This window comes from Lissotriton helveticus, chromosome 3_1 (genome assembly GCF_964261635.1).
Source record: "Lissotriton helveticus chromosome 3_1, aLisHel1.1, whole genome shotgun sequence".
Lineage (NCBI taxonomy): Eukaryota > Metazoa > Chordata > Amphibia > Caudata > Salamandridae > Lissotriton > Lissotriton helveticus.
This window is the reverse complement of record NC_136061.1, coordinates 558948317-559092495: the sequence shown is the minus strand read 5'-3', so window position 1 is coordinate 559092495 and position 144179 is coordinate 558948317. Positions and strand designations below refer to the sequence as shown.

At 45.4% G+C, this 144179-nt stretch overlaps 1 protein-coding gene and 1 pseudogene across 1 annotated transcript; one reads left to right on the top strand and one right to left on the bottom strand.

Moving 5' to 3' along the window:
- The first annotated feature begins 27044 nt into the window (after window positions 1-27044).
- Window positions 27045-131668, top strand: DUSP19 (dual specificity phosphatase 19). Its single transcript, XM_078680486.1, has 4 exons — window positions 27045-27445; window positions 56864-56910; window positions 98000-98152; window positions 131445-131668. Exons 1-4 carry the CDS (start codon window positions 27220-27222, stop codon window positions 131649-131651), a joined length of 633 nt encoding a protein of 210 aa, XP_078536612.1. The 5' UTR covers window positions 27045-27219; the 3' UTR covers window positions 131652-131668.
- A 7060-nt stretch (window positions 131669-138728) lies between these two features.
- On the bottom strand, window positions 138729-139878 carry LOC144822698 (protein KTI12 homolog pseudogene; annotated as a pseudogene).
- Window positions 139879-144179: the final 4301 nt, after the last annotated feature.

Below are 144179 nucleotides of genomic sequence, written 5' to 3'. Positions count from 1 at the left end.
TGCCGACAGCCACGACCGCTGACGTCACACTTTATTTATACTCCCCGGCCCCTAGCCCTGGGAGTTGAGTGTGCAACAATGTAGTGTGGGGGCCGGGTGGCTCACTATACCACACCCAGGGAAAATTAATCTGCGGTATCCTGTGTAGTGATAAAACTCCCATCTAGGTAAAGGTCTCCTAACGTGTTACAATTTTCCACCTTTCTACTGACATGGCCGTAGCCATTTGCACGAACAGCTGTAGGGACCAAATGTGCATATCCGGTGCATACACACCTGTTTCACCGCCCAGTTCCAGATTCTACAGACATGCCTCACCATGTATGATGCATCGGGTGGCACTCCTGCCCCCCTCATCAATAAAACTGCCTGTGGTTCCGCACTGTGCAAACCCCATAGTAGCATTTTTTCCAGCTGTGGTCAGGGTCTAGCCAATGTACAGCGTATTGTAAGTGGGGCGTGATGTAATAAAACTCCAAATCAGGCAGCGCCACTCCCCATTGTTGCCAAGTCCACTTAAGTGTGGAGAGCCCTGTTTGTCCACCCACAGTAATTCTGTTATGAGCGTGTCTATTTCAATGAAGTAGCAGCATGGGATCTCGTATACTGTGCCCTGCAATGCATATAGAAATTGTGGAAGTAACACCATTTTCACCAGGGCCACACTGCCCATCAATGACAAGGGCAGGGTCTTCCAGAACATGTCTGTTGGCTGCAAGCCAGCCACCACCCTTCCTATGGTAAGGTCTGTAAAATCATGTTCTGTATGGGCTATCCTGGTTTATAGGTACTGCCTTTGTCTCCCTGGGCAGTCAAGTCTCCAGCAGCTCATTTTCCGCGACCACCACCAGCGTCCCAAGGGGGAAAAGTCAAGATTTGCTATGTTTAATGTAGAGCCCAGATACTGTCCAGAATTTGTGCATTGTCCGCATCAGGATGGGCACTGAATACTCCGGTTGGAGCAGGTATACAAGGGTATCGACCAAGCACACAATGGTGCGTACATGCAACTGGCAACGCAAAGTAGTACTTTGTGCTGCTTTGCTTTAGTTTCCGTCAAGGGGTTGTCCCACATGCTTTTCCCACTTTAGCATCAATATGGCACCAAACAAATTACACCTCCTCAAGGCAAGTACAAAGTGAAAAAAACATTTTTATTCCTCCAAACGGTACAACACACATACAAAGTGGTAGCTTTTTTAAAGTAAATCCAAACATAGGCTGAGATTTACTAATATTTTCCATCTTGGGTGCTCCACTTTTTTGGCACAGCCACAATGCAAAACATATATATCGAGATTTGCAAAGCCATGCAGAGCACAAATTGTGTCACTTTGCAAAAAAAAAAATAACTCAAGGCAGCGCATATACTTTGCGTTTGGGAGGTTTTACATGGATGGAGCATGGGCGTTTCTGTGCATAGAACCCATGTATTTTGATACAAACCCAGATTTACTACAGTCTGTAAGCCTGTAATTGCACCATAATAGTGTGCCTATCTTAAGCTGCCGTAACGAGGAGAAATGCAAAGCGAAATATCTTTATTTCTCTTCATTACTTCCTCTTTTCATGTATGCTGCATTCTGCAGCACACATAAAAAGAGAAATATGCCCCTAACAATAGATTTTGTGAAGGAAGATATCCCTTGCTCCACAAAAACGATTCTGACCAAAACACAGGCACTCTTGTGTCGTGGCACAAAGGGGCCTGCATTGGCGCTAGACTGCTCCAAGTGCATCAGCACAAAGAGAGATCAGAAGTGTGCCATGTGTTAGTAAATATGGCACATTTCTGCTCTTTCCCTTTCACGCAATGTAGTGCAGAAAGTTTCTGCATTGTGTGAAAGTTTAGTAAATCTGGACCATAGGCATTTGCACTAGAAGGGTATTTCTGTGCAAAAACTATGCTGGACCTGCAACCACACCTTTTTACAATAGTGCAAAGGTCTTTCTGTGGCACTAGGCAGCCTGATTGTGCATTTTTTCAAATGCCATTATGGAGCTGGTCTCCTCTAAGGAAGATTAGGAGGATGATCTTCTAGATCTATGCACCACCCTTACTTTGATCTACTTATTTCACCAAAAGTGACAGGTGCAAAACTTTTTTGCCTCAGTCTAATTTTTGTAAGTCACTGATTGTGCACTAGCGCTTGGAAAGAGAGCAGCAGTGAACTATCTTTGTAGCTATGGTGCGATCCTGCTCACTCCCTTTCACGCAATGCTACGGAGTCCCGTTAGTTGCTGCACTGTGTGAAATAATAGTAAATTTGCCGATGGGTTCCATTGATGATTCTAATAAATGCTGCATTCTTCTCAGCCTGAGTGCTCCTCTCATCCCATGTAAATGCTGTCCTAAGGGATGTGTATTTTGGGTTCTAATATTCCTGTTGTACTGTACCATGCATATGCTTTTTTTACTTTTAAATAACCTGTTTGGAGAGTGATTGGGTGAATTCTCTGGCCTTGTAGCAGGCTACATTGCTAGGTTTGAAAGATTCTGCCTATCCCACCTTTCCTCTATCCTAGCCTCTGTTCCTCTTGTGTGACATCTTCAGATCACCCTCACAATGGGGTACAACTAATTACCTGCACTCCCCAACACTCCCAGCTCGTCTTTTCCATTGACCCCAGGTGAATAGGCCTACCCGTGTAATTGTGAAGAGAAGAAATATGTATTGTGGGTGCTGTGAACCCATGTACAGCGTTTCATTTTTACACACTCTACACCTTTCCTGAGATTCAGCACCCTGGCGCTTCTTAACCTACCCTTTCTGCAATGTTATCTGATGAACAGCAAAAGAGGGTTTTAGTGAGCAGGGCAGGATGGGTGTCAGCAGGAGAGAACCAGGGATGAAGTTCCTCCACTGTTGTATTCAAAAGCTACACGATATTGCAGTCAGCAATTCACAAACCTTTATGTGCACGCACATATCAGAATTTGAAATCACTATTAGACCATACAAATGGTGCAACTAAACATGCACATGATGGTAACATACATAACATCTCACAGTTAAAGGTGTCCCTCTTTTATTCTGACAATTCCAGCTATGATTTCACCCCTGGCCCAGGATTCCAGTCTGCAGCGTATTCTATTTCCACGCTATGGGCCTGCAGCTACTTTTTTTCTGATAAGAAGTTGCCACTCAATACACTGTGGCAGACAAATAATTATGCACATCTTTGTCTACAGGACAATTTTACTTTAATCAGGAATAAGAAGACCATAAAGTGAAAGACTGCATAACATCAAAACATACTATCTCTAGCACTCTATCAGAAATGTTGAGTCTGGCAATTTCAAGCTTCATAGCTTTACACAGGGCGTGTGGTCTAAATGGAAATTATTTTACCATTTGAACCTATCATTATATTATGGCAAAATCACTAATGTCCTGATTACTTTCCAATAATCTTCATTATTCGAAACACTACTGGTCCTCTTCATAGTCATCAGTTGTGAGGTAAGCCTGTCTGAAGAGAGGAAGAACTCAAGCACATTATTGGTGCTATAAAGGGTATGGCTTCCCAGCATTCGCCCTGAATTATCCTAGCCAACCCGAAAGCTGAAGGCAAAGAATGGTGGGCTTTTAGTAATGTCTATAATGAGGATGAGTAGGATTAGGAGTAATTCTTCATTCATTCATTCTTGTCATTATAGTAGGTAGAACAAAGACAAAAATCAGCCTTCAACCTACAACATAAGAAACTATGCACACAGTATGTCACTTATTAATATAATACCCAGTAAATAATTTATTGGTGACATACAGAATTTAAGGCAGGACAGACCTAGGTTCACCCTGTACAAAAGAGCAACCTTCAGACAATAGATTATGTAGACTGTACAGTTGTACAAAGGTGTGGGAAGAAACCAAAGTAGCCGCTCTTCAGATACCAGATTAAGGAAAACCCTGGAGCTCCACCCAGGAGGAAGCCACACCCTTGTGTATCTACCTGGAGAAGCTCTGTGAAAGGTTGTACAAGCCAAGGAGCAGTCTAAAGCAATTATAGAACAAATCCAAGTACTAATTTTTATTCAAGAATCATTACACCCCTTTCCAACTTCTATAAAAGCTACAAAAAGATGATCAGACAAACAAAAACTATTAGAACTTTTATGTTAGACGGGGACCTGGAGGGTCGGCCGAGCACAAGGGGAGAGGCCTCCGGTGAGGGCCGTCTCCAGCGATCGTACAGACAAGTAACTTCCCCCCCCACAGATGGACACCACACGAAGATCAGATTAACACCTTTTATAGGCAGTTCTGGAAGTAAGGTAGTACGATACAAGGAGGTCAGGACACGATGATCCTCTCAATTCTAGTCTCTAGTAGGGAAAGGGGGTAGCGGGACAGTCTTGGTACCGACTGGTACTGAGGTGAAACGGCGGTAGCTCACAATCCTCGAGCTCGGTGTTCGGACGGGTCGGACCGCGGCAGCGCCAGCAGGTCCCAAAGAGGTCGTAGATGGCAACGGGCCGCGGCAGCGCCAGCAGGTCCCAACGAGGATGACGGTTACAACGGGCCGCGGCAGCGCCAGCAGGTCCCACGAGGATGAAGGTTGCAGAAGGCCGCGGCAGCGCCAGCAGGCAGGGCGATAGTTCACAAGGCAGGGCTGCGGCCCCGCCAGCAGTCCGTCAAGGATGAGTTCTTCTCGGGGTCTCTCGACTCCAGGATACAACTCCCCTCCTGCTCTGGGGCTGCCTCAGTTATAGGTCTGGCGCCCTTTGATGTCCGGACCCTCGCACTGGGAGGTCGGGAGGTCCGGGATGAGGGAGTCCAGACACCCAGCAGGGGGGTGGAGCCAGCACCCGGGGAGGCTGGGGGCGATCGGCACCTGGCGGGGGAGAGCCATCGACACTTCTTTCTCCCATTAGCCTGCCAAGTGGTCCGTTCATCTCCTGGGTGGATGGTGGTGCCGGGATGGCGGGGCCTGGCCAGGTCCAGGGTTGGGGTCGAGCTGAGGCCACGCGGCCGCGTGGTGTAGTGTCCAAGATGGCGGCTGGGCCGGGCAATGGGGCTGACGGGGGCCCGGGCCCGTGACACAGAGACATCCGGGAGCAGGCGTCCCGGAGGGGACGGGTTGCGGGTTGCTTCTGCGGGTAGCCCCCGGAGAGCCAGTGTCTGGGCCCTGTCATGCGGGGAGGGAGCGAGCCCTTCGTGGGGCCTGTCCAACATGCGTCCCCCCCAGCTGAAGGCGGGGAGAGTCACCCATCCTCTTGGGGACTCTCCTCGTCGAGGCGGAAAAAGCGGGACAGGCCATCCGCGTTGGCGTGGTCTTGGCCAGGGCGATGCTCCACAGTGAAGTCCATCCCCTGCAGGGAGATGGACCATCGCAATAGTTTGGGGTTCTCCCCCCGCATTTGCATTAGCCATTGCAGGGGCCGATGACCTGTTTGTACCCAGAAGTGGGTTCCGAAGAGGTAAGGCCGGAGCTTCTTGAGGGCCCATACTACCGCGAAGGCCTCTCGCTCAATGGTGCTCCAGCGCTGTTCTCGGGGCAGTAGGCGTCTGCTGATGAAGGCCACTGGTTGGTCGACTCCCTCGGGGTTCAGTTGGGAGAGGACGGCCCCGATGCCATGGTCTGATGCATCAGTCTGGACGATGAACTCACGGCTGTAGTCGGGGGCCTGGAGCACAGGAGCGGTGCACATGGCGGCCTTCAGCCTCTCGAAGGCCGCTTGACAGTCGGGAGTCCAGTTGACGGTTCTTGGGTTGGTCTTGGATGTGAGTTCCGTGAGGGGCCTCACAATGCTGCCATAGTCCTTTACGAACCGCCGATAGTACCCGGTGAGCCCCAGGAAGGCTCGGACCTCGGTTTGGGTTACGGGGGGGCGCCAGGATTGGATGGCAGCGATCTTGAGCTGGAGGGGGGCCACCAGACCGCTCCCCACTTGGTGTCCGAGGTAGGTCACGGACCCCTGGCCGATTTGGCACTTCCTGGCCTTGATGGTGAGGCCGGCCCGTTGGAGGGCCTGCAGGACCCCTCGGAGGTGGCGGAGGTGGTCTGACCAGTGGCGGCTATACACCGCGATGTCGTCCAGGTATGCGGCGCTGAACTCTTCGAGGCCCGCCAATGCCTGGTTCACAAGTCGTTGAAACGTGGCTGGAGCGTTTTTCATGCCGAATGGCATCACTCTGAAATGGTAGTTTCCATCCGGGGTGGAGAAAGCGGATCGTTCTTGTGCCCTGGGGGTGAGGCCGATCTGCCAGTAGCCCGCCGTCAGGTCGAAGATGCTTAGGTAGCGGGCCGCCCCCATGCGGTCAACTAGTTCGTCGGCTCGGGGGATGGGGTGAGCGTCGGTGCGGGTGACAGCGTTCAGACCCCGATAGTCGACGCAGAACCGGAGCTCGGGTGTGGTGCCCGGGGCCGCAGCTTTGGGGACCAGTACAACCGGGCTGGCCCAGGGGCTGTCCGAGGGTTCGATGACTCCGAGTGCGAGCATCTTGGAGACTTCTTCTTGGATGCAGGTGCGTACCCGATCTGGTACTCGGTACGGCCGGTGTCGGATAGGAGGACTGTCGCCAGTGTCCACGTCGTGCAGGCACCAGGGGGTGACCCCGGGTGTGAGGGAGAATAGGTTTGCAAATGGCAGCAGGAGGGCCCGACAGTCTTGGCGCTGCTCCGGGGTCAGAGCCTCGGAGAGTTGGACCCCGTCCACCGAACCATCTTTTTCCCCGGTCCCCAGTAGGTCAGGGAGGGGCTCGGAGTCCTCTTCCGCCCCACTGTCTGTAGCCATCAGCAGGCTGAGCTCCGAGCGCACGAAGTGGGGTTTGAGTCTGTTGGCGTGGAGGACCCGGAGGGGGTTCCGGGGGGATTCCATGTCGATGAGGTAGGTGACGGGGCTCTTACGCTTGATCACCTTGAAGGGCCCCGTCCACTTGTCCTGTAAGGCACAAGGTTCGATGGGGGACATCACCCATACCTGCTGGCCAGGCTCGAATTCGATGGAGGAGGCATGTTGATCGTACCACGTCTTCATGTCCTCCTGACTGACTTCAAGATTGGCTTTGGCGATCTCTCTGAATCGCCGGGTCTGATTACGGAGGGTCAGGAGGTACTTGTAGACGTCTGGAGGGGTCTTCAGGGGGGCCATTTCCCACTCCTCTTTAACTAGGCTGAGAGGCCCGCGAACAGGGTGTCCGTACAGGAGTTCGAACGGGCTGAAGCCGAGGGACTTCTGGGGGACTTCTCGGTAGGCGAAGAGGAGGCACGGTAGTAGCACGTCCCACTGGCGGCGTAGGGGTTCTTCCAGCCCCATGATCATCCCCTTGAGAGTGCGGTTGAATCGCTCGACCAGTCCGTTTCCTTGCGGTGATAGGGGGTTGTGAATCGGTAGGTGACTCCGCACTGTTGCCATAAGGATTTCATATATTTTGAAATAAAGTTCGTGCCCCTGTCGCTGACGTCTTCCCTGGGGAAGCCCACCCGAGAGAAGATTCCCATTAAGGCTCGACCCACCACTGGTGCGGTTACAGTTCGAAGGGGAACCGCCTCAGGATAGCGGGTGGCATGGTCCACCAGGACCAGGATGAATCGATGCCCTTGTGCTGTTCGGGGGTCCAGGGGCCCCACAATGTCTATTCCCACCCTTTCGAACGGGGTGGTCACAACGGGGAATGGTTGCAGGGGTGCCTTGAGTTTGCGGCCGCTCTTCCCGCTGGCCTGGCAGGTCGGGCAGGACCGGCAGTGGTTGGAGACGTCATTTCTCATTTTCGCCCAGTAAAAGTGAGTCACCAGGCGGTTGTATGTTTTGTCTTGCCCCAAGTGTCCAGCCAGGGGGACATCATGGGCCAAGTTCAAAAGGAAGTCTCTGAAGCAGAGGGGCACCACCAGCACTCGACTGGCCCCCAGCTCCGCTATTCTTTGTTCGCTGTACAGTAAGTCATTGTCCCAATAGATCCAGTGGGCTCCTGCGGTGTCTCCTGCGCTCTGGGCGAGCGCTTGCTGTCGCAGTCCCTCGAGGGAGGAACATGTCTTTTGCTCTTGCCGGAATTGTTCTTGGGTGGGCCCCCCTTCCTGACGCCACTGAGCCAGGTCGGGAAGGTCTTGGGGCTGAGCGGCTTCTCCTTGGGTTTGTTCCGGGGGGTCGGTAGGGATGGAGCTTCCCTCTGGAGCGATCGGGGGAGGCGGTGCTGGCCATTCGGGTTCTTCAGATCCAGGGATGGTGTCGACGGCCATGGACCGGGTTGTTACACACGCCCAGCCTGGGAGGCCCAACATCCCCAGGTGCTCTCTTCTTTCAACGGCTGCCCACGGGGAACTCTCGAGATCGTTCCCCAGGAGGCAGTCCACGGGGGCATCGTCGCGGACAGTCACTCTTAGCATACCGGACACTCCTCCCCATTCGAAGGGGACGCAGGCCATTCGACACAGGCTCTCCGAATTGTCGGCCTATCGGACGGGGCAAAGAACGTTTGGCAGGATTTGTTCTGGGGTCACCAGGTGACAACGGACGGCCGTCACACTGGCCCCGGTGTCACGCAGGGCTTCAGCCTTACGCCCATTTATGTTCACCCACTGACTGTATTTCCTGGTGTTGGCTGGTAGGGGAGCCCGCGGGATCAGGTCTCTTCCCCCTAGGCAGGCCAGGGTCATGGCGGCGGGTTCCCACTCGGGCTGCTCCTGCTCCTACTCGTCAGGCTCTTCGGAGACTTGCTCTTCCCCTAGGGCGGCGGCAGCCATCTGGCGGGGCCCGGGGGTCTAGTTCTTTGGGCAGGTCGGGTCACTGGCATAGTGGCCGACTCGTTGGCATCGGTGACACGTAACGTTGGCTCGGAACCCCGGGCGCATCGGGGGGTTGCCCCGGCCGGCCGGGGGCGGGGCGTTGTTTGCGGGAGCGGCCGGGACGGCGTCTCTGCCCCGGCCCTGTCTTCCTCCTCCTCCTCGGGGACGATGATGACCTTGGTTGGTTCTGTTCTGCTCGTTTGGCCCACTCCGGGTCACTCGGGTGCTCTCCCATCGGTCAGCCTCGGCGGCGAGCTGCCGTGGGTCAGTCAATTTGCTGTCGAGGAGGTGCTGCCTGAGCTCGACGAAGCAGTTGTTGGAGAGGTGCTCCCACACAGTGAGGTTGAAGAGCTGCTCGTAGGTTGTTACATTGCTACCCTTGATCCATCCCTCGAAGGCTCGGCTGAAATAGTTCACATATTCTATCCAGGTTGTACCCGGGATCCGGGTGCAGTTGCGGAACCTCTGGCGGTACATCTCGGGCGTTAGCCCATATCGACTGAGGAGGGCGGCCTTCATGTGGTCATAGGACGTCATTTGATGGTCCGGAAGCTGCAGCAGGGCATCCCGGCCTTCATTGACGAATCTCCCCCATAGACCGGCTCCCCAGTCACTTCGAGCGATCCGGTGGGCAGTCATGGCGATCTCGTAGGCCTTGAACCACTGCTGTATGTCGTCGTTCCGATAATATTCACGGACCACATCTTTGGGGATGTGGACCTTCTGTTCGGTAGTCCCTGGGGGGCGCGGTTGCTCGGGCACCCCTAGGTCTTTGTTCTGTTTGCGCATTTCTATCTCCGCCAGCTTGCACTCGTGTTCGTATGCCAGTCTTTTTTCTTCGAGTTCTCTCTGTCTCTGCTTTTCCTCTCGCTCTTCTTGGAGCCGTAAGTGTTCTAAGTTCATCTTTTGTTCTGCCAGTTTCAATTCTCCGTCTAATTTGAGCCGTGCCAACTCTAACTCGTGTAGTCTATTTTTCTCTCGTTCTCGGATCTCTTCCCGGGAGAGATCCGTTCTCCTTTCTTCCGTCAGAGTGGTGTTTGTCTCCGGGGCTTCGGGGTCCCGGGGTCCGGCGATATTTGTCTCTGCCCAGGATTCTAGGGCGTGTTTGAAGTCCTCTTTCGTGCTCAGACCGGTGGTGGCAATGCCTAGTTCTATGCAAAATTGTTTTAGCTCTCGGTGGTTGTACTCTTCCAGTTTTTCCATCTGGAATTTCTCTGCAGATCCGCTCTCTCTGGTCGTCATTGTGGATTAGTCGTAGGGTGAGTTACTCTCTGTACGGTTACGCGTTGGTTCGGATCGCGCCGCTGGCCACCAATGTTAGACGGGGACCTGGAGGGTCGGCCGAGCACAAGGGGAGAGGCCTCCGGTGAGGGCCGTCTCCAGCGATCGTACAGACAAGTAACTTCCCCCCCCACAGATGGACACCACACGAAGATCAGATTAACACCTTTTATAGGCAGTTCTGGAAGTAAGGTAGTACGATACAAGGAGGTCAGGACACGATGATCCTCTCAATTCTAGTCTCTAGTAGGGAAAGGGGGTAGCGGGACAGTCTTGGTACCGACTGGTACTGAGGTGAAACGGCGGTAGCTCACAATCCTCGAGCTCGGTGTTCGGACGGATCGGACCGCGGCAGCGCCAGCAGGTCCCGAAGAGGTCGTAGATGGCAACGGGCCGCGGCAGCGCCAGCAGGTCCCAACGAGGATGACGGTTACAACGGGCCGCGGCAGCGCCAGCAGGTCCCACGAGGATGAAGGTTGCAGAAGGCCGCGGCAGCGCCAGCAGGCAGGGCGATAGTTCACAAGGCAGGGCTGCGGCAGCGCCAGCAGTCCGTCAAGGATGAGTTCTTCTCGGGGTCTCTCGACTCCAGGATACAACTCCCCTCCTGCTCTGGGGCTGCCTCAGTTATAGGTCTGGCGCCCTTTGATGTCCGGACCCTCGCACTGGGAGGTCGGGAGGTCCGGGATGAGGGAGTCCAGACACCCAGCAGGGGGGTGGAGCCAGCACCCGGGGAGGCTGGGGGCGATCGGCACCTGGCGGGGGAGAGCCATCGACACTTCTTTCTCCCATTAGCCTGCCAAGTGGTCCGTTCACCCCCTGGGTGGATGGTGGTGCCGGGATGGCGGGGCCTGGCCAGGTCCAGGGTTGGGGTCGAGCTGAGGCCACGCGGCCGCGTGGTGCAGTGTCCAAGATGGCGGCTGGGCCGGGCAATGGGGCTGACGGGGGCCCGGGCCCGTGACACAGAGACATCCGGGAGCAGGCGTCCCGGAGGGGACGGGTTGCGGGTTGCTTCTGCGGGTAGCCCCCGGAGAGCCGGTGTCTGGGCCCTGTCATGCGGGGAGGGAGCGAGCCCTTCGTGGGGCCTGTCCAACATTTTAGATAATTCCAAATAAATCAAACTTTTTCTCTTTACAGTCATTGAATATAAGGCTTCACATCCAGAGAATATGGGGGAGAATAAAGAGATGGACAAAAAAATTCTCATTATCCATGTGAGCTAAGATTTCTACTTTGGGGGGTTAGAGCTCGCCGAACTACGAGATAGCGGCGTTTTGAGCGAGTTCCTCTAGTATGCCCATTAAACTATAAATATCCTGCACAAATGAGCGATTTGACCTGCCATACAGAACGGACTCTATCTGCACAACACTGATCTTCGGTAAATCTGCAGCTATAGGACGCCACTAAGCTCCAGACTCGCTGAGTCAGAAGGAGACGCAGATAAGGCCTAAAGACTGAAACCGGAACCCAGACGCCGACCTAGAGTGCGACGAGCAGCCGAGACGCAGGGTATGTAATCCGGCATGGGTGAGACTTAGAGCCGGGGCAGAAATATGACAAATTGACGAGTATACCGGTTAGCTCTCAAATGGACACATGGACAGGCATTAAAGGGAATGGTTCGTTTGTAAATGAGACGGGGCCCCTACCTAATGGGATGAACCCTGGCAGGGAAATACAGTTTTTAGAAAAGTCAATCTAAGCACCGGGTTATGTTCATATTATTAGCACAAAGCTGACATATTTCATATTAAAAGTATACATTTTTATTCATTTATTTGTTTTAGATATATAGTCAATATTCTTTCTTATTATTTATTTCTCCAAAACAATGAAAAATTGTACATCTGGTTTTGTTTAAACAATAAGTTCATTGATTTTGTCATTCAACATGATACTCTTTGTACAGTTTTGCTTGAGACTATCTATTCAACACCCATAATGAGATACTATGTACAAAGCTAACAATTAGACATAATTATCTACAGAACCAAATATTTCCAAATCAGGGAATGGTAACGTCTCGGTGTCGCCGGAGCACTGATAACTCTCCAGATCGCTGTTGAGACCAAGGCCCAAGCGCACCGTGCTCCACGGATGCGCAGCTGGGTCTCACCCGAAGCAACATTTTGTCGAGGTGAGAAATAGCACTGCGCGCTTATAAATAGGTGGCGTTCCAGTGGCTAGGGAGCCCCATAATCGCAAATATACAGAATCTCGGGGCAGAGACACCAGCGTGTCGCAGTTATATCCTTGCGCGCATAAGTCATGGACTCAGGCCTTGTTGCGCGCCGTGGGTCTCTGAAGTCTTCATGTAAGCCAAGATTGGTACCCAAGGCGATATAGTGGCTCTACTATCTGACCACACGTGTCCAGTAGCAAAGGAGAGACCTGCACTGCGATCTGTGGAACCGCAACTGACGTGCGAGGGTGGCGGTGGGTACTTCTCCCAATTGTTTGACTCACTGTAAAATAGCAATTGCTGCACCGGCCAGTTGATGAATGGTGCACTGCTGAAAGTGGGCGCTTGGCAAAGAGACTCACGGGGCAAAACGAAAGTCTGCGGACCGTTCCTTGACACAAGAGCTCCCGCGCTGGTACGATATCTGCTTGTGGCATTTGTTGTGCTGCACTGCTCTAGGGGCTCAGTTATATGACAGCGGCAAACCGGGAAAAGGCACACTACAAACCACTGCTCTATGCCAACCATTAACAGCTTATAATAAAAGGCGGCGGAGTGGAACCTAGACCACCAGCTGTCGGGAAGAAACCTGCTGAAGCGCTGGCAATTGCACTTGGATGCTGCACATGACAACAAAATCAGCAAACAGAGCGTTATTATCAGACAAGCAGAACCAACCTTATAGTAACATCCAGCGGTGGGCAAGCATAATCAACTCAACAACGCCAAGTACTATAGCCTCAGAAGTACCATCCAATTTCCAAGTGGTGGGCATCCTCGGATGCCGACTCTGCCTCTGTCATGGGCAAACCCGACAAGAATCAACCTAAAATCAATTTTGATCACTCCAAAAAACAACAGACCTCCCCACAGATGACCAACAAACGCCATCGCTTGCTGCGACATCTACTAGTGGAGTAACAAATGACGACGTCCAAGCCATGTTCACTACAATACAAGCTGCACTGTCAAGCATTGATTGTAAAATCGACTCATTAACGAACAGAGTAGATTGTATGTTAGAGCGATTGGACTGCCATACGGAGAGGATAGACATGGCTGAATGGCGCATTTCTGAAGTGGAAGATGCAAATATTCAAATGAACACTAAACAAAACAAGATGGACAAGCAGCTAGTAGCATTAACAGCCAAAGCAGAAGATTTGGAAGCGAGGTCTAGAAGGAACAATCTATGCTTGATTGGCATAGCAGAGACTACAAACACAGGACCCATGGAAAAGTATGTGGAACAACTTTTAATAACTCTACTAGGCAGAGACACCTTCTCTGATGTTTTTATATGTGAGAGAGCGCACAGATCTCTGGCTCCTAGACCACCAGCAGGCACCAGGCCGAGACCTATAATTGCCAAACTACTAAACTACAGAGATCGAGACGCAGCTCTCCGAAGAGCTCGAGAACTGGGCACTCTGCGACATGAGGGCATGGAAATAGCCCTGTTCCCAGACTTCACGCAAACAGTCCAAGAAGCGAGAAAGAAATTTGGTCCAGCGAAACAGAAACTTCGTGAATAACAAATCACCTGCTCTATGCTCTATCCTGCCAGACTAAAAATCAGAGATGAAGGATCAACCAAAATATACAATGAACCTAAAGACGTCATGAAGTACCTACAAATGAAAAGACCTCCAGGTACAACGCAGGAAATCACCAAGAGACAGATTGCTAGATCGGTAGACCATGTCAGATGTGGAATGATATGTCCTAGTTTGGTCGCAATTGACTAAATGAACCTATGGACTCGACATAACCACCTTGGGAAATAGAGATTTGTATCTGAGACAAACGTCAAAACTGTAGATATATCTACACACAAGACATAACGATAGGTAACGAAGACACAACTAACTGTACAGGCCTCGCAAATATGAAGGACTTAGAGCGAAGTGAAGACTTAGAACGCAGATAATTAAACTGGAGATATAACAATGTAACATTTAATACTGGCTCTAGTGTGTGTGGGGTAGGTGGATAATCATATAATAGACAGCTCAAATGATGCAAGTGTAATTATCTAGGGATATATGATAATGTTCGCTCAAATATGCAACAATATGTTGTCACATGGCATCCTCCCTCATATACTATCACAGAGGGATAAGGGCTTGGCAGCTTCCGCCCACTTGTGTGCACCACACCAGTTAGTTTTTTGGTTTCAATGAGGTGGGTGGGGGGTAAGGGACATGTTTAATCTACAAGGGAATGTCTCCGTTGTATTGGGAACAGCGGAGTAGGAGGGGGTTGTAGGGAGGGGGCAAAGGGAAAATCACCAAACGGCGACAGGACAACAGAGAGATCTCTTCATGTGTTATTGAGAACACTTCAGACATTGGTAGATGGATTACTTGAACAATGTAATGTATGGCTACTAATCTAAGACATGTTCGCACATTGACTTTCATGACCTGGAACATTAGAGGGCTCCAAAACTGGCAAAAAATATGTAAAGTACTAGCCTATCTAGACAGGCACAAGATAGATATTGCCTGCATCCAAGAAACACAACTGATGACTCACAGAGAGAACAAGATAAGAATAGATGGGTGACATTCCGTCTGGCATCTTCCTACTCCAATTATGTCAGAGGGGTAATGAAATTGATTAAACGAAATACCCCATTTTCACTTATAAATGCAATCAAAGATGATCAGGCCAGATATGTTATTATACAGGGCAATTTTGGGGGCACCACTCTCAGCATCGTAATGGTGTACGGTCCGAACAGTGACGACCCGACCATTTATGCGCAAATCTGGGCTAAACTACGGGATTTACAACCCATGGCTATTCTGTGGGGAGGCGACTTTAATACATGCTTAGACCCGATCCTAGATAGATCAACGGGCAATGACAGATATGGCAAACAATCTGCCAAATCTCTCAGAGAGGGCATGGAGGAGTGGTCAATGGTAGATGTCTGGCGGCTGAGACACCGAGGGTGCAAAGAGGGTACCTGCACATCAATGACACACAATACTTGATCTAGAATAGACTATTGGCTGACCACACAGGAAGTCAGCACGTGGATAACGTAGGTGGAACATTTACCCAAAACAATTTCAGACCACTCCCCAGTATGCCTTGAATTAACTATTCCCACACATACCCCACAGCAATTTACGTGGAGATTACAACATTCTGCACTTCAGGACGAGGTGTTCCGGAGCGAACTACATCAAGCGATTGTGGATTTTTTTCAGCAGAACACTGGATCTGTGAGTAGCTCGAGGACACTATGGGAGGCATTTAAGGTCACTATAAGAGGTCACTGCATCAGTAAGCATGCAGGAATACTTAGAGATATCCAACAAAAACTAAAAATGGCGGAAGGAGAAATTCAATGTTTAGAGGCAGAATACACCACTACACTAGATACCTCATTACTAGCGGACATTAGGCTAAAAACTGACACATTTCAAAAGTTTGTGGACACTGAGATCAAATATATATCACGTAGGCATACAGCACGGAATTATGGAGAGGGTGGTCGACCAGGGCGAGCACTATCACATAAGATTAAACCTGCATACACAACCGCGTATATAACGCAAATCACGAATGAACATGATCAGCCATTATATGACACCCCCTCAATACAAGAATGCTTCACGAATGACTACACAAACTTATACACTACGCAGTCCACCACTTCCATACCAGACATCTATAGCTATCTAGACGATGTCAGATTAGCATGGCTGTCTGACGAACATCGGGAGTATTTTAGCCACCACATCACAGAAGCCGAGTTCAAAGAAGCAATTAACTCACTGCCTAATAACAAAGCCCCTGTCCTAGATGGCCTCCCAGGCGGATTTTATAAAGAATTCAGAGACTTCCTTGTGCCCCACCTGGCAGAAATGTATGAGGAGGCCTACGCAGAAGGCATGCTCCCGACGACGCTTCGGGAAGCCTTATTGATAGCACTCCCAAAACCTGATAAAGATTTAACAAAATGCGATTCATAACGGCCCTTATCATTAATAAACATAGATGTTAAAATTTTGGCTAAAATATTATCAAACAGAATACAACCATTACTGGGATCCCTAGTTTTACCAGACCAAGCAGGCTTCATACCTACAAGATCGACAACGCAAAACATACGTACCATATTTGCAATGTATCACAGCCTAGACCCAGATGTACCAGCAGCCGCCGCCCTACTGGACGTGGCGAAAGCATTCGACTCGGTGGAATGGGTATTTATGTTCACAATCCTGGGCAAGATGGGGTTTCCCACGCCTTTTATACGATGGATCTCATTATTGTATACCGAACCCAAGGCCAGAATAAGAATAAATGGGATCACTTCCGATCAGATCGACATAAGCCGTGGAACGAGACAGGGTTGCCCACTTTCACCTATTCTATTTACACTCACATTGGAACCCCTAGCCTGCAAAATCTGACTAAAACACCCTAATGCAGCCTTACAATTTAGCCTTCGACCTATCGGAATTTCATTATACGCAGACGATATGGTAATTTATGCTAGACACCCGAGCACCAACTTAAACCCACTTATTAGAGAATACACAGCTATGAAAACTATTCAGGTCTCACGATAAATTGGGATAAATCTGTAGTAATACCCCTTACAATAAAGACACCACAACCAAATCTAGAATATCCACTGCAATGGCACAGGGAAACCGGTAAAATACCTAGGCATCTGGATCCACCGGGATCCAGAAATAGTGATCAGAGAAAACTATGGGAAAGCCATATCAAAAGTGGAAGAACAAGTGGATAAATGGATTAGGATGCCTCTCTCACTAGCCAATAGGATTGCATTGCAGAAAATGATCGTGCGACCTAGATTCTTATACTTGTTCTGGAATATCCCGATCTTGCTAACACAAGCGTTTTTCTCCAAATTGAGATCCACGCTACAACATTTGACGTGGGCAGGGAAGCAGGCCAGGGAAAGCTGGAAAATCTTAACAAAACCATATCACCAGGGAGGCTTTGGGGCCCTGGACTTCCAATTATATTTTTACTGTGCATGAGTGCAGCACGCGCACTACTGGTTGCACCCACACACACATATCCCACACATATCGGTGGAGCTGGACAGTGTTCACCTAAAATTGCCGACAAGTTACATATCGAACCCAAACAGATATACACCAAGAAAAATGCTACAAACAGTTCAGTGCACCTCACGAGTGTGGCATACACTGGCATATCACGCGCAGAAGCTCACACTATATGCCCCAGCGCTGCCTTTGGCTAATCATCCCATACTCTCAGTCACACAAGAAAAGAAAATGCATACCATACTGGGGGAAATGGGCCTAGTGACCATGGGCAAAGTGTTTCCACACAATAAGTTCATCTCGCGAGACGACCCATCCCTATGCGCACATCAAACGCCGTTAAAGATGTTTGCCTATTTGAGGATCAACCTTCCCAATTAAATGCACTACAATCCTTTGGCACCCAAACGCCGAAACCTAGTAACACGTCTCTATATTGCGTCACAAGATGAACAGAGACGAGGCCCAAATATATCACTTCAAAGATGGGAGAAAACAATAGGTGAAACAATAGACGAAGGGGACTGGGATTATAGCTGCACTCAATTACAATTGCTTACATCAAACTGCAGTCTGCATATAATACACTTTAAGTTTCTACAACAAACATACTATACCCAGATCAAATAGCACAAATATGGCCATAGAGCAGACGACAAATATGTGCGTTGTACTGCACCAATGGCTGACTTTTTGCACATGGCGTGGGCATGCCCCCAGCTTCAAAAGAACTGGCAAGATATTACTGATACGTTATCGACTATGCTAGCTGAACAAATCCCAAACACGCCAATAGTCTGTCTACTAGGAATCCGCAAACTCAAAATAGCCAAGAGACAGAAATTTTGGGCTGTAGCACTCTTGCTTGCTAAAAGGCATTTAGCTATGAGATGGGGGAGTAAAAGACCCCCTAGATTCAAAGACTGGCTCACCGCCATGACCTATTGCAGAGAGACACTAGAGGCATATGCAGAAAACATCCCACAGGCTTCTAGACCTCGAGACTTCTGGCAACCACTAGTGGAATATCTGCAAGCAATGCAAGAAGAACCTTGAACTCACCGTAAGTGATATCAGGATATGTAATGGGTACAAATATTTGATGGGAAGGTAAAACAACTAGATAAAAAAGACACTCCACTAATGAAGTATATCAGGTCAAGGACAACTGCACGGGACTCTGAATTGTATTCATGAGATCATTGCATAGTTCTGAAGCTTTTGTGCTGTATAACCGATGTCTGTATTAACACGACCTATTGTGAAGTGAGACAATGTAAACAATTTGTGGGAAGACATTATATGTATGACATACACTGTTGCTGTTTGTTGGAAAACTAACATAATAAAAAAAAAAGGTTTCTACTTTGGGAAGAACTTCAAGATATGGACAAAATGCTAAGCTATTCTCAAGGATTTTCAGTGATGGAAACCTGCATAGTTAATAAAACAATTCACGAATCCGACAAGTTGAAGAGATTGAACCTCATAATAAACCTTAAATGTCAGAAATGTAAGATTAAGGGAAGAAAAAGGATCAAAGGGGAAGAACGGAAGTGATTTTAAGACCAGAGTCAAGTCCCAAGGAGAAGAAGAAAGCCTAGACATAGAACAAGAGAAGAAAAAAAGTGGCATGACGTGGAAAAACTTTGGTCACCCAAATTGACCCAATGATCATGGAATGCTCTAATTGCTGCCCATTGTGTTCTTAAGGTGGGGATTCTTCTGAAAACCCTTTAAGCAAAATAGTAATACAGAAAAGAGTTTACTTTGAAAAGAGATATCGGGGAGAGGATGAAGCCTTACGGCTAGAGCAGTCGACCTCGAAGCTGGGGAACCATGTTTGAGTCTCCTCAAACACGCTCAACATCCTGTGATACTGGGCAAATCACTTAATCTCTCTGTGCCTAACAAAAATGAATGTGTCCATCTGTAACAAAACTGGTGCTCATGTAAAGCGCTCTGATACCCAATGTCTTGGGTCTAGTCTGCGCTTTATAAAACTCTAAAAAAAAAAAAGAAAAGAGATGACTGAGGTCGTGCACCAATGCTGGAAAGATTTCCAGTGCCTCGAACAGGATTTTAAGGTGGTGTGCCATGTAGATTTCTGATTGTAATAGCCCTTTCAAGATGTCTTATGAGTCTGCTGTTCTGCAAACCGATTCTTTCAAGTTCCACACTGAGAGAGAGAGGCAGACACACTACTGGAAAACACACCTTATCGCTGAGGAGAAAAGGACACAGAGGGAGTTATAAAATTGAAAGAATGGAGATGGGCAAAATAAGTGGCACTTTAACCTGCGTAGCCAGAATGGAAGTACTAAATAACATCTGCTGTTTTGTCTTGATTCCAAAATAGTATCCAAGGCATCACTTGTAAAGGAGGAAAGGGACAGAGTAGATGACGAAGCCAAAGGTAGACTAGAAGCATCCACCTTCCAAGACATTGGAGCAGAACTTAGGCAGTTGGCCATTTTAAGGGGAGGCCCACAGGTCTACAAAAGGTCCCCTAAACCTTTGACATACTCTGCTGAAGATGGATGTTGAGAGGATAGAAATATCCCACTTAACGTGTTCTTCTGTCTGACCCGTGATGTAGAAAGCCTTTAAGGAGAGAAGATTCTGTCCAAACCTCTAACTGTTGGAATACTAGACATAGAGAACTTGGTTGAGATCCTCTGTTTACATAAGCACAGTCACTGTATTGTCTGTTTGTACTAGAAAATGCTGTCCCTTTATTTGATGTAGGAAGCAGCAGAGATCGACATACTGTAGACAGAACTTCTGAATGAAGAGTGCCTGGGGCCTGTCAACGGCCCATCATCCTTGAGCTGACAGTGTCTCCAATGTGGCACCCCATCTCAGGAGCTGGTGTCCTTTGTTAGCACCAACTGGAAACCTGCATGGAGTGGAAAACCTCTCATTAAGATTTTGGGATCAACAGCCACTGTAGCTGAGGATGTAAAGAACTTGACACAGGAATCAACAGGTCATAGTTCTGGGGATACAGATTACAATGATGTAGAACATGAAGTAGTAGAGAGTGAATATGCAGATGTACCCTAGGAATTATACATTTGCATGAGACCCTGGACTTTCAGGAACAGTCTGGCTGGAGCTTGACTGAGAAACAGTAAATATGTTAGCGTGGTCCTTAATCTTTTTGTGCTGCATGCAGGCAGACAAATCATATCTAGGTCTGTGCAGAAATTGGATCCAATTAAAGTTCTGTTTTAAATGGCTCTTTCCGGTATATATTGCAGATTCAAGAGAAATCCTTGGAGCATCTCACCAGAGCAAAGAGCTTCTGCTCCTTTCAAAGTCACTTCTGGAGAAGAAGCACGTAGCAAGTCATACAGATAAAGGAACATATTCCTACTATGAAGATGGGGAAGAGCAACATTAGGAGCCACCATCTTGGTATACAACCTTGAAACTGAGCAAAGTATAAATGGCAAGACCCTGTACTTTTGATGACATACAGCTATGGATTAAGAAAGTAAGCATTCAGGAGACTGATAGTTAACATGAATGCTCCCTTTGGAACCCGTGGAACTGTTCTTGAAATCAGTAGAAGGTGCTTTTTAGTTTTCAATGCACTCAATCCTCACCCAAAGGTCACTGACAGTAGCCTTGAAAGAGTCCGATTAACAAAAACAAGTTAGTTGTAATCTTACCGGGTTTGTCCACTATATTTACAAAGCACAAATTATTGTTCCATTTTATCATATTCGCTGTGAGGTAGTTCTGCCCCGTTACTAGAATCTTAGCCCTGCCCACTTGCTTGAAGTGTTAACACCCCCCATGAAATTCAGTTCTAGTTGGCTCCCGGTGGCGATTTGTCTAATTTACAGATGATCTCAACCTTTGTTTATTAATACAATGTACATCAAAAATTACTAATACCTGCATCCAAAGAATTACGATAGCTTTGGGGGCCTGGAATAGTATGAATAGTCACACTTCTGAACATGATGACCAAGAAGTACTTAATTGCTCAATTCAAGACCAAAGAGCGGGAAAAAACAATGTGCTGCGGTTTGCTGGTCCTCAACCGGTTTTGCTGACATTAACCCCGACTTTTGGTTTCCCTTTAAGTTTCTTTTTTCACCCTTCCCCCGCTACCTCGCTCTTTACCCCACCTATCTTGTGGCATAAAACTGTGTAATGTGTTTTGTTATGTTCCTATGTGATAGTGAATTTACTATTTGTATATATAGAACTCTAACCACTGGTATATGTAGTAGACCTTTGTACTTACTACCATTCCTATGTTTTTTTAGAGTCTATACCTCTTCCTTGAGTGACTTTACAACTTGTACATTGTAGAGTATGTGAGGCCACCAATAAAGACTCTGGAGCCAGTACTGCTTCTGGTGTATTTATTTCTATTATTCCCTAAAGAGCGCCAAGCCTAATGCTTGTGCTCCGGCGCTGCGCTCACTTTCTCGCTCTGGTGCGCATGCGCAGGCAGCCGAGCATGGCTGCCAGCACGTCACGTCGCCGACGTGACGTGCAACCACTAGACCGTCTCTACATATCTCCCCTTTTTCCAACACAAACATTATTAACTTACAGTCCGTCGCTCAGATCATAGTCTCTGAATCTTGTGGGCTTGACCACCGCCCTGCCACGCCGGGTCTGTCTTACCGGGGTGGTGTGGCTCTCTCCTTCGCTGATTCTACTGCTTCCTCTTGCTTCTGCTTGTCCAGTTACCTCACTCTGGTTCTCTCCGGCCCTCGGCTCCTGCTCGGCGCATCCCGCCTTCACCTGTCGCTGTTCTTCTCCTCTCATATCAGGTTCCGCCTCCAGATGCTCTTGTTGGCCGAGTTCAGTCTCTCCATCCTCTTCATCTGCTCCCTCATGGCTCCAAGATAGAATTTTATTGCATCTCGCCATGCGGTCCAGTGACCATACATTCCCATCACTTAACCTAGCCGCTCTGCCCATTATTTCCTTCACTTGCATGGGCTTGCTGTATTTGGTCTCTCCCTTCCTTTGTAGCGTGGGCAACTTCACTCTCACCCATTCACCTTCTTCCAGCTCATTGTCTTTCACATTTCTCCTCCTGTTGTAGTGTTTTGTGTAGACTGCTTGTGCTTTCTCTATGTTGGCACGCACCACTGCGGGTGACCATTCACTCACTATTGTTTTCTCTTTCCACACCCGATTGTCTTGGGTAAATGGTTCTCGGCCGTGCAATATCTGGAAGGGGCTGTATCCCGTGCTTGTGGGAGTTATCCTATACGCCCATAACATGTGCCATATGTCCTTCTCCCAATCCTTGTTGTCCGCAATGGCTGCTTGGATTGACCCCATCACTACTCTGTTGAAGCGCTCCACTTGACCATTCCCCTCCGGGTGATATATGGATGTGTGCTTCGCTGTGATGCCGTTCCTTTGCATGAAGTTGTTCCATTTCTCCGACCTGAACTGGGGGCCGTTATCGCTGAGGATGGACTTTGGAATGCTTTCCCTCACAAAGGTGTCTGCCAAAAATTTCACGATGTTTTCTGTGTCCATGGTTTCTTCGATTTTCACTTCTGGCCATTTCGAGTACTTGTCTACTAGGACACACACATACTTTTGTACTCCTTGTGTGTCTAGGATCGGGCCTAGGATGTCTACTGACAGCTCCTCCCATGGATTCCTTGGAAGTTCGAATGTACCTAGTGCTGGGCGTAGTGGCTTGAGTGTCTTGTCAGCACCCTGGCACCTTGGGCACTCTCTTACATGTCGCTCTGCTCTTATATCCATTCCTGGCCACCAATAATCTTGTTTGGACCTCAACTTAAGTTTTCCGATTCCCATGTGTCCCTCATGTAGCATGTCCAGCAGTCTGGGGATAATGCTTGTTGGGGGAACGACTTTTCCGCCTCTGTACATGAATATTCCTTGGTCGTCTATGGATAATTCTTCCCTGACTTCGAAGTAGGGGTTGAGTTCCCCACGAGTGTGTCTCTTGTCAGGCCAGCCTTGGGTGATGTATAGCTTCACTTCCTCGAACGTTTGGTCTTCTGCATACGCCTGTTTCCACTCCTGAAGGCTGATGACCTTCTCATGGTCCTCCATGAGTGCGACCCATTCTTCTGCTCCCACCTTGTCTTCCTCACTCGGATCCATGGCCGCCGCTCTGCTCAGGTAGTCTGCCACTCTGTTCTTGCTGCCCGGGATATGCTCCACGTCATACCTGAATTCCAGTAGTTTCAGTGTCATTTTGGATATGCGGGGTGTGGCATCCGCGTGCCCGCTCGACGTTAGCACCTTCAGTAATGGCTTGTGGTCCGTCCGCAATTGGAACCCTGTGCCCCACAGAAATTGTCTGAATCTCGTGGTGGCCCACACCACTACCAGCATCTCTTTCTCTATCACGCTGTACTTCTTCTCCGTTTCGCTCAGCGTGCGTGAGGCAAAGCTTATTGTTTCTAGTCGTCCCTGTCCCCGGTCTTGCATGAGGACGGCACCCAGTCCTTTGTCGCTGGCGTCTGTGGTTAGTACGGTCTTTCCTTGGGGGTCGTACCCTTGGAGCGGTATTGCTCCCGCTACTTCCTTTTTGATGACGTCAAATTCCCGTTGTGTCTCCTCAGACCAACAGAATTCCGTGTTCTCTTTTGTCAGCTGCCTCATGTGATGAGTCTTGGAGGCAAAGTGCTGTACGAACTTGCCATAGTACTCTGCCATTCCCAGGAATGATCTGACCTCTTCCTTGTTGGTGGGTGGTGGTGCTTCACAGATCGCTCTCACATTTTCTGCTTTAGGAGTCACTCCTTGCACTCCTATCTCATGCCCTAAGTATGTCACTGAGTTCATCCCTATCCGGCATTTGGACCATTCCGCTGTGAGTCCTTTTCTTTCTAAAGTCCTCAACACTTTCCCCAGCTTCACATCATGGTCTTTCCTGTCTCTCCCCATTACCAGGATGTCATCCTGCAAGTATTGGACGTCGGTGATGTCCTTGAACAGTTGGTGCATCAGCTTCTGGAACACCGCTGCCGCAGAGGCCAGTCCAAATGGCATGCGGCGGAACTGATAGCACCCGAACGGGGTGATAAACGATGTTAGTTTTCGGCTTTCCGGTTGTAAAGCTATTTGATGGTACGCGGAGGTCAAGTCTATAGTGGAGTACCACTTGATCCCCCTTGTGCTAGCCAGCATCTCCTCTATCCTGGGTAAGGGGAACTTTTCCACCACAATGTTCTTATTCAGTTCCCGCAAGTCGACGCACAGCCGGACCTTCCCGCTGGGTTTCTTGACTACTACCAAGGGCGCTAGCCACTCAGCGCATGTGATGGGCTCAATGATCCCCTTCCTTTCCAGGTCTTGGAGTTCCTCCCGTACGGCTTCCTTCACTGCTAACGGGATGTTTCTTGCTTTGTGCGCTACAGGTAGGGCATCCTCCTTTAGGACGATTTTGTGGGCGAACTTTTCCAGCCTTCCAATTGTGCCCCCGAACACCTTGGGGTATTCATTCCTCCATCTGTCGAGATCGGGCCACGCTTCCTGGTCCGTTAGTAGTATCTGTTCCTTGCCTCCCGGATCCAGCTTAATGCCCAGGTCGCCCTGATCGAGCCATCCTAGGACGGATGGGCCTCTCTCCGACACATAGAGCTTACAGTAAGCAGATCGGCCTCGGAATTCAAAAGTCAACGGTCTGAATCCCGCCATTGGAATGCGATCTCCGTTGTAGGTGACGGGGCGAATGTCTAGTTTTTCTAATTCTGGGCCTAGTCGCGGTACGAATTTCTCCTCCCACACTGCTCTCTGGACGATGGTGAAGGGCGAGCCAGTGTCTGCCACCACGCTGATTGTGATTCCTCCTATTGCCATTTCTAGGACTGGTTTCATTGTCCTTTTCCCGTCTGCTCCCAGGACTTGACCGTCCGTGCTCAACACCTGATCTTCAATATAGATCACCGTGACGACATCCTCCTCTGCGTCTTCGTCTTGATCTTCACTGCCTTGGTCCACGTATCTCACCGTGCCCTTGGAGGCCTTCTTCCGACAAACCTTTTCATAGTGGCCAATTATTCCGCAGTACATGCATTTGGCGCGAAATGCGGGACACTTTCTGTCGTGCGCCTCATGCGACCAGCTCCCGCATCTGTAGCATGGCTTCTTGCTGCTCCCTGCTTGTTTCCCCTGTGGGCTTGTGTTGCTTTGCCACTTGTTGGGTCCCCTCTCCATCGGCTTCTTGTTCTGATATTCTCTGCGGGGTTTTTCGTCGTCTACCTTGTTCACCATGGCGTTGGACGCAGTTTCTTTCCTCGTTACTTCTGCGCATCGTCGTGCTAATTCAGCCCTTTTGACGATGACCAACACCTCTTTCAGTGTAGTGTCTCCACTGGCCCACAGTTTGTCCTGCACTGACGTGCACGTGGTATGCATCACCACCTGGTCTTTAATGAACTCCTCTTCCCAGTTGTCGTATTTGCACGTGGATGCCAACCGCTTTAGCGCCGCCACATATTCCTCCACCGTTTTTCCCTGACGTTGCTTCCTCTGTTGGAAATTGAACCTGTCCACAGAGACGCACACTGCCGGCCTGAAGTGTTCGCTGAGGTCGTCAAGCGCGTGGGCGTATACGTCGTCGTCTGTGGTAGTTCTCTGTTTCGGTACTAGGCTCTTGTAGAGTCTCAGACCTTCCGGGCCCAGGTTCAGTAACTATATGCGTTTTTTCCTCGCGGGTTTAAACACCTCTTCGTTCTCATCTTCCAGGACTCCTATAAAATTGTCTATATATTCTTTCCAGTCCTCCCACTTCATAAGCGGTTCTCCGGGGCGGGGTAAAAGTTGTACCGGCGCCATTGCGTATCCAGTCTGCGCGCTCATGTTCTCTCTCTTGACCTTGGGTTGTGCGCCCCCTTGGCTCCTAGGACTCCCTGGTGCGTCGTCTTGCTCTTCCTCGCTCGTTTGGACGTGGGGACTACCTGCGTCAGCCCACTCGCTCTTCGGTGGGTTATCCAGCGCGGTTCCCCTTGTCTTCTGGGCTGCTGTGTGGGTTGGCGCGCTTTTCTGCTGGTCTCTGGGGTCTGTCCCCTCTTTGTCGTTCCTCTGTACCTCTCCTTCGGGTGCTCTTGGGCTCTGCCGCGCTCTTTAGGGTACCTTCGTTGTAAATTTGAGGTCTTCCTTGTCTCTCTGTACTTTGGGCTCTTGTTTGGTGGGGCTGGTGACACTGGTGCTCTCCGTGTTGTGTGGGGCTCACTCTGGTGGTCTTTTCTTGCTGGGGGGTCGTCATCCCACCCTCGTCGCCATTGTAGAGTATGTGAGGCCACCAATAAAGACTCTGGAGCCAGTACTGCTTCTGATGTATTTATTTCTATTATTCCCTAAAGAGCGCCGAGCCTAATGCTTGTGCTCCGGCGCTGCGCTCACTTTCTCGCTCTGGTGCGCATGCGCAGGCAGCCGAGCATGGCTGAAAGCACGTCGCGTCGCCGACGTGACGTGCAACCACTAGACCGTCTCTACATACATTTGCAATTTTTCTCTGTTTATATCTCTTCCTTGAGGGACTTCAACTTTTACATTTGCAATTTTTTTCTGTTTGTAACTTTTGTAACTAACTAAAAAAAATTCTCTTATGTAACTCATGTACTCCAAAGTCCTTATGTAACGCAACTGGTTCTTTTGTAAAGCGCCATGACACCTTCGGGTAATGTTCGCGCTATATAAAATCGCATAAAATAAAATAAATAAAATGTACTTGTTTTTAAGGCTGTAATGATACACTGGAGTTGCATCCAATCAGAAGACACGTCGGCCAGTCCAATGAAAATCCGTTTTACAAACAAGGGCGAAGTTTAATAATGTAAGACCTCGCCGCAATCGTCTGTATGCCAGTGCTTCGTGCCCATGCACTAACCATAACAGCAGTTGTGACAGCCAGATGCCTGTCGTGGTCAGGAGCTGGCAGGTGCAAGTTGTGGGCAGGTGATTTGTTTCTTGAAAGTGCAGACGCCTCCTGCCATGCACTCCCTCTCCCAGGAAATCGAGGGCTTCTCTAAAACAAACCTACGGGCGCAGCGCACGAGGGTCACCAGCGTCACCGGCAGGAGGACGGTGGAGTCCTGGAGAGATTCCCTCTTACAGGTAGAGGAGGATACAGAGCAGGGCTCCGAGGCCGCGTGCGGCTATGTGGAGGACCACAGCCTGGACCTGCAGGTCGGGGTGATCAAACCCTGGCTGCTGCTGGGTGAGTCATTGCCGTGGGTGACCTCATTTGTACCCCACGCCTCCTGCATAACTTTTAATGTTCAACGTTCATCAGTGTCTTGAAGCGGCTGGACGTGTATCGAATGCAGTGAATTTAAGGTGAAGGTTCTAGGTGACCATACAGAACGTTCATTGTTCCGCCCACCATTACTATATTACAGTGGTGACAGGATTACCTTTGTGACGAATGTGAAATGTTTGGCTGAATTCCACGGTTTGTTTATGTCCCATGTCTTTACTTGTTTAGATATTTTGGAGACGCAATTTCTGTAACCTCATTCTCCGGGCACAGAAAACTATTGCAACAGATCACACACTGCGATGCAAGCTTTTACACCGGTACCTTTCTTTTTCCTAATGGTAAAAAAAAGGACTTTAAATTTACTGCATTGGTAACGCGCGCCACCTGCTGCTTCCTCTGCAAAGCGCACCTTAGTTCTTAAAAATATACCTGCGCTTTATCACTTATAGCTGCGGTTCTTAACCTTTTGACTTCTGTGAACCAGCATTTCTACGACTCGAACTAACCTCAAACAGTACGCAAAAATGTAGAAACGAGTATACATCGAGCCAGTATACAAATTACGGAATACTTCATTTAGGTCACAAAAATCGAATTTTTGAGTTTAATGGGAGGGTTTGAGCCTTTCAAAATGTACTTATTTCTTAAAGGTGAAGTGGTATGCTGGACTTTAGCAAATAACTGTCTATTTTTAAACTGTAATGCATGCTCGCTTTTTGCTCGTGCATGCCAGTACTTCAATTGTGGCCTCCAATCCTTCCTAGTAGACTTAATTTGGTGTATGTGAGCTGCTTCTGCAAATAAAGATAATGATACCAACTTACTTTTAGCCTCTAATTTCAAATGCTTTCCCAGTGTATTAAAATTTTCAGTTTTCCTTTTTCTGTATGTTAAACCTGTAGGAAAGTGCCTCTTTTGACGTGGTTAACCCCACTTTTTGTGTGGTGTATGGTGCAAGTTTGAGATTGTGCTGGGTTCTTCCTAACCAGGTCACCAGCAACATTGTCCATTCCCTAAACTGTATGATTGTTCCACAATTGACACCCTTTAGGATCCCTTGTAAGTCCCTACTAAGTGGTACCTCTGGTACTTTGGGCATTGGACCTAAAGAGGGTCCCTAAGAGCTGCCCCATGAATTGTGCCACCCTAAGTGGCCCCTCACCAAGCTCATGCAAACTGCCATTGCAGCCTCCTTGTCTTGGTGCTGAGAAAACCGAAGAGTCAACATGGCCCACATCCCTGTGTGCCATGCCATCAAAACACTGCATTTGGTATAGGTAAGTCACCCCTACAGCAGGGCTTACAGCCCGAAGGCAGGGTGCACTAGAGCCATGTATGGGCATAACTGCCTGAGTAGATGTGTCCCCATGATATCTAAGCTCGCCCTTAGATATTAGGAGTGAGTAAGGAAGCCATGTAGAGTACATGGACTCTACACTCATGATTACAAGTTCCCCAGCTTCACTATACCCTAAAGTGTTTGGTACCAAACACCTCATCTTAATAAACCCACACTGATGTCAGTGTGGATTTAATAATAAATGCACCCAGAGCGCACATTAGAGGTGCCCCCTTGAAAACCTACCGACTACTAATGTGTTGACCGACTGGTCTCAACCAGCCAGTCACCATAGTCCTGAGTTGAGAGGCTTCACTCTTGGAGGTCGGGAACAAAGTCTGCTTTGGGCCGAGGTGTTCACACCTCCTCCAAGCAGGATGGTCATTCCAGGACAGGAAGCTTTAAAAGCCCTGCTGCCTTTGTTATGCGGCCCCAGGCCTCTCCAGATAGGGGAGGTGCCCACCCCTCTGCCCCGACCCTACTTTTTGGCAGCAAGACAAGCAGAAAAATGTGTAGGATTATAAGGTGTGCCCATATTCAGCCAGCACCACCCCTTGGACGGGCCAGCTGATGCGGACACCACTTTTCAGATTCCTCCATGTTGTTTTGGATGGAATTGCCTTCTAGGATCAGGGTTACGCCCACGTCCCACAGGAAGTGATCGTATAGAGGGTGTAGGTAGCTCATTGGCTACTACTTCCCATAATTGAGCATTTAGGTGGCACCCTTGAACCCAAGAACTCAGATTTGACAGATCAACAGAAGAAGGATGAAAAAGAGTCACTGCTTGGCGAGAACTGCAGCAGATCTTTGAACTTTGGCGCGAAACCCTACCGTCCTCAGGCCTCTCTCGACATATCCGACAGAGTGACTCGTCATGCATGCTGGAGAACTATCAAATCCTTGGGTAGGCTGCCAGCACTTCGACAAACGCCAAAAGTCTCTGTTGGAGTAGAGGAGAGTCCATAGGCACCGACAAGCAAAGTCCGGTCCACCGCCTTGTAGCTCCCTGGCTGGACCGACACTGCAGACAACCAAGAGAAGGTACTTGGGCTCTGAAAGGTCTGATCTGACTCCCAATCAAGTGTAAAAACACCAGGACCAACCGGAGCTGTGCAGCACCAACCCCCAGGGTACTGGACGCCTTGCACTAAACAACCAACCAGTAAAGTCCAGTTTGGATTCTCACTGCACCAGGACCAAGCAGCTGTCCAGGGACGTCCGCATCACTGAGACCTACTTCGAGAGTGGCCCCACTGCTTTGATTTTGCCCCTGCCAGATGCCTATCCCTGACTGCGAGGTCATCTTTTTGCACCAGCCCAGCTGACCTAACCACTCTGCTCCGGAGCCACCTGGCCTGGGTTCTGATGAACCGGCTGCCCCCCCCATGCTCTAAGACCCCTTCCAACCTGAGATCCTGTTTTGGAGCCCTCGGACGTGCCCTCCAGTCCCCCTGTGCAGCCTCTTTTCAGGTGGCCCCCCCTTCTCAGTAGCTTGCCACCTTCTAGCCTCACCAGCACATTGCTCCCTGTAGAACCCGGATAGTTCCTGAAGAACTGCTGGTATTACTTTGAATCTTTTCCCACTACTATTCTGATACGAGAAGGTGAACCCCTGTACCTACCTTTATGTATCTTAGACTTTTCCCCCATTAGGATTGCATTGTGCGTAAAAGCGCACAGGTTTAAATGCTTTACTTACCAGTGCATATTTCTATGGAAAACTGTTATTACCTTTGAACGCAGTTCTTGAATTTTAAATATATAAAAAGAAATATTATTTTTCTAATTTGGTCACGGATTTATTCTTTGAGTTTGTGTCTCAATTATTGCCTTTTTGAACGCAAAAAATGCTTAGCACCACCCTCTGATAAGCCTAACTACTCGCCCACACTACCACAAAAGAGAGCGTTAGTACTATCTACTTTTGACTCTGTAAACCAATTGGGGACCTACTGGACTCTCTGCACAGTGTACTTCGTTTTAGTGCACTATATAGAGAGCCAGCTTCCTACAATACCTTATTAATCTGCTAATATTTTAAATTTTAAAGACAGTCGCGGAGCCCCTAAGAAGGCATCGCTAAGCCCCAGGGGTCCACAGACCATTTCCAGATTACCCCTCCCAGCAAAAAAAATAGAGAGATACATGAATGCCCAACTTAACCAGTTTATAAAGCTATCTCAGACACTGGACCCAACTCAATATGGATTTAGAGAGGGTCACACCACGGAAAATGCACTTATCAAATCCACGGAAGAGATCAGGGCTACTCTCGATCATGGAGGTAAGGCTACCCTGATCATGCTTGACCTTTCGGCAGCATTTGATACGGTCCACCACGCTTTGTTGGTGGACCACTTAGAGGAGATAGGAGTCAAAGGGATGGCCCAAAAACTCCTTGAATCCTTTCTTTCAGAAAGAACTCAAACGGTCAAACTGGACAAATTTGAGGCAGAATCATTCTCGCTACCCTGTGGAGTTCCGCAGGGGTCCTTGTTAAGTCAGACACTTTTTAATATTTGTGTCCTGTCTAGCCCCCCTTATTGAATCCTTTGGTTTTATTTTAACAACCTACGCCGATGACACCCAAATCGTGGAAGCAATACGACCGGAGCTGCTACAAGACACCACATCCAGATTACAGGAATGTATGAATGTGGTTGGTAACTGGATGGCACAGAATTGTTTAAAGCTAAATTCCAGTAAAACGGAGGTAGTGCTCTTTGGCAACAATCCTGTTTTTCGGACCCCAGACTGTTGGCCAAACTCACTAGGATCGCTGCCATCCCCGACCAGGAAGGTGAAGAACCTGGGACTTTGGATTGATGATACACTCTGTTTCAAGAACCAGGTTAATTCCCTGGCATCAACTACTACGTTCATTCTCAGATCATGTATAAAAATAATGCCCCTACTTCCTAAATATGCACAACAAACTGTGGTCCCAGCATTAGTAATGTCCAGACTGGACTATTGCAATAGTCGTTACCTTAAACTACAAGAAGGATCTATGAATAAATTACAAATGCTGCAGAACCCGGCTGCCAGACTCCTTACAGAAACTCCTAAGTTTGCATCAATCACAGCATCTATTAAAAAGCTCCACTGGCTACCAGTCAGAAAGCGCACCCAGTTGAAGGCCTCGTGTCTGGTTTTTAAGGCTCTGCATGGTTCAGGGCCTGACTTTCTAAAGCAACACTTTATGGTATTCACCAAAAAGAGTACTCTGGTCATTGGATGCTAAACTAGTGACAATGCCCCTGGTGAAAAAAAGTAACTGGAGTGGCAGAAGTTTCATTGCTAACGCAGTCAAGGCTTGGAATACGCTTCCATTACACCTGAGACACATGACCAACTTGATGGCCTTTAGGAAGGCTTTAAAAACTGGGCTCTTCACAAACTAGCACGCAATACACACAATTTCATCATACCTTCAGTAGGTCTTCACCTTAGCGTCAGGACATCTTCGGGTAGCAGCAGCGCTTTACAAATGCAATTAACATTAAGAACCACTGGCTTAGATTCAGTGTAGTGTTGCCAAGGAGGCAGTGGGATGGCGTGAACATGACCGCTTTCTCTAGCATTTCTATTGATAGCTTCTAGTGGCAAAGAAACAATTTGCAGATGAAGAGGGTACAGTACTGGAGATAAACTGCCATCTCAAATTAAACACTTGTAAAATTGTATATCTATTTTTTTGCCATTTTACCCCAATCATTTTAAGTGTAAACTGCCAGGCTAAAATGCATTTTCTTTTTTAGCAAGGCATCCTGTGTCACTTTGAATTGTGGATCCATATTCTGTAACACAATAAGATCTTCCTTTGAAGGCTTGTGTATTTAACCAATAGGTTTAACTCACTTGAATATCCGCTTACAGATAGCAGCACTGCTTGGGCGTTAACGGACAGAAACTAGTCAAAGAGGAGGCGTTTGAATACCTCCTGTTTGAAGGCTGCGCATAAATACACAGCAACAAAACTGAACAACTTGTGTGCCTTTGTCCCATTGGCTTTTGGTTATTTAAATCCGTACACAGTCGAATGTTCTGTAGCATAACGTCACCAAAGCAAAATATCAACTTGACCTGCCTTATTTGTCCGTGACCTGCCTTGTTTGTCCATGATATCATGACGAATGGTATTGCCATATACATTTTACAGCTGATGAACATTGATGGTGAGTCATTCATTGACATCACAACGGTACTTTAATGACTTATGGCGTCTGAATTCATACTACTGCTTAGACGTCACGATAGTATCATATTGTGCACGAGCCCCTCTTGTTCATATAACCCTCCTTGGACAGGCCTACTGGGCCTTGCGCATAAAGCAAGATCGGATTTCGTTTCTAGTGTGTGCCTCCCTTGCCTCATCCAAAATGGATAGATCAGTGGTGGGACGAGGGTCTCTCTGCAAACTGGCCACACCCTTTTGTGTTTATTTAATCAGCTGTCCAAAATGTAAACAACTCTTGCGTATTTTTTCAAAGCAATAATTTGGAGCCTAGGGGTTTGCATTTTTGTACTTGTATGTGCTGTCATGCAAGTTGCACGTCCTATCACTTTTCTCTAGTTATCTTTAGTACTGAAGGATATTATACAAAGTATTCTCTCGGCTCTGTGACAACACAGAGAGCTATGCCTGTGGCCTTGTTTTCTCTATATACCAGAACTCCTCGGTAGCTGGATACAATGTGAAATATAGCTGGAGGCAGTTTATTGTGTGTATTGTTGCAGAAAATAAGCTCTAGTCACTGAAATAGGTTGGCCCTGAATGTATTCCATTGTGTGCTCACATTTCTTCTTGCTCTTGAGATGGGTTTGTAGTGAGTCCCTAATTTTATTATGAAAAAATATTTTAATAAAAGGGACTGAATACGTTTTCTGAAAGAGCACTGGTGAGCGGAGTAAGCCACCCTACAAAGGAAGAGCGATGGGCTAAAATCTGTTGACCATGGTAAAGTCAATATCTTTTACTAATTCTCTCAGTATTTCCTCCTCCTGCCCCTGTCCTTGCATATTTGGCACTTCTGTGCATAATGAAGTATACAAGACTTTTTATGATGACTAGGAATTTTTCTTGAGGATAATTCACGGTTCAAAGACCAAGAGTAACTGTATCATTTGCACACCTTACTTGTAAGCAAAGAGCAGAAACCAAAGAGTATGAATACACATCCCAAATATTAGTCTATATCATTGCAGACTTGATGTTCACCCTAAAGAGTTTTCCTCGGGCCTCTTATCTATGTAAAACTTTAGCTTCTTTCTATCCGTTCGTCATCCACGATTAATCATGCTAAATGTACATAACATTAATTTCCGATTTTCGTCCTGTTTTAAGTTACCTATGTGCTGTACTGTTGTAAAGCCAACGTAGCTTAGGAATAAAACTGAAGGAAAAGCTACCAAAACACGAGTCCATATATCAGTTATGACCAGACTTGGATGAAGTTACATTAAGTCTGCTCACCCTGACACAGACAATTACATCTTTTACCCATCATCGTGTTATTGCATTCTGGTGAGGGCATAAACTACTGTTAATTGCCTGCCTGAAGTTACCCTGAACTGAAGGCCCCTAACGAGGAGAAGGGCAATTAGCGCCTCGTAGCACCAGCCAAGCTGTGCTCAATTAAGCTGTTCACACCTATTATTCTGATCTCACCCTCATCAGGGAACAATCTTGTCCACTGACCCTATTTTATGCATCATACCTCTGCTTCACACTCACTACACATGGAAAATATGCAGAAGTAGTAAATGTAAGATTTCAAAGCTTTAATTGGCTGAATCAATATCAGAAATCTATTCTCTGTGCTAATTTGAATACAAACATTGGAACATGAATGATTCACTGAAGACAATGACGTAGCAGTGGGTTAATAAGTATTTCTATCGGCTTTCTGCTCCAAAATTGTAGGCAGGTAACTGTGAATATGATGTTTTTTTCACTGGGCGGTTCGGAGTGACATCAAATAGATAACAGAAGTGAAGCTTGAGTTCTTTGTGGCCTCTCTCAAACTCTGAGGTAAAAATCTTTCCCTTTATTCGCAGTTACCCTCATACACATTTTATGTTTTACATGGCCCCCTGTACCTATCCAAAGGAAATAGATGAGTTCAGTGCCTGCCAATAGAAAGTGACTCATTGTTTCCCGCATCAGTGGACAATATCTTTGATTTTTCATTGTAGTTACATAATTGCAACTAATAGCAACATTTAGAAAAGTATGTTTATGAGATTGGATGCTGAGAGGCGCCTATATATCAGTGTGTACCATTTTACCGTAGCACTCTCCTTTTCCATGTGCTTTTAACTCCCCCGAAAATAAACCAGTATATTTGAAAGCCGTCTGCAGTAAATCTGTCTGGCTGAGTTGCTTTTAAAAAGAATCCGGTGCTGCTTCAGTTCAACCTGATTATCTCACTACAGATTTTTAATGGAAACTGCACAAATGAACATGTGCATCAGTAATGGCAAAGCATTGACTATTTCGCTGGGCCCTGTCAAGTTTGCATGTTGGGTTGGGTCCAGTACCCCAAATTGTCCTCTTCTCACCGTTGTTCCCTTTGTAGTCCAGCATCCCACAGATTTCTACTGGGATCAGGAAGCTTAGGAAAATGAGGCAGTGGCTCATGCCTGCCCCGGACTCATTGCAACACCCCCGTATCTTGTCGTGTTACCTCCTAGCTACCTAGTGCGCCTTCTTTTGTTATAATGTCAGCATGATTAATTCCTACCTTAATTTTATATGATCCAAGTCATTTTTCTAATTAATTCTCAGTATTTTTTGTGCTTCTCTAATGCTGGGTTATTTTCTGCATTGGCAGTTTTACCAGTGAAGGATCTTGCTGACTTCTCAATGGATCATGTAAGTCTTGGAGCGTTGTAGCACAGACAGAGTAGCAACACATCATCCTTTTTCTGCTACCACCCTGTAGAGTTATTTCCACATCTTTTATGGCATTTGTAATATCTGTGAAATAAGAGCATTTCGTTTTTAAGCTAATATTTGGTCTGGGTTGAGGATTGTTGTTTTCCCACCTCTACTTATCCTTTATCCCCGTTCTGCCACCCCCCCCCTCCCAAGTGATGACTTTATTAGTCTTCATAGACTTTAGGAAGATCCTTTCATTAGCCATTGTCTTATGCGAAGTGTCTTTACATATGAGTTCATCGGCTTGTAATTCTCATTTTCTATCCAACGGTAAACCAGCCAATTTCACCACCGAACACCTATGGAGGGATATGAGGGTTTGGTCTGTGTCATTGTTCGTGTTTTGAGAATAGCATACAGAGAGGAAAGTTCCATTTAATGTTCAGGTTATTAGTCAATATTTCTGAGTATAATACCAGTGATCATTAAGAATATTTTCTCTCCCCTGAAAGCATTAAGAACATTGCTTGCATAAGCCATGGCTTACTGGATGACCACATTAAAATATCTAATTATTTGTCATTTTCAGGAATGATTTTTTTTTTTCTGGAAACGCTACACATGATATTGTACTCATTCAATGACTTAATAAAATCATTACATCTTATTGCTTTAATCCCCAAATCAAGATTGCCTCCTTGAGAAGACGTCCAAGAGATACGCGGAGTTCATTATATATGTAAATGAGGGGAGCGCTCTACATGGTCAAAGACAAGCTTCATGTCAGCGAGTAGTACCAGAAGGGGCTGGGCAGTGGATGGTTAACCCAAAGTGATGTTGTGTTTTTTAAAGTGGCGAGTCTTCAACTCTTTTCTATTTTGGAACAGCATTGGGGCAGTGCTAATGGATACGGGATGTTGTTCCCCGTTCTGGTGGAATAGATGGAAAGGCCTGTTATTTTTTCATTTTTGACACTTCTTTAGTCTGCCAGATGGGTGCGTCCTGGCTGCAAGGGTTCCAAGAACCACCAGAATAGTGTAGTGGGCTTGTATAGTAGTTGTGTGTCAGCAATATTTGTAGAGCAGCTGCTCACTCCTAGAAATGTATGCCTTCTAGCTGTAGTGTAGAAGCAACATTTGGAAATTAATATTCTATTAATCTAAAGATCTGAATACATCGAGCTAGAAAGAAGCAATAGGAGATCTTAATTAAAAAAAACCATGAATGATTAGACGATCAAAAATTAGTACAGAGTGGGGTATTAAAAACTATATATTGATAGAAGTGGGCGAGGTGAAATGTAACTTGGTCAATGTAATAGAGCATTTAGAGAACATGGGGGTCACAGAGGATGTTGTATGATCGGTGAGGTATGTTAGAAAGAGGAAAGTGTTGGTGTAGGAGCCACTGGAATGAAGCCGAAGTAAGTTCAGAGACTTGAACTTTGCCCAGGGTGAATTTAGTGACTGTGCATTTCATATGAAAGCACCAACAAATCAAAACAGCCATCTAAGCACTTCTTGTCAGTATGTTGATGATGGAAGGCTTAAAGCAAGGGTATTTTTCGGTGTGCAAGATGAGTGCAGTTATCTGGTTTGTATTCATGCTCCAGAGTATCTCACTCTGTACAGGAAGTGTACCACCTGCCCAAGCACGCTTCCTTGTTACAACCCTCCCTACCAAGTTATGCCATTTTCGTTTTGTAGGTACCCCCTCGCAGAGAGTTACAGTAATACAAATTAGAAACTACCATGTCACTTGCAACCGTGACTGTATATCTTTTCACACTCAGAAAGACAACTTCTCTGAAGTAGATTCTGATTTTAGCAATCAATGATGCCTTCACCTGTATGAACGTTTTAATTCCCTAAATGAACATGACTCCTGCGCTATGTCATTTTCCTTAGGGTGATGGCTGTGTTACCTCTCTGAATGTGTTTTGTTATTTGCACTTCAGCTAACTAAGTTGTCTTTCATCCAAAGTTTGATTTCCTGAAAAAGATACTTTGAGGTCCTGATCTGACTAGACTGGTAAGAGGGCTCGAGGTTGTTAACATCCGAAAGAGCCAATGTTCAACTTCAGAGGAACTAACTGACCATAAAGTAATGTGTCCTGTTGTATGTATAAGGATGTTCATGGGAGAAATGAATAAAGGGGTATACAATGTATCCTTCTACCGTAGAAATGTCAGAAAAACAGTGGCAAGCCACATTTAAACAACTTTTTATAGTCCAAACAACATACAAAGTGGGATTTGCTCAATGGAGCTATGCTAGCTACAACATTATTTTCATAATTAATAAAAAATATGTTGATGTACTTTTGAACATCAACAATGCAAAACTGAGCCCATGGGTGAATGCATTGCGAAGGCCATTTAAAGACCAGCCCAACCTTGCCACGGCATATTAAACGCTTGTCCTGAACCAGTAGTGAGGAATATAGGATGAGCGTAAGAGTGTGCATACAGCTGTCTGAGAGCTGAATTCAGGGTCACTTCACAAATCATGTGCGGGAGACAAGGAAAGGTGAGTATTGCTAAAAGAAAGTTAAACAGTCATGCTTTCAAGCATGAGGGAGAAATAGCTAACTCCCTGCCCTCTCACAGAAAAGACATGTTCAGATCAGTTTTATGTGCTTTAGTAAAAGGAGGTTTGTATGAGTGAGGGATTGATGATGTTGCGAACGGGTGTGTGTAATTTCACAATGAGGAAGGACAATATCTTTATATGTGAAGACCTTGAGAGTGTCGAGGATGTCTGCTAGGCCTATGGTAGAGAGTGGCTTGAGGGTGAATTATCTGTGGCTACTGGGGATGAGAAACAGTTTTCATTTTGTTTGGTATTTTCAACATCGTGTCTGAAATTTTTTATCTTGTCTATGATGAAGTATATGGTCAAATGGGGTATATGTAACCTGAAAGGGGGTTAAAACATTGCTTGGCAGCTTGAAGAGTGTCTTACTTTTATTGAAGGCTTTTTAGATGGTTGTACTGTGGCGATTTACTTTCCTGTGGGTAGAGCAGAGTGTTATCAGTGGAGTAACAACATTTTATGATGGACTCCTATGTCTTTTCTCATCTTGTTCACAGATGGCTCTTAGTCTTGGGGTTTTGGGTGTTCCGCAATCTGATGGCTCTGCCTTTTTGATCTGTGTTTTCAAGGGGAGAGAGAAGGAGAGAGTCACAAGACCGAAGAGTTCAGTTGTTCCCAGTTCTTACAAAAGAGGACTTGCCTCTGAATTTAAGATGTACTGTCAAATAATATATGTGGGATTTCACCAGTAAATAGATAGGATCAATACAAAGTGCAAAACCAGTCAAAGATTTGTTTTCTTTTCTTATTCAAAACCAGTCAAAGTTAAGGTCAAACCCAATGCAGTTTTTCCTAGAACTAAGCAATACAGACTTTCAAAAGAAGCAGAAGAAGGAATAAAGCCCGCCATAGAAAAAATTACAGAGCAAGTTATTCTTAAATTAATTCTTGGCAGTCTTTGGAAGTCTCCGGTTATGGACATTGAAAAACAGAGGGGTAAATGGAGAATATTGCAGAACCTGAGAAAAGTAAGTCAAATTATGATCCCATGTTGTCCGGTAGAACCAAATCCTGCTGTGATATTGTTTCGGAACACTGCAGGTGCAGAATGGAATACCGTCATTTACTTATGTCAAGCATTTTTTTCCATTTCTCTACATGAGGATAGACAATATCTTTTTGCATTTCGGTTCCCAAATACATTTCTCATTTGGTGTTGAATCCCACAGGGGTATACTTAAAGTTCCTCGATTTTTAGTCAGATCTTTAAGAAAGATTTGGAGAATTTACACTTGCCTTGTAACCAATTTTCCCTCTAATTTTTTTCCTCTGTGTGCGGCAGTGGAGGGTCTCTGTGCGCTGCAACCATGGCTATGTGCACCAGGAACCAAACCGCGCGTGTCTGCGGCGCCAAATGGCACTCAAAAAGTTTACTTTAAAAAGTAAAAAGATGGTGCATTTTCACACATACAGCACCACAATAAGGGTCTTAAGGGCAGTTTGCAAATTGGATAAGCACGCCATGACATGAATTGGTTACACTGGCCAGTACACTTCAAGTTGTCCGGTAGAACCAAATCCTGCTGTGATATTGTTTCGGAACACTGCAGGTGCAGAATGGAATACCGTCATTTACTTATGTCAAGCATTTTTTTCCATTTCTCTACATGAGGATAGACAATATCTTTTTGCATTTCGGTTCCCAAATACATTTCTCATTTGGTGTTGAATCCCACAGGGGTATACTTAAAGTTCCTCGATTTTTAGTCAGATCTTTAAGAAAGATTTGGAGAATTTACACTTGCCTTGTAACCAATTTTCCCTCTAATTTTTTTCCTCTGTGTGCGGCAGTGGAGGGTCTCTGTGCGCTGCAACCATGGCTATGTGCACCAGGAACCAAACCGCGCGTGTCTGCGGCGCCAAATGGCACTCAAAAAGTTTACTTTAAAAAGTAAAAAGATGGTGCATTTTCACACATACAGCACCACAATAAGGGTCTTAAGGGCAGTTTGCAAATTGAATAAGCACGCCATGACATGAATTGGTTACACTGGCCAGTACACTTCAAGTTTAGAAAAGCACAAGACTTCAATGGTGATACCATCATAGGATTTTAATAAATATTCTTAACTGGAGCACAGTTCATTGGGTGGAGAAATGTCCCCGTGCTCTCTCTGCCCGGTCTTTCCTTCTGTACCCCTCGCTGCCCCGTATCTCTGCCCAGTTTTCCCTTCTGTTCCTCTCGCTGCCCCCGTGCCTCTCTGCCCGTTCTGCCTTCTGTTCTAAGCTGCCCCTATATTTCTGTATTCTGTATTTTGCCTCTGTCATTCGTTTTTTGTGCCTGTCTGCCCTCTATGCCACTCGTTTTTCCATCGTTTTTGTGCCCCTTTTGCCTTCTGTTCCACTTGTTTTTTCCTCATTTTTTGTGCCTTTCTGCCCTCTGTTCCACTCGTTTTCCCTCGTTTTTTATGCCTTTCTGCCCTCTGTTCCCCTCGTTTTTTGTGCCCTTGTGCCCTTCTGCCCTCTGTTCCACTCGTTACTTGTGCCTTTGTGCCCTCTGTTCCACTCGTTACTTATGCCTTTGTGCCCTCTGTTCCAATCGTTTTTGTGCCCTTCTGCCCTCTGTTCAAATCGTTTTTGTGCCCTTCTGCCCTCTGTTCCACTTGTTTTTGTGCCCTTCTGCCTTCTGTTCCACTCGTGTTTTTTGTGCCTTTCTGCCCTATGTCCCACTCGTTTTTTGTGCCTTTCTGCCCTCTGTTCTACTTGTTTTTGTGCCTTTCTGCCTTCTGTTCCGCTCGTTTCCCCAGCCGCTGTGGCCTTTTGTTTAGGTATCGCTGTTAATCAGAGCCCCTTCAAGTGTCTCTGGCACGCGGTGCATGCATAAGTGTCTCTGGCGCGCGGTGCAAGCACAGGTGTTCGTGCTACACGGTGCGTGCATGAGTGTCTGCGGTACATGGTGCATGCATAAGGGTCTGTGGCACGCAGTGCATGAACAGGTGTCTGTGGTACACGGTGCATGCATAAGTGTCTGTGGTACGTAGTGCATGGACGAGTGTTTGCGGTACACGGTGCATGAATAGGTGTCTGTGGCATGCTGTGCATGCGTAGGTGTCTGTGGTACACAGTGCATGCATGAGTGTCTGTGGTACTGCTACTCACTAATAAAGGAATAACCTTTAGGCATAACTTGAGGTAATCTTATGCATCCTGTTACACCTAGGACCTCTTAGCAGGAGCAAATTTTAGTTGGAAGCGCAATCTAAATTATGAAAACAATAACTTTTGGAAAGCCCCCCATACAAGTTATCTAATAGCAAGGCACAAACAGCAAGTATTTTAACTTTACCTCCAGAGAGGGGCTTCTCCGCTGCCATGTGCTGTGACAAGTCCAGGGCTTTTATTCAGTGTACGAGCTGGCAATGCAATCAGGAGACTACCTACTCTACTTCCTAATTTGTATTTTTCTTTAGCTTCCTGACTGAGCGAAGTAGTCCGACACTTTTTTAGACACACCCCCATCCAGTAGGCCCATCTGCATGCTCCCTTCTAGCCCTGGTCAAGAAGACTTATCCATGCCCCTGTTCCTCCTCCATGGGTTCCACACCTTCCATTTTTTGAGCATCCCCTTCCTGTATATACCGGTTTCTCTGCCATCATGCACCAGTCCATGTCCTCCGCCCAGTCCTCCGCCCAGGCTTGAATGTCCGTGCTTGGCACTCCCACCCCCTAACTTCTGGCTGTGTTCCTCTTAGCCACTGCCAGTACCACCATTAGCAGCAGTTTGGTGTGCTGCGGAGGATCATCATCACCCCACATACGGAGTATAAGCATATTGACGGTATTCTCTACTTTTGTCCCTGTTGCTCTGTAGAAGCCCTGTCCAACTGGAACGGCGTAGGCTGGATTATCTAATCCGCCCAAATGGTGTGTAGGATCTCTGTGTGACGCATCCCCTGCTGCACACACTGGAGCCGGCCATACCCATGTTATAGATGAAAACCCCGTTGTCGTATGCCCTGTGCAGCAATCGCAGCTGCGCCAGATGTAACTCCGGCCTTATCGCTATCACCCTCTGGGCCTGGAGCGCCTCCTCCCACTCCCCATCCTCAAGTGTGTCCACATCTTTTTCCAAAGCAGTCCTTAGTGTGGACATTCCCTCCAGCGAATTAGACATTATTTTCCAATGTATTAGGGAGATGGCTTTCTTAGCCAATGGTTCTCTTAGTAGCCTACCCTCCAGGGTTGAGGATTCTTCGATTGTGTTGTTACTAGTGGTGTGTGCTGTCAGTGCTTCTCTTACTTTCAGGTAGAGGAACAGAAAGTCCAATATTTGATCTCTTGAGATCATCCATCTTCTGGTTGAAACTTAAGGAACCTTGAAGGCATGTGCTGATTCCACTATACTTCCTTTGGTTCATAGCCATATTCACAGCCAGTAGGACACCTGCTCTTGTCTGTCAGAGAGTTCAGTCTCCATCTTTTCCTGCTCCCGCCCGATCGATGCGACGTGAGCGGGTAGTTCTGGGGAAGGATGCAGATCCTGGGAAGTAAATTAAGGGAGACTGCTTGCAGTGGGAATGAGCGTGCTGTTAATTCAGGATTTGTTTTTCAATATGTAAACCCTGTGTTCTGACCCACCAAACCAACCCCACGAACCGCGGCAGCCGCTGGAACCCAGAGCACACCCGTTAATGTGCATGTCCGGGCGGCATGCTTTGCTCCGAGAACAGTTGTCACCACGGCTGAGCTCACGGTTGGCGCCAGAATCATGGTGGTCGGCTGGCTGGTGGCAGCACTACTGATAATTGCACCTGCTGCTGCCGGGCCGCCTGAGCTGTGTAGCTAAATTATGGCATCCCCCCACCGCCTAATAATTATTTCCGAACCTGGCCGGCGAGCGTCAAGAAATGGAATCAGCCCACGTGCACCATTCGGCCAGAACAGCACCACGAGCCAGTGTTACAGTAGAGGCAGCGAAGGTGGGTGCTGCAGCAAGTGGATGCTTTGTTTGCAGTATGTTTAACTGCACAGCGGGGGCAGACAAGATCTCACGCGACCGGGAGTGGGACACAGCCCACTCGGCTGCGGCACCACCAGCCGGGATCAGCTGCCCAGTAACATGATGATCAGTGCCTGAGAAAAGCAGGTAATGTAGTAACTAAAAATCCTCAATTACATATAAGTTGCTGTTCCAGACCTGAGCTATGTGCACTTTTATTTCTGGTGCTTTCCGATGTTTGTTTCATCCCTCAGCCTATGCCCCAGCCCGGGCCCCCAATAATTGCTGCAGTCGGCTGGCAATACTAAAACTCTCCTTCAACACGTCCTCCATGTCCGGGAGAGGCTGAGCAGGTGATGTTTAGCTCAGGTCCACCTCTCACAAACACGGCTAAGAAGGGACAGCAAATCTAGCAATTTTTAACACAATCCATACAGGTTTGAAGTTCGCTAATTCACAAAAAGGTTCTCATTTTTACACAAAATACAAATATGCATGCCACTGACCAGTTCTGCATTCAGAGGTCTTCACCAGCGATACGACTAGGGAGAGACTGAATTTTATACTGTACAGCAGCTGAGAGTGCATGCTGCCGGCTGACCCAATGAGTGTGACACACAAAGAGCCAAACTTCTCAAGGACAGCGGCAGCTCCATTTTTTTTCCTTACCTCGGTTGTGCAGTGTAGTGTTATGACTTTACTAGAGAAAATGTAAGTCGTTATTAAATGAATGCTACCACAGGGATTTATCACAGCAGAGATGTCCTATAACCCTGTTGAAAGCACTTGAATGTACCAATGATACACTGCATATTTCCCAAATTATGATCAGTTTACAAGGGCACTAGCTTAGTGCCCTTCAATTTCTGTGATTTGTAGCAGTTTTAAGATTTTCTTAGTTTCTTCTTGCTCAAATGAGTGTCATTTCTGAAATGTACATGTTTCCCTCATCTATACTGCATGCTTTTGCTCGCGAAAAAGTGTCACTCATAGTGGTTAAAATGTCACTCATAATTACACTGAAATTATAATAATGTCACACAAAGCAATCTGAAACCTTGGAAGCTATGAAACCATGTGGCCCTTTGTGAAAACATTTGTTAATTGCAGCTCCATCATGCACTGCAATTAACAAACATTTTCACAATGGTTCACAATCAGCCCCCAACCACGCTCCCTTAAGAGAAGACATTTAGCAAGTTCTCTTAAGGGAGCGCGGTTGGGGGCGGCTTGTGAGCCATTGTGAAAATGTTTGTTAATTGCAGCGCATGACGGGGCTGCAATTAACAAATGTGTTCACAAAGGGCCACAAACAGCCCTCAGCCACAGCCGGAATTACCGTTTTTGCGCCGCTCGCGTTTTAAAAGCGGCAGTGCGAAAGCACTCGCAGGATGTGTGCGCGCTTCCCTCGGCACTCTGCGCACTCGGGGGTTAGGAAGGTGCGCGCGCGTTACAGGGAACACTGCTTGTAACTCCATTCTGGTCCAGTACATTGATGCCCTGCTTGTGCCATCAAAGCAATACCAAAGGGGATGATGATCAGTTGCTGGTCAAAGAGAAGCAGGGAAATGAGAGATGATGAAGCCAACCACTGGTAAGCAATGGGTGGGCTCTAAGCCCCCTAAGTAAACAAAATGTTTTGCATGTGACTTTGCATGCGCTCTCACAGGCGAGACCTAAAGTATAGGTTGGGCAAACTGTCAAAGAGGTGAAGGAGCCTTGCGAATTTGATACAGTTCCACTTCTGAATCATCTTGCTGAAACATACAAAGATTCAGTAGTGTAAAAAAAGAAGTGATCCTACATGGCCATCACATTGAAAAAGGACCAATGAAAGTCTCAAACAAATGTCTTTCTGCAATTCTAAAGGTGAATCTTACATGCACCTAGAGGGAGATGAGGATGTTCCTGGGAATAGTTGGCTATTCTTGTCAGTGGATTCCAAACTTTTCCCTGACTGTGAAGCCTTTAATGAGGCTAACTCATGGGATCGGTACCATTTGATGACGAATATATGAAGGCCTTCTGGGAACAGAGAGAAAATTTGTATTTTGCACCTGTGCTCTGAATGCCTGACTATGATGAGGAATTCTTTCTTTACTTTTTCTGTCATGAGAAGAGAGGGGTTTCATTACCTGCCCTTTCCCAAATACACTGGGTAGTTATGAGACCGGTCACATAGTTCTCTGCTGTGTTAGATCCTATCTCTGTAGCTCTTCCTGGTTGTCTAAAAGCGGTTCCATCTGTTTGCATTGCAATTGAACAAAGTGAAGGGATTTTAATGGGACATACTGTAATTGTGTTTGTTCTTCATTCAGTGATTTTTTTTTTTTTTTATTCACACCATAACTCAGCACATTACAAACTACTACCTTACAGGGTATGAGCAAATCATACTGGCAGCAGAAACGATCTCAATCAGAAGGTGCAATCATATGAAAACCTTCAACGCTGCTACCTGTTTTAAACAGCAATCATGATGAACCAGAACATGACTGTGTGAATTTCACAGAATTATGTACAGAATATCTGTGTTAAAGGTGTGTTATTTGTCAAAGAAGTAATCCGAGAAAGAGAACTATTGTGACTATTAATGATATTGTGATATCGGCAAATTAGAGTGCCTGTTTACAAGGCTTCAAGCAGGCTTCACTGAGATGCCAGTTTGCAATGGCTGTAAGTATGTTCTTGTGGTTGTCTGCTTGTTTTCTAAATGGATCTAGGTAGGTCTACTCTTCCCGGAAAACTGACAGTTGCCAACATTTTGTTGAAGAAATTGATTCTGCGGTTTGGCCTTCCAACCTTTATTGAATTTATTGAGAAATTGCATTTTTTAATTTCTTTGTCCAGCTCTCCAGACTGATCAAACATTTCATTGCAGTTATCGTCCTCCATCGGCTAGCATTGTCGAGAATAAGAATGACACTATAGAAAATAGGTTGGCTTAAGTTTGTGCATCCGCCAGTTTGAAATCACCCGAAGCTCTTCCACTTGCTCTCATAAGCTTTACAATCCCCCTAAGACCAAATGACTCGCTCACCCCATGAAGTGTTATTGGACAGAGCTATGAGGTTTGCCTATCTACCTTCAGCAACACTAGTGTCAATAACTGATGACATTGTATTTAAATACTGTGAGGGTAGACATTAATGTCAAAAGAAATTCAGTGCCATCCCCTGCAGCCAGGTGACTGATTCCTATTAAAGAAGCTTGTCTGAAGGACTGCTTGAGTTGCATTGAAAAGGCCTCTATCAAGTTCGGCTAGTGACAAGCACTGCTGTGATGTATGCCGGAGTCCCACCGTGGATCCACGCCACTCACACGAGAAGAATGAAAATGGCAGATGAAGAAGTGGCGAAAACAAACACTAATTCTAATAAAACGATGAAAGCATATCATTTAAAGACGAAGAGCTTTAATGTACACCCACCGTGAAGCTTGAGGCTGCAGCAACATCATAACTGAAACTGACAACAGCTTATGTCAACACATTCCAGCTGATGGCATTCACATTCCTAACAAGGAATGCTAGACTTAAAGAGCAAGTTACAACACATCTCCCTTTTATAATAATGTAAACAAAATATGAGAGGGAGATAAAAGGTAAATGTCATTGATCTAAAATAGAAGAAGAAAACAAAAAGAAAAACAATTCACAACAATTACTTAAGATAATAATAGTCTTGCAAATACAATGGTGACTTCTTAACTCTAGTATTGCGAGTGAGAGAATCCGAACAAGCTTTGTTGTTAATACACTGAGAGAGATCATTTTGTGGCAGACTGGTGTGAGATTTCAATTTATAATGAGAATGACCATCTTTAAGTTTGCATTGAGAGTGACCATTCTTGGACTGAAAAGACCGAGGTTGAGACTTGACATGCTCATCCCCCTTCCTACATTTTGTCAAACGAGACATGCTCCAAACTTCCCCACCAGCAAGCATAACAACATTGTTCATAACTTTGACAATGCACCTTGGGCCAAAATATTTTTACTCACCTTTTGGTGACCAAACTGCTTTTTTCACAAATACAAGATCACCCACTTTCCATACTAATTTTCTTGCCCCCATTTTGATATCAAACCTCCGTTTATAATTGCTTTGATATTTTTTTACTCTCCAGTTATTTACAACACTACTCCTGTCCTTTACACTCAACCATAAAGGATTCAGTTTGGAACCAGCTGTCCTTCCCTTTAGTTTTTTAAATGGACACCAACCAATCACACTGTTTGGAGTATTCCTGTGTGCCCATAACTTCTCTCTGAGTATGGGTTTAAGCAGTACTCTCATCTCTAAGGCAGTCTGGGCAGAGGCTCTAATCCACCTATTCATGCTCTCGACTAAACTATTAGCCTGGGGAGCATAAAGCACAGTTTTGTGATGGCTGATGGACAGATCCTTAAGAAAATCTGACATCTCTTTAGAAGTAAATTGGACCTGTTAGAATTGGGGGTCCATACTTGGTAGGGCCACGGCCTCTGACCAACTAGGGACCCTCTCCTCTAGTCAAGGCAAGGTGGATGTACGTCAAAAGATAATCCCTGCTCACCCCCTTGGTAGCTTGGCAGAGCAGACAGGCTTATCTCCAGGGCAATGTGTAAAGTATTTGCACCAACACCCTCAGTAATTATAATGAACACCACAAACGGACACCACACAGGTATAATATAAAAATAATATTTTTATATATTTTTAGACAGACTTAAAACGGACATAAACCAACATAAAATATGCTTCTTGAACAAAAAGTATTCTTCTTGTGGAAAGTGTTCTTTAAAGAGTAAAACAAGTCTGTTGCAAAAGATGGTGTAATTCAGAATGCACGATGTAGCCACCACTGTGGGTTTTTCAGGCTCTCTGGCACTCTCTCCCCTGCTCCGGGGTAGGATCAGCACTGCCCCCAGTAATTGGGTTGCCTGTTTGAGGCTTTGGCATGTCGGGGAGCCTCTCAGCTGGAGTCCCAGTACCGCGCTGTTCGGGCACCTGATACCGGACTCTACGATGGAACAGACCACGAAGAGCAGAGGCAAGGGGCGGCTTCCGAGTGCCCCCGTAGGTGCGGGTATTAGCGGTAGAGCCGCGAGCCAGAGGACACCGCAGAGGTCCCGGGAACAGTCAACCTGGTAAGGCGCTCAGAGGCACAAGGGGCAGCGCGCTCCTACCAGGGAGATCGGGGGTCTTGGCTACGGCAGCCCGGGTCCCTGAGGGCTCCGTCGGTCCCGGCAACTCGGCAGCCAATCCGCGAGGGGCTCTCGGGGATTCCGATGCCGTGGCAAGGATTCGGCCACTCACAGCGCAGCTCCCGGGAAGTCCTTGGTGACGCTGGTAGCCGGGGAACGCTGGGCCAATCCCTGCGCGGCGATTTGGGCGAGCCCCCCTCGGCTTCCCGGAGCACTTTTCCTTTGGCGATCTCGACACTGGGGGCACCGCGGGACGCCGGGTTTTCACGGCCAGAGGCAGGGGCCCACGGCGCTTCTGTCAGGAGGTCGAAGAGCGGCCGCCCCGGCTCTGATGGTGCCTCGTGGGGTTGAGCTTGGGGAGAGCGAGCACGAGCCGGCAGGCTCACGCAGCACTCACTCTCTCCTGGTCGGTTGTAGACAAAAAGACGCTCCCCCCACACACAGCAAGGAGGGAGGGCGATGATGACGGCAGAGTTTCTTTGTCCCTGAACTCTGGGATACGGAGGCTAGCTCGACTTCTAGCCCTTGGAGAGTTCTTCTTGGCAGGAAGGGGACCAAGCACACAGCACAGTCCCCACGGTCCCTCTTAGGCAGGACAAGAAAAGACAGCAGGTCAGCTTCCAGACACACAGCAATGGCAGCACTGTTCCTGGGGTCTTCTTACGGTGTCCTCTTCAGCAGGGATTCTCCTCTTCAGTCAGAAGTAGTCTGAGTCTAATGTACACAGGTCTTTCCTTTATACAGAAAATTGTCTTTGATGCCTTTGAGGTTTGTGTGATTTAAGCACGGGTCGCCCTTGTCCAGACCCTGGCGGCAAGAGTCTCTCGGTCCTGGGGAATCTTTCTCTTTGAAGTATGGAGGCAGGGACATCCGTCATCCAGCAGACAGGGGAGCCGGTATCGTAAAGGCAGGGCACAGCCCAGCACCACTCCTCCCCCTAACCTTCAGGGGCAGCCAGCTATCATCCCACTGCTGGAGCTTTCCCAGACACTGTCACACTCCCTCTAACTCGCACACCCAGGCAGGCCCCCAGGCAGACTGGACAAGGAATTAGCCACTTTCTAAAAGTGCTATTTTCAGACACAACATTTAAAAACCACCCATGCTAACAGATGTATTATGGATTTCTGAATCCAGAGAAACCAGGTTTGGATTTTCTATCTTGTTCCTGGGGGAAGATAGGCAGGCACCCATGGGCCCCCACCCCCACTCATTCTGTCCTATGGGCAGGGTAGCCTTGCTACAGTGAAAAACGAATTTGGCAGTAATCCACTACTGCAGCATGTCCCTTACACCTGTACAGGCCCTACTAGGAGCACTTGCCCTTTGGCACTGATCAGCAGTGGCAAAGTGCCCAAAGCATCTAAACCAGCAAAACGTAATCCAGCATAGAGTCAAAAACATAGGAGGTAGAGATCAAAAAGTCAGGGGAAACCACGCCAAGGATGCCAGGTCTAACAGGACCCCGTTATCAGAAACAAGGATATCAGGAACAAACACCCTCACATGTGAAAGCATCCTTGAGAAACTCAATAAAAAATGTTGTCACTACAGAACTCATGCAAGAGGCAGACACCCATTTTGACGTATAATCAACAAGGACAACAACAAATCTCTCAGAGAGAGCTAAATTGTCAAATGGACCAACTATGTCTACTGCGAGTTTAGGCCAGGGATGTTCAAGTATGGCAACAGTAGAAAGAGGAGTAGTCCTCCCCTTCCTAGATTTGTAATTTCCAGCACAAATGGTACAATCCTTGATCATTTCTTCAACATGGCGGTAAACCTCCGGCCACCAATAGGACTCTCTGACCCTTGCCTTTATAAGACTGCGGCTAAGATGCCCTTAATGTGCAAGATTGATTATTTTTTCTCGCATCAGAAATGGAGGTATCAATCTATCACCCCGGAAAAGCTCACCTTGTACAATGTTCAACTTGTCTCGAACATTCCAGTAACCTTTAGCACAATCAGGAACATCTTTTAAAGAGGGCCAACCATTGACAGTGAAATCCATAACCGGCACCCTTTGCTTCATCACTCCCAAAACTATTTTCCCATTCTTCTTTGTTGAGAGCTGACTCCTTCACCCAGGAAACATTCAGACATTCAGGATTGCTGGAAACATATTTTTGCAAAGGCATTCTAGAAAGGAAATCCGCCAGAATATTTTTAAGTCCAGGCAAATATTCCACACAAAAATGATATTCCCAGAGCCCCTCAATCCATCTCTTAATTCTCGGAGTGGTGCTCTCAACATTCCTACATGAAAACGTGCACAAGGGGCTTGTGATCAGATCTAACTAAAAATGGCAAACCCCACAAGTAACAATAGAGTAACCAGCTCGCGCTCACTTCAATAAGTTCACGTTCCCTTTATATTTCTGCCATAAGTCCAATTCACTCACTTTCCTTAAGCCAATTTTTCGCAAGTCTTCAGTAAAAAGTAATTAATTCACTCGACTGCGCGCAGCATGAATAGACTTTAACCAACCTTGATTCTGTAATTGAAAGCAGTTCTTTTCCTTGTGGCACGCTGGGTTCTTCGGTGGGTGTCAAATCCCGTCGCGAGTAATAAAATGATGAAAGCATATCATTTAAAGATGAAGAGCTTTAATATACACCCACTGGGAAGCTTGTGGCTGCAGCAACATCATAACTGAAACTGACAACAGCTTAAGTCAACACATTTCAGCTGATGTCATTCACATTCCTAACAAGGAATGCTAGACTTAAAGAGCAAGTTACAACAAATTCACATAGTGCAGCTCTGGTTCGCAGTGTGGATTCAGAGGAACATAAAGACAACATTGAAAATGGCGAAGTTGCTGCTGATGAAGGTGAAGATCCTGGTAAAGGTACCAGTGGCCAGTTTCAAATTGAAGATCAGATTGAAGAACTGTTGCAAAGTCATGAGCAGCAGCAGGAAGAAATAATCTCTGATCCAACTAATGAAAACCTCCAGCTGAAAATTTGAATCTCGATAACCTTCAGTGGAAGAAAGCGGGTTCTCTCTTCTTTATTCTTTACGCAAACGTATTCCTGGGATAATCATGTTTAGCTGGGCTCAACTGGGCTAATGGAAAGGGTAGTTGAATTAAGTGCCTAAGGAAAGGCTTCAACTGTAGAATGTTTCCCTTCCCATTCAAAGATCACTAAAGAAAAGCGTTTCTCCATCACTTCGTCTTGTAAACTATCACCAGGGCCTGAGAACCAGTAGCGAATCTGACGCTGCACAGATGTTCTCATAAGTTTAGTTATAAATACTACAAACTACCTAAAGTGTTGTTATTGCCAGTGAATAATAGTTTGGTTAAAGTGTAACCTGAAATTGTGAGAAAGGAAGAAAACCAATCAACTGTTAATGATAAATGACACGCTGCATTTCTCAAGTACCTATGTGTTTTATGATAATTCTATGTTGAGATAATTGTTTTTACTATTTCCTGTGTGACTACAAATGTATATAAGTTGAGTACTCTGTAAGCTGCAGCAGACTCTTGGACAAATGTTCAGAGATGCCCCGACTGCAGCAGTAGCAGAATAAATGATATTGAAGATTCCCCATGACTGATTCCACCTTTAGACACTTGAGTTTTTCTTCAAATGAGAAGGCTTTGGGGTGAAAGTATTTATTGTTGAAAACTAACCTATTTGTAGAGCCCTACCTTAGGCTGAATTTGTTGCATCAGCGTTTGACATTTACTCAGGGGTGGCATGAACCTTTAACCCTAGCACCCTGTGGCTGTGACCAAAGGCCTCCGCAGGACACTATGCACGTTACATTTTTCTGTAAATACTTTGGGGTCCCTAGAAAGGCATATTCAATCCCTCTTCTTAAGGAGCGAGGTTTTAAACAGGCATGGTCAGCTCTTTTATTTTTGCAAATGCTCTCTGAAGATACAATTTTCATGTTGCCAGTTTCTTAAAAGCAGCTGTGCGATCAAGGGATTTGACTGATTCTTTTGTATCCCACTTTATGAATTGTTGCCATCTGAGGTATTCTTTTGTCTTTAATTATTGTATGTGTTGTAATGCAGAATACACTCTTGTAAGTAGGAAGTCAGGTAGCCAAGTCACGTTGATTGCAAGATATATAGATTTATCGTGGAAGTTATATCTTAGTTACAGGTTCTGTGAAAATACCCCATCAGGAGCAGCATCCTTGATGCTCAGCCCACTCTCTCCAACTGGCATTCATCCCAACCAGGCACTCCTCAGCATTCTATTACATCACACTCACACTGACTGAGCAGTGGGGAACTGGAAACTATGGAGAAGATGCATAGCAACAACCACAGGTTACAACCTCCCTTTTAGAGAAACAAGTGAAAAATGGCAACAGACGTAAGCTGGTAATGAGCTATGAATAAATCCCCCAAAATTATCGAAATCATCAATTGCAAAAAGACTACAGATGGAATTAATAGATCAAACTGTCCTATAAATATTTGAATAATAATCAAAAACGGTCAATTCTATGCAGAACTTAGGCAACAAATAACACCCCTAAAAGCACTTGCAGCATCACTGGGATGCAACACACACACTACACCTTCACTTCGCCTTAACCCCTTAGGAAGGACACTACGCAACATTAGGGTGCAACACTCATGTCCCTACAGCTTATCCTTAACCCCTTAGGAAGGATTTTACACAACATAAGGGTGCAACACACATGCCCCTACAATCCATCTTCCTTAACCCTTTACAAAGGACACTACGCACATTAGGTTGCAACACACATGCCTCTACAACTCGTCCTTAAGCCCTTACGAAGGGCATTACCCAACATTAGGGTGCAACAAACCTGCCCCTACAACTCACCATCCATAACCCCTTAGGAAGAACACTATGCAACATTTAGGTGAAATGTACGCACTCACCCTAAACTGCGTCACACATGGCACAAACACGGAGCAGTGGTACATGAACACTACCCCCCCCTACTGTCAGCGATGCCAAATACACAAGACACCCATTTCATAAAGCGTCAAATATGCAAGCTACAAGTCATTAACATATGCAGGCTATAAGGCATACTCCCCTGCTGCATAAACCTAGAAGGACCCGGGGTACATAAACACCCCCTCACCTCCATACCTGCATAAACTAAAGGACCGGGTAAATGTTTATCTTGGCACTACAGTCTCCACCCACACCCTTAAGTCACAACTGCAGATAAGACACTAGCACACAACCTCATAAAAACATTTCAAAAATTCAGGCTGGCATTGAAAACTCAGAACATCGTACACAAGAATTCAGAATGGCAATGACAAATACACTTAGACAGCAAACTCAGAATGACATCGACTAATATTATCCGTTAGCACCCATAAGTCCCTGATGAGTGACTTCTCTCCCGAAATTAAATTCAAAACTATGATACTTGGAGACACTGCACCATTATTCAAGTGCACAGTAGAATGTCCACTCATATGTTTGAAAAAATTCAACACCAGACAAGGGTTGACTGCCACTTGTATGCCTTCTATGTTTGAAGTACTCTATAGGGTGTGTCTATCATTGGTAGACTTAAGTCACCGGGTAGGATACGCTCTTGTAAGTAGGAAGTCAGGTGGCCAAGTCACATTGATTATAAGGTGTAGATTTATAGTGGAAGTTATATGTTAGTTACAGGTTCAGAGTAAATACCCCTCTGGGAGCAGCATCCTTACTGCTCAGCCCACTCTCTTCAACTGACATTCATCCCAACCAAGCACTCGTCAGCATTCTATTATAATCACACTGGCTGAGCAGCGGGGAACTTGGAACTATGGAGAAGATGCATAGCAACAACCACAGGTTACAACAGTATAGTTTTATTCTTTTTGTGTGTTTGCTGTGATGTATGCTGTTATGGTTTTTCTATTATAAAGAAAAAAGCTTTCTTGATGATGACTCCTTTATTGGAAGACTTTTTCATTTTGCCTTTAGGGAAACTGCTGTTGCATTCTGAAAATTACACATTTACTTTTGAGTCATGGGCAGCCATTGAGCTCCATTCCTTCAAGTGACTCACAAAAGATGCTAAGTGGGTCTCTCTTTCGCTCTTTCTCTCTTTCTCTCTTTTGTTCTTTCTCTTTCGCTCTTTATCTCTCTCTTTTGCTTTTTCGCTCTTTTTCTCTCTTGCGCTCTTTCTCTCTCTCTTTCGCTCTTTCTCTCTCTCTCTCTTTCACTCTTTCTTTCTCTCTCTCTTTCGCTCTTTCTCTCTCTTTCCCATTCACCACCCTTTCTCATATTGCTTCTATCAATGTATGGTGCTCGAATACAACAGGAAGGAGGAGGATGGGTTAGATTCTTTATCCTGCTGGATTTCACTGTAGAGCATATCACATTGACTTTCAGTTTCCTTTTTCAGGGGAGAAATTATCATTAGTTAAAGGTTAGGTAGAGGTTGGGAGGTATTTGCAGGTGTCCATGGTGAAGTCTTTAAAGGACTGGAATTCTTGTCTTGTCAGTTTTATTTGCCCGAGAGAGGCATGTGGCACGGTATGCAGCAAGATGGAACTCGCAAAGTAATCTGGAAATGGAGTTGGTAAATGCCAGTTTTGTGAAGGCAGTCACTAGTTTGTGCGTGTTGCTTTTGGAGTGCATTTGTTTGCTGGTGTGAGTTTGTTGTTGAGTGAGCTGAGGAGTGTGATGAGAGTGTCTGTCATCGTTTTAGGCCATGAGCTTCTGAGACTTAAAAAGGTTGTTTGGAGTGCTGAGGGGAAACTTCTTGGTACCAGAAACTCTGTATATCAGGTGAAAATTGTTGTTTGAGATTAAAAGAAGAGTGAAAGACAAGTTCTTAAGATCAGTGGAGAATTATGCTTTCCTGGAGAGTTCCCAAGAATTGGGGGGGGGGAGAGAAGTGGAGGGGGAGAGGAGAGAGAGAGGAGAGAGAGGGAGAGAAAAAAAAGAAAGAAATCACCTGGAAAAAGTTGAACAGAGAAAGGGATGTGACAAAAGGCTGCCACTGGAAACTCCTCTCTGGGTGGGTACAAAACTCAGCCCAGTGACGGAATTAATAGGCTTTAGACAATGGAATAACATTGGACAATCAACACTGATGCAAGTGTTTAAATGTATACAACTGCGTCACGCACTTCAAGCAAGGATCCGTAAGGGGAATGAAAATATGGAGGAATCCCCACTGGAAAGGAGCCTCTTCAATGGACACATGACAAAAAAATCTATCTACCCCACATATGCCACACTGATGAGGAACATGCAGGGGGACCTGTACAATTGAGGGACCGATGGCACAGAGATATCGGGAAATTGGAGGATGAGGACTGGACAGAGGTGCTACAATTTCCAAGAGTGGTGGCACTAAAGGCGAGCTGAAAATCCTACACAGAATTTACTTCACCAGACCACTATTATACCAAATAGGAAGAGCAAAAGATGATAGATGTCTCCGCCGCTGTCGCCAATAGAGTACTTTCCTTCAAATGATATGGGAATGCCCCAAACTACAACCCTTCTGGAGAAGCGTAACAAACAGGTTGGAGGAAGCCACAGGGCTGACGATTGAAGCAACTACCATCTTGATACTACTGGGCGTATGAAACTCATCCTACGACAAACAATTGATTAACCTAGGGGACCTAGTTGCGAAAAGCGAAAGAGCCTAGAAATGGGGCAGTGCAACAGGTCAAAAACAGGACGACAGGGAATGGGGAATGGAGTTATGTATGGTAAGGGAAAAGATGCTGCATGAAGGCAGAGCATGCTCCCCTAAATATGGGCTGGATGGGAAACGGGACGGTAACAGGTAATGGAGACCTGGGAGCATGAAGCCAGCTATGGGCTAGGGAGGAAGGTACAAAAGGTAGCCAGAAAATAGGAACAACACAAGCTACAGGGGCCGAACCTCAATTCATGAGCAATCCAATCCAATCCAATACAATACAATCTGATGGTCATAACGTAGGCTATATAAGAGGGGTGCTGGGTGAGGAAGGAATGGAACCTGCCTCACTGCTGCATTTGTTTTTCTGGTGTTGGTATGTGTTTGTGACCTTGCCTCAGCAGACCATAAATAAAGAATAATATTTTAATTATTTGTTGCAGAGACAAAAATGTGCAGTCTTTAGGTGTGGTTGTGAAAAAAGGAATGGCTGCAATTGGCAAATTTCGTAACATGCTCGAATATTAAACTTTTTTTAATGTTTATGGTGATTGTTTTTTTTTACCCTTGGATCGGACTAGTGAAGTGTGAGATGTGTTAGTGAGTCCCTGCCCCTGTTTACATTTCAAGTCTGAGGATAGAAAAATGATGTATTTTCTGTACATATTGCTGCGTAAATATTCTTTGGTGGTGCTGGAAAATCCCTCTGCACTTACAATATCTTTAACATTCTTATGAGAAAGAACACAACATATTTAAGTAAAATTCCAATAGGTGTCCTCCATAATTATTTCTCTATGAATTCCAGGTTCTCAAGATGCAGCTCAGGATCTGGACACCATGAAAAAATTCAAGGTAACTAATGATGTGACGAAGACTAAACTATATTGGCCTACTTAAAAAACAAGTAAGATACTGGAACACGATGAGCTTAAATGAAAACACTTGCACCTCTGTAGAAGATAACTTGATTTATTTATTCATTTATTTAATTTCATTCACTATATGGACCATCACTCTAGACTGGAGTCTCTAGCGCATAGGGAGATATTCCGCACAACTTGTGATGACTACTATGATTGTTTTCAGAGAACAGCCAGGTCTTTAGGCGCTTCCAGAACCTCAGCAGGTGTTCTTCTGCTCTTCGAGAGCAGAGTAGGGATTTCCACAGCTAGTTTGGAGCCAGCAATGGAAAAAGATCTGCCTCCCCATTTCTTATAACTGCATAGATGAGTTTCTACGTAGTAGAAACACAGTTGTCTTTTATGTTACTCACAGTACAAAACGTTTCTCTGATGTCATATGTGATAGTTGGCATGCTTAACTTATTCTTGTATATGTTTTCAGTAAATAAGCACACACTAGGCAGAGATGGTGGTTGTTACTGACAGCATGCACATATGTGGACCTCAGGGTTCACACATTCAGCATTCTGCCGTGATTCGTGGTAGGAGTGTTTTGTCGGACCACTAGTCGGTCACTAAACCATTCCTTAATGTAGTTAACTGTTAGAGTAAAAGGGAAACGCATATGCATGCAAAGCAGATTCTCTAGTTATGATCATACACGTATATTACATGTATTTTTAAGCTAGAAGCTCTATAGGCTACAAAACCTTACATCACGATAGTGCGCCCTCAGCACTTTACATGAAGACCTGGATCAGGGAGGGTTAGCTCTTCCAAATCTCAGGGAATATTATCATGCGTATTTTGCACAATATTTATCTAGATTTAAATTTTTACCGCAATCAAACTTTTTTTTGTAATAGTTTTATGAATTTAATGTGTAAAGACAGTCAAATTCATTCCCCGTGTTGATTTTTATATCTATGAAACTTGTTCGTTATAAGTGCCTTCACTGGTTTTTAAAAAAACGACAGGCTTTGTTCAAAAGATATTCTATTCCGGTAATTAATTCAGCTACATTGTTAGAAGGGATCCTGCCTCTGGCTGGGGTTAAACAATCATTACATCTTGCGTCAAAATGAGCAGCAGCCGGATTCGTAAAAGTTCTGGATTTCTTGAGAAATGGGAAATGGGTGACTGTAGCAGAAATGTCGCAATTGATTTTTAATGATTTGTTTTAACTAAGTTCATACAGTATATTGTATACATTTCTTACAGAAATAGATGTTTCTCATTTGGTTGAATGGAACCAGTTGGTTGATGAACTACGAGTGAGGGTATCGGATAAAAAGCCAGGCGCTTGGAAGAAATACCTAGCTTCAGTTAAGGGAGTGGATCTTGAGCCAAAGGCACTAAAAAAATGGTCGGATCATGAACATTTAGAGATGTCATCTCTTATTTGGTCAACTATTAATAAACTCAACTTTAGCACATTGAGAGGGGCGAATTGGCCAAGGATGCTGTTTTTCAGCAAATGGTTATTGTATCGAACTCCCTACTCTCTATCAGAAATGTTTGCCAGCCAATCTTCTCAATGCTTTTGCTGTATGAATTATCCATTAGCTAATTGGTCTCATATTATTTTAAGTTGTCCCAAAATTCATCAGTTTTGGGTAGATCTATGTAGCTATTTGGAGTATGAACGTGACATCCAATTGGCAGTAAATGACAAATTGATTCTTTTTGGGTTCGATCCTGATCTTCCTCTCATGGATCCAATGATAACATTCTTATATATAGCAATGGCAGTAGCTAGGTCGCTTTTATTGCAAAAATGGCGAACAGATTTGATTCCCTCTGTTTTGGAATGGGGTCATAAGATAAAATCAGTTAAGAAAAGTGAAGGTATTTTTGCATTACGGGTGGGAGGTATTAAGAAATTCAACAAGGTATGGGGAATTTATTTTCATTAAAACAGGGTTGGGAGACTGTTTTTAGGATGCTTAAGTAGGTAGGGTTGTGGTCTTGGATTTTATTATTGTGTAAATGCATTTTCTGATCCTTGCTAGGTGTATTATTAATGTAGTATGAATTTTTTGTGTATTTGCCCTAAGGGAGTTTTATGGTTTAATGATGCATTGATTTTATGTGTATGTTAAACATTTCTGGCTTCAATAAAAATAAAAATAAAAAACGATAGTGCACCCTCACACAAAAACCAGTTTGTATATTTCATGACTACCAATCTGTTTCCAGCACTAAAATGGTGCTGTAGCATTCATCTCGGACTGCCATTGCCAATAGAATCAAACACCGCCTAAAGGATTATTATATAAAAAAACATAATCCCCTTTTACAAATACTTTAAATGTATTCCTTCACTTGATGAGTGTCTCAGGTTGCACACACGAGCTGCCTTTTTCGTTGAGACTCATGGTGTGATAATTTGCTCTTCACTCTATTACTTGGGGCAAAGTAGTGTTGTCTGCATGATTTGCTGGCCTTAGATGCATCATCCCTGCTGCGCTTGTACTAGAAGCCCCAGTGCACGGTTATCATAACACTGACTGTGTCCATTTCATACTTGTTTCCCCCATGACCTTTATTTTATGTGTGTATTTTGGTTGTCCCAGTGAGAAGGTCAAAGTGATTAAAAGTAGTTGTTTTACAATGGTTACATTGGTCAGCGGTTTTGAATGTGTCAATCCTAAAGGCAAGTGAATAGCTAATGGTTATTATAATGTGGTGATATTGCAACAGTTTTAGGAGTGTTTCTGTATTTTCCTGGCCTTATACCAAATACAAACCATGGTGGTGCAGAACCATTAATTAATGTAGAACTCTGTTTATGTCCAAGTCTTTATTTTATAGCTTGGAAAGTATGATGGCAGCTGGAAGATACCTGCTTTCTCTGTAGCTGACACATCGCCCTCCTACATCATTACCCCAAATCCAAGAAGCATCTGAAGCTTAAGAAGCAATCCTCGAGTGTCCTCACATCCTGGGCCCATGCAAAAGATTTGTGTAGACAGAGTATGTCCTCAATTTTAAAATGTGTGTTCGCCTGTGGAGGGTTCCTGAGCTAAAATCTTATGCCAATGGTCTAGCTGAGGTGATGCACTCCGACGGCTGGCATAGCATCAAATGGCTGAAGGACATTAAACATCTTTTAGGGGACCTAGGCCTGGACTCCTGCTGGCATAGCCACTCCGCTCCCCCGAAGGAGACCTTAAAAAAACTTTTTTGGGAGTGGGTTGGTGTGAAGCGCATCAGTAGCCAGCAGCACTGCAAAACCACCGCAGCCTTTCTGCTGATAAAAGATGTCGTCACCTACGAGCCGTACATGGACATAATAACAATCGCCATGGATCGGTCCTTGTACATCAAATTCTGGTTAGGAACCCTACCCTTGGCCGACTTCTGCTCCAGGTGGAATAAACCCCAGTCCTCATCACGCTTTTGTGCTCTCTGTCCCGATAAATCAGAGACGGTGCCACATTTTCTTTTCGAATGCCCGGACTATGGTCGCCCCAGATCACGATGGCTTGGTCCTATCTGCAGAGAATTGGGTACCCGCCAGTACTCTGTTGCCCTCCGGATTCTTTTAACCAATACAGCCCCTCCCATTGTTTGTGCTGTTGCCAAGTTTTTAAAATGGGCTTGGTTGATTAGACATAGAAGACTGTCCATATCAATTTAATCCTTTTTTTAAATTAATTTATGCTGATCTAATGTGTTTTATTCTCTCATCGAATGTACAGTCATACTTTTTTTCGACATGCTGTTTTTATCTTTTGTACTGCTTTTATGATATATGCATATCGAAATAAAGCAATCAATCAATCAATCAAAATGTGTGTGCTGCAGAGAGCCTATGGGATGTGTAGGTATTTCAGTGTGTTGTGAAGCGAGTATAATATAAGACAGACATGAACCCTGGTGATTTTACAGCACAGTGACCAGCAGAGGTGGGTTTCTGAGGGCATCTGGGTAGACACGGCCACTTAGAATTGACCCAGGGTTTGATACACTGAGTAGTGTGTGGGAAGGATCACCACTCCTCAGTGAAAGCGCACAACGGAAGCGCTGGGCCAGAAACGCAGCAAACACACAAGACTGGGCTGGAGACACCAGAGGGAGCCGTATACCTTCCTTCTCAGTCGCGATGACAGTCCATGTGGGTCACAACGTCCAGCTCACACCACTAACTCCAGGCTGTGAGCATGCACTGGCCAAGACTAATGACACACGCAAGTCTGAGGGCACTAAGGATCCTGGTCGTCGCCAAATGTGGTAAGGATTAGACTGTACCAGAGTGCAAGGTTGAATTCAGTTTTGTTTCATATGAAGAAATGCCCACCACTTAACATGTTCTGTCTGGTCATGGTCATGGCAGCAACTGACATAACTGTCCCTGCTAGAACCTTGGGCAGACAAGTTCCATGTGGACTCATGAGGTCAATATATCAACATCTGCACGTGCATACTAAGCTACAATGCTACCTACCACATAGTCCCTGTCGCACAATTTTATATGTGATAGGGAAGTGGAAACTGTTGTTGGTAACACTTGTGCCAGAGTCTTGACAGGTGCTGTGCTCACTTAGAAACATTGAAGTGTCTCTGAGAGCCCCAAGAAGCATAAACATTGGATAACACCATAGAGTGGTTTCTGCCTTAAGTGAAAGGAATATAGTTCTGATAGGGCAGCAAGAAAGAGACACAAACCCGAATTCAAGGAGAATGCTAATAAAAAAGCGCATGACCTTGTTCTCCCCTCCAAAGAGTTTTTTCCACAAGGCACGGTAGCACAGAGGAATGCAAAGGAAACCCCTTATGCATAAATGTCTGGCTTTTCTAAAAGAGAGAGGTCCTCTCATCATACTATTGGAAACTGTCCATAAAAAAATTGACAATGTGGAAAGAATTTGCAGTGTTTGACCATTGACTTGAATTCCTATGTCTATTGCAAAATATGTGCCAATATGTGTAGGCGCTGCAGATGTTACTCTGAAGAGGTGACTCTGGGCAATAGCTTGCTTAATCTTCCTGACGGCCCCCAGCACCTAGAGACCCTTACGGCTGATTGTGCGCTTTACAAATGTGGATTATTAATATTATTAAGCCTACCCCCGGGGTGGGAACACCCAATAAGGGAATATTTGCTGCATAAGGGGTTATGGCAGGCGTATATTGCAGAGCTTTCTTCCAGCATTGTAGCGCGGTCTTCAACAACGGCGGCTCCTCTGAGGGAAGTTTGGCCTTGGGCAGAATCAAGGAATGAAGTGTCCCTCGATCTATATCTCTCTGGGTGAACCCTATTTCCTGCAGATTCCTCCCCGCTGTCCAGTATGATAGCCATTGGATTCCACATGCATAATAGTATGCCCTGAAGTCAGGAACCTCTAACCCTCCCTTGCGGGATTCCAGCTGGAGTTTCTGTAGGCTTACTCTTCAGCGACCTGCTCGCCATATAAGCTCCACCAAGATAGTGTTCAAGGTGCAGAAAATGGATGGGGAACCACAATGGGCAGGTTCACGAAATAGTATAGTAATCGAGGGAGTACTACCATATTAGGGATGCGAATTCGTCCCATCACCGAAAGGGGCAAAGATGTCCAAAAGGCCACACTAGAGCGCAGGGCTGCAATGGCTCTCAAGAGGTTAGCTTCTAGCATGTCTACCTGTGATCTATATACCTGTATGCCTAGGTATTTGAGTGTGAGCTACTGAATCAGTGCCAAATTGTACTTCAGCCGGGTGTGTCCCCTCTCGGAAGAAAAAGGCAAGTGATTTCCGTGAATTAATTACAAGGCCTGAAATCTTCCCGAAGTCTGACAGAATAGTGGGGAGGGGTGTTGCATCAGCTGATAGATCGTGAAGATAGAGAAGGATATCATCTGCGTATAGGGAAGTAAGGTGGGCTGTACCATCAATAAGTATTCCCAGGGGTTTTGCTGATCGTCTCAATGCTATTGCCAGGGGTTCCAATGCAAGTACAAATAACAAAGGGGATAAGGGGCAACCCTGCCGTGTACCCCTGTGAATTGTGTACTCCCGAGAGATGTCGTCCGGTGCGAGCTCTCGCCATGGGGGAGGTGTAGAGTAGGCGTACCCATTTAAGGTAGTCGTCCTAGAAACCAAAGCGGTGTAGGGTTGCGAACATATAGTCCCAAGTTATGGAATCAAAGGCCTGTCGCAGGTCTAATGCCAAGCACCCCGCATCCGGATAATCGGCCGGGGTGGCACTCCTAACATAGTGCAACCGGCTGGTGTTTAGGGCCGAGCTACGATTCGATAAGAATCCGGATTGATCACTGTGAATGAGGGTGGTGAGGTAGGGCTGAATACGGTTCGCTAGTGCTTTGCTCAGGATTTTATATTCTGTTGCCAGTAGAGATAAGGGCCTATAACTAGTAATGTCTGTGCTATCACGACCTGGTTTGAGCAAGGAGGTGACTAGAGCCTGCATGGTGGAGCATGGTAGGTGACCTACCTCAAAGGCTGTCTTATATACCTCTTCTAATTTGGGAACCAGGATGTTAGAGTAAGTGTGGTAAAACTCTATGGGTAGGCCGTCCATGCCAGGCACCTTATTACGATTAAGGCCTATAATTGCAATGCGTATTTCATGTTGTGTGATAGGGCCTACTATTTCGTCCTGTATAGCTGTCGGCAGGGAGGGGAGAAAGTCCTCTATAGAGATGCTGGCATCTGGTTCTGGCAAAAAACACAGTTGATGGACAGAATGTAGAACAATGTCATACATTCACCCCAGTACAAGGATCTGGGCCTAAATCCATCGTTTTTTTGCACTCCACACCACCCTGGGTTAGACACTGGCTATATGCAAATCAGCTCTGACCCTGTGCCTCATGGGAACAGTCCAGTCCGAACTACCAAGCCATGTCTTTCCCAGACCGTAATCAAGCTTCCAAGGACCGGTTTCTGGCTATCAGCCTTCATCAGCCTGGATAGCTTGACACCAGTGGTGTGGAGAGCCTGGGACTAACGTCTGAGCATACCCAGCCCACTCGGGGTGAAAATTGCAAAAAACTCAGTTGATGGACAGAATGTAGAACAATGTCATACATTCACCCCAGTACAAGGATCTGGGCCTAAATCCATCGTTTTTTTGCACTCCACACCACCCTGGGTTAGACACTGGCTATATGCAAATCAGCTCTGACCTTGTGCCTCATGGGAACAGTCCAGTCCGAACTACCAAGCCATGTCTTTCCCAGACCGGAATCAAGCATCCAAGGACCGGTTTCTGGCTATCAGCCATCTGGTTCTGGGGCTGCGTATAGATCACTAAGGTATGTGCAAAAGGTTTCGGTTATTTCTTGTTGCGTGTGAACCGATCTGTCCGAGGGCTTATGAATATGTGTAATAATGGGTGGTGCAGGTCTGTCCTGTACTATTCGTGCTAATAATGTTCCAGCCCTATCTGCTTCCGAATGTTTCCACTGCATAAAGGTTCTGTGATCAATAACCTGCAATTTTTCAAGTGTTTCAGCGTGGTCTATCTGAGCACTCTGTAGTGCACCCTTTTTAGTTGGATCCGTCACTACTTTTTGCTCCAAGGTGGTCATTAAGTTCTCAACTCTCTGTAAGGTCTGGTGTATTTCCTGTCTGGCTCCTACTGCCTGTCCAATTGCAGCCCCCCAACCACCACCTTGAGTGCGTCCTATTCAATCAGGTTGGAGGATGCTGTGTTCCAATCCTATTTCCATTTCAATAGTGGTTTGACCCCCACGTGTAGGTGGAATCGGTGGTTGGCTTTTTTACACTATTTGAATAGCCAGTTATTCCCAAATGAATGCTGTATCTGCTCTTTTTGTATGGTGTATTTTCCATTGCAACAAACTTTGAAATGGGGCTAGAAACGGAGGCAGGCTGTGCCCCGCATGTGAGATTAATGTGCTATTTTTTAATCCTCTTTTCATGTTAAATTGGTTCCTTCCTCTGATTGTGCGATATGAATATGTTGGATAGCCATGTGTAAGTCTACTGACACAGTTTGGAGGCGTAAGCTCAGTGGTACTAGCGTTCTCATTATATTTGATCTCTGATAATAGACTCTGCTTTACACCATGGCTCATACAAGGCCAGGATTTGGATTCTAGCAAAGGTCTGATCATGCCATCTTTCTGACTATATATGGAGTTTGAACACACCATCCCTCTATCCACGTCAAATATTTAAATATTCTCAGGCTCTCTGTATGCAGAGGCTCTGTTCAGGCTAGCTTTCAGATCTTCATATGCCACCACTTTCAATATTCATTTTTGCATTATGTTCTTGTATTAGAGCTCAGGGTTTATCATTGGTTTAATTGTACCCATTGCTGTATCTCTTACCTTAGTTTCTAAGCAAGCATCTTGTGACATTGACTTCATGTCTCTCACTCAATTTCATAATATGTTACTGTAAATAAACTAAGACATTCGCAAAAGTCGTAAAACAGCACCCATGCAAAGCCACAGACCCGAGGGTGCAACTTTTAACCTTAAGAATGGGGTCACTAATTTAGTACTTGTTGCTCATAATACATTCACACTGATTACTTGTTATAACTTTGTTAATATACTGGCATGCATCTGAAGCATTTTATTAAATTATTTTTAAAGTTCACCTTAAAAATTGTAGGATAGCTTCATAAAAGTGTTTGTAACCTTCATCTACTTATTTTTAAGTTGCCAGTATGTTTTGGGTACGTTTTATTTTTAAAGAAATCAAACTGCACAATAGTTTAACTACAAAACCGCCAGCAATCTTTGTTACAAATAGGGTTTTCAGTGCAATGTTTGCTTTCAAAGTAGAATCACTACTCATTCTTCTGCATATACTGCATATAATAAAGGTGATTTCTAGGAGTATAATAAGCATCCACCAGTTGTTACATTTTGCAACTGTGTACAAATGTTTATTTTGGAACCACTGTCAAAAATGTCAGCTGAGCTACCACCTCACTCTCTTCCTTTGAGCTCTCGCCCTAGCAGTGAAGGCTTTCCTTCTGCGGCTGTTAAGCTGAATATTCTGATTGAAATTTTAGGAGCCTCCACAGTTTTTGCAGAGCCCTTGCTTCATTCACCAGGCTGTCCTAGAGATCTGCATGGGAGAACCCGTTCTTTTGTTCAGCATTCCATAGGTAGATTTCCAGGCGCTACAGGCCGGCATCGAGGGATTCACCTTTTTGCCATCCTACCCATTACTGGAACGTTTTGTGGTTCAGATGTCTTCCTCCAAGCAGAACCCAAATGCCTTTTGTATGGGCCCTTTGGAGACAGAGTCCGAGACACTTCATACTTTGGGTCGCAAGGTTTTTGGCTCTGGCAGTTTGGTTTTGAGTCCAGAAAATGCCACCTGCCTTTAGGGCCGCCATGTCCATGCTTGATGTGAACTTGCAAAACATTAGCCTTCTAGAGCACATGAAGAAGCCATTCTCTGACCTGCTGAATTAAGGACTGGGATGCATCAAAGCAGATACTGAAATGTGGCTTGGATTCTGCAGACACCATTGCCTGTGTGCAGCTGTTACGCTGAGGCAGCCTGCTTGGATGCATTCTATTTATCCCTTTTCTGGGGATGCAATGACATGCTTAGGACATGACGGTTTAAAAAGAGAGACTTTTTTCCAGTGAATGCTTCAAGAATAATGTAGCAACAGCTAGAGTACTGGGCCTGACTGCCCCCGCACTGCAGTTCCACCAATAATATCGGACATTCCGTGGTGACTCTTAGGCTGTGGGGTCCGGCACTGACCGCCATCCTAGCCTAGCTACTGCCTTAACAGATGTATTGATTTTAAGGCAGGGTTGGGTTTAGAAGACTTCGACTATAGAGGATCCAGTCCCCACTGTCCTCTGTGAGCCCTTCCACTTCAGACCCCTCTGACTCCTAAACACCTCACCATGTTCTTGCAGGGGGATGGTCTAAAGTTTGTAACCATTGGGAGGCGGTCATAATGGATTTCTGCGTCATTCATCTAGTCTGCTGGATAAGTGCCCTCTGTACCTATCTCCTGTGTTGGACTACTGAGATTCCTTCAGAGCATGCTTTCCGACTCACACCAACCTTGTTTTGGAGGCAGAAGTTATTCCTTAATGGCAAAAGGGGTCATAGACGTTGTGCTTCCAGGAGAGATTGGTACGGGATAGTATTTCTTTTACTTCAGTGCCTTCACGAAGAATGATGGTCTGAGGCCTCTTCTGGCTCTCCGCTTCCAGAACCTGATCATCCACTAAAATGTGGAAGATTATGATAATTTGACAATGCCCGTAATGAGAAAATGAAAATACAATGAATGTGTGCAGATGACTACATTTTTCTCCAAAACCCCTTCTAGCTAACACCTCCCACATAAAATCCCAGACTACACGGTCAAAGGCCTTTTCGGCATCTAAAAGGATCATGGCCATATCTCCTCCTGTAGCAGCATTCGAGTCAAACAGCGAGATTGCTCGCGCGATGTGTTCTGTTGTGCCCCTACCCGGGACAAACCCATGCTGCCAAGGTGAGACAAGTTGACCAATTACCCTCCCTAGTCTTTTGGCCCATACTTTCGAATAGAGTTTTGCATCCGAATTTATCAATGATATTGGCCGATACGAGCCAGGGTTTTCCTCAGGTTTCCCCTTCTTATGAAATATTACGATATTGGTTTGTTTCCATGTGTCAGGGATCATTCCCGAGCAGATTATTCCATTAAAAAGGTCTACCAACATAGGAAGGATTTCATCTTCAAGAGCCCTATAAACTTCTAATGGTAGCCCATCTGGACCTACTGCTTTACCCGCTGCTAATTCATATAATGCAGTCTTGATCTCCTCTGATGTTATGTCTAAGTCCAGTCGCATCTTATCCTCCTCCCCCAGCGATGGGCATAATGGCCCATACTCATGCGAAGTTGGTACCATCCCAGTCTCCTGATCATATAATTTTTGATAAAAATTCTGAAATACCTCCATTATAGCTTTAGGGTCTGTATGCTCCACACCATTATATTTAATCTTCGCAATTTTATTTTTATTCGATTCTTGCCTGATACGGAGAGCTAAGACTCTTCCAGCTTGCTCGCCTGTCTCATATCTCCTTGCTCTATGTGTCTGATAATTACCAATCTCCTTCTGCGTAATTATTTTTAGGATCTCCCCCTTGATTAAAGACATAGTTCTAGTAGTTTCCGAACTATCCTGACCTGAAGCTATTTCCATTATGTGGCATTTCTCAGCTTCTGCTAACTCTAACGTACGTTTCTCCAAATTACTACTATCCTCTTTCCTTAATTTGGCTGCACAGCTGATTGTCTCCCCTCTTAATGAGGCTTTAAAGGATTCCCATACACCATTTCTAGATGCACTATATCTATTCATTTCAAAAAATTCTTTCGCCCAGTGTTTAATATGTTTGACAAACCTTTCATCATTTAGGAGTTTCCTTTCAAACGTCCACTTTGAGATTTTCCTTTGAGTATTGGGGATCTTATATGTTAGTATCAAAGGATTATGATCCGAAATAATTCTTGGGGGGTTGGTAATTTTAACCTTACAGATTTCTCCCTTTGTCACAAAGAAATAATCTAGTTTAGAATATTTCTGTGCGGGATGTGAAAAATATGTATACCCTGGATCCCTGGGCATCTTAATTCCCCATACATCCCCCAGGCCATGTGACTCTATTAGAGAGTCGAGAGCTCTCTTTACCTTTCGTTTACGCCCTATGTATTTACTTCCCTGTTTCCAGTCAGCTGTGATGTTCATATCCCCACATACTATCATCGGGGTTACCCAATTAGCCAGTTCTTCCTCCAGCTTATCGTAAACCAATGGGTCATCTTCATTCGGGCCATAAATTACACACAGCGTAACCCCCATCTGCAGTTCCACTATGACCCATCTACCAGACCCATCCGTTTTGCTACGTTTCGCCCCCCCCAGATTGCATTTAGCTAGGATAGCCACACCTCTTATCATCGATGTTTGTGATGAACACCCTATCAGCGTATACCCATAGATATCAAGCAGCTTCCTTTTATCCCAGGGTATATGAGTTTCCTGAATACAGAGTATGTCTATATTATTAGATCTTACCCAGTGTGATATCCTTTGCCTTTTTTTCCAATCATTTAACCCCCCTGCATTTATGGTACAAATCCTAATGTCTGACATTATTGCCGCATTTCTTCTCCCTACGATGACTGTTATCCATGCATATAATTCTGCTCATAGTGATAGTCTTACTCCTTTCCATCTCAAAAATTTTCTTTTTTTTCCCCCGTTCTTTTCCACCCTCCCCCTCCCTGCCCTGCCACTCCTCTCCCCAGCCAGGGCTCCCCCCCCCTTCCTTAGAGGCGCTCAGACTTGAGGTCTGTGCACGTGATGGTTCGCTACCCGAGTTAAGGAGATTTAGTACATATGACCCATCCTTAAATGCCCATAACCCTATCACCCACCACCATATCTACTACACCCAGCACCACCCAAACCCACCACTTCGTGTACCTATAATGAAAGATATTGATCTAAATAGAAATCCCTTCTTATCAAAATACTTCCCTCATGCAGAACAAATTTACTCTACCAGAAAAAATAGAAATATTCTAAATGCTGTTATACATTACTATACATCACTACAGATTGCTACATGCCCTACAACTGCAAAAATTATTTGGCCTTTATCTCAGAAGAGAAATATAATGTTCGACCATCTTTAATTATCTTCAGTTGGGCCGGATTAATCAAATATGCCTGCATGCCCTTATCTTGAAACGGTTTAATCATCTGACGTAGTCTCCAGCGTCTCTCCACCGTGACATGACAGAAATCAGGGCGCACAAAAAAGGAGTAACCATCCACAATCTTTTTTTTATCAGGTCTTGCTCTCTCTGAAATTGCTTGCCTCAAGTTGAAATTGCCCAAGAAGATCAGAATGGCCCTTGGTTTATCCCCCTCTTTTGCATTTTTGTGGATCTTAAAAGGTATACGGTGTGCCCTCTGAACCTCCCTTGACCAATTCCAATCTTTCAGATCTGTAAAGGCCTGTTCAAATAGCTTCACCACAAATGCTTTCATGTCCGAATCCTCTGATCCTTCGGGGATTCCCAAGATGCGCAGGTTATTCTGTCTTGATCTATTCTCCAGCGCCTCCAATTTCCACTGTATATCAGTAATTTGAGTTCCTTGTAGGTCCATGGTGCTAGATGCTGCTGCCGTCTCGGCTTCCACTGAGACCACTCGTTCTTCCAGATTATTAACATGCTCCCCTAGGTTCATACAGACTTTTGTTAGTTTCCTGACTGCCCCTTGAATTTTTCTGGCTGCTGCCTGAGATTTACGACTTTCCTGACGAACTTCTTCCCTGTGCGAGATTATCTCCTGATGGATAACCTCTAGGAGAGACATCTGTGCCGTCTCCCCCCCTGGACTGTCTTGAACTGTATTAGCAAGCTTGGACGTAAGTTGTTCCTTTTTTTTATGTTGGATTTTCGAGCCTGTCATGACTTTCACTGCGGTTATTGGAGGGTTAAGATCATCGTGTTCCAGATCACTGTCAGTGTCTGCGTCAGACCCACTAATTTCTTGATCCAGACTACTATCCCCTTCCTCCGACCATTCCCCACCCTCTGACACTGAAAAGAATGCTTCGCTGGGGACCTCTTTTTTATCACTTGCATCGCCCCCGGTTTCCTTCTCCGATATTCCTTCTAGCAGATTGAGTGCGGGCACAATGCCCTCCGCTTCTCCTATACCAGGATCCACTTTCTTACACCCCAGTGTGTCTTCGTTTTGATCCTGGAGCGCGGGGATGTCTATATCTGTTTCATTTGTGGGCACAACCTCTGCATCATAGGGGGCCCCCCCCCCCCGTCTTCAGCTCTCATCATACCCTGGACAACCTCGTTACTGGTAGGGATAAAATCAGCTGTATCATTAGAGCCTTTTATTTTAGCCAGTTTCTGGAAAATATTCGATATCGGGGTGGTACCCTGGGAATCTAGATTGACTTTACTATTTCCCTGTGGTTGTGCCATTTTTGTATTTGGGGTGTCTTGTTTCCTAGTCTTTTTGCCCTCCGTCTCGTTCTCTGTAGTTAAGCCTGCTAAATCCGCTGCAGCCTTTCTTCTAGCAGCTGCCTTAGCGCCTGCAGTAGTTTTGGGGGCCATAATTTCTCTCCTCCTTTCTAGAAGCCCAAACTGCACCTCACCGCTCGTGTTGTTGCACCCCCGGATTTTTCCCTCCGGGCTACAGTCTGCCAGAGTCTCCAGAGCCTCCAGAGCTCTCAGGGCGCTTTTCCCAACACTACAGGGAGAATACAGCCGCTGACTCAGTCGGATCTCCAGAGCCTCAATCTGTCTCCTCCTCCTCCGCCGCAGGTCCCGCCTCGCCCGCCTCACCTGCGAACTCCGCTGTGCTTGCCTGCTGGACGCCGACTCCGCAGCCTCCGCAGCCTCCGCCAGCAAGCTGACCGCCGATAGGGCTCTCCGCCTCCTCACAGCCCGTAGCAGTTCCAACAGAAGCCGCTGTAGCGGCCAACCGCGAGTAAGTTTCATGCGGCAGGGGCGGTATCACGTTCCGTGTTTGTCGCGTTTTTTCCCTTGCCTTTCTTGCCTTTCTCGCGCTCAGATCGGCTGGCTGGGTCTTTAAATCCTCATTATCTTATGCATATGCATATCCTCGCATATCATGTCATGTATTCACTCTGCGGCACTGTGGTGCGTGGCTCGGGTTCTTTGGGGTCCTACAATCTCCCAGACCGCATCTCCTCACTCGAGCTGCTTCCCGACCGTCCTACACGGCCGCCATCTTGCCCACATTAGCATTGATTCTTACCCCAAGATAAACTGCAGAATCCACATATCTTGGATCTCTTTTATGGATGTTTTTTGTCCCAATTATTATTGTTTTTTCCGTATTAAGCCTATAGCCAGAACATAATCCAAACTCATGCGCAAGATGAGTAAGTTCAATCATGTAATGTAAATTTTTTAAATAATTAAAAAGTTATATACATACCAGTGGATTGAGCTCATTGATTATATTGTTGTTTTAGCTCTTCCTGGATAGTTTTGACACTGTTAAGATTTGTAAAAACCAAGTACAAGAATGGTACACCACTCTCATACAAATCAACTATAAAACGGCAGCATCTTCAGCTTTCCACTCTATGATCATGAGAAAGGCAACAAATGAAATCAGGTCTTTCATTTTAGACTACTGTAGTTCCACTTGTGAATGGTTAGCATCTTTTAACCCTTTTCCTCTGTTTCAAAATGAGGTTCCTGTCTCGAAATGTTTTTGATATCATCGCAGAATAATCACGAAAAAACACATTGATATTTAGCTTCAGTTTTTTTTATTTAAATACTCAACAACAGTTTATTCCATAGTCCTGAGTTGGAAATTAAAGTTTGCCATTACTTAAAAGGAGTCAGAACTCCTAAAATTAAAAAAAAATTCTGCCTCTTTCACACCCTTTCCCCCAATACACTCTTAGCTCAGTGTACCTAGCAACCCGGTGGAAGCAGTAGGTCATAATTTCAAAGCACATTCTAAGAGAAACAAGCTACTTTCAAATGAGATACAGCAGATTAAAAGGCATATCAATGCCTGTATAACATTTCTTTTTTTAAACAGCCAACATGACTTCTTGCTAAGGCATCCGACACACTACATCATTTTATTCACTTTCATGCCACCAGCATCCAGTTAAATATATCTTTTTTTTAAATAAAAAAACATCCTTTATAACTGTGTTTTATTTGAAAAACAACCTCATTTAGCTCCAGCCTGTCCTGACTGTTATTGCTCCTTCACTTCAAAATGCTTGGCATGTGGATTGTGGGACACAACTATGTCTATTGGGCTAAAGAGGCTGCAGAAAACACAGTATTGACAGGGACTTCGGTTTGCCAAATGTGGAGATTACTCGGTTTGGCCAGAGAGGATTAAAGTTTCATCAGTTGCTGGATTTCGTTAAATCCATTGTTGATTGTCGAGATCCTCACCTCATGACTGTGCACTATAGTTGCAATGAACTAGGCACATGGGCTAGGGCTGGAAATCCTAATGAAAGATCTTTGCAGAACTGATGTCGCATTTCCCTCACACTGTCTTGGTGTACTCTAATATATGCCAAAGACAGAAATGAAAGTGGTCAAATCAATTCTGTCCACAGATTACAAAAGCTAGTAAACATGTTAATAAAACTGCTTCTGCATTACTCAGAGACCATCGCATGGACTGTATCTTTAACCCCTTGGATGCTAATGACAAGGGTAACTCGTCATGGAGTTTCCATTGATTTCAATGGAAAGTGGTTGTAAATCTTTCCAGGGCCTTAGCATCCAAGTGGTTAAAAACAATCTGCGTTTTGACATGCATTTATAGAAATGATGGCGTGTACTTTACAGACTAAGGCAACAGGGTAATTCTAACTAACCCGAAACTCTGCATCTGGTCTTAAATGTAGCTGTCATATACACACAATCAACACAAAAGGTTCTGGTCAGAGCCACCCTAGTAGCTGAAATATTGCAATTTTTTTTATAGACATCCTTTTTTTGCTTTTAGGAACACGGAGACATCGCGATGGGCGCAAATAAGTCGCGAAATCGCAAAACAAAAGCAGACATTCAACCGCCACTAGCACATCCAAAAATATTAACAAAAAAAGTCAATTCTAAACATTGCACTGCACATATTACTAAGTACGTGGTTCTTTAAAAACATGTTTAAACTCCTGTTTTTGCACTATGTTCCTTTAAAATCCATGTTTAATACCTATTTTCCATTTCTGCGTTTTTTTCGGGGAGTTGCGACGACGCATGTAACCACGACAATCGCACCTTCTCCACAAAGTGAAAAACACATATAGGAACACATATTATAGCATTTTACACACTAGAGAATTACTACTATACAATGATACAGTGCAAAAGCAGAAAGCAAAAGCAGAAATTCAATAGCCACCACCACATAAAAAAATTATAACTATATCATTAATTGTAATATCACACTAGATAAATCACTACCTATATAACTCTATACAAACTGTAATCAGAATCTCAATATAATACAATGTGTAATAATGTTTCAATTTTTGTTTTTAATATTTTCACCAATATTGGCGATGATATCGCAATAGTCACGAAGCCCCCATGACAGTGCACAGGGGGCAACATTGGCGGTCGCGGCATCATTGCAAATATCGCGTGCGATGAAAATAATCAATTTTGGACACATAACTACAGGACGGATTTGCACCAAATAAAAAGCAAAACGTGCATAACAACATCTACCTTTCTGCCAAATCTGGGGTAATTCTATCCAGCGGTTCAGGCTGTAGGTTTGACAAGTTAATATGGGAATTAACATTACAAACGCACCCTTTATCGCACCCCTATTTCTCGGTCACCGGAGTCACGGTTGCTCAAGTAAGTGACGATTTAGCCATAGACTCATACAAGCGGTTACCTGCAGGAATACTTGCCGCTTGATGGATAAATATAATTTTTTTCTTTTTCAAGATCGACACCGCGTGAAGATATCCCGCGTTGTCTCGACCCAAGGGGAGAGCATTGTTCTCTCGTTATGTGAGTCCCTTGTTTAATTTATTTATAACGCCACAGAATCCTCTAGAGGGATTTTTTCTGGTTTTCTGTGCTCTATTAAGGAGCACATTACAATCTGAGACCAATCACTATTGCTACATTGTTTTTAATTAATACAGTTGACAGTATAAATGTTGTGATAAGCAGGGAATATTCCCACCACACCCTGCCTATGTTTATAAAGTGTCTTGAATTTAGCGCTTTTAGTGACCCCTGGGTGATCAATTTTAAATCAATATAAAGGGGAAATCATCTAATCCTGTATACTCCATGATACAATTAGAGGTGTGTTTATTATTGGTAAATATGATAAAAACAATGGTTTAAAGAACACTTGACAATGAGTATGCTATGTTGCTATGGAATAGCTGGCAAAAAAAACAACATTTTTTGACAGTGGGTGGCAGTATATGTTATTGTGTTCTGCCTGTGTTTTGTTCCCTCTCTACAGTTTTTTTTTGCTCCTGTGATTCTCAGTGAGAATCCACGGGTACTAACCGTGAGTAACACGTAATAATTTACTTTTTCACACTAAGAGCCTCACGGGAGGGTGCGCCTTAGCGCGCGCATACCACCGGAGGACCATCTTCTACTTTACTTAGGTCCTGACGAATGCTGAGCAAAATAGCAAAATGAACAGCAGAAACATGTTGACCAATTGTTTTACTTAAAGGACACAGGTTTCCTAATATGAACCTAGCCTGTCCGCCCACTTTGTTTTTAACCTAATACAGGTTGGCCTTTATCAAGAAAATTTGTATAGGCTCCAACCTTGTATTTTTTAATTTTGCACTCACAGTTAATCTCACATTTTACTTTGAACACTGTTGCACACACCACCAACCAGCTCCGCTGTAATTCAGGCGTTGTAGCACGCTGGGGAGGCACTCAGCCACTCAGCCACCCCAGCGGGGACCCTGCCACCCACTGGCTCCTGTATAGTCAAGTCAAGCAAACGATTAAATCACTCAGACCGAGATTAGTATTACAGGAGATAAATCCTCTGTTAAAATATGTAATAAATGGTGGCAAGAAGATTAAAGTAGGGTATAGTCATCTCTTGAAGGCGTTAGGTAATGATATTGTACAGATAGAGTCTGCTTGGGCTCAAAAAATAGGGGATCCAAATGTAGACATAGATTATGCGCTTGCACTGAATAAAAAGGTATTAAGAGCAACTAATTTAAAAGCGCAGCATTACAAGATGGTCTTCAATTTGTATTATACCCCTGCAAAGTTGTTTCAATGGGGTTTAAGAGACAACGATAAATGCCCGAGGTGTAATCAAGGCCCGGCGGATCTTCTGCATATCTTTTATTCTTGTCAGAATCTCACACCTGTTTTAACAGAAATGGAAACATTTTTATCGGGGCTGCTAGAGCTTCAAATATCTCTATCCCCAATTATGGTTTTACTTGGTAGGGATGGAAACTTAGCAATTGGACACGAAGCTGAAGCATTTATTTTTCTATCCTTAGCTGTTTTTAGAAACTTAATTGCCGCGGCTTGGAAAGACCCGATTGCGCCCTCTTTTCAGATGTGGCTAACCAGGCTGCTGGGGATCCATAATATAGAGGAATGCCTATATAGCTTTAAGGGCAAAAGGGGGAAAGAGTATGGTAAAATGATCTGGGCTCCTCTTAGGAATTGGAGAGAACTAAGATGAATAGATCGGGAGTTGATGGAAGAACGATCCCCTTGCATTATTTGGACTGTAACATTTTTTTTTCTGTCGATCGCTGAGATTTCTACATATTAATTGTCTGATTTTATCACATGCAATATGGTTTAAGCCCATATGTGTAAATGTCTGATGGTATTCAGTTGGTATTTGTAATTCTGTGTCATATTCCGATCCATCTCAATAAAAATATTTAAAAAAAAAAAAGAATGTGTGCAGATGACTTTATGACCAGAGCTCCTCAACACCAATCAGTCAATCAGGTCATTATTGAGCCCACTCACCCGTGAGGGTCGGAAGACACTGGGGGAGGAGGGTTTGGGCAGCTCCGAGGTCATCAAAAGAGCCAGGTCTTGAGGTCTTTTCTGAAGGCTTGCAGTGTAGGGCTTCATCTGATGCTGAGGGGTGAGTTCGTTCCAGGTCTTGGCCGCGATGTATGAGAACGATCTGCCCCCATTCTGGCTCTGTGGATGCGGGGATCTCGGCAAGGGCTAGGTCGGTGGAGAGGAGGTTTCACTTGGGGGCGTGGAAGGAGATTCGATCATTGAGGTATTGGGGTCCGGTGTTGTGGAGGGCTTTGTAGGCATGTGTGAGCAGCTTGAAGGTAACTCTCTTTTCGACGGGGAGTCAGTGGAAGTCATGGAGGTGCTGGGTGATGTTGCCGTGTCGCGGGATGATGACGAGTCTGGCTGCGGCTTTCTGGACGGTCTGGAGTTTTATGAAGCAGTGATTTGTTGATTCCGGCATAGAGAGCATAGACCGAATATCTTTGCAGGTCACTTTTCATCCTGTTTGACCATGGAAGAATACAAACTAGAAGTTTCTGCTATTAGACATTTACCATCCCCGCACATTGCTTACTGTATATCTCTACTGTACAAGCCTAAGCTGTTATACTTACTATCATGTTTTGGGAAACTGGAACTGTTTCTAATTGCAGGAAGCCTTACTTAAATTCTGCCTGTCAACCTGTAAAACATTATGTTTGTACTGGCTTCCTCTACTGGGGAACTAGATGACCGCTGACCATGGAGATTTGTATATATACTGCCTGCGCTTTCAGTCGGTCAACACACTATGTTGGAGTGTCTAAATAAATCTGTGTTCTGGTATTACTTGAGTAAAGGAATTTTTTCTTCAATAAAGACAAGTACATAATGCTGTCCCTGATCCAGGTTCTGATGGCCTTGAACTGGGACATCGGTATGTGCCCTTTCATCTTCAGAACTTCTGCTTTCATCTTCCAGTTCTCTGCCTACAAACTCTATTTGAGGCTCAAAGTTGGGTCAACTGTAAAGAATTTGGAGAGGCCCTTTGGTTTCAGTATTATATGAATCCGATTGCCCACAAACTGTTATTTGCTCAGGCCCTCCACCCATGTTGTGCCTTGATTGTCTGTCTGTGTCGTCCAGGCAGGCAGATATGTTTGTTTTCGATGCTCAGCCATTCAGTCGATGTGCATGATTTCAATCTTCTTGGAGTTGTACCTTAGATTAAATTCAGTATTCATTGTGTTACTTTTGTGCAGGGGCGGTGGGTGACATTTTAAAGTGGTGAGGCGCAAAGTGATTTGCATACAGCACCGTAGCGAGCGAGCGCAGCGAGCGAGCCCGAACCCCAAAAGGGGGGTTTGGGGGGATTACCCCCCCCCCCCCCCCCCCAAGAAAATTTTGAAAAAAAAGAAGAAAAATCGTGCATTTTCAAGCAAATTTGAGAAAGCAAGAAGGTTAATAAAGCAATTGTGAAAGTGCAGTTATTACATTAATAGATGGCATAACATAGGTAGCTGCTTATTCAGTATAACCACAGAGCTTCATACATTCCGTCCTATTACGCTCAGGTGCTGAATTCAGACTATAAGACTTTCATGAAAATCTCATCTCTAAGAGTAGAAGAAGTTGCACAGCAGTTGGGAAACAGCCTTCACAAAGCATTAGGAAAATGAGAGGCAATTACTTGAAAGCAAACTGAAAGTAATGCATTAAGTAGTAACTTAAAGCAATATATCCAGCAAAACAGTGCATGCAGTCAACCATACAAAAGTAAACTAAAGCAAGTGTGAACCTGTGAACCTTCACTTTGAAAGCAGGGTGCTAGTCAACAGGCCAGTCACAAACATTTAAACTGAAGAAGAGTACACCTCAGCATGCAGGCACCAACATAAAAGCACCAAGCAAGTAAAACAGTTACCAACTTACCAAGACACCCAATCAATTACATGGGAAAAAACTTGAGCCAATGCACCCAGAAAACCAGACCAGCACACCAAAGCATCCCACCCCTGATTGGATGGCAGCTGTGCTCTTAGGGTCACCCCTCAGTTTTTTGGCAGGGTTGAGCACCCCCCAGTTTTATGGTCTGTGCGTCTGAAGGGGAGACAGGCAAAAGGGGTCATAATGGGACATCTGGCACAGCCACTTTGTAATCGAGGTCACCCACCCAGCTCAAGACTGAGTTACAGGCTGATCTTAAATCTTTAAACAACCACAAGGGTCTCCAGCTAGTTGGTTCGTGAGCCAAAAGAGTCCTCAGCTCACTGGGAGTCTTTACATCGCGCCTGAGATGACATGACAATGTCCCTTAATCCGGAGCAACTGTGGGGACTGGTCTGGGTCTGGATCTGACTTGGTACGAGCAGATTACAAAAAGTAACGGGTAGGTGGTAACCCACTTCAAGCGAAGGAGCTGTAAGGAACCTAAGCGCACTGATCTTGATACCACTAACAGGGCAGCTCTGGCTTTCTCAGGGTGGGTGTCAGCTGTGTGATGAAACCAGCATGTGAAGCAGTTACCTCAAACAAACTAAAACCAATGCATTCATCAAGACAAGGAGTTACATGAAATCAAATAGAAAACCACCATCAAGCCAGGTAGTCACCTAAAGGCAAATTGAAGTGACTGCACACTATGGGAAGTGCACTTCACCAGGCAGCCTATTACACTAAAGGAAAATAAAAGCAATGCTCCCAGTAAACAAGACAACATAAATTTAAAATGTTTCCCCGCAGGACCAACAGTCACAAAAAGTAAAGAAATATAATGAAGTCAGAGGCACTCCAGGAATCCAGGTAGTCACACAAAATCATAACTGATTGAGCAAACTGTGTACTGAAAACTATTGCAAATAAGGCAATTATATCAGAACAAACTAGTCACAGGAAAACAAACGCATGCACCCAATGAGTTACCTTACCAGATGTACGTAAATAAATGGAACAAGCACTTATAACTCAAGGAACCCACGAGGGAACAAGGTCAGCAGCAACATTTACAAACAGACTTCGTAGTCCGCCCCAATCAAAAGCAAATGCAACTAAAACCTTCTCGAAAGTAATCAAGAAGAACTCAAATTACATTTGGAAATTCCTTTTTTGAAATTAAAGTAATCAGCCAACTGCAATAAATAAGGTGAATGCTGGTTTAGTAAACAATCATGATAAACGAAAGAGACATAACATAAAAATAGCAGTTAATCCAGGAATATCAGAGACATACACATGCATGTAACCACCTAAATAGAGCAACAGTCACCCAGAATGCCCAGAGCCAGGAAGTAACCCACGCTGAAGGAGAAGACCTTACTCCAAGTTAATGAGATCATGACTTCTAACACTGTTTATTGGCTAAGATGCACAACTCTGCTGACATCAGTATTCATTAATACAAGCAGGCACGTTAACCTCATTGTGAAGTGTAAGGCCTCATTTTTCTGTGAACGCAAGTGAACACTGTGCCTTACCACAAAAGTTGAAAAACCTCACTTTCTCATACACATCTTGCATTTGTAGTGTATGGATGTAGAGAATGGTGTTTTACCTTTATATGATTGGACACTGCTGTTATATATCCCATCGCTACCAATAGGATGGCCACGAGGCTCTGTTCGCTAGCTGGCATGCACGTGTTGGTTGCTGTGATCTATATGTAAAGAAGGAGGAGTAATTTGGATGACGACTGCAGAGTACTCCATGTGTGTTGAACTGAGTATGTTGCAGCAGAGGATGGAAGATGCATGTGGGAGAAATGGCGAGCAATGGGGGAGCGAAGTGTGGCTGAAAGCTCATTGGTGTTGGTTAGGAGATGAGCAGTGTGTTTGTGTCCTCTGCAGGGCCTGGGATGTGCTCGTATTGTGGTGCAGAGAGCAGTAGAAGGAGAAAAGTTGAGGATGGCTGGTAAAGGGTTGAATAGATGTACTGAGGCTGTGGAAGAGGCTGTTTTCCCCAAACCTTTTCTGCCAGTGAGGTGTCTGACCGAGAGCTCCATTTGGACAGTCGGGCATTTGTAAAGTTATTGTCAGAAATGTCAGGAGCTTCTTACAATATTTGGCAGGTGTTTCAGTGCCTCTGGACCGTCAAATCCGCCCGTCCCCCCACCCCCAATAGACTCTGAGTAGAGGTTTGGGGTCTTGTAAACAACTGTGCTGTGCCAAAGAAAAAAATAAGTTCCCATGCCAATTAATACGCATATTTAAACCAAATCCACTTGTGTGAATAAGAGTGGCTAAGAGCATGGCATTACCTCACACTGGAAGTTGTACACCTCTCGGGGATTCCAGCGCAGATGCGTTTCCACGTGGGGAGTGCTGGAGGGGAGTTCTGGATGAGCCGCTTAGTGCTAGGAAACTCGCTGGTGTTACTGCAGGCTCTAGAAAATTTCACTATTATATTTTGCCTAGAGCTTAAAAAATGCGATAATGGTCTACATCAAAGAGCCGCCGTGATGCCAATAGTCATGACTGGCACAACACAGATGCCACCGAATCTCCCTGCAAGGCACATGGCATGCGCAGCTGCCCCACAGCACCCACGCCAGTGCCCCATAGCTTGATGCTGCGGCCCCACCCACCCCCAACGGGACAATTCATAACACCGACCACCCCGGGTTGACCCCGCCTCTAGCACACAAGAGGCCAGAAAAGTGAATTCAAACGGACAGCCAATCACAACTATAATATAGTGCCTATGTCTCGCGCCTTCTCCTGCATCACACTTCTAAGCGCTGCGGCCCAAAACAACTCCCACTTGTGATAACTACTAATGCAGCCGCCAACCCCGCACTCCGCCACTGTGTAGCGCCTACCCACCCAGAAAGACGCTTCAGCGCTCCACGTAGGGGTGTGAAGCGCTATATGAAGCAGGCTATAATACAATAAAGATGGAAATGGTGGCTCTTCGGCACTCAGAGTGGACACTGCTGACAGACAGAGCAACAGGCACCTGGACCCACTCAGCTAACCGGCAGCAGCGGAACAGCTGTGTAAAGTTACTGTGTGGACTTTTTCTCGGGATTATTCGTTTTTCACAATTATATTATTGTATTTCTAATGAATTACATTGGTTAAAATGACTTTTGTGCATTATAAGACATTAGATTGTTTGGAATATTTTCCTGAGAAATCAATGATGAATGTGTTAAACATGATTAATAGTTTAGTTTATACTCTCTACTGCATTATCGGTAGCTTTGGGACCTAGAAGAGTTTGGGTTGTGCTTTATAGCTGAGTGGGTAGTCTTTTCCTTTTTCTCCCACATCCCCTCTCTGGCTTTGGATGCATTGGTGGCTGCATTGGTGGCTGGTGACATTTGAAAGTGGTGAGGCGTAAACTTTCTGTCGGAGTGCCCTGTGGCAAGCGTGCATAGTGAGCAAGCCTGAACATCTTAAGAGGGGTTTTGGGGGGGAAATTTTGAAAAAAGAGTGGGTAAATAGTGCATTTTCAAGCAAATTTGAGAAGCAAGAAGGTTAATAAAGCAATTGTGAAAGTGCAGCTTTACATTAATAAAGGGATGTCATATAACATTATGTAGATAGAAATGTTTCTGAAGCTAGGCCCTGCCAGTGCCACGCACCTCTGAGCAATATACACGCTGTGTGTCAGCAGGGCTTAGTGTTAGGATACATTTCTAATGTTATGTTTTTGAAGCTAGGCCCAGTGCTGGCACTCAGTGTGTATGTTTCTCAGAGTTGCATCACACGTGGCAGCCTAGCTTTCCGCCAGTGGCTAATTTGTGAAAAAAACATAAGTGCCCGGGATCTCGTCAGGAGGCAGCTCGTACCAGCCCATTTCTCCTGTTAGCACCACCTAACACAGAACCAACTAACCAACTACTAACCATGAAAGTGGGGAGAGGATGTGGCTACTGGCCAGAGCTGCCGATTTCGGAGCTGGGGAACCAGATTCGAATCTCGGCGCTAGTCGGCTCAACATTCTGTGATTCTGGACAAATCATTTCATTTCCACCTTACTACCATAAATACATTTGTCCTTAACTGGTGCTCATGAAAAGCGCAGGTGCTAAGCACTGGAAACCACCGGCTCAAATGAAGCACTGCTTGCCGCAATTAACAAGGGTTTACTACGGACTCAAATTGAAGCAAACTTTACTATTTTTAGGCAGCAAGTTACCAATAGATAATAAGTGCATTGTACATTAAATGCAGTAACCATTTATTGCCTGTCAAAAATAGTAAAGTTTGATTTAAATGAGTGTTACTCAGGTCCCTGTAGGTGTCATTCAAGCATGCTAAGGTGGCGCATTGCCAGGCACCACACACAGACTGATGCTGAGTGTTTTCCTCGTCAGTGCCATTCTGCGCTCGCAGTGACCCGGAGTTATTTTCCTCACCTGTGCAGCGTGGAACAGAAAATGTGTCAAGGGGGCTCCATAATTCTATCTGGTGTGCTGGACGTCAAACATGGGCTGCGCCTAGCACAATTTCACAGGTGCTTTACTGGGAATGTTAGTGAATTAAAACATAAAATCACGAATTTAAGCTTAGTTGGAGGTTTCAACCTCTGCCGCTACTTTGATTTTATTTTCATGAAAGGGGCCTTTTCGTTTTACTCGGCAATGCATCCTAAAAAAAAGAACACTGGGACTTGAGTTATGTACCTGTGTAACCCAACTTGTCATTTTATGCAAAAACAAAGAAATATACTTTGTTTCTCAATCAGTAGAAATCACCTGTAAAAGCCTTTATTACACGTGCTTGGCAGTAAAGATCAATAAGGAAGCCGCTTATACGGTGGTTGACCCTATCACCTCTTCCCTCGCTAGAGATAATATTAAATCCTAAAAACAATGATTTTGGGGCTCATTGGAAAATGAGTAGAGCAGAAACACTGTTATTCTGCCAAGAGATTTCACTTGCTTCAAACAGGAGAAGGCCTTCATTACCCGGCCTTGCAGCATTGGATAGGGTAGGCCCTGCTGGGACTGAAACATTAGTCTCACTGGGAGGGGGGGGGGCTTGGGGGGGGGGACATAGAGGCATGTGGAGGCCACCACCACAGGTCAGGACTCTGTTTAAGATGCGCCGTCGGGGGACCTGAGCTATGACGGAGGTCACGTGTGAGGGCAAAAAGCCAGACGCATTAAATAGACAACCATTCCCTCAGGCCATCAAAGATCAGGAAAAAAATAATTACTGTGCAGCATGCATTCACAACTGTAAATTAGAAAACATCACGACACCGAGCCACTGCTAACTAACTCGTCCGAGTGATTAGAGTTAAGAGTAGACGCTTACTTTTTTCGAATCTCTCACAGCTCAGGATCTCTCTATTCTCTAGTCCTGGTCTTCTACACACACTTAGTAGTGAGTGACTACGTCGACAACACGCGTGAGTGAGTGACACCAGTCAGACTCCTCCAAGTCCACCGTCACGAGTCGACTAGAAGTAGGCACCAGCAAACTGTGTCAGGGAGCAGCCAGACAGTGAAAGCAGCGTGCCTGCATCGCGAAATGGCCAATCACTGCATGGCTTCACATGAAGTCACACAGTGATTGGCCTTAGAAAGTGCGGCTGCGGCAGTGTGCCACCACCCACGCGCGGCATCCAATAATGGATTGCTGCGAGTGGACCAACCAATCCTGGCGCTGCATGCAGCGCCAGGATTGGCTAGGGGGGCACAGTTAACATACGCCCTTTCAACCCCGAGGGCTGCGGCCCTGGGGTACTGTATGAAACAGCACCCCTCGAAGTTTACGGCCTAATCCAGCAGGAGAGCCGGGGCCTCGAGTTTTGATCTGCCCGTGTCGTAGTTGAACAACATCGGCCTTGAGAGCCAGTCAGGGTCCGGTCTACAGTGGTGGCGGTTTTTTCTGTGCCCGATCTCGACGGCGCTCATTTTGCCTGACCAACATTGAGGGAGGAGTGACTTGGCACGACAGTGGCCAGGGGTGGAGGTCCCTGACCCGCGGACCTGGTGTGGCCCGGCTGGGGTTCGGTGGGTCGGGGTCTTCGCTCGCGCAAACGAGATGCATATTGCCGCAGATTCCGATCAGTCCCCTCCGCGCCGTCCGTTCCGCTCCTGTCTGTTCCCCCCGAGGAAGCCGGCTCCTCGATGGAAGTGAACATGAGCGTTGTTGAGCGTGAAGAAATGGACCAGACGGAGAGTGAGCCGTCGCTAAAGACTATAATGGCAGCCATCGGGGCATTTCATTCACATGTGGATGCCCTGATTCACAAAATGAAGACGGGCTTATTGGTGATGGGAGGCAGCCTTTATATGGTTTTTGTAGACCTGCGTGCCGCCTTCGATTTGGTCCCAAGATCCAGACTGTGGACCGTGCTGGCGGAGATGGGTATCCCCTCTGACATCCGGAATATCTTGATAAGACTGCACCAAGATAACTATGCACTGGTCAGGTGTGGCAGAAATGGGATGCTCTCAGGAAGATTCCCCGTTGACAGGGGGGTGAGGCAGGGTTGTGTGCTCGCACCCACCCTGTTCTGCCTCTTTGTCAACGGGGTAGTCGACCACCTGACTAGGATAGCTGACATTGATGCTCCAAAGCTAAACGGCAGCAGGGTGCCCGCTATCATGTTTGCTGCTGTCTAAATCCCTGATGGGAATACAACGGGTCTTGGACGGGTTCGAAACCTTTTGTGTTGAGCGAGGACTGGAGATCAATGCCCTGAAAACTAAATACATGATTCTTAATCCTCCTCCTTCAACACGCCTCAATCCCACCATAGGCACACTCACTGAGACTAGAGAGGGTTCACACATTTGAATATCTTGGGGTGACCATCAATCAAAACTTGACCTGGGATACACATCGGATAAAGGCTAACATTAAATTAGCGCAGCTAACGGGTGGTATCTCCAGGATGGCAAACAGATCAACTCACAAACCCCTCGGCCCAGTGCTCCAAATTTACAAAATGCAGGCTCGGGGGGCTGTCACACATGGGGGGGAGCTGTGGAGGCACATACCTGACAACCACTGAGAATAAATTTATTAGGCAGATGGTGGCCATACCGCCAAGTACCCCACTCTTCCCGCTCAGACTAGATCTGGGCTTAAGAACAATCGAGGAAGAACTGGGATTAAAACCACTAACTTTCTGGCGACTAATCTGGAGTACCCCAGAACTCATGAGCTACAGGATGGAGTTGCAAGAGATCTTATCTCTACCAAACATCACGAACATTCCCTGGATAAAATATATAAAAAAGACATGTGAGAGTCTGGGAAGGCTGGAATTGTGGCTGGACCCAGCAAACGCTTGTAACAGGGTTTCGCGTAAATCTTTATCAAAAGACTATTATGACTTTAAAATAACATCTTCACTACAGAACCCACGCTTGGGGTCTTTAACTCACTTATTTATTAAATCCAAAGATTCTTATCATCGGGAACTCGTCCTTGACACAATTAGCCCTGTCCTGACAAGAAAATTATTTTTACAGTGGAGGTACGGCACACTCCCCCTTAGAGCACTCAGCAGTACATGGTTCCAGCCCCCTACCCCAGAGCTATGTCCATCATGCTCGTACCAACAGGAAAATGATTTGCATGTCATATTCTTCTGCAATGCTTACCAGAAACCCAGAAAGTATTGGCTTGTTCCCCTTCTTAAAAACCTGGGGTTCAGGCATTACTTGCCCGCCTACAGAATACTAAAGACGGACGTATCGCCCCCGATAGTGTTTGCGGTAGCCAAATTCTTAACTGCGATGTGGCATATACGTACCCATTGCATGTACTTCGATATAGACTCTGTATAAGTTTTAAAACAACTTTATGTATTAACTTTTAACTGAAATACAGTGCATCCAATCTATGACTTCTTAAATATGACTTGTGATTTATGATAGGTAAACTATTGTTATTGCCTGATTCTGTATACTAGGATGAAAACTGTAATGTCATTTGTTTTTTTAATTAGTGCTGAAAGATTTTGTAATAATAATTGCAATTTTTAAATTTTGGATGTAATCTTTTATGATCTATTCGATCGAAATAAAGAACGATATATATATTGGTGATGGAGTGCGTGGAACCGGACCCTGCTACATCTCAGGTATTACCACAAGCTGCGATTTGAACTACGACCATCTTGATTCTGGACGAGGACCCCGTGCGACAAGAGAAGCAGCAGCCCTTGGTTGGTCTCGTGGAAAATCCCGAACCCAGTGTTTTGAACGTATTGACATACTTACCATCATTACTGACTTTGGGAGAACCGATTTGCGTCCCCTCCCCGGAGAATCCTGTGGGTGATTGTCCTTGGACTTCTGTTTCATCCTCTCCCTCTTTAGTGACTTTACGATCTTGGAGAAAACTACATTGGGACTATCCGTCCGTGAGGGAGTGTTCCTATGCTGCTGAAGTTCTTGGCCACTTGCTGACTTTGAATTGTGTTGTACTGCATTTATTCGGACTCTTTTTTCACCTTGATTCTCCGTCTGAAGTAATGGGAGGGGTTCACATAATGGTTCAGAAGGGCCAGGGCTGAGAATGATCGACTGTAGTTGGTATTACGGCCCTAATGGATGTGGAATTCGTGGCTGTTGGTCTCGCGGGAGGTTGGGCGGCGCGTCACGACTCCCCCTAATTTATTTTTTGGTGATTATAGATATTATTGACTTTTCAAAATATGGGTGCTGGTTTCTGGCAGGGGGAAAGGGGACCGGGAGCTTATATGGAAATGCCCTCCCCCACAGTCTCTCTCTTTTCTTCTTTTAGAACCTAGTTAGTTGGGGCGACAGGCACACTGCTTGGGGGTTAGGCGATAGCCGTTGCAGGGGTGCAGAGTGGGGGGATGGGTTTTTTGTTTTCTTTCTGTTATCGCTCATATGGTTTTTCCCTTTTTTCGATCTCTTTTTAGTTTTTCCTTTATTAGTAATATTGTCGAAATATCCTGATTTTGTGTTTTTTAAATTCTAGTATCTGGTTGTCATGAATCTTCTGCAGTTTTGGTTTTATGGGTGGGAGTGTCTTGAGAGTCCGCATTTAAACTGTTTATCGATTGTAATGTTGCAAGTCATACTTCAAATTCATTGGCGCGGGCCTCTCAGGGATTCCTCTGTTGCTCCACGTCTATCCTGCTATCGTTCCTGTTCACCCTATTATCATATATGTATATATGGCACCGGATATGTCTATTCCTTTTTTTTCTTGTCTTAAAATAATAAAAAGATTTATAAAAAAATAATAATAATGCAGACCTCATAATACAAATATAGTTAACATATTATGTTATCTTATAGATCAATTTTGCAGGTCTAATTTCTTTCTTATTAATAAAAACTTTACAAAACCTGAAAAAAAAATACGCATCCTTCTCCGCCACCCCTTTCAATAACTGGCCTCCCTAATGGCCTACTGGTAATGTTCATTTTTAAACTATTTTGTTTTTCAGGGACTTCTGTGTCCGTTATTCCTGTCACAATTTCAGGGTATTGGTGTGCACACCTTTTACCCTCTTAATGTGGTTGGATACAATCTACTGATGAGGCTGGCTGTGTTATCAGCTCAGGAAGCAAGATTGTATAAAAATAAGGTCACTGACCCGTTGTTAGGGTTTTTGTAGTTTGAATTATGTAATTACTTTTCGAGAGTGAGAAGGGGGTCAGGAAGTGAGTTTGCGTATTAGCTAACACAGTAAACTGGCCATTCTTTCTCTGAAGGATGACCAAATGAACAGCAGTAGAAAAACACACATAGAAATAGGAAAAGCATAGCTGTCTGAAAGGCGCAATTGGCCTAGCATGGCACTCGCGTCTCCATGGCAAACCAAAACACTTACAACCTAATGAAACTCTGGGAACACCACTTTACAGATTTCCCAATCCCTCAACATCACAAACACAGCAGAACACTTGATACATGCCAGCATCAGAAACTCAGTAACCAGCACTATAATAAAGGCTGCACAAATGGGACTGGCTTGTCCTAAGACCGAACAGAACAATATGCTAATACAAACCACCACCCCTGTTTTTTAGCATGCCTTTAAAATGGTTAGCAAAACTCTGAAGTTAGACTGTATTGCTCACTTGGATGTGTCTGTGTACCAGAATAAGCTAGAAAGGCCAACAATACATACAATCAACACACCATACAGGTTGTACATCGTTGCTCCCAAACATTACCGTTACAATAGAATTTGCTCTGCAGCTCTGGTGCAGTAACGGCACAACAAGTAACTCATACGAGACCCCCTGGGTACCATCAAGATATGCTAGATTTGCACCACACAAGAGCACATATACATGACAATGTGTTCCCCTGTGCAACATCACTGAAGATAACAGCAACCAGAAGATGCTTGTCAACACCTGCTACACCATAGAACACACAAAATGTGCCACTGAATCTATCCTTCAGCAACCAATGCTTCGAACACAAAATAAGGGTAAACATTGTTTACAAATAAGTCAATACAATGCATGCCATTACGACGTGGTCATTACAATGGCCGCATTGTTACAGCGCATACCATTACAATGCAAGTCATTACAACGACTTGCTGTAGACGGCAGAAGCTGTTGGATTTAAAATCCAACACCTTCCTTACTGTTGCACAGACTGGAGTTGGAATAGTAAATTATACTATTGCAAACTCCAGCTCCCCCACCCCCACTCACACACCAAGTTGTTGTAACCGAATGCGATGTAACAATGCGGTCGTTGTAATGGCTGCATTGTAATGGCATGCGTTGTAAACTCGTGCGTTGTAACGTGTCCTATTCCATAGATAAGATATTAGATACATAGCCACCACACTTTCATGCATCAACAGCAGCAAACAGGCCATACTGATTGCTATTCAACAACATTAAACACGCTATTTGCGCTGTACCACCCTGTAAGACAGCTAGTTCCTTCTACGAATGCCATTCTTATGGTTGAACACCACTTTGATTTATGACATCCAACATGAACATCAGAAAACCCCACAGTCAAGCAAACGTCACTCAGTTAATGTGCACTCCTCATGCAACAGACAGACAGCATGCAACCATTTTACTCCAGGAGCATACCCCCCCCCCAAAAAAAACCCTTTATTTTATTTCTGGACTATGCAGTCAAGTAGGCCCACTGACAAACAGTTGCTCACAACACCACACATCAAATCAGACTCAGGCTTCCATGAAAATCCAAAGCCTTGTGATAACGGTCAGTCTAACTAGCCTACAGTGCTACGAGTCCATATCAATGGTGGATGAGCACTACAAAAACACCAAGTACCTTCACATAACAGTGAGCTGCCTTTCTTCTCAACTAGGAACTTCATATTATGGGTATGATTACTTATGCCTTGATTACAATTCCTGCATAGTAGTGTCGTTATTTATCACACCTGCTTAATGATTCCCTGGGGATTGTTCTTTATTGGATGCAGTAAAAAAACATTTCCGAGTTTTTGTCTGAAAACTGGATTTTGGTGCTTACCATGCCACAATCTGCATATCCTGGGATTTACCAGGCATTTTACACCTAGTAAATTTCTGCAGGTTTGACCTGCCCAAACTTATTGGATGAAAAATCCAGCTATTGAATTGTACAGACAGAATTACATTCTGACACTTGTGCAAACAGTGGTTTCCTTGCCGGCAGAACCTAAAGGATCAGAATCCCGCCCTTCCATGCCGAACCCACAGAGAGCAACTGCTGAGTACCCCACGGATCATCGATCAGTCCCACGTTCTTCATCATCTACATGGCCCCCCTCGCCGCCATCGTCCGACAGCATGGACTCAGCATAGTATCCCACGCCGACAACACCCAGCTCATCCTCTCCCTCACAAAGGAATTCAAAGCCACCAGACTCTGCTTCCAGGAAGGAATAAAAGACTTTTGCATCCTGGATGAGCTGCAGCTGACTGAAGCTCAACTCGGAGAAGACAGAAGTCCTCATCCTCGGACCCACCCCCTCAGCTTGGGACAACACCTGGTGGACCACCGCCCTCGGCAACGCCCACGGACCACGCCCGGAACCACGGCATAATCCTCAACTTCTCCCTCACCTTGACCCGTCAGCTTTCACCTCCACCTGCTTCAACACCCTCCGCATCCTTCGCAAGACCTTCAAATGGATCCCCCCCGAATCCAGAAAGACCGTCACCCATGCACTCATAACAGGCAGACTGGACTACGGAAAGGCCCTCTAGGCTGGAATCAACAAATCCCTGCTACGCACTCTCCAGACCATCCAGAACACTGCGGCCAGACTTGTTCTCGGCATCCCACGGCATGAGCACATCACTCAACACCTGTGAGACCTCCACTGGCTCCCTGTCAAGAAGAGAGTAACTTTCAAGCTACTCACCCACGCCTACAAATCACTGGACCCAAATACCTCAACGAAAGAGTTTCCTTCCACGCACCCAAGAGTAACCTCCGCCAACCTCACCCTCGCAGAAACGCTGCGCATCCACAGAACCAGAGCATCCACAGAACCAGAGCAGGTGGAAGAGCCTTCTCCTACATCACAGCAGTGGCTCACGATCAACTTTAGGCACTCACCCACTCTGCACACCTTCAGGAAGAGCCTCAAGAACTGTCTCTTCGGCAGACTCGCAGCTGCACCCTCCAGCGCCTTGAGACCCTCATGGGTGAGTAGCATCTTCACAATTCCCTGATTGATTGGTTGAGTGTCAGAATGTTGTGAGGCACTCCTAATGAAGGCCTTATTGTGTGAGGTGTATTTCCAGTCAGTTAGTCGGCATGGCTAATATTTAGACTGTTCTTTTTAGGTCTTAGCTACAGACAGCTTAAACTGTCACGTGTTAAAAGACCTTTTGTGTACAATATCAGTAGTTAGAGTTCGCTTTGAGCAAACCCATGGCGGTGTTAGGTTTTCTGTACAACCTCCTATGACGTAGAAATTCATTGCCCTCTACAGTATGTCTGCTTATGGAGTATATGAACTACAGACAAGAATTTAAGACTTGGCTAATTAGGCAAGCCTATCAGTTAACTTAACTTGTATATTAGCTTTTTGTTTGACCATGCAATGTTTACTGTATTACAGCACCTAAAGCCTTATGGTGCACGTGTGCTCTAACAGACTGATTAACATAAATTAACGTTTTGGGCGAACCCATTGCTTATCAATCCTATTGGCTTGCTTCTCATTCCATGACTTTGCTTCCTGTGGTTGTGTTTGTCTTTCTCTTGCAGCATAGTTTCTTTGCCATCCTTTAGACTGGATGACTTGTATCCTTCCACTGCTTACACTCAGGGGAAAAACTATTTTCAGCACTCCATCACAATACATGTCTTTTCTTGGTCTGTCCCTCTCTGCATTTTATGGTGCTTCCTTGTTTTCATCTCTTGACAGCCTTCTCTCCACATGCTCTTATTTGCTCATACAACCCTAGTTTGTCTTTTGCTTCCACTCCTCCCTGTCCAGTTACCACTATTAGGTTTCACCAAGGCAGCACTTGCACTGTCTATGTGAGACATGCTGTATTCAGGTTTGGTCTTTAAGCTCCGCTCATTATCCCGCCCATCTTTTTAGTTGACTTCTGTTTTTGTCCATTGTAAATGGTGGCTTTTGATTTGTGAATAGGCTTAGTAGTCCCTCCTTAGTACCTCCTTTTCTCCTGTTGTAACCTCCCATGAGGACTGCCCTGTTTAACGTGCCGTTACTCAGGATATTTTAATTACAGTCTGTGAGCACTATTTTCTTAAATGACTTTCTCCTGCCTGCTGTTGCAGACAAGACACGCTCTCCTGCAACCCCTCACAACTTGTTTGTATTCTGAACAGTTGCTCTTCACTCCCTCTCGTGGGCTGCAGCTGCCTTCTCCTCCCTATGCCCTCCCCCCCGTTAATGACATGAGGTGGAAGCAGGAAATTTGTTTTAATCAAATACTGCCTACGTATTACAGTAGTTCACCTCCCCTCCCAACATTCGGGTGTCTCTGTGTTTGTTTTATGTAAGTGCTTTATCTTTAATATTGGTGACTTCGCGCCTTTCTTCTTTTCTGCATGGCTCATCAAACTCAATTTTTTTCAATCTTCAGGTTTTTTTTGTAATCAGTGTGGCATGCTGCGCTTCAGCAATGGCGGCCACTTCGTCAGCCTCCAGGCTTACACAGCACTGCGTCTTTAAAACAGTGCGGCTCGCCGTGCTTTTGCAAAGGCAGCCGCTTCTCCAATATCCAGCCCCACACAGCACTTCGTCTTTAAAACAGTGCGGCATGCTGTGCTTCAGCAATGACTAAAGAATTATTTCAAGTTTTTACAACATTGCACTAAGCTCCTTGAAGTTATTGAAAGGTAACAAAACACTGCGAATGTGCCACATTAGCGTTACAATTTAGAGGTAAGGCAGTACTCAAACACATGTTTACGTGAGACCGGAGACATTACAAACATAATTTTGCCAGTTTGTCACATTAGGAGCATTGAAAAGATAACATTAAACTTGTGTTGCACGATTTCAAGGGCACTTTTAACACTATGAGGATATTTTAAAAAGATTCCTTTGCAAATCGTTTCTAGAAATCTGTCATAGGTTTGCAGTCTGCACAGTCCAGATGCTCCCACTGCACCCTCCCCAAAGGCATATTTCTGCCGACGACTGTTAAAATAGCAATGGCATTTTATCATTAGTTCGAGGCAACTTTATTAACCCTCGAGAGGGCTGCTCTTTAAAACCACGCTGGGGTTATAGGACATGCATTCTGGCGTATACGCTGTTTTACATTTTAAATGGTTACACTTTTCAACAAATGTATTTGTGCACTTTTTTATTCTTCAGTGTAGGAAGCTGGCTCTGCATACACTTAACCAAAATTAGGTATATTGTGCACAGAGTCCAGTGGAACCCCAAAGGTAGGCTGAGGTAAAAGTAGATAGCACCTTACTCTCTCTTTGTGGTAGTGTGGGCTAGCAGTAAGGATTTGTCAGAGGGTAGTGTTAAGCATTTGCTGTACACACTCAATCAGCAAATGATGTCGCACACTCAAATACTGAACTCAGACCAATTTGATTTCTATAAAATATTATTTAGTTGTATTTATTTTCTAGAACCAAGCAAGCCTGGCTCAAGTAAGTGTAAATGGTACTTTTCAAGGCAGGTTGAACAATACAAGCAAGCTGAATGAAAATGTCTGTAACAGGTTTGTAAATACTTTCAATACAGTGGAAAATACTGTTAGATTACTTTTGGTTACTTTTCAGATTACTTTATAATTACTTTTTCTACTCAGTGTGATATGCCTAGATATCACACTGGGAAATTTCCTAGAGAAAAGGTAAGTAAAGCAGTTTTTAGTTATTTGCAGTTTTTCAATGTTTCATACAAAACCAACTCCACACTTACAATTTTCGAAGAAAAACATTCAATGTATTCCTATGGAGAAAGATAAAGTTAATGGTTTGCAGGTAAGTACAAGTTTGTGGGCGTTGGTATTCTGATGTTAGGACCAGGGAGAACCAGGGTTCCTCCAGGGTCAAGGATGAACTCTCAAAGCACCCTCAGTGGTACTGGGGGCGGCAAGGTTCAGAGTGCTGAGGCCCAATGTTATCCAATGGGGAATAGGGGGCCACCGGTTGGTGGCTGCTCACGAGCAGACCACAAGGTTGTGGGAGCAAAGCTCCTGGTGTTAGGCTCTGGGCAAAGGGGGATCCGGTTTAGCACACAAAGTGCACCCGCAGCGACGCAGGGGCGGCTGGGTGCTGTTTTGGTGTCCGGTGCCCTGTAGTTTTCAATAGGGAGTCTCGTTTTCGGTCCAGGAACATTTCTGGGAGGAACCTACAGCTGCGCAGGTAGGTTGGAGGGCTCGGGACATAGGTGCACCTCTGGTTCTTTTCTCCAGGGCGCAGGGCGGCTGGATGCAGGAGTGTCTTTTGAGGTCTGATTTCACCTTACCGGGTCATTTGCGTTTGGGGGGCCTCCGTGCAGAGGTGGCAGGCAACGTTGGGGAGTCCTGGAGGGGGCAACCCACGGTCGACTCAGACGCGCTGGGGGCCCTCACTGAGACTGGTGGGCCACTAGAACTCTTGCTGTAAGCGATGGGTGCAGTGGTGGCTGCAGGCGTCGGGTTTCTTTGTCCTCAGCAGGCTCAGAGTCCATTTTGGGGATTCTTTTGAACAGAGCTGTTCACAGGAGATCCGGTCTTTGTTAAAAGCAATCCGTCCTCCCAGGGGTTCTGGAGGTCGCTCGCTGCAAGACAAGGTGACTTTTGGCGCAGGATCTCTGAAACTGCAGATGGGCCGGTAGGGCTGGCGCCAAGTCTGTTCTTCTCTGCAGTATCCTCTGCTGTGCGTCTTCTTTCATATATATATATTTTTTTTAAATCTTTATTTACCGTTTTCCAAAGAAAAAACAAAATCAAATAAAAACACAATTGGCAAATACTTATCAAGAGTACATTGCAAGCATATTTGTTAGTCGTAATAGAGCCATATCACATAAACTTGACATGAGTCCAACGGCGGCAGTGGCCGTACAGCGTTGAGTCCTGGTATTCTGGGCGACAAAATGCACATCAGGAGTGACATAGTAATAAACTACAGTTCACGGTAACCCAAGGAGAATGGAGCGGGGAGGGAGAGGGATGTAGCCATGTGTGTATACCCCAGATAGAGCGTCGGTCCATCCTTAGTAATCTAGTGGGAATTTCCAGTGCTACAATGTGTGCCCCCCCCATTACTCTATACTCCTCCAATCCACAACCAACAGTCCACCTACCAAGGCTGCAGTCTGACTTCCCAGAGTGGGACAATGTATGTTCTTTCAACCGACACCCTCAGGGACAATCTGGTGGTCCAGTTGTGTCTGGAGGGCAGTCATGGTCTTGGCGATGTATGTGCGGTACGGGCCCCAAATGTCTGCCGGTCTAGCAGCCGTGGGGAGCATCAACGAAAACTCTTCGCTATTAGTGTTGCAGAAAGCTAGACTACGGAGCCAGGAGTTATGTTTTGGAGGACGCCTATCGCACCATCTCAGCGCCACCTCTCGCTTGGCCAGCAGAAACCCCAAAGCGGCCAGCCTGCGCACACTACGTGGAAAGTCAGCGACATATCCTAGCAGGACGATTTCCAGGGTGGGAACCAGATTTAATAGCAGCACGTCACTAAATGTACTGTGTACCTGGGACCAGTATTCCCGAATGAGAGGACAAGACCATGAGAGATGCGCGAAATCCGCAAACGGGGCTCGGCATTTGGGGCAATGGTGAGAGCGCTCAGGGTCAATCCTGTGGGAGTGAGCCGGGGTGTGGTACAGCCTCCTCAGAAATTTAAAGTGTAATAACTTATGTTTGCTGTTAAGGGACACTTCTCTTGTAGCCCTGCAACACTACTTCCATTGTTCGTCCGATATGGGGTAGCCTAGGTCTGTCTCCCACGCCGAGCGAACCCTGGAGTCAAGTGAAGGGAGAAAATCACAGCACATATGATACATTTTGGAGACCAAATGGGCACCCGAGGGATTTTGAATTAAAAAGGTAAGAGGGGGTATAGGGAATGTGGAGAACGAGGCCCGCAACATGGAACGCAGTCTGGTCAGTACAAAAGAGTCCATGAACGACCTGTCCGTAAAACGGTGGTCCTCCGACATTGAAAAAGCGTGTCCCTCAGGGTCTAAGTCTCCAATAGTGGAGATCTGAAACTTAGTCAGGGTGTGGCGTACTATGGTTTCCCCTGTGATCGGCAGCCATGCAGGATTGGGGAGAGGGAGGGCCGGTGAATACAGTTGCTCAAGACCTATGTATCTGCGCAGTCTATCCCACGCCCAACAGGTTGATGAAACCGTTTGGATGTCACGCGGGTCCCGGGGTAACCCAGTAGGTAGTGTAGTGGATAACTGGCCAGGAAGGACCAAGTCCGCTTCAGGTTTTAAGTAAATGATGCGGGCATCAGGGTGAAACTAGGGGTAAGCGTAGGAACATTGTGCAATCAGAAAATACAAATAAAAATCTGGAACTCCAAAACCCCCACGCTCATAAGGAAGGGTTAAGATTCTCCAAGATACGCGTGGGACCCTGCTGCCCCACACAAGGCGTAACAACAGTGACCTCAATTGGGCCAAAGAAACCTTAGTGAGTGGGACAGGTACATTGTTAAAGAGATACAAGAACCTAAGGAGGACAACCATTTTAATAATGGCGATACGACCAGCCATGGACAGGGGAAGGCTGTTCCATCTCTCAATCTGAAAAGTGTGTGCCGGGGTTACTGCAACAGAAACCCAGCTGCCTACATTCAGCACTTATTTCTATATCTTACCATTTAAACAAATGCAGTCATAACACATGTTGTTAACTATAATTAGCTCAAATAGCAACCATTAGCACCACCTGGTTAGCTGCTCGCTTTGTTAGAACCAAAAAAGAATTATTTTGTTAAACACAGCTAATGACTTTATTCTCCTTCCCTTGCACATTGCTACTAAAATTAGAGGTTGAGTCGCTCACAGACACCTTTACATCCTTCACAGTGCCCAGGCCAACATTCTTATTATGCAATCAACAAATTAAATTAAACTCAACTCATTCTGTCACATTTGATCTAGTACAAAATCTATACAAGAAAAACATGTCAAATAATCACACCACTGTAAACAAAAAAAATAAGTAAAAAACATTATCATTTACAACGCCAGTATCTCTAACTTTCACAAATGCGAGACCTATTGCATTGCTTGTTTTTATTGCTGCAATTTCCTTCTGGGCCATCCTTTCCCTAATACGCGTTTGCTCTTTAATTTTTAAATTTACCATTGCAAAATAAGTGTCTGCCACATTGGATCAGTTAATGGTGAGAAAAAAAAACATAGCATCCATCATGTCTTTTGAGCATGTAGGCATGGTGAAGCAGTGTGCAATGGTATGTCATCACGATGGGACAAAAAAACAAAATGGGTGCTGTGTCATGATGTGTGGATGCATGCATGCATGCATATACGTCATCACGCTGTGTCTGGAATTTAGCTTATTTTCCTCGATCCTGCTGAGTATCCACAGCAAGAATTAGCAAAGCCTAAAGGTCCACTAACGACTTTCAAAGGTGAGATCTGTGGTTTCCCAATGCTTGTTTGAGGAAGGAGACTGGCAGTTGTTACTCCCTGCTTTACATAGTAAGTTATGTGATCTTCCCATATGATTTTTAAGGGATATTTTTTCTTTTGAAAGCCCACAAAGAATACAAATGAGGAAAAATTCAGAGAAAATGTCAGTGTGCTCAGTAATCAACTTACCGTCCGACAAAATTCTATTAATGTCAGAAATTGCATTTAGTGACTTGTGGAATGAACCCTCAATTAAGTCCACTTAAAAAAATTGACTTTTTTTAAAGACATTTGTACATGCTGTACTTGTCTACTAAAAGTTGTTACATATAATACTTTTAAATGATGAATGAGCCTTATTATTTATAGTGTGTTTCTTTGCTCCTCTTTTGATGTATACTTATGTAATACCTATGCTGTCTAGCATTTACATGCAAAGTATCTAGTGAAATAAAGAAATGGTCCTATTTATGCTATTAAAAGAGACATTTTTAATTAGAGATGTACATTTTAATTGTAACTTTTTTCTTTTTTTAAGGTTACCCATATACTGAATGTTGCTTATGGAGTTGCAAATGCTTTTCCAGATGACTTCAAGTGCAAGAGTATTTCAATATTGGATCTTCCCGAAACCGATATCACATCGTATTTCTTAGAAAGTTTTGATTTTCTTGAGAAAGTAAAAAAGGAGGTAAATGCAATTTGTATTTTGTGTGTCATCTTAAAGTAGAAAATAATGTTTTCAGCATTTGTTTTAATGTACCACAGTGTTTATTAAGACCCTGTTTGCTTCCTAAAAACTTCTCAAATCCGTGATCCAGTAGGGGAAACGTAGAACATACGGTTCCTAATTAGAAAAGAAGAAAGGTCTAAAATATGAAAGTGAAAAGTTTCTAATGGAAACGTTAGAGAAAATATTTTTTTGTTTTTTCTCTGTACAAGGTGCACAGATATGTTTTGGAACCCCTCTACATTACTTTGCCCCACCCACACTGTGTTCAATTGAAACGCAGAAGAGCATGTTAGTATCGCTTCTCCTGCTGAACTGATCGATGCTTCTCCTTCAAAGGACTGGTTCATTAAATGGCTTTACAGGCCAAACATAACATTTAAAAGGCATTGGCAAGCTAGTAGACCTAACATGTGTTTTTAGCCGTGACTAAAAACATTTTGAGAACTGCAACACTAGCTAACAAAACAAGCATTGGCATAGCCAATGGGTCTCGCATTTGGTACCTTATACCTTTTTAACCATGCAGCACATTATCCTGGGTGCTACACAACCGCTACTGTTACTTCACGTGACACTGTTGAACGGCCACACACACGACGATGGGCTTCTCTGCTATTTAATGAAAATATGATAAAGTCTCTTCAAAATTCAAAAAGGTGTATTTCTTTAACAAACAAGCTTTGACACTAATTGGCACACTATAGCACTGCATAGAGAAGTACTTAATTAACGTTTCTTTTTTGTTTTTTTACAACTAGTAATCTTTACTTATATATCTTAGTGAACAGATGCATGATGTAAGGGTGAAATGATAGATGGGTGAAAGGACACTGAAACAAACAAATGAAAAGCAGTGTCACATACACAGAGGCATGTACATGCACACAGAGGCACATGCACACAAGTTTCTAATTATTTTTGTAAATTCTTACCTTCCTCCGGGCTTCAATTTCTGTGGTGGCTGCCATACAGCCTCCATCTAGCCTTGCAAGACCGGCTTTGCTCAGACACCCTCATCAGAATCCACTGTGAAACGCTGCCCCTACGTCAAGCGCTCTCATTCAATTAGGAGAGTTCCAGTATCAAAATGAGTACTGGTAAGTTGCTGTCCATTTAAAACACGATACCCTTCTAATACATTATTTTACACACTCTTATTCAAAACTATAGTAAAATGTCTACTAACCACGACCAACCAAATCCCATCATATATTTTTAACAATGGTTCTTTTAGTCCCGCACTGAGGATGATGGTGCTTCGGAGCCACCATAATGGCTGAATGTGCTATCCAAATGGCAATAACATAACGTGATTGAAAAAAATGTGAAACGCAATTTTTGTTGCCAGTTCACCCTTTGCTGTTTTAAATGTGTTGTTTCAAGGGTCAAGGTGCCTGCAACAATTGCTAGATTCCGGCATGACTTGTGCCTTGGAAAGTGCAACAAAATAATGAGGGTGGCTGCAGAATGTATGGGTTAAACAAGTTTACATTTACCGTTACAGGTTCCTTACTTCTGGCAGTTACTTCTTGACGATGCTACTAGCCCTAACCCCATTCCAGTGATCTTTCACTGCAATCGTAGTCTGCCACAGCCCAAGCTGAAAGTAAACTGAAATGTAAACCAAGGTCACTGTAAGCAGACCGCGTCAGGCCCAAAATGTCTGCAGAGAGACTGAGCCAATCAGAGAGAGCTTCTCCAGACTGTGCCATGGAACTAGAAAGAGGGCACAAAGTATCAATATTTGAGAAAGATTGGATGCTCTCACAAAGTATTACAAGGAACCAGAGATCTGAAGGACGGAAGAACTGTTGCATTTTATTGCAGATTTAGTTGGTACCTTGTTGGAGAAGGCACGTTTTTGTGATCATACATTGTTGACTAGTTTAATAAAGTATTTTTTATTATTTTAGAGAGGAATTGTGTATTTAAAGTCCGCTGGTAATTTTGAGACCTTACAGAATACACAAGCCGTTCTTGCAGTAGTCTGCACATAGGGAAAATGTTTGCCTTCTTGGATTCAGGTCATGCATGTTAAAGTTGTCAATGTGTGCAGGTATATGGCAAAGGTGTGGATACACTAACCGTTTGAGGAGAGCCTAGACTGAACTAAGGTAGCAGTCTTGCTTGGTCCGATTAGCCAAAGCTGACTAAAAGAAAGGGGCGCGGCCTTTCGAAGCGGCTGCCATGCTATGCAGAACTAAAGAAAGGGGAGTGGCCTCCTGAAGAATCTCCATGCCTAAAGATGAAGTGTGGTGACCATGAAGTGAGCGCTGTACTGTTCATCAGCAAAATGTTACAAGTGCGCAGACAATTAGAGTTAGGACCATAGAAGTATCATGCGGCAACAAATAATCTGGCAATAGGGAAAACTAGCAAGTGTGCAAATTAAAAAAGGGGTGCTGCCTCCTAAAGCAATCGCCAGGCCGTGCAGAAAGAAAGGGGTGCGGCCTCATGCTGTAAGATTAAATATGGTGTCTGTAAAGCAGACACCGTGCTGATCAAGAGAAAGACACACACTTGGGTGAAGAGTGATATCGGAGGAGGTTAGAGGGATGAATGCTGCATTAAAATGCAAGTAGCTACTGGTGCCAAAGCTGAACACTGGCAAAGAGTAACACAAGCAGGAAACAAATAAAAAAATAGTCGCCCAAATGAACCGATAAACAGCCAATGTTTAAAAATAGAGTACTTGGTCCCTGCTCCGTGGAGGAAACAAACAACCAAAATGAGGGGCAAAGAGGAAGGATTGACCACTAGCAAGCAAGAATTTTTAAAGGACACAAACAAACAAATGAAAATCAGTTCTCGGGCTGTAAGCCTGCAAAGAAGTATATACTAAAGTATATACAAGAGGTCTTGAATGCCAGACCTAAAAAGCATTGCTTTCTATACACAATGCATTTATAAGAGAACAATTTATTTGTGACAATTTAGTGTACTTTTGAGATATAAACTATTCCCACATGCTTTGCAATAAAAGCAAAATAAAAGGGGGATTGATACGCCAAAATACCTGTAGTATGAAGTGAGAGAGAAATAATGTTCTGTTTGAAGATAAAGCCCACTCCAAGTTTATTTAAAAGTATTAACAACAATAGGTATAGCAGAGTGCTGCTCTGTCAAGTCCGACCTAAGCATCCAACCATTGTTGCATTCGGAGAAAAAAGGATCATGATTGCATTTCTTAGGACTGAAGACCAAGGTGGATGAGAGTCTGAAACTGGTAATTGCCTTTATAAATCTTTTTGCAGTTCTAGTGTTGTAAGCATTGCAAAGATCCAAATGTGAAAGTGATAAATGTGGTAATTTGATAGATATATAAATTAGTTTTGAAAAAATTTAAATAGCAAGCAAATTGTGTGTGAAAAGAAAGTGTATTGTTAAAAAGTACTCACAGCCATAATGTTCTTGCTTTAAATGCATGATGTCCTGGAAGCAAGCTAAAACAGGAATGTCATTCTCGTCCACAACAGGCACTGAAATAGACCTCAGAATTAGGTTTCTAAAGAGCAGAAGTTAAATTAAATGTATGGGAGAGCAGAGCCTGTAGAACCACTCAGGCTCTGCTCTCTGATCCTTATATCTCACCAGAATGTAAATGCACATGCAAACCTATTGGTGGTGGCCCATAGGGTATAGCTAGAACCATCTAAAGGCATTAATAGACAACTTTTAACGTCAGTTGCAATGAAAATATAACTTGGCCTGCAGCATCGGAAAAAAATAAGCAATGTAGGTGGATAAGAGATGCTGAACACTCCCCTCATCCCTAACAACCAGGAAATCATCTTTTACACTTTCCATTACAATCTGTGTACACATCGAAAGTGACCGGGTAGGCTTTCCGATGAACCTGGATTAGCTGTGGAAGAACAAAGTAAAGTTGCAGAAGAAGAAACTGTTGCCTGTTATCGCTTATTTGTGTGACGTACAATAGAGGTGACTGCGTTTTTTTACATCAGTCCTTCGTAGGTGAAGCGGAAAAGGGATAGGCCATGGTTGTTCCACACCTCATTAATAACAGAGGCAGAAATGGTGTGATGCCTCATTCCTCTGCAGCACACCAAATACCAGACTGCTTTATTAATTTGACTGATTGGTTAATTATACTGTATTACAAATCTGTAATACCGGTCCTCTGGCACAGCTGTCTCCTTTAGAAGTACATGGAGGGGAATTATATTGTGGGTGCTATGTGCTGTAGGGAAAAAGTCATAGACGTTCTGGGCACTGCTGTAAAGAAAGCGCATCCAGTTCAAGAGGATAGGTGCATACTGCAGACAGTGGGCATGTCTCGGCTTCAGGGCCTCCCTCCATTGTGATGCTGCCTGTCACTGGACTGCATTGGAAAGACTCCCAAGGGCCAAAGGGACACGCCTTGTTCTCTACCCTTTACCCTGTGGTGGAGATACAAATTGATTGCTGTCTTTCGCAATGTGTTCTTCCCCACTATATCTTCTGTAATGGGACATGCACCAGGGGACTCCAGATTCCATTGTATTAGGAAAGCCACATGCATATTAGAGAATTCGTTCCCTGTCATGCAGTGAGCCTTGAAGCCCTTTCTTTACTATCAAACTGCACCTGGTCCACAAAAAACAGGTGCTTGCAATATGTCGATCCCACATGCACCTTTCACTACATGGCCCAGGTGTTCTAGTTGGTTCCAACACATCAGGTCTGGAACGCTACAAGTTCTTGAATAAGAAAGGAACCAATCTTGAAGGATAAATCGATCAAAAATCTTTCACTAAGTGTCTGTCCTACTGGTACATTCTCTCTTTGGCCTCCGGGTGGACTTACGGGGATCTTACACAGTGACTCCTGTTCAGAGTCCTCACTTTTAACTACGATGGAGCAGATGGATATGAACAAGGGGAGTGTGCTCATCTATAAATATAGAATTATTGTCAAACGAACTTGCCGTCATAGAATATCTGAAAGAGACAGTTGTAAATTCCTCATCTTAGAATTTCCCCCAGGCATCAGACTGGATCGAGTCTGACGCCTGGGGGAAATCCTAAGGTAAGAAATCTACTACAAACCTATGTCTCTTTCAGATGCATCATTACCAAAGGTAAGTAACTTGTTCTTCTTATGGTGTATACCTTCGTCTATAAAATATTGAGAACAAAACTGAACAATTGCCAATCCTGAGCAACACCCCAAAACTTTATTCCATAGCCGGAACCTATGAGTAAAACAATGTGTATCTAGGCACTTTGCGTCTTCGCATATTTCCTAGTATTAAATATTTCTCTGCCATTGGGTAAAGCATCACTTCTCTTCGATATTCGCAGAAACGGCTATACAGAAGATAAGGCTGCGGTGACCACTTTCTTTGCAAATATTTCCCTTGGTGCATCATACAAAGGAGCCTTGGAGACATCAGCTCGCGCACATTCCAGGCACTCACTGTAGCCCGGAAAAGTTTCACGGACGGCGGAGTCTATTATCAATAAAGCTTTTAGCTTCTCAATTGTAACCATGAGGACGCGGCTGTATTGTAGGATATGACTAGCATGTGACCACGCCAAGTGAGCCTGCATTGGTGCGCGGTATGGGGTTTAAAAACTACGTATCCCAGCCACCCCCCATATCCCAGCATTCATTGCATGACCGGGCGTCACACACGATACAGAGAGGACGTGGGCGTTTTTCTAACACGGGACATTGATTTTCCAAGGTAATCAACGCGCGGTTCACGAATAGATAGTTTGGCTGCCATGTGAGTGTTCAATCAAGTTAACGCTCATACAATCTCCCCGCAGATTAATTTGCAAATCGGAGACATGGAATAAAGTGTTTAAATTCATCCCAATGTGCCATTCAGGTAAGCCTCATCTTTTGAGATTCCATCAGTATGATTCGCATGACGGATCAATATACACTAACAGTCTGCCACATTTTGGCCGGTCACCCTGGTATTGGCACCAAATAACAAGGGAACACATACACAAGTTCTTCATTTGGTAAGCGACCCCAGGTGAATTCCACTGTCACTTGAGGACGTTGCTTGATCTTGACATGAGGTTTAAAGATTGTTTTGTGTCTTATGTTTGTCTTTTCAGAATATTGATATCATTGTGGTTTTGAGACAGCAGATTCGGTCTGCGAATTGAATAAGGTAGGCGGTATGCTCCGGCTGGTGTGAGCTTTTGTTAAGCAGTGGTTGTAGGTACATCTTTAAATAAGAACTGTTGTTTTCTTTCTCTCTTTATAGAATTTGATGGTCCTGATGAGAACCCGACAAACAGTTGGGTTTGAAACGCCTCGACCTTCTTTTCCTTTGTCAAACAAAGAATGTTATGTAATTGACCCACTGATTTAATGAACTAGGTCTTGGATGTAGACAATTGTGATTACTTAAAATCATTTCTGCATGCCAGTTGGAATATATAGGATCTATTTGGTTGTTTGTCCTTGGGAGTTTGAGTGTGTTCCACCAGGTCTGGGGCCACGTAAAAGTATTTGTGTTCCCGCCATGTTGTGATGGTTGGTTGATGTGAGTGCCTGGAATAAGTGTTTGGCTGAATCTGTTTGAGGAATGCTTGAAGGTTTGCATGGAGTGTGTGGTGGTGTGTCGGTGTTTTTGTAGTTTGATGAAATTTAGCCTTGTGTATATAGTTTCACTTCTTTTGTATTTATTGTTGAAGCACATGTTTATAAAGTGTTATTGGTACAGTAGTGTGCAAAATATATGCAAAATAAAATAATTGATGGCGTAGTAAAAAGTGCGGACCTATATGTTTTACTCGTAGGTTCTGGCTATGGAATTAAGTTTTGGAGTGTTGCTCAGTATTGGCAATTGTTCTGTTTTGTTGTTATCGTGACTCAGCCTTACTGAGTAGAGGCAAGGCCCTTTAGTGTTTCTTGATTATAGTGCGGGTGGTTACTCGTGAGGTTTACCACGTGGGAACTAAAATGTCCTTTTAAACGCTAGTGTAGATGAGAGCCCTTGGGTTCTCTAGTTTAGTGATTTGTGTTCACACTGTTTTTTGTCTACGTGTTTTTGTTTTATTTATTTCTGTATTTCTGTTGATCAGTGACAGCTAGGACTATGACTGAAAGAGACCACTTTGCTTATAGTGAAGAGCACATACAACGGTTGATTAGCCCCCCACCTGTGTTCTCTTCAGCCACCTTAAGTTTGACTGCAAAAACTCAGAATGAATCACACAAACTGATCAGATTACGTAAAAAACAAATAAGAACCGATTTACATGGACATTTCCTTTCACAACATTTACGATCAGGAACAATTCCTGGAGGTCTTCAAATTCGTAACATCCCAGTAGGCTTCACTGATGACCCGGAATATAAGAAGGGATATAGTTATACCGAGACTAAATGCAGCAGGGACCTCATGGTCTTGACGGTTGAGACGGCTCACAGGATTTCTTTAAAATAATTGGAAGAAATTTCAATTCTTGAGACAGAGATTAAAAATAATCAACTTATTACTGACGCTAAAACTCTATTGGAAAAGGTTGAGAAAGAAATATTGGAATTTAAGGACTACACTGTGGCTCAAAAAGGTAACCAATTTGAATTGGATAAAAAGAATTTTGCACTGAAGAACGTTTATCCTTACTTACAATCAGATTTTTACACACGGACTGTCTCAAGACGGTTTCTCCAGAACTCACAGGGTAGATCAAGGAAAAAATTCCTCACCTTTTCGGACACTTCATCCTCGTCGGGGGGTGAAACTGATATAAGTGAGCCTCATCCGAATACTAACAGAAGAGGCAACCAACAAGAACAACAAAACCCACCGCCTTTTGTAGGCAGAGGCCAGCAAAGATCAAGGGTTCGGTCCCGATACAACAACCAGCCATGGGAAATGACCACCCGGAGGCAGTATTACTAGAACTGACACTGTCTCCCCTTTTTAATTTATCTGACCGTGTCCTGTCAGTGTCTGAAACAGCAGTATTGGAAAGGGGGCTTTCCTTTGTGCCGTCTCGACCTACGGACTTTGTCAACATGAAACTGGAGGCAATGGAATTCTGCAGGAAAATTCGTTTAAAAAACGTTTTTCAAAGATTCAATTGACGTAAACAACGAGGAAGTTACAGGCCTGAGGAAAAAATCTGGCTTCTGTCCACCGGCGAATAAAGTACCGAAGGAGGTTGTGACCTTTGAAAAAACTGTACTATCTGGAATTGTGGAAATGGAGAATAAGAGGCAATATGTTAAATATAATCTCCCTAAGATTCAGAAGGAAGCAATCCTTTTCTTAAAAAATGATACATCACTTGTGATCAAACAAGCGGATCAGGGGGGTGCAGTCGTCCTTTGGGATATCTCTAGATATAAGGCCGTAGTTATGATGCAGCTAGATGACACTAGTTGTTATGGGAAGATTGGAAAAAATCCCACATTGGAACTTCAAGGCCAACTGTTCAGTATTCTCCAAAAAGGATTTGATCAAGGGATATTAGGCCAAAAAGAATATGCATTTTTGCAAAATAAAAGCCCTAGTGTGCCGGTTTTTTATGTCCTGCCAAAAGTGCACAAAAGTGACACAAGCCCGCCCGGGAGGCAAATTGTGTTGGGCTGCGATTCTTTAATCAAGCCCATTTCTAAATATATTGATTTCTTTTTGAAGCCTTTTATTTGGGAGATTCCTGCACATTTACAAGATACCACAGCGTTCATAAATAGGCTTTCTACAATTCGATACGACGATGCAAAGGATATTATGGTAACGATGGACATAGTGTCCTTATATACCCAAATCCCTCAGGAAGAGGCCCTGGAGGCACTCACATACTTCGTGGAGACAAGAGAAAAACCAGCTAGAGTTCTGACTGGTGTCATAATTGAGCTAGCTAAATTTGCTTTACAGAAGATTTATTTTTCCTTTGGTTCTGACTTTTTTTACCAAACAAAGGGAGTTGCCATGGGCTGCCCTTTTTCTGCTGAGTTAGCAGTATTATTTATGGGACTATACGAAGATAAATTTATTTACAACGACAATCCCTTCATTGAGTGCATCTCAAATTGGATGCACTATATTGATGATGTTTTCTTGATTTGGTCCGGGATACAAAACCAGCTTAATGATTTTTGCAATTGGCTAAATGTGAGGACAGAAGACATCAAGTTTAGCTACAACTCTTCTAAAAGTCAGATCACTTTCCTGGATGTACAAGTTTACCCGTCAGAAGGGGGTCTGGCAACAACGTTGTTCAGAAAACCAACGGATAGGAACAAGGCCCTCCATTATACGAGCAACCATCCTAAAAGCTTGAAGCAAAATCTGCCCTTTGGGCAATTTTTAGGATTCGGCGCAATTGCTCCTTTAAAGACTAGTATTTTCTGCATGCGAACAACTTAATGGACCGTCTAGTAGAGCGGGGCTACCCCAAAAAATTGTTAAAGCACGCCCTTTGCCGTGCATGGCGGGTCCCGAGAGAGACATTACTGGAAAGAAAAGTCAAACCACAAATGGATCGAATGGTATGTGTCACTGCATTCTGCCCGAATGCAAATCAGTTTAAGAAAATCGTCAATCAAAATTGCCACTTAGTGAAAAATCTGGACAAAGCGCTGCTACAACCCCCATTATTTGCTTTTAAAAAAGAGAAAAGCATCGCAAACCATATTGTTCGAGCGACTGTACCAAAATCGGAGGGAGACACTTTAAGGAGCATGATTGGTCTGGCACCGGTGATGGGCCACCATAAATGCGGAACTTGTTCTTGCTGCGATCAGACATTGGAAGGAGTTGTTTTCTGACATGAAGGTATGAACTGGAGACATGAAACGTTCACAAACTGTAAATCAAAGAATGTGGTTTATGGAATCTTGTGTCCATGTCTAAAATTGTATGTGGGCAAAACTAGTCAGGAATTGCGCCAACGAGTTACGCAGCATAAGTCAAGACTTAGGAGAAATGTTGCGAACGCTCCTTTAGTAAACCATTGGAAGTCAAAAGAACATTTGGAGAAAGATTTGAAGTGGACAGTGATCTCCAAAATTGAGACAGATACTCGGGGTGGTGACATTGAGCGCAAATTAGGGCAACGTGAGGCAGAACTAATTATGAAGTTCAACACAGCGCTACATGGACTGAATGAAGTGTCTGAATTATTCAAACCATAAGATGTCATTTCCACTGTGTGGAGAGCTGGACGACTTCGAACTGTTTTTTAAGAAACAAAAAAGTCTTGCCAAAAAAGCGTTTTTGAAAGGCATTTTTTGAGAAAAAAAAGTCTGATATGCTTGTACATTTATGATGGTCAATGAGGGTCGGCTGGCCCCCTCTCTAGACCGTATTCATTTCAAAGCACACTGACTAAACGTGCTGGCATTAATTAATATTGTGGATTTGATGAGGATAAGACCCATGATATCAGGCTGTATAGCCCGCTAGATTAAAAATAGTAGTTTGACCGGTCGCTATCTTAAAATAGGTGACACTGTCAAGATAAATGGTCTGAAGGAGACCCAGAGATCGATACACCGAGGCATCGGGTGCTCCCGGCACGTTTACATACTGTAGAAAGTTCAACTTTTGGGGTGATATCCTATGGCAGACATAATGAAGCCTCTTAGACCAGAGGCAATAGTGGTTCCGATGAACTGGTTGAAACACTTAGATTGCCAACCAGAATTCGCTCAGTACATTTTATAGGCACGCATTCCAGGCACTCACTGTAGCCCGGACACGTTTCACGGACGGCGGAGTCTATTATCAATAAAGCTTTTAGCTTCTCAATTGTAACCATGACGACGCGGCTATATTATAGGATATGACTAGCATGTGGCCACGCCCAGTGAGCCTGCATTGGTGCGTGGTACGGGGGGTTTAAAAACTACGTATCCCAGCCACCCCCCATATCCCAGCATTCATTGCGTGAGCGGGCGTCACACGCGATACAAAGAGGACGTGGGCGTTTTTCGAACACAGGAGATTGATTTTCCAAGGTAATCGGCTTGCGGTTCACGAATAGATAGTTTTGCTGCCATGTGAGTGTTCAATCAAGTTAACGCTCATACAATCTCCCCACAGAGTAATTTGCAAATCTGAGACATGGAATAAAGTGTTTACATTCACCCCAACGTGCCATTCTGGTAAGCCTCATCTTTTGAGATTCTATCAGTATGATTCACATGACGGATCAATATGCTCTAACAGTCTGCCACTTTTTGGCAGGTCACCCTGGTATTGGCACCAAATAACAAGGGAACACATACACAAGTTCTTCCTTTGGTAAGTGACCCCGAGTCAATTCCACGGTCACGTGAGGACGTTGCTTGATCTTGACATGAGGTTTAAAGATTGTTCTGTGTCTTATGTTTGTCTTTTCAGAATATTGATATCATTGTCGTTTTGAGACAGCAGATGCGGTCTGTGAATTGAATAAGGTAGGTGGTATGCACCGGCTGGTGTGCGCTTTTGTTAAGCAGTGGTTGTAGGTACATCCTTAAATAAGAACTGTTGTTTTCTTTCTCTCCTTATAGAACTTTATGGTCCTGATGAGAACCCGACAAACAGTTGGGTTTGAAACGCGTCGACCTTCTTTTCCTTTGTCAAACAAACCGTGTTATGTAATTGACTCACTGATGTAATGAACTAGGTCTTGGATGTAGAAAATTGTGATTACTTAGAATCATTTCTGCATGCCAGTAGGAATATATAGGATCTATTTGGTTATTTGTCCTTGGGAGTTTGAGTGTGTTCCACCAGGTCTGGGGCCACGTAAAAGTATTTGTGTTCCCGCCATGTTGTGATGGTTGGATGATGTGAGTGCCTGGTATAAGTGTTTGGCTGAATCTGTCGGAGGAATGCTTGAAGGTTTGCATTGAGTGTGTGGTGGTGTCTCGGTGTTTTTGTAGTTTGATTAAATTTAGCCTTGTGTATATAGTTTCACCTCTTTTGTATTTATTGTTGAAGCACATGTTTATAACGTGTTGTTGGTACAGTAATGTGCAAAATATATGCAAAATAAAATAATTGATGGCGTAGTAAAAAGTGCGGACCTATATGTTTTACTTATAGGTTCTGGCTAGGGAATAAAGTTTTGGAGTGTTGCTCAGTATTGGCAATTGTTCCGTTTTGTTGTTATCGTGACTCAGACTTACTGAGTAGAGTCAAGGCCCTTTAGTGTTTCTTGTATAAAATATTGAGGGCATGGACAGATGGTTGAGTAGTAATGCTTTTTACCAGATCGAATTGACCCTTACAGAGTTTAGCTTGGAATATACTTGACTTTTAAACACAGGTAGTAAGTCTGGTGGCCTCCGTCCTAACATACATGCAAACCATATTGTAACCAGAGTGAAACAAACTTCTAGTTTTCTGCATGGCGTAGACACTGGACATATGAAGGGCAATGAAGCATATGGCATGGGCAATCAGGCCACCTAACTCTGATTAATGGAATCTGGAATTTAGGGAATCTATATCTTGAGATTTGCGGCAAATGGCAGAGCAGGGTAGTCTGACCATAATAGTAGCATAGGAGGGCCAGAAACAGTCGAATTTAATTGGAAAATGAGAAAGAGTGATGTCCGTGCATTAAGGCGTGAGCTGATGTCTCCGGGGCTCCTTTGTATGATGCACCAAGGGAAATATTTGCAAAGAAAGTGGTCACCGCAGCCTTATCTTCTGTGCAGCCGTTTCTGGAATATCGAAGAGAAGTGATGCTTTACGCACTGGCAGAGAAATATTTAATACTAGGAACTATGCGAAGACAGTGCCTAGATAAACATTGACTTATGTATGAGAAAGGGCCATGTGCAACAATGCTTCGATTAGTTGTAAAATAATTATTTTTCTTAGATAGTTTCAGCGCATGGGTGAGTGCATTAGGCATTTTAATTATGCAAAGCCTGTGGGATAGTTCTGACGCATTATTGAACGGGAAACGGAGATAAGTGGATTGGCAAACAGAGAATTATGAGTCAGTCTTCGGTATAACCCGGCAGTGAGTAAATACAACTTGCTGTAGCATCGTGCTACAATAAATACAGACACTTGGTTTCATCTAACTGGAGCTTTATTAATTACATCTTGCTCGTGCCCTGTCCCTACTCTAACTGTCCCCTTCCTGTGTCCACTCCTCCTCTTCCTCTGGCCCCCTAGCTCCGCCCACTCCCAACTACTAGTGTGCTGACTTCACAACATCTCCCCCCTTTGTAACAAAACAAGCAAAACATACTGACTTCTCAGTCCATCTCTACGATCAGTCTCTTGGGTGGACGTATGTCGCAATGAGGTCGTGGCGACCTGACTCTCGGACTATTAGTACTCAGTGTCTCAATGATCGGAGTAGTGCTCTCACGATCATCTGAATGCAGTTCATCCGAACTGGGAGTGTCCATTTCACTCATCAGGATTCTGGAGGTGTCCTGTGACAGTTCCTTACAGTGTGAGATGTTTCTCGTGACTCGCCGCTGCTGGGACTCCACCGTCAACATGGTTCCTTTCCTTTTCGTGATCACCACTGGTTCGTCCTTGAATAGACAAGCTCTACTGCTGAAGTCTGGACAGATGGAGCCTTCAGTGTCTGAGGTGCCAGTGTCTGAGGTGCCTATGGAGAGCTCAGTTTGATATCGGCAGTCTGTCGTCCTTTGTGACTCGTGCTCACGTGACGCTCGGCCTCTTTTCCAAGGGGATGTAATTCTAGTTCCCTTCCGAGTGTCTGCATGTATTTTTACTTCCTTTTGCCTTGTCAGGTTAAGAACAACACTGTCTTCCTGTTTCGAGTCTGGGATGCCAGCCGGTGGGGTATGAACTGGGGAGGTCATCTTGGTATGGCTTGGAGATTGATTGGCTGTCTTGGGTTGTCTCTCCCACTCCTGCTCGCGCCTAGAACAGACAACCCTTGGAACCGGCTGGGTATTTGTGTGTTTCGTTCTTATCCGATGATGACTTGGCTCTCCTGACGTGTCCGGCTTCCTTTGCAGATCGACTGGTTGGTCCGTCTTTATTTGGGTGCTAATGGCCACGATGTCTGTTTCCACTTTATAGGACCAGGACCTTCGAGTCAACCTTGCTGCCCCTACCCGGGGTGACGGTGTAGTATTTGTGTCGCAATGCACCTGTGATCGATGTGACAGGTTGTCAGGTGGAGTGATTGAGTGTGCATTGACATTGGTGTGAGACATGTCGCTCTTGACAGGAAGAGTGTCCCTTGGTTCGCTGATGTGTTCAGGTGCCTGGCGCCATGGCTGTTGTCGGGACCACGACTCTGTCGACTCAAAGGATCGGACCGACATGCTATCTGAATCAGAGGGGTTCTCCGTCACTTCCCTCTGAGAATGTTCCTTTAGGAATGTCTTACCAGGTGGTCTTCGGAACCGGGTAGTCCGTGACGAGCTGCTTTCCACCTCGGAATTGTCTTTGAAAAGCTTCTCCGTGTGTCTTTGTTGGAACATCTTCAATGTTGTCTCATTTGGGAGATTGTTTGAAGATTCCGTGTTTGTTCCTTGTGCTTGATCCCAAGCTTTTGCCTCTTCGTCCTTCTCACTTGAGGTTACCCATCTCCGCTCTGTTTCTTCGTTGTCGCGGGGCCCATGGATGCATGGATCTTTTCTTGCTTGTTGTTGTTGTGAGGGACTAGTCCGTCTTGTGCGATCTGGTTCTCCTTCCCGATTGTTTGGTGCTCTAATATTTCTGATCTGTTGGAGGTGTGTGCTCCTGCTAGCTGTTTCCTCTGACTCATCTTCACTCCTTGGCGATTGATGTTCCGGCGTCGATTTCCGGTGTTGACCATTGCGGCCCCTTCTTCTATGGTTTGTCTTTCTCCCCCACTTGTTATGCAGAATGCCATCTTGTCCAGGAGTGCAATCTGTCCCACTGGACGCTCCCTCCTCGTCAGAGTAGCGTGTGTCATACTTTGAATGACTCCGGGGAGTTGTTATTTGGATGGTTGACTCGGAGTAATCTTTGGTTGATTCTGAGTGGTCGGACGCTGAGTAATCTGACTCTGAGTACTCCTTGTCACTTTCCTTGTCACAGTGTCTCCCCCGTTGTCTTTTCGCTGGTCTGCCTTCTCTCTCTCTCCTTTTGTGTTTGTTGGATTTCTGGGTTCTCTCTTCCCAGGTATCTCGAAGTTTTGTACTCGGATGCACATCCATCAGTTTGTCTCTTGCTTGGACTTGCATTCCAATTTCGGCTTTCTTGATAATTTCCTTTAGCGACCAATGCCCTCTCAGTATTTTGAGCCTTGTTTCGGGGTTTTCACAGCCTTCAATTATTCGGAGCCGAACAGCATCCTCATTTGTAAACGTGTTGAAATGGCAGCCTTGAACCATACTTTGCAACCGAGTGATGAAATGCGGCAATGGTTCGCCTGGTTCCTGCCGTGCTGTGTTGAAGACCATGCGATTATGATCCACCTCTGCCTGTGCATTGAGATGGGCACAGAGCTCCTCTTGGAGTCTATCATAGATGTCTGCTTCTTCTTTGGAAAATGTTCTAATTGGGCATCGGCCCCCGGGACCCACCAGATGGAGGAGTAGCACCAGACATTTTCTTTCTCTTTGCTCACCGTTGGCTTTCAAGAAATTGTCCAATGCTTCTAGCCACCAGTGCCGTTTGAGGCCCTGGATCCAATCGTCAATCCGTGCCGCTGGGGGCGATGCTTCAAGGTGTGGATTGAAACGTTGAGCTACGTCTCCTCCCGCCATGAGAGAGAAAGGTTCTGATCTGTCTTAGACGCAGGGCATTGTGCTGTCCATTTTTCTTCGGGTTTCATTTGCTTCTGCTTGTGTTCTAGCTTGAGCTTGATTGTTAGTTCTTCCTTCAGTGCACTCGTGTTTGGTCAACATTGCACCCTTGAATTTATCCATGGTTAGTGACAATGTTGGGTTTCACTTGCTTGTTGTGTGTGTTCATCGGCTACTCCACACTTGCTTTGGCTTGTGCTCGTTCCGTTGTAATTATTCATGCGTTGTCTTTGTTTATGTTTGCTTGTCGCTTCTGTTAATTTATGGACACGCGTTACTGCATTACATTCGTCGCTGCGCATTCGCTTGCGTTTCTCACTGTTCGCGTTTCCATCCGTGCTAACCTTTGTTTTGTCAATGCTTGTTTGTTAAGTCACTCTTGTGGCTGCTCTTGCTTGTTTATTTGCATATACCACTGCTTGCTTATCTGCTCCTATTAATGCTCGTTGGTTCTTCGCCAGTGCTTGTTTGGCCTTCGCCACTGCTTGTTTGGTCTTCGCCAGCGCTTGTTCGGTCTTTGCCAATGCTTGTTTGGTTTTCGCCAATGCTTGTTTGGCCTTCACCAATGCCTGTTTTCTTCCTTTACCACGATTTGTCCGATGCTTGTTGATCTGCATGTATCAGTGCTTGCGTCTCTTTGCATGGATCAATGCTTGTTTCTTTGCATGTGCCAATGCTTGTTTACTTCTTTTCGCCAATACTTGTCTTTGCATGTACCAATGCTTATTTACTCTTCGCCAATACTTGTTTCCGTTTGTCCAATGTTTGTTAATTTGCATGTGTCAATGCTTGTTGATTTGCATGTATCACTGCTTGTTTATTTTCATGCACCAATGTTTGTTTGTTTGCATGCACCAATGCTCGTTCGATTATCTTTGCCAATGTTTGTTTCTTTGTTCTTGCCAGTGCTTGTTCACTTTTGCCAATGCTTGTTTATCTGACGTTGCCTGACTCCAAGATGGCCCCCATTATGGAAATCTCGCCCTCCACGAGATTTGATGCCATTCACTCTCCAGGCTCACACGTTTTCTCGGCACTCACCGGCAGCCGATGTCTTCAGGCTGCTCACCCTCCGCAGCTCTCCAGACGCTCCTCGGGTACCGGAGCAGTCAGACACGATGCAGGTGAGCTCCCGACTTCACTTCACGGCTCACCTGCGATGTCTCACGCATCGGGGGTGAGCTTGTCTTCCGTCTGGCGCGAACAGCGCTCTTGCTTCTGGGCACACCCACGGGGCTTCTGCAGTGCCCCAGGCGCCCTCTTGTAACCAGGGCATTAGGCAGGATCGGGGTGGGCTCCCGATTCCTCTTCACTTTTAAGTTCCCGCTTTCCTTCTCCGACACCGTGCCAAACCTCACGCATCGGGCGTGAGGTTTTCCGACCTCGGATCTCCCTCGGGCTCCGCTTTCAGCGCTCTCAGCAGCGCTTGGCAGGCGATCTTCGTGGGGCAACGTCCTCCACGCTGAGGCACTTTTCTCTCCTCTTTGGAGCTTGGCAGAGTCGGGGTGGGCTCCCGACTTCTGCTCGTGCAGCACTCACTAGTTTTGCACGCTTCTTGCGTGAGTCGCGTTTTGGCGCGAAGGGGTCTCTTCTTCAAGCGTTTTAACGCTCAGTGCCTCGGCTCCCTCTTGGATCCCTCTCAACTGCTGGGGGAACAGGGTCACCTGCTGCTGGCTTCTCGTCTCAGGCAGCAACTTCGTTTCCCTTGGGCAGCGTTTTCTTCTCCTCGAGGCTGCCTGGGACAGGGCTCTCTTGTGGGGTTCTGTGGGCTAGGTTCAGGCCCATCCCACCCTCGTCGCCAGTTGTAGCATCGTGCTACAATAAATACAGACACTTGGTTTCATCTAACTGGAGCTTTATTAATTACATCTTGCTCGTGCCCTGTCCCTACTCTAACTGTCCCCTTCCTGTGTCCACTCCTCCTCTTCCTCTGGCCCCCTAGCTCCGCCCACTCCCAACTACTAGTGTGCTGACTTCACAACACTTGCCATCATCCTTTTTAAAACACCATAAAGGATTGGTCACCGGCCGTGGGGGGAAAGGAATGCTTCCTGTAGACCTGCCGGACGCCTGTGTGGGGGGCGGGAGGTGGTGAAAGTGGGCGTTGTTTTACAGGCACCGGTAAAACCTATCCCCAAAAGCACACGGAAATGCAATCCAGCATCTTGAGGAAAAGATATCCAACCGCAGTGTCAGTGAATCTAGCCTCTTCCGGGAGTGCTGATGCGTGCAGACCTGCGGTGCAACGGACCAATCACGCCTCGCCTCGAGCCTAGACACTCGTCTTCAGCCTGCACCGAGAGAGCAAGGTGACTGACGGCTGCACGTGAGCACTCTAGTCTTGATGCGCTCAACTTGTGCACTGTACCCACCCAGTCCTGCTGAAAGAGTGGACTCTCTCCCTGAAACTGCCGGCGCAACGACTGCATTCATCGTTTTGTAGAAAAATATTTCAAGCAGTCAGCTTCTCTAACTTTAGCTTAGAAAAAAATCATTAACTCAGCAAACAGACTTTAAATGTCTTTACTTCTTCTATTTTACATCTTTGCGGAATTGTAAAGCTACATTATATTATTGTTACCCAAGACAAAATGCACGGCCTTCAAGGCTCACAAGAGTGTTACTCATGTTTTCAATACAATAATAACAATTGTAACAAAGAGCTTTTGATCCTAATAAAGGGGCACCATTTTAAGATGTACAAATAAGTGCCATACCAGTAGTAGGGACTACCAATTCATCGCGCCTTTATGCTTTCTATTTTCACACATTTGGGTCGTATATTTTACCTTTGATCTAAAACTAAATACATGATAATTTCAGATTATGCAAATGCATGTTTTGATCTGTCAGTAATACAGACAGAACATTAGATATTTTCAGACACTTCTTTTTAGTTTTGTTTAACAACTCTATTGTCAAGTTCAAGTCAAGTTCAAGAAGTCTTTATTCGATTAGTCAATCATAAAAGACAATAAAAAATACAATAAATATACATTTTAAACAGTTAATACAAGTATTAAATCATTAGTACACTAATCAGCTTCTTATACAGTTATACAGTAAAAAAGGGAATGAACACAGAGACAACCAACAGCAGCATAATACAGGAGACTATACAGTCACAATACGATTGTTTTTAAGGGACCTACATCTAAGCACCCATGCCCACCCGAGAAATTTAGCCACCCCCACAACAATAAGGGGATCCAAGGTAACTTTTAACAATCTTATTGCTTCGACGGCCAATCTAGTTCCTAGATGCCTACACACAGGCTTTAGCCATTTGGCTCTGGGGGCAGAATATAAGGGACACACATATAACAGGTGCTCTATGCTTTCCCTGATACCTTGACAGTTAAGACAAAAGCCAGAGCAATCTGTTCCCCATTTACTTGTAAACTCCCCAATGGGAAGTGAACCGCATCTGAATTGAAAAAATAATTTGCGGTCCAGGGGTTTAGTAATGATGTCCCAGAACCCCTCAAGCTTAGGCTACACGGGTTAGTTACCATATACATATTATGGGTCACCCAGTTCCAGTAACATGATTTGAGATCCCTTTTAGAGGGGAAAACGGCTGAGTCGGGCGCGGACCACAGATCACCATAGCCCAGGGCAAATAGGGAAGACTTGAGGTCTCTAAACCATCCAATGTTAGTAGCACCAGGGCTATTCTTAACCTCCAAGCAAGCTTCTGCATAGCAATGGAGTTCTGGCGTAGTCCATAGACGACGCCAGAAGGTAAGAGGACGGAGTCTTGCCTGGTCTACCACCGGATGACAACCTAGATCATAGAGGAGGGGGATTATTGGAGTCGACAAAGGGAGCCCTACTGCCAGTCTCAGAAACTTGTTATGCGCATGCCTTAGGGAATCCAAATTACTGCCACCCCATAATTCGGCACCATAGAGGATCGCTGGTAGAACCTTGCCGCCGTAGATCTTAATAAGCGGAGACATTGGCCTAGTAAATGACCCTTTGTGCTCTTTTATCAATGCTCCGCCTAACTGTTTCTGTTTCATGGTCATTAGTTCAATCTGATGAGTCCAGCTCAGAGTGTCACTAAAGGTGACACCCAAGTAGGTGAAGTGTTTTGTTTGCTCCAGGGGGGTACCCCCCATGGTGACCCTGGCATTTATTAGCTTTCGCCCCCTTAAGACCATAAATTTGGTCTTGGAGACATTCACCTCCAGCTCATGTTCGCTGCAGAAACTCTCGAACCTTGACAGGGCGTTCTGCAGGCCCTGCCTGGTGCGTGAGATCAGGAGAGTATCGTCAGCGAACATGAGCAGGGGAATTCTCATGCCGGCCAAAGTTGGAGCATCCGTGGAAAAGTTGTCGAAATACTTGGTAACTCTGTTGATATACAAAGAGAACAAGGTCGGTGCCAAAACACAACCTTGCCTGACACCCTTATCCACTGGAAATTTCTCTGTCACTTCACCCGGTTTACCCCATCGCACAAATGCGAATGTTTGAGCATGGAGATTCACTATAAGGCGGACCAAGATGGGAGGCATCCCCATATCCAATAAGCAATTCCAAAGACCGGCCCTCGGGACTAGATCGAACGCGGAACGAAGATCCACGAAAGCGGCATATAAATTGCCTTTGCCCAAGGTAACCGTCTTCCAATGCAGGAGCATAAATCGAAACGCCTGGTCCAGGGTACTCACAGAGGATCTAAACCCTGCTTGGAGGGGGGTGAGAATGTTAAATTCCTCAATCCATGCCTGGACCCTTGATAAAACAAGGCGAGCAGTGATCTTCTGAACTGCATCAATTAAGCTGATCGGCCGGTAGTTCGAAGGAACCGACCGATCGCCCTTCTTGAATATGGGCAGTATTTCGGCGCCAGCCCAGGAATCAGGAACCCTGGCTCCCACAGCCAGCGCATTTACCAAACGCACTAGGTATGGAACCCATAGGTCCTGATCTTGTTGGAATAGATCCGCTGGGATACAATCCGGACCGGGCGCTTTACCCCTGGGAATGGCTTTCAGGACAGACTCTACCTCTTTCGTCGTAAACACAAGTGTGTCAAAAGAGATCGGCCAATTAATAGAAACCTGCGTGGGGCATTGACAGCTAAATTGTTCCTCAAAATATGACACCCATTTTTGTTGTTCAATGGATGCAGGACTAGGGCGGTCGTCCAAAGACTGGCCCCACCTGAGCAAGTGCCAAAAGCGTTGGAAATTCCTAGAGCCACAGGCCTCCGCAAGAAGGCACCATCGCTCATCGTCCCATGCAGTTTTGGCCCGATATTTGGCAACTTTGTACGCCTTCCTACAGGATTTAATTAAGGCTAGATTTTTAGATTTCAAGGCCATAAACAGAGACTTATGGGACTCACGGCAGGCATCATTAAACCAGTTAGCTGGTTTCTTAACTATCCCCCTACCCTTGGTGTCCACAAATTTAACAAACAAGGTTTTAAGGGACAGAAACAAGCTGGCATGGATATCCGTGATTGTCAGAATCATCGTGTCCTGACTATCACAATTATCAATTTCCAGTATGGATTTTGATACCAAGCTTCTGATCTTGGCGCGTGCTTCCAGATCTACAGAAACCTTTTGCCATCGCACCCTCCTCATATCATTAGATAAAACCACAGCCTCTTGCACGGGATTGGTCTGATGAACAAACGGCCCTACAAAGCTCATGTCCTTTAGTTCCGCTAAGAGCGGTTCATGATCACTTTCTGGACGAATTTTAACTGTCATGTCCAGAACTAAATGCCACATTTTGATATCAACTAAGATATAATCAATGCGACTGCTGTGTCTGCCATTAAAGAAAGTATAATTACCTACCCTGTCGGAGCGTGTGCGTCCGTTCAGGGCGCGCAACCCCCAGTTTAGACAGAGACCTTTAATAAAAGTTGCTGTTTGAGACCATTTAGAAATCGGGGGTAACTCAAGAGTGGGAATCCCCCATGTCCTATCCTCATCATCCGTTAGTAGTCCATCCTCACTGCCTAAGGGTTCAAAACAAGTGTTAAAATCCCCCATCACTATCACATGACCAGATAATTGGGTGGAACCCAGGAAGTCATCCAAACATGTAAGAGTGGGTGACACGCGGCCTCCCACAGTGCCTCTTGCATACACATTGACAAGCAGTATATTTAGGCCACTTCTTAGTTCCATTCTGACTATCAATATATCCGGACAGTCAATAAAAACCTCCTTTACAGAAACACCTACTACCTGACGTACCCAAATAGTGAGGCCACCCATGGCCCTACCTCTTTGGGCTCTAACTGCCGGTTTATTAAAGTTCAGAAAACCTGGAAAATAAACTGCTTCAATCGCCCAAGTCTCCTGGAACGACCAGATATCACCCTGTCGAATGAAATCAGCCCAATCAGGTACACACGCACAAGAAACAATTCCAGCAACATTCCAGCATCCCAGAGTGGTACCCTTCCCGCATGGTTCTTCACACATATTAGTAATAACATTTGGACTAGGTTCTTTAAACATAATGGTGGGTTCAACATATCCCACATCTTCTGTAGACAAACCGTCCGTAGTTAAACACATTGACTTAACAAAACTGGTTGACCCCTTACTTGTTCCTTGGGAGTTACCCTCAATAGTGTACACGGGGGTGGATAGCAAGATTGGAGGCTCCGGGTCATCCCTACAACCAATACAGTCCTCCACGGATTGGCAGGCTTGAACCACCGGATTCATAACATCATAAGGTAGGGTACCCACAACTTCTAGAACTTCTTTCCCCCTCCAGCCACCTGGTTTAGAGACAACAACCCCAGGTGAACATGCTGGTCAATCATTGGTCGCCAGCCAAGATAATGGATCGTATAGATTTCTCAGGGGGATCTTCCAAGACTCCTTGGGCTGGGTGGACATATTAGAAAAGGAATGTGTTGGGAAAAAACCTGGGTACTGCTGAGTCTGTATGGGGACAGTTGTTATAGGAACCGGTGGATACAGGGGCCTATTGGGGAATAAAGAATCAGGTAAAACTGGGGGGCCCTTATGCTGGGTGGTGATCTTAGCCCAACTTGGAATCTGATCAGGACAGTTATAGTTTGATTGGATGTAGGATCGATACTGTGCCTCCAGATTGAACTGAGGGCCGTGAAAGTTTGGGGTAAAATTAGTCCATTTAAGGAATCTATTAGTGTTTTTACTATTAGTAGATGAGGGTTGAGGTAGAGGGTTGAGCAAAGTCTCTGGATAAAAATAAGTGAGGTTCCTCGTTGAGATCCCACCCTCATTATTACCTACATACCAATCAGAGAGGTGGGATACAACTTTGTGGTCCCTGAAGTTGATGATAACTATATCCCCCTCTATATCCTTGGGGCGTACCCCTACCCACCGACATCTTCTGACTGTAACAATGTCCCCATTAAGATGTGAAGGAAGGGGCCTATTTGTTTTCAGCCAGAAGATGACTTTGTTTTTTAAGCTGTCGTAGTTTTCCCTATCCCCTTCTGCAACAGGGGGCACCCCTGTCATAACGATAACATAGTTTGAAGAGTCCGGGGGCAAGTCAACGTTTTTCTTATGTGGGAGGGGTTTGCTAATTTTGCCAGTAGGGATGGCGGATTTGTTAGCCCCAGTCCTTTGCTGGGATACACCCACCTTCTCGGAAGGTTTGTTAATAGCTCCCTCCCTGGAATGTGCTTTAGCAATACTCACTACTGGGGGATGTTTGGCCACTGAAACCAATGCTTTATCAATTGTAATGGCATTCTCATTGGTAGAGGCTTGTTTAGTGGAAGCTTGTTTAGTGGTTCTGTTAGTAGAGCTAATTAAATTAGCGGCAGCCTGGGATGTACCATGAGTTGAATTAGATGGTCCCTTTACCTTGTCCCCACTAGAGGCGTGAGCGGGTTCGATAGACGCTAACAAACGGTCCAGTTTGTCACCCAGTATCCTAACACGCTCCAACACAGGAAGCATGTATGATTTAATAAGCTTCTCTAAGTTGGCATAGGACACCTCCTGAACCCCTTCACTACATAGTTCATTAGTTTCCAACCCCTGTGTGTCTAAAGCCGAGGGCTCTACTATGGATGGTAGAGCCTGTTCAGCTACCCGTTGAGGTGGTAATGGTGCTGGTGCTGGTGTGGGAGGCCGACCACTATACCCTTTCCTTTTTACCCCCCCCTTCCTCCTTCTTTTCTTAGGTGGAGATTGCGCAGCCCTTTTGGCCGCAGCGGGCTTGTCTCTACTATTATATCCACTCATAGAAGGTATACCATCACCTAAAGTTAAACCAACCAGCGGAGGAGTGGGCAACATGGAACAAGAATCCAAGTCAATAAGATTAGTACAGGGAATGTTATTCTCCACAAAGCTAGAGTGATCAACCGGCGGGCAACCCAGGTGATCGCCACTAGTAGCATTAACACAAGGCGGGGAGATAGTTGGGAAACTAAAAATACATGGGGTTAGATTGATGTCAGTGGCATCGACCTCAATTGAGCTCAGCCCATGAGCTGCCATATCATGGGATGAATTCAAGACAGTTTGAGACTGCATTGAAGTTCTCTTTAAGTGCTCAATTGACCGTCGCCGCTCTGCTCTCCTTTCGGCTAGGAGTAGGTCCCTATCTACTTCCTTAGAGGATTTTTTGAAAAATGTATCAAGTGGACCAAGAACCGAGTTACCCACACCGGGGGGGGCAGACTGACTCATGGCAGAACCCAAAAACAAAATTAAAAATAACAAAGGGATAGACTTGCAACAAACACCGATACTAAAAGTTAATAACAGTTAATAACCTGGCCCAGCCCGGCCTCCAGCGGCCCCGGACGGCCACAGACGGTCCCGCCCTTGTCCCGGGCTTCTCCCGCGCGCTCTCCCGCGCAGCGGGAGTACTATTGGCAATTATAGGACTCGTAAACAAAAGGTGGAGCGGGTTCCGCGAGCAGTAGGCTATCAGGCAGGCAGGTCAGTCCCGAACAAAAGCGCTCTTCGGTCAGCAAAGCGTCCCACTCACAAGACCAGGGAATGCTGTTTAAAAATGATCGGTGGAAGGGTGGGAGGGGTCGGGGAGAGCGGCCCAGGTGTTGCTCCTCAGGGCTGGCGGGCGCTCCTGGGAATTAGAGTCCCTCTGTGAGCGCACGCCGCTCGCAGCCCCGACAAAGAATTCCCTCAGCTGGCCCTCCAAACCTTTGAGCTGCTGCAGATGTCACAACACGAAGCGGGACCCGCGGAGCGGGTTCCGCGAGCAGTAGGCTATCAGGCAGGCAGGTCAGTCCCGAACAAAAGTGCTCTTCGGTCAGCAAAGCGTCTATTTTCAGACACTTCTTTTTAGTTTTGTTTAACAACTCTATTGATTAGTGGCATCCAACCCTGAACTTCATCAGTGAAAGTCAAATACAACTTTATTCTGTTTATACCAGTAATTCATAAGTGCCACATCAATACATGTAAAAATGTAAAAAGAAAAAAATAAATAATCATCCATATACACGACGTAAAAGAAAATGTTAAAAAGTTAGATCTACAAGTTAAGATACCGTTGCTAAAATGTTAACTTTTTACATCCCATTTGCCTTTCAGTGGGTTGCAAATAACTTCTTTTAAAAACAAGGAAACCAGTCAAGTGCATTATGAGCGCAAAGTTGGATAGGGCACGTAGATTAATTAAATTCAATTTCCAGGGTGTTCACTTGGGTACCCTAGATAACAACATAGTAACTTGCTATTAGACTGTCATGTCTTTCAAGTCGTACAAGTACTGTAAGGCCTCACGATGTTTAAAAGTTCTTTCTTTTAAAAAAGTGGTTCAAGATAACATTTCCTATGTGCCAGATAGAACCTACAAAAAAGTGCAATGTGCTTGGCAGACTGCTCCGACCACGTATTATCACATGGGTGTTTCTGGGTCAGGCAACCCCAACCTTCCTTCCTAGGAAATGAAACCAAGCGATGAGAGATATCTGTGGTGAATATTACTCGCAAGTCATTTATGTCCTGGATCAACACAGGTTAGGAAATACATGTATGAAACTAGCCACATCATGGCCACTAGATCTTCTTATGTTTGTGTGTTCACCATCGTGCTCTGTAAATAAGTTTGAGAACTTCTGTTAACCATCCCTGTTTTGTGGGGCTGCTTCGGACCTCCAATATTTAGTAATCTTCATTGTAGCAATTAGGCCCTAACTCCCACCAGGCTCCTTTCTGCTCCCATCCTCCAGGTTTCCAGAGTGCATCAGTTTAGGCGCGGGGTCAAAGGGTCATTTTAATACTTTGGACAGTGTTTTTTTTTATGTCACATCAGTACTCCTGAATTATGGGTCTGTCCCAACCCACATGAAAGTAGTCACCTATCTCCCCACAGCACCTAATACACTCGGGGGGAAGGGGTCCTGCCCATTTCCAAAAGTTACTCAGGACGATAATAGATTTTGTGTAAGTAATTAAGTTGAATTAGGTGTAGCCTGGATGAAATGGCCTGGCCTTAGGGGAACTACCGGTAAATTTCGCTGCTGCCCTTCCTTCAATGAGCTCAGGCCTCCTTCCCATGTTGCTATCCGCACCTTATCTTAAAAAAAAAATGCAGATTTATAAGCACGAACTCGACCCGAAGCTATAGGAGCGCTATACATGAGCTATCCAATAAAAGGTGGGCTTTGCGTAGAGTGAGGGGGTCGTACACTGCAAATGCAGTGGCAATATCTGATGTACCAGATATGTGCTTCACAGATGGGACCTGAAACTCTTCTTTTATACACGATGGCGTCTCACTATTACTGTGCCAGTATAACGAAATGCCATTTTGTATTTGGTGTGGTATATTCGTCACTGGAACACCAGCTATTTCAGTCTGGCAGTGTCTAGGGTCATTTGCTTAAGGGTTGCCTTATCAACAGTATAGTTTGCTTTCAGTAATTCACGTTTACTCTATAAATGGGTTAACTTCATATTGCCGACTTGATTCTGCTTCCTCACTCCCGTTCTATACACTGTTAAGTCACACTCAGTGAATGAAGAGGCAAGTCATTTTTCTGTGCACCCTGTAAGTAACTGGGTGTTGTTATGGATGGAGTAATATTCTCGTCTGTGAAAACCTGTGTAGACAAATGTTTGCACAGCTCACTCACACCCTGAACTGATGTATTTTCTATCATCTGACTATGAAGGGAAAATTAATTGCCTAGAATCACTCATTGTCGTCAAACACAAGCTGGGTTTGATGCAAGGTTTCCTGGTATCAAATTGTGTAGTTTAGCCACTACGTGGTTATATCTTTCCCCTTCACTTCAAAGTTTATTTTTTGGGGTGTAAAATCAGTGCATTTTGGTAATTAAATGCAAATATTGCACAGGTTGACACAGGAAGCTTTGCTAAAAAAAAAAAAAATGCAACGTTTAGGGAACAGTGGATACTCTATTTTTATGTTGATTTTACCGGCTACCCCCAACTACACCGACTCAGCACCTCATTCAAGGCAATTGTATCTATTAGCATAATGAGCTCTTTCACAGGACGCCACTGGGTTTCAACATCATCCCATGTGCAATAAGGTCACAGTGCAGCACGTCTGCTGCCGGTGATGAGAGGGGAGAAGTTGAACAATGAGGCTTCATGAAGACTCAGCTCGTTTTGTGCTTGTGGTTCCAAGCTGAGCCGGATCCAGGTATCTAGCCAGGCTCGAGCCTTCAGGGCCTCAGCCACCTCTACTTCAGATGCCATGTTTTGTCTGTTTTCAGACACAGCCTTTCTGCAGGGTGATGACTTCATCCAGGAGTATCCAAAACAGAGGTTCAATGTTGTATTAGATATCTGTACCACTACCTGGCTGTCATCACTCATCAGTCTTCCTGAAGCAGTAATGGGGATCAGACAAAGGGGCAGGCCCTGCCTAGAAACGTCCTCACCTTGAACAACTATAGCTGCAGACTCTCCCTTCATGCTTACCCACCACCCAATGGCAGCGCTGAGAGAGAACTAATTAGGAGCCTTTTGCTGACAAGGACCTGATATAATTTCTAACGGTTGCCCTGTCTCCACCCTCCTTCATTTCAGTGTATCGGTGTTCACTCTCCAGCTACAGGAATGCTGTCAGTACACTTCCACTGCCTGGAAAGCTGTGTCTATCCTTCAGCTTGTGCCATGCTAACCCAGGGGTCATCCAAAATTAATCCCACTGATCTGCTTGCTAACACCAATCGGCCAACACCAGACCTATTGGCTTTGCTTCTGCTTATTTATTCATTACCTTTAGGTAAAGCTCTAAGAGAATTTTTTTGCTGTGGCTTACTTCAGTGGGTAGAGAATGTCAATGGCATACATAGAAATAAGGCTTCCTTTATCGGGGGTGATAGGATGTTGCTTCACCACAGGGCATAATGCCAAGGGGTGCTTGTCTCTGATTGCTACATACCAATGGATAAACCGCTTAACAATCACTTAAAACCTATGGTCTCAGTGACTTTTCTTGTTATTTGAGTGACCGTACAGTTTTTGTTTTCTCCAGATAAAAAGTGCCTGCATTTGGACAGTAGTTGTTGAATTCACAGGGTTGTGGGCTTTTATGGAATTGGCGGCATCTGTCTAGAAGCTAGTTGAGCATTCCCTTATTTGCAAGGTCGCAGTTTTTGTAGTGTAATAAACATGTATTTGGCATTGTAGCTGGTGTAGACTCTAGCTGGTAGCCGGGGAGTTTTATGCTTATTATTGTTTTAAATATTAAGTGAATTGAGGGTTGCATTTGTGACATGTTGCTGTAGGCTTTGGTGGGGAAAAGCTCAGCATGTTTGTTGACAGAGATGCTGTTATTTTAATTCAGTCCTGATTTAGAATATTTTACCTAGAAAACACCAAACTGATTTTAGCCATTTATTGTTTCATTGTAGACAGTGGTTTAAATGTGTGCCTTATGATGTTAAAGAGCTTCATTCAGTAATTGGTTGTAATATCTATTTGGCTTTACCTTGACAATTTGCTTTTCTTTTATTGTCTCTCTGAGCTTTGTGATCATGAAAATCCTTTGGCTAGCTTTTAGCGTTGCTGTTCTGTGTACAAACACAACTCTTCATTCTGTATTTCTGCATACTGAGGACAATTGCGTAGATTTCTTTATTTTCCCTTAGAGTCAGCAGGAGAAATTTGTTTTTAACATCAGTAATTTCCAGCCCCCCTTGAATATTCTCTTCATTCCCTCAAGAATGCTCTCATCTTATTTCTTGTTCACTGCTCCCACACACACGAGGGGAGTATGGCTTACAGGCCTGCAGCAGTGGGCTATTCCTGTGGCCCACTTTCAGATTACAAAGATTGGATATAGCATACATGAACCGGTTAATAATCTTTACTCGTATCTTTTGTCACCTTGGAACCTTTCTCTATGCTTTAATTTTATTTGCTTAGTTTACTTACGGCATTTAAATTGTTTGGTAATTTAACATTTTGAACTAGTTTATGCCTGTAAGATAGCTAATTAATTTGCCTCCAGTTCATAGGTGTGAATCGAGGCATAGCCAATTCAGCCATTCATCATCTTAAATTCACTATATGTCCCCCGATTGAGATCGTACATAATGATGCCACAGGTCTATTCAGCTTTTGATGTGCAGTGTGTAAATGCTCAAATAGTATGGGATTATTTTCACAATATTTCTATGATTGCTTAGTCTCCTTTTGTTCATCTTGTTTCTTTTCTTCTCTTGGTGTCTCTAGACAATGCTGTATTTTTAAAGTTTCTGTTTTTTGTTTAGAACCAATTATAACTTATAAAACACAGCAAGAGGAATATTTGTTTTACCAGTAGGAACTGGAAGGCACTAGAATTTGCTGCACTTTTACTGAGTTGATGTCCTCTTTCGTCAAACAGTTTAAAGGCAGTCCCTACCTTTAAGCACTTTTCTTCAATTGATGCCTGCAGCTACGACCACCCTGAATATCCCCTTGTGGATATTTGGAAGGTCCTGGGACCGCTAGTACTTGCAATCCGGTTTTGGGAACAAGTCTCACATCACATGGTTTCAGCTCACAGTTCACTGCATGTTGCTGCATAATGTCAAGCAGATGTGCAGGTGAACCCTGAGCCATGTTTCATTCCAGGGCAAGGAGAGCACCTCCTCGGTTCGAATCCTCCTTAATTGAAAGCTGAACAGAGATATGCTTTTCGAAAGCTCAGGTACTGGGATTGTGGCAACAAATATATTTGCAATATTTTGACATACATCCCTATCTCCATTGGTCAGCTCACTAGCTTCCAATGTCAATGTATGGCTCACAAGCAGCTTGATGTTTTTGTGCTTGTTTGGTTTTTCAGAATGTAAACTACACTTTACCTGCATTGACAATGGCTGTAGCGCCCAAAGTCTAACTTCCCTCTATAAAACTTACTTTTGTTCTATCACATAAATAATGTCTTTAGTGGCCCTGTATCTTTTGACTTTAATTCCCTGCACATAGTACTACAACAGGTTATCACTTGGAAGCATATTAAGTGCAAGTGAAGTGTACGCTTAATTTGATAAGTGCTCTGATTCAGTTATCTGTTGTTTCCAGACAGTTACTCCTGGCCAGGCGGGCAACTAGAGCCACATTTCGGGGAGGTGGGGGGCTGAAAAATATTTTGGGGGGGGCTAATTCTTCCAACCATAGACAGAGTGGCTGTAAGAAGGGGTGAACACACAACAAAAGCCTCATTTACAAGTAAATGGTCTTTTAAAGACCTGTTAAGTACTCGGGTGCTGCTGCAATTAGATGCTCGCCAGCCCGCGAAGCTGTCTCCGCCTGGGCAGACACACACGACGTGGAGGAGGGGGGTGGGAGGAGGGGGAGATGGGGGGGGGGGGGGAGATGGGAGGGGGGGAGGTGGGGGCTGAAGCCCTGTGAGCCCAATGGGTGTTACGCGCCTGCTCCTGGCAACTGGGATATGGCTAACCCCATATCAGTCTCTTTAAACCAAGGAGTCATCACAGCCTATCAATACCAGTGTTCTTTATAGGATGCTCTTGGGACCTAATGCCACTGAAATCTGGTTGCCTTAAAGGCCTCATCCCTTAGGGGCCCACCCAAAGATGCCCTAGGTCCTATTTCCATGCAGCTCCCATGGTGCCTTCGAAGACTATAGACAGGGGTGCTTCCTTTTTGAGGTGTACTAGATTAGAAGTATAGAGGGATGATTCTGCATCCCTCTATGCTTCCCCAAAAGGTTGTTGAATATAGTGACTCTGGTGCTGAGTTTCTTATTCTCCAGTTGGGAGACCGGATTACTGTCCTACATATAAGGGGTGTTTACTTTACTAATGTCAAGGCCCCCAAAGAATGTGTATGGGATTTGTTGAGGGGTTTGACCCCTTTGAGCTGACATCTACCCATCTTGTCTTCACCTTGTGGGTGGCAATTTTGGCAGTTTTTCTTTTCTTTATCTTTTTCATCTACCTGGTTGGTGGTTTGGTGCTATTGTCTCTCTTCATCTTGATTGACCAATGCCTGTTTGGTAACAGACAGACTTAATCTCTGATACCTTCCTAGTCATCCCTCTTCACAGGGACCATTCCAAAGACTAAGCTGTTTATGGACCTTTACCACCTTTTATGTGAAGAGGGTTGTGCGGCTGTGGTAGTTAAAGTGGCCCTTACACTCTCACAGTGGCCTTTGCACTTGCACAGCCACAGCGCAGGGGTGACTCTGGAGAGGTTTGCGGCTCATGGCATCCTGTGTTCATTGTGTCTGTTCTCCATGTTAAAATATGAAACACTCAGCTGGTGGGGCATCCGGCCTCTATGTTCGTATTGTTACCTTTATGCTGTTAAATTGACCAGCCCTTAGTTACAGCTTGCATCCCAGTGTATCTTGCAGTTCCTTTTGGAGTTAGGGCCACTGGCTCACAGGAAGGGTAGCCCCATCTCCTTTGGTGGCATTGGGAAACCCACTTGCTGTTCGGCTCTCAGTCTGTGCCTTTATACACTTGCATGACTTAAAGAGGTCAGCAGGGCTAGAAGTAGTCGGTCATTTTCCCTGCCTTCATGGAAGGTTGATGAGCTTGAGGTGGGTCAATTCGCTTATGAGGCCTGAGTGTGTGCACCTTGGGGGCTAGGGCTTGTTCAAAGTTGCTCACATGCTCCTAGGTTGCCAACAGAGCTGTGGAACTGTCAGCTGCATTTTACATTAGTGCCACTGGAAGGATGGATGGGCATGGGTGGAGCCAGAAAGATGCCATATCAGTATGTGTCTGAACATCTGTGGCAAGTTCATTCACATGTCAGATGAGTGCCACAGAGAAGGGTGTGAATATGCACTCTGGGGGCAGAGGGAAAGGATTGTGGCCCATGAAGCTGCTGTGTCTCTTTAAACCACCTCTTAGTGTACGAAGAGTAAAAGGTAGCAAAATTCCAAGTATACCCCAAAAACAGGGTTCAGCCCGAAACTCAATTGATGCATCAATTGTTTCAGACACAGGGTCACATCACAGGGGTGTGGCTTCTGGCTATCATTATCTAAAGCTACTGCCATGCTTAAAAACTAAGGGCCTTATTACGAATTGGCGGTGCGAGAGCGGGACCGCCCCGCACCACCAAACCCATGGTTGAACTGTCCGCCAGAATAGGAGTTTTTTCCCTGGTCCGGCGTGCGGTTCTTTGGCGTTCCCACGGCGGTGGTCTTGCAATGGAAAAGTCAAAATCAGTCCATGCCGTGCAGGTACTGGGGTGCATGCACATAGTGGAGGGGGGTGGGGGCGGGGCACAGCATGCATCCAGAGGCAAAAGGGGGCCCTGTAGTACCCCTTTGTTTAATTTTCGCCACGGTTTTCATGGCAGTGGAACTGCCATGAAAACCAAGGCAGAGAGGGAGCTCATAATATACTTCACCCGTGAGTCTGGCAGTCCATGGACCACCAGACTTGTAATTCACCGCCAAATAGTTGGAAGAAGGGAATCTTATTGAAATTTGGGCTCTCATTGGATGACATTTAGAATTCATCACAATAAAGTCAGCTCTCCAAATTATGGAAAATAATGTATGTAAATGACATAATCCGGGTGAAGCATGCATTTTGTAACTACAGCTTTTTCTGCAATAACAGCAGAACATAAAAAATATGTTTGTGTGATGTCACCTGTAAGAGGGCTCAAGCACACTCCGGGCACCCCCTGGATGGGCACCGAGGCATGTACTAATGTGATTAGGGTGAGGCCTCAAAGGGCCCCTGGTTGGCAGCTTCTGCCTAACGGAGGCAGAGTGAATCCAGAAAGATGCTCTTTCTCCAATTGTCCAGTGTTCAGTTATAATGAAAATTATGTGCATTACCAGTGTACGGTATTGACTGTGCTTCGTAGTTCTACCTATCCTGCGCCTGATCTCTGTGGTATCCTGCGCTGTTTTTAAAGACGTTGTGTCATTGAAGCCCTGGTGTCTTTGACTGTCTAAATTTAAGATCCATGAGACGCTCGCTGGTCAGCTTTCTTGATTTGAAAAAGTACATTTTGAAGCAAACATGCATGCATCCACTAAACTGAAGCGTCTGAAGGTTACTGGAATAATTTCAGTAAATATGTGGCACAGTTGTCATGCAATTTGTTACAAGTTGTTTTTTGTCTTCTCAGGGTGGCGTGGTCCTTGTGCATTGCAACGCAGGGGTCTCTCGCTCTGCAGCGGTTGTCATCGGGTTCCTGATGCATTCAGAAGGACTCAATTTTGCAAGAGCGTTTTCCACTGTGAAAAATGCCCGACCTGCGATCTGCCCGAATCCAGGCTTCATGGAGCAGCTTCACAAATACCAACACTGCAGAAAAGATAGACCGACAGAATAAAGGACCTACCTCCCGCACGGACTGACAATGTGATTCATTCAATTTACCCTCTTCTATCCCATTACATTTGAAAATGTGCAGGTCATGATAAAAAATGTAGCTGCAAAACTTGCTCTTCCCAAAGAAAATTCTAGAAAGAGACGTTAACACCTACAAATAAAGAAATACTTGGAACGCGTCACTGCTGTGACCACCGTTCATATTTTACAGCAGCAACAGAAAGACCCTACTGGTAAATCCCAAACCTCATCATCTTAGGTGAGGACAACCATAGGCCATTAATATTTCTTGCAACCTATTGACAATCTGGCCACTAGATTGAGACAACTAATCGGGATTTCAAGAACGAGCTTTGATTGGATCCAGTCATTTCTTCAAAACTCCAGCAACCAATAAGAATTGGGCCAGTAAAACCACCCAGGGACAAAGTTGCATGCAGAGTACCACAGCTCTCCTCTTTCTCCCCTTATTATTAATAATATGCGTCCTGAGGCACAGGTAATCAAAAAGGCTCATTTCAGTTACAAATATTAACGGATGACAGCCAGACCCATCTTTCGCTGGAAGGCAACTAAGCGAGATTGACTAACATCGAAGATGATCAAGCACCTTTGTGTTGCTGGTTCGACAAAGAGGGTAATAATGCCAGCGGTGAGGATGCTGAGACTATGCATTTTGAGTGACACATTCCCCGAACAGCAGTTACAGGGCAGAAGTTGACGAACTCATGACTAAGTGGAGTACACTAAATTCCCCTTAAAATGCGCTACATGTGTTCTGATGAAGAGAGCTATTAACGTTTTCTGAATTGCACACACACAGCAAACTGAGGCAAAGTCCACTGATACCTAAAGAAGCTGTCTGACTACTACTAGTCAGTCAGAAGCCTATGGCTGACTCATTTATGTGGAACACGCCAAAGAAAATTCTGTCTGCAAAAAGCCCTACCATCATGAACCCAGTCATTAACTTTACCTCCCGTCCCTCCCTTGCCTTCTTTCATCACAAGTGAGGCCCCACCTCCCACCTGGACCTACCCCCAGCCCATAAAAACTCTGCCTGCCCCCACCTCCACCTGTTTTTTTCTGTCTCCCTAGTGAGATTTACCTTTACTGTTCCTCCCTGTGGCGGCGCCGGGGAGTCTTCGGTCTGGTTCTCTGCGGCGGCGGAGCCCTCAGCAGCGTTCTCTCGGCGATGCATCTTCCCGCTCCTTCCCTTCCTCCTTAGTGGGCGGAGCGGTTGCTCAGGAAGCCACAACGACGTTCAACGGTCTTCCTGTGGCTGGGGCTGAGTTTCCGGTTGAGGCTTGCGAGGCAGCCTCTGCTCCCGATGCTGCATAAGTCGTGGAGGCCTGGTTTGTGCCCGGTCTTTTATTTCTTCTGTGATTTTGGTGTTTTTTTCCGGTTGGAGGTTGTTTTTGGCGGCTGGCTGGGATTTTCTTCCTTATACGGAGGTGAGGCAAGGTCGCTTCCCCATTCTCCTGCAACCATGCGGCGCAAGAGGTTGTTTAAAAGGAACAAACTTGTGTCTTCTTCCTCCTCTTCCTCTCCTGATGGTTCTCCCGTTCCCCCCTAAACATCCTAAGAGCCAGGGCCTCTCTGGGGGTGACGTGCCTCTTATGTCCAAGGAGGAGATGCAGGGCATGGTTGAGGCTGCTGTGTCTAGGGCTCTGCAGGATCGTCCAGTGCCTTCTTGTCCTTCTCGTGCTTTGGATCCTGTAGGTGATTTATCCCCACCGGATGGTGTGTGTCCGTCTACCTCTTGTGGCGGCAAGTATGTCTCCAGGGAGGAGATGTGGGACATTCTGGCTCATGTACAAGACAATTTGGAGTTCCCTTAGTTCCAGATGGGTGATGCGGGTGGGTCTCTTTTTACTCAGTATATTACACCCTCCCAGTTGGGCATGCCCTTTCAGGGTCCTGTGAAGGAATTGGTGCTGAGGGAATGGCATGCGGTGGACAAGTTGCAGGTCCCTCGCTTCCTCTAGAAACTTTACCTTTTAGAGGGGGAGGACCCATTGCCTCACGATGTAAAGTTGGACTCTATCCTGGCGTTGCTGATTGGCAAGACCGCTATTCAGCCTGAGGATTGTACCAGACTGATGCTACTGAAAAGATGGTAGACTCTGGCCTTAAGAAGTCTTTTGCAACTAGGAACTTGGCGCTGAGGGCTAGCCTTTTCTCTGCATATTCTGCGCAGTCTTTGGTGCAGGACTTTGAGAAGTTTGTGGCGGCTTTTCAGGAGGGCTCTGAGTGTTCTGACCTTCTGGCTGCGATGGAGCAGCAGGGTAAGCTGTTGGCTGACATTTCCTCTGACGTTATTAAACCATCTGCTATGTCCACTCGGGCCTTGGTGGCAACGCGTCGTTCCCTTTGGCTCCGGAACTGGAAGGCGGATCCTGTGGAGAAGGCGGCTTTGTTGAAGTTGCCCTTTGATGGCCAGGCTCTGTTTGGGGACCAGTTGCCAGCCATGATCTGTAAGGCTTTTAAGGAACTGAAGCATGCTTTGCCCTATAAAGGAGGTTCACCTCCCTTTAATAGACCTTGGAATAGGGCCCCTCGGTCATCCCTGAAGCAGGAGTCTCGTCAGTCTGTCCGGCGGTGGCGATTTCAGCCCTCTTTTCTAGGAGTTTGTTTTCCCTAAGTCCTCCTGATGATGAGAAGGGTGCACTTCTGGTGAAAATGCTCGCTGACAGTTCACCTGCAGTGGAATGACAGACGGGGCATCACTTTCTTATAGCTCGGCCTCTCTCTCCCCTTCCGGATTCTCCCGCGGCTCTGCTCTGTTCGTGCTCGGGTCGTCGGATCGTGATAACACGCAAGGTATGTGCTTCCAACTTGCCTCCCCCCGGTCTCGCCCTGGGCATGACCAGGTTGTACGGGGCCCAGTGGTAGCGGGCCACGAGCGGCTAGGTAGACAATCTGGGGTGTGGGGGGAGCAGCTCCCAGTGCCGCATGGGCCATGCCGCACCTTTTAGATTCCAGCGCGTAGGGAGCAGCTCCCAGTGCCGCATGGGCCATGCCGCACCTTTTAGATTCCAGTGCGAAAGGATCGGGTTAGTGCCGCACGGGTCATTCTGCACCTTCAATGCAAGCAGGAAGGGCGCGGGTTAGTCCTTCCAGGCTTACGAGCCTGTATGGTAAGAACATTAGGGAGAATCTAGGTTTATGGAGCCGGAACTTTATGTAAAGGTCAGGCTTGCCGGTCCCAGTGCGATTGGGACTAAGTGAGCATTTTAAACGAATTAGGAAGGGAGGGGAGGTGGTCTTGCGGTTAGCGCGGCCGCCTTTGATGCTGTGAGACTAGGTTCGAGCCTTTCAATAATTAGATGTTTACGGTATCGCGGTTACGTTGGCGAGGTTAGATTAGCGAGGGGACTGGGATGGCGCCTTAATTTACTCAGACTGGCCTTTTAAAGGAGTGATGTAATTGCTTTGTTAGTGTGGTTCGGTTAGCAAGGGACTGGGTTGGCGCCATAATTCGTCCGCCATTACCAGTACTTTGTGGGCGGTCATTCAACTAACGAGGGACCGGGTTAGCGCCATAATCCGCCCGCCGTTACCGGTCCGTGTCTTGTGATGAGCGAACTATTTATTGAGTACTGAATTGGTCAAGTTAGTGGAATAATCTGACTCAGTAATTTTAGACTGGGTTGGCGCCATAATCCGGCTGCCATTACCAGTCCTTGTGGGCGGTCATTCGACTACCGAGGGACCGGGTTGGCGCCATAATCCGGCCGCCATTATCGGTCCTTTGTCTTGTAAGGAGCAATAAAATTCCTTGGTAGTGGGGCCATGAGAAAAATGTCGGTTCAAAATTGCACCAAAAGGTGATGCAGCTTCTGATGGCCTAAATGCAGCTTCTGATGTCCTAAATGCATGTGCCAGTACCGATTTCGGGGAAATTCTAGCACCGTGTCTCTGCCTGTGTTAAGATGACCTTCAGCTGGGACACGAGTAAATGGACTGTTCCGGCAACGGATAACGTCACTGCCTTTCTCTCGTCACCGTCAAATGATTTCACGAATTACATGGCATGTCTCGTCCCAGGCGCGACATTCATCCATAGTAACTAGCGGGGAGCATCAGGAGGTCATGGCGGCAACATGTGATATTCAATGGAACCCAAGTTCTCAGAACTGTGCCTTTTAATGAACCGCACGTGATGTGGTAATTCGTAACCTTTAACATCCGAAGAGTCATTCAGAAAGTCAAGGAGCGCTTATTCAAATGCTTTGACGTTTAAAGTTCAATGCTCGCGGGGCGGGCTACGCGCGCGGGTGGCTCTTGAAGGGCAGGCCGGCGTGCAGGCCTGCCTATCCATCACCAGCCCCAGAATTTATGAAAATCCTGGCGTGTGGCTTTGTGTCGAAAAGTCTTTGCATAATCTAAACAAATAACCTCCACCTTATCGCTTGCAGTCTGCCAAAGCTTCTTGTCACTTCGATGAAACTAATAGGAATTTTTCTGACACTATCACGTATAGGAGGCATAAACTATGCTGATTTAGGGTGATTGCATTACCCATCTGGATGCTTTATAACAGTATCCCTGATAACGGCTGCGGTCACCGTGCCTGGGAGGGAGGTGATGGCACCTGCATACTGTCTTTCACATTTACTGAGCTCTCGCGCTACATTTGCAGTCTATGGAACATTTGTAGTTAAAATGGAGTCTCCGGAAATGACTGCTGACAGGCCTAGTGCTACACAATTGGCGATAATGTCACCCAGCTTGAGCGTAAACATTGTAAGGCATTAGCGAAATAAATGTTTGAGTAATGCAAAAGTCACTCGGTTAAGTGAGTGGCGAAAAGGGCGAGAGCGGGAAAACAATAATGTGCGAAGGGAACAAGCAGTAGGTGCTACCACACTGCAGTTTTTACAGTGTATAAGGCAAATGCAGTCTATGGTTTCTGCTTACAATGACAGGGGTGTGGAATCTTTGAAAAATTGTACTTGTCCAAGGGACAAAGGGATACAATAATCTTCTAGCCCTGTAAAGAAATCCACTAGTCCCACACACTCTATAAAACCAAAAGCTATACAGACTAGCAAGGACTTATTACTAGTCAACTATAAAACCCAAAGTATACATGACCATCTCTGCCTCTTTGCCCTTGCAAACTCTCTTATTATAAAGTATTACCTTCCACACTGTTTTCTTGCTATCAGCAGTAATCATTTGCCTTTCCACTAATTTGCCATAGGGCCCATACCAATTCCACATCTTCATCATAGGGTTCATAACCCGCCTGTTCTCTTTTCTCACAACAAGGGTTTCACACACTTACTGTTAAATTACACCACTCCCTTACTACAAATATACCTTCACACTATATACATTGGAATGGATATCCCTCTCACTACCCATCCCAAGACCTTCTCTTCACTCCCTCATCAGAGGCTCTGTACCCCGAGCACATTTCACTACAAGTTCTCCTCCCCTCTCATAAGAGGTTTTATTCCATCTCCAGTTTCACCATAGGCTTCATCCCTTCCAAAACCCTCTCTTGTCTACTGTTGCTACCTTGCCTCCACTTATCACAGGCTGCTCAGCCTTCTTTACCCCCTCTGCGATCTCATCTAAGCGCTCTGAGCAACCCTTTTACCTTAACCAGCTCACTTTGCTTCCTGCCTTCCATCAACCCTGCCAACTGCCTCCACAGAAACAGAGGAAAGAGTCAAAATTGAGAAGCCTGCACAATACAGCTCTGAGAGTGGATATTTCAATAGCATAATACCCGAATCAATGAAGGGAATGTTATGAGACTCACAGATGGCGCGGAGGTAGACCTCAAGGGGACCAGGCTGGATTGAGGTGGAGAGAACAGACACCCAAGCTGTGAATTATTGAAAAAATCACCAGGCAATATTCAGTGAGCTATAAACTGGCATTAAGCACCTGCATGTAAACTGCAAGACATGGGTTTAGAACCTTGTTTGTTCTCAATCTGTTATTATAAGGCTGCTAAATAGTTTTTTTGAGCATTATTAATAGACCATCCAGGCAGTGTCATATTTTAAACCCCAACTTTCAATTTCTACCAGCCAAACAATCGTGGCATATAATCCCTACCAGTAAAGACTGTTTATGACACTACACACTTGTATGATTAATAGTCAGTGTATAATGTGTGTGAGATATAAAGCGCTCTGGCACCTTACAGTGGGATAAGTAGCGCTATGAAAGTATTAAATTAAAAAAGTTAGGAATTGCTATTTATTTTGTCATTCCTATAAATACTCATACGTACTTATACAGCTGCAATTTTTACAGTGCATGCATATGTGTTACATATAGGAGCTACAGAAAATCAAAAACCAGCCTCCAAATCTTAGCTTCATGCATATGTGTTACATATAGGAGCTACAGAAAATCAAAAACGAGCCTCCAAATCTTAGCTTTTTTTTACTTAAGTGATAACAAGCCGTGTGCCTTTGTTTCCCCCATTACTGTGGCATTTAGGTGTTAGGATCTAGATAGCTTCCACCCAGGATTATACTCGAACAGAAGGAGGGATGATGGCACTTTAAATGTTCTCTTAGTTTTGGGCTCGAGCTGGAAGAGAAGATTACTAAAACCCTGGCAGGGCAGCCTCCGTCATTCAGCCTTCTAAGGTCACTGATTATCATCTGATTAAGTAGTGGTAAAGTCTGTTTTTATAGTGCTTGAAAAGAAAACGAGTGAAGTGTGAAGCACCATAATATCAACAACAAGTACTGCCTAGTAGGGGAGAACTGGTGAACGACTGAGATATAGCACTAGAATGTGGTGCTAAAAGTTCAGTGAATGTGGTGGGAGGAAGAGACAGGCTGGGCACAAGCAACTGAAGGATTCAAAGCAGATATGTGGGCACTAGAGAACAGCTTGAGGTGGGCATTTATGATTATGGTGTGGCATTAAACAAAGGAGGTATTTAGAAAAAAGGATCCAAATTCCTGAGGAAAGTGGGGGAGAGCACGCAGAGCGGGTCAGACTACTAGCGTTTCGCCCGGGGAGCCTGATCATCCCCATGAGAGTCTAGGCTCTGGCTCAGGGTAAGTGAGCCACGTATGGTGAAACACAAATTGTAGCATCTGATCAGATAGGTTACTTGAACGGGAACAGAAAACAGTGAAGTTAGAAAACTGGGGAAGACAGGGAGAAGGAGGACTGGGCACCTTAGGGGACACAGAGGGTGCATTAACCACCAACAGCGAGCTCCCAGTGAAGAAAGGTCAGTACCACCTCCATTGGGAAACATATGCCTTTAAGACAATGTAGTAAAAGAAGGATTGAGCATTTTGAAACACGCCCAATGTCCCACTCCGTTGCTTGCTGCCTGCCTCTTGGTTGGGATTTTGTTCCCACTAGTTGAGTTTTTTGCGCTTTCGGTAAGTGCCTCCTGGAAGCTCCTGCATTTCATATTTATCAACCCTGACACTGAGCCTACGCAAATGAGACGATCTATTCCCCTGGACAGAAACTGCTTTCCTGTGGAAAATGGCATCACAAATGGCAGCAGGCATCTTTCTGCACAGTAAATAGAGGAATGTCCCAGCAGTTCCTTGAATCGGGGACTTCAGAACTCTCTACAAGTGCATCAAATATTTCCTGCTTTACTGGTTTTAAGGCTCTCTGGTGTTCACACACAGCTGACTTCCGGGGCTTTTAAGCAGTGAGAAATCTGTATATGTTTATCAAACAAGTACATCTTATATCCGTAACCCTTTATGTAATTGAGGGCGTCCAGTGGCACCACATCCTCCTTGTTCAGCTTCCTTGCCTTCAACTTCAGCTCGCAGGGCTCCTCTGACTTCTTACTCTTTTCGAGAATTTGCATACACAGCATTCCTGTACACTCTCAAGGAATTGTAACGTACGACATGCACCTTCCCTGACCCCGCTCACGTAGGCATCTACCACTGCAGGGGAATCCACCCAGCACCACTATTGGCATATCTTTATTGTTTAACTAAGAGCGCATGTGCAGCAACTTTTTGCACCCGGAAGCATAACTAATATGAGAGCCGGTGTTCTAACACAGACCTCAGGGCCGGCATTAGCATTGGGGCGCCCTGTGTGACAATGTTTGTTGGCGCCCTCGAGTGACCATCTCCACCACAGATTCCTATTCCCTCACTACCACCAGTTAACAGTGCCCCTCAAATCTCCATAACCAGTCTCTCAGATTTATTTCGTTTTATAGCACCACTCATACCAGTGTGAGGTGTCAGAGCACTTTACATCATACACACATTTAACAGCGACAATCACACGTGTAAATCGGTGTATAAGAAACACGTTACATAAGACAGAGCATTACAAGATGTAAGAGTCACATGTCATCCATACTTTACTGATAGGCAGATATAGTCCTTGGACTGGAAAAGCACAAGTTCAGAATTTAAACCATAACACTAATTATTAGGGGTTTTCTTCAATAGTAATAATTCATTTCTACCCAAATGAACCTTTTTAGCTAGATCAGGTTAAGGAAAAGCCGGGCAAAAAAAGACATTTAGGTCTAATATAAACCCTGCAGTTTGCATGCAGACCTTTGATGACAGTTAATACCTCATTGCTCTCTATTAGGATTCTAACCTATAAACTGCAAAATAACAAATATCTCTCTGACAATAGCAGTAACCTATTTACCTATTAATATTACATGCACTTTGCAATCTGCATGGCACACGTTTTTAGCAGCAGTCATAGTAACCCTCTGAGCTAACTTACGAGTAGTCAAACTTCCACTAGACAAAACTCCTTCTCTCTCCAGGAAGAACATTAATCACCGGAGTAATCTTGACATTTTTATTGATATCTGAAAATTGCTGGAGGGAAGGAACGAGGCAGCAGGTGGTTTTTAAGCCATAAGGTGGGGACTGATCGCACCGCCCTAGAGCCAGCCCTGACGGACCTTACAGACTCAGTGAGCAATAACGGTATTTTTTGGCTTTTTGGCAGGGGGAGCTCAGAAAGACATGCCAAAAGTTTATCTTTGCAAATGCACTTGCAGGGTTAAAAACGCGTGCAGATGTGAAGGGAAGATCATCCCGATGGGGAGATTAAAACAACGGAGGGGAGATTAAAACAACAGCACAAACTTTCTCACAGCTGCAGCCAGGCTTTTAGTTACCGTAATTACCTTAAAAAAAAGGCGCATTCACTAAGATTGCATATTCCAATCGGATAATAACTGCTTTGTGATTATATTAGAGGCACAAGGGTTAAAGAGAATGTCTACTTGTCCGGAGGACTAAGCAGACAATAAAACTTCTTGTCCGCAACAAGAATCCTCATGTCCAGGGCGTCGGGCGATACAAATTACCCACCCCTGCATGACATTGAGGTGCGCCACTGCTTTGGAGTTAAGTAGCACGTCTATATTCGTACATACATGCGCACTGTGAGAAATTAGAATATTGTGGGTGTGACAATGCATCTCAAACAATCATCACAATCTTTCTCGGGGTGAACGAAACGATTTGAGTCTCTAAATAACGGGCGGTTAACCGTCCAGTAGCTTGGCACAACACAGTCAGGCTTAATTCCGAGGCACTTCGTAGGGTATTTGCGTAGCCCACAAACAGTAATAAAGTAAAACATAACTCGACAAAAGTCATAGGTTAATACATAGCAACAAATGACCCCAATCGTGCGAAGACAGTGTGTAGTCCTGGGTTTAGAATGGGTAATATGAGTTTGCATACTTAGTCACGTTAGGTGGTGGTGTCACTGTGAACATGAAACATAGGCAAGTAGTCAAATGCACGCAAATGTTTGTTTCACCTCCAAGCCACATGTGAAATACATACAGTACTTTGCCAAAAATGAGTGTCATGCGCCTTTCCTTGTCTGCTCTGCCTGAACATAAGCACGACAACCCGAAGGCTACTAGTTTGTGATGAAGATTAGGTGGAGTAAATGGGTGTTTTAAGGTAGGCGCTGAGTCAGTGTGTCTGCAGTTGAGGCCAAGAGTGCCGGCCCTATACGCCCGCTGTGCACAGGGTGAAGCAACAGACACAGATAAAACACAAACGCGGTGTACACGAAACTAATTCGGTCTTGTCTTTCAGGTCGCGCCCGGGAACACGTCGCAAGGACTGGCAGCCGCGAAAGATTGACAAGTATAGCAGCAGGTAATTACATGGGTGTGAGTCCTGCGAAGGGCTGGTTGGGGTGAACGGAGCATGCAACAGGTAGCACAGCTGATACAGTTGCCAGCAGACTCAGCAAGGAGTGGCGCAACTTCACGTGTTCGCTGGCCAATAGACTCAGCCAGGAGTAGCTCAACCTCGCGTGTTTTTCTCACTCAGCCAGGAGTAGCGCATCCTCACGTGTTTTTCTCACCCATAGGAACCCGCAAGGGTAGAAGCCACCGTGATGAGCACTCGCGCCACCGCGCTACCACAAGAAGGGCTGTGGGCAGAATTCTTGGCAGTCGCGCAGGCAAAAGGGCCAGCATGGGCCCAGGGCTTCATCGAGGCGCGTAGGCAGGAGGACGCCGCTCAAACTAGTGCCCCCGAGGACGCGGCGTGCCCCTCAGGTGAAGCGACGCAAAGGTCCACCCGGAAGCGAAAGAACACAAGCAAAGAATTCCCGGCCGAGCTAGCGCGAAAGAAACGCCCGTCGACGCCACTACCCCCCGCGGCGAGGCCCGTTGAATTACCTGTGACACCTGCCGTGGTGCATGAATCGGCCACGGGTCTAACAGACTTGGCCCAAATGGGTAAGGCCATGGACGAAATGATGGGATTAATGGCACTGTTTCAAAAATGTTTAGATGATGTGGCGGCGGCGCAGAAAGAGATGGCCCCCCCACCCGCGCCTACAATTTCTGATCCTGTGGCGCAAGTGTGGTCTCAGCAGGGAACTACTGCGGGGTCACACGGTCCGGGGACTGCAGTAGCTAGCTTGCAGGTTCCCGCAGTTGCGTTGCCGGCACCAGCTGCGCCGCCGTCACCTTCGCCACCCCTCAGAATGTCGGTCAGGTGCCCACCACAGGGTCGGCGTCCACCCCGGAGAGTACAGTGGGGGGCGCTGCAACAAGTACAACCGTCGGCACGGGTGGTGCAGCGGGATTAGCACGACCTGGCTCGGGGGGGGGGGGGGTCGCCCCGGCGCACGTGGAGGCGGTACAACCAGCCGCTGTGGGGCCAGGCAAGCCAAGCGTTACACAAGCCCCGCTGACATCCAGTCGTTGCTCCCTAGCGCGGCAGGTACCACAGGCTGCCAAGGAAGGGATATGGAGGAGGGAGTATATTGATATTTTGACACTGTTGATGCATGACAACGCAGGTGCAGATACTAGGAAGATGGGGGGGAAAGATGATGAGAAAAAAGTTAGGTACCAGCGTTTGCCAGAGAAGACAATAGAAAGTTGGACTGAGGCTTTTAACATCTTAGCGGCAGTAATAGTGCAGAAGGACCCGGGGCAGAACGCGGCATTGATGGAATATGCCAACACCATCCAGCAGGGAGCAAGGGAATCCGGGGGGATGGGTTGGTTCGGGTATGACCAGGATTTTAGGAAGACAATGGCTGGCTGCCCTGAACTAGGATGGGACCAGAAGGATATCAAGCTCTGGATCAAACACATGTTCAGGACAGGTAGTGGGCAGAGGGACACACCGTACAAAGCGCAGGGTGAGTTGGACACTAAAAAGTGAGAGCAGTTCCCGAGGCGTTCCTTCCAGCAGCCCTTTCGAGGGGGCCGGGGGAGGGGTCAAGGTTCCGGACCGAGACGTTTCAACTCTGGAACGTGCAGAATGTTCAATGGGGGAACATGCACCTGGGGTAGAGCTTGTAAGTTTGCCCACAATTGTAGCAAATGTGGTGCCCAGCACGCAGCAATCACTTGTACCAACGGCCAGAACCCCCCCTCCCCAGCACAGGGAACGGACGGAGCACGACAGTAGGGCTTTGGGTGGCAAGGGCCTCTCTCCCATAGTGTTGCAGAATTTTCTTCCTTTAATCAGATTGTACCCGCATTTGAAGGAGCAAGCGTTACTGGCTGAGGGTTTTGTGGACGGCTTCAGGCTACCTTACAAAGGGCCACTGGGTTGCAGGGACGCTTTGAACCGCAAATCAGCCAGGGACCTACCTCAGGTTGTTAGCGAGAAGATTAAGAAGGAAGTTGATCTGGGGAGGGTGGCGGGCCCATTTCCTCCCCCCCACCCCCCTGGAATTTTTTTTAGTTTCACCACTGGGAGTTGTGCCAAAAAAGCAGCCCGGGGCATACCGCTTGATTCATCACCTATCTTACCCGGAGGGCAACTCGGTCAACCACTGGCTGGAGGAGGGGGCGTGTTCTGTGTCCTATTGTTCACTGGACATGGCCATAGACATGGTTCGGAGAATGGGCAAGGGGGCGTGGCTGGCCAAGGCTGACATAGAATCGGCGTTCCGCCTCCTGCCTGTCCATCCAGCTAGTCAACACTTGTTAGGCTTCAAGTGGGAGGGCGAATTCTTTTTTGATCGCTGCATGCCAATGGGTTGTGCCGTCTCGTGTGCCTATTTCGAAGCGTTCAGCTCCTTTCTT

Coding starts and splice junctions, on each gene's coding strand:
- DUSP19 (XM_078680486.1), top strand. CDS start 27,220: ATGCACTCCCTCTCCCAGGAAATCGAGGGCTTCTCTAAAACAAACCTA. Junction 56,911..97,999: donor ACACCATGAAAAAATTCAAG/GTAACTAATGAT, acceptor TCTTTTTTTAAG/GTTACCCATATACTGAATGT. Junction 98,153..131,444: donor TTGAGAAAGTAAAAAAGGAG/GTAAATGCAATT, acceptor TTGTCTTCTCAG/GGTGGCGTGGTCCTTGTGCA.